This window comes from Bos mutus, chromosome X (assembly GCF_027580195.1).
Source record: "Bos mutus isolate GX-2022 chromosome X, NWIPB_WYAK_1.1, whole genome shotgun sequence".
NCBI lineage: Eukaryota > Metazoa > Chordata > Mammalia > Artiodactyla > Bovidae > Bos > Bos mutus.
Window position 1 is genome coordinate 107,478,028 of NC_091646.1, and position 144,179 is coordinate 107,622,206.

Consider the following 144,179-nt stretch of genomic DNA (forward strand, 5'->3'; position numbering starts at 1 on the left):
CCATCTAGACTTGCCTTTGGGCTTCCCAGATGGCTCAATGATAAAGAATCTACCTGCTAATTCAGGAGACATGGGTTCAGTCCCTTGGTGGGGAAGATCCTTTGGAGTAGGCAATGGCAACCCACGCCAGTATTCTTGCTTGGGAAGTCCCACAGATAGAGGAACCTGGTGGGCTACAGTCCATGGGGTCGCAAAGAGTCTGACACGACTTAGCAACTAAACAAGATAATCGCCCTCAAAGAGAGCTCCAATTACTTTACAGCCTTGTGCTTCATGAGGTCTAAACACCAGCCTTCCATAGACCAGCTTTATGTCCCTTATAAATAGAGCCACGCTAACTAGCTCCTATCAGGCCAACAGCCAGGAATTTCCTCAACTTTCGAGCTGCCCTCCTACCAAATCTTCTCTATTTTTAGTCACCACCTTAACTTTCCTTCTTCCATCAGTCCCCAGCACTTCAGTGATTACCTACTGAATGCGTGACTCATGAAACTGTATACAGCCCAGACTTTTCTTCCCATTTCCAGGCCTGTACCTCCATCTGCCGAAATGAACACTCTGGATGTCTTAAAGGCACCTCCCACTCAATTTGCCTCAAGTTGAACTTATTTCCAGCCTCCTCTCTAAAACAAAACACAACTCTTGAAAGAATTGTCTGCACATATGGCTTCAATTTCGCTTCCCAAGTGGTCTTCCTTTTTAATTCATTCATTCTTCAACCCATTCTCTTCTAGTTGTCAGCCCCAACATTTCAGCAAAACCGTTCTTGTCAAAGTTCCTGATTATCTCCAAGTCACCAGCTCCAGTGATCAATTGTGTGTCCTCAACTGACTAGACCTCTCAGCACCAGTTTTGCCACTGATCACTTAGTCCTTCTTGAAATTCTTTCCTCCCTTCATTTTGGGATCTCTTCCACGTTTTCCTGGTTTTCCTGACTCACTGGTTGCTCCTTCTCAATCTGCTTTGCAGGGCCCTTCTCGAACTCAGAGCCCTTGTCTTCTCTCTCTGCACTCAGGCTGATGGGGGGCTGATGGGGAGTTCATTCAGCCTCATTACCGATGAATTCCAAGTCTACAGCCCCACTCCACACCTCTTCTCTGAACTCAGAGTCATACAGCCAAGTTCTTACTAGGAGATTCCACTTGGAGGTCACATTGCCCCAACCAATGTGGTTAAGACTTAGCTCAAGTCATTGCCCAAATCAGATTCCCCCACTTCAGGAACTGGCCCTAAGCAGAAACCAAGAAGTCATACTTGACATCTTCTTGACCTCCTTGCCCTATCCATTGCTAGGTTCTGCCAATTCTGCTTCCTAAACCTAGCCCCACCCCCACCACATCTCACCATCTCTATAGCTTTCACCCCTTTCTGAGCCACCATATTCTTTCCTGAACTTTTAATTGTTTTTTTTTTCTGCCTCCATTCTTGTCCTGGGGCTTCCCAGGTGGCGCCAGTGGTAAAGAATCCACCTGCCAATGCAGAAGATGCAAGAGCCTCAGGTTCGATCCCTGGATCAGGAAGATCCCCTGGAGCAGAAAATGGCACCCCACTCCAGTATTCTTGCCGGGAAAATTCTATGGGCAGAGGAACCTGGTGGGCTACAGCCCACGGGGCTGCATAGAGTTAGACATGACTGAGCAACTGAACACACATTCTTGTCCTAGAATCCATTCTCCATACATATAGCAGATATATCTTTATCTATATATATATACATTTTGATATTTAAAAACTGCTGCTGTGGACAATGCTGTGCTATGCTTAGTCGCTCAGTCATGTCTGACTCTTTGTGACCCTATGGATTATAGCCCACCAGGCTTCTCTGTCCATGGGGATTCTCCAAGCAAGAATACTGGAGTGGGTTGCCATGCCCTCCTCCAGTGCTATGGACAATGGGAAGATACTAAAGGATTGGAGAGTAAGCAAGTTGATATATTTGACTTATACATGTATTTGATTTATCACAATCTTTGATTTATCATATATATAAAAGCATATAAATCAAGTCCCCTATTCCAAATCATTTGACATTTGCCCACTGTCCACAGCAACAGGTTTGAAACTTCTGTGTGGGTGATGGTTTTAACAGAGGAACTTTTAAAAAAGTTTTTAGGGAAACAAATGAAACTTTTAAACACAGGTCAGAATGGAGCTGTTCTAGTTGGAGAGGGGCAAGTATCCTAAAGCCCCATCTGCTCAGTGTCCCTCCATGTCCCTTCCTCCCCTCTCAGCTCCCGAGGAGAGCAGGGCAGCTCCACGGAGGCCATGGGGAAATGTGCAGAATAAAGTCCAAATTAACAAAACAAACAGCAACAACCCATGCTCTGGGTTCTGCTCCCCTGCCCATCTTGCCACCCTGCTGCACTCCTTATGCATTGGCCAAGGCCACAGCATGGCCCTCAGCACCCCAGCAGTTTCAGTCCCCTGGTGCATAAGTGTCATGTCATGTCCCCTGGGGGAGTGCCCCATGCCCCGTGCCTTGTCTCACTCCGAAAAACTTCTCTTTCAAGAGTCAGTGCAGGGATTTCCTTGGCGGTCCAGTGGTTAAAAAATAAAAAAGAAATAAAATGCATTTACTAGTAGAAAGAGTTAAAATGATGATCTAAAATAAAAATGAAAAATTTAAAAAAAAAACACAAAAGTCCACACTGCCTTTTTGAAGTCTTGCCTTATTTCTCTTAGGAGGACTTGTGTAGGTGAGGTCTGTGGTGACCTTCTTTAATCTCTGTGTTCCCATTTTCTTGGCCTGGGTGCCCTGGAGAACAGGCAACTTCCTCTACTTATCTGTGTGAACCATGGCGCCTGGTTTGTAACAGGTACCCAATCAATGTTTGGAGAATGGCTGGGGAGACAGAAGTGATGGTCTTCACCCCATGAATAGACCCTATTAATATATTGCTTTAACCAACAGGACTAAGTAGATAGAGCTATCTTTACTGATAAGAAGGAACTCCCCAGAGCCCGGTTTCTTCTCTCCTATCCTGGAAGCCATAAACAATGTTTCACTACTGTTTCAAGTTCCTGGGAGGGGAAGAGAAGTTTCCTCAAGCCAGCTGCTCTTGGCAGCTTTCCTCAACCCATGTGGGAGCCCAACAAGGCACCTCCAGGTTAACGAGCACACAATGGCTACAATGTGCTGGGCTGTGGGTGAAGAGAACAATCTCTCTAGTCTTTATTGTTAACAGCAACTTAACAAAAACACTGCACACAAGTGGAGGGGTGGCAGCCTGAGAAGGCAGATCAACACAGGGAAGGAGTGGAGGATGATGGAGGAAGGAGTCTAAAAATTCAACAACAACCCTCCCTGGAAATCAGACTGAGGTGGCACCTGCTATCTCCTGATGGGGTTGTTGTTGTTTTGTTTTTGGTAGTCAAGAAGGCACTGAAGAGGAAAAAGGTGACTTAACAGGTCCCAATTATTAAGAGTTTACTATGCACCAGATGGGCTTATCTGATAGCTCAGTTGATAAACCTCTTACAATATAGGAGACCCCAGTTTGATCCCTGGGTTGGGAAGATAGGCTACCCAATCCCATATTCTTGGACTTCCTCATGGTTCAGCTGGTAAAGAATCCGCCTGCGATGTGGGAGACCTGGGTTCGATCCCTGGGTTGGGAAGATCCCCTGGAGAAGGGAACAGCTACCCACTCCAATATTCTGGCCTGGAGAATTCCATGGACTGTATAGTCCCTGGGGTCATAAAGAGTCACACAACTGAGCAACTTTCACTTTCATGCACGAGATGCGTTTCCCTGGTGGCTCAATCTGTCTGCAATGCAGGAGACCTGGGTTTGATCCCTGGGTTGGGAAGATCCCCAGGAGAAGGGAATGGCAACCCACTCCAGTATTCTTGCCTGGAGAATTCCATGGACAGAGGAGCCTGGCAGGCTATAGTCCATGGGGTCACAAAGACTCAGACACAACTGAGCAACTAACACTTACTTTTCAAGCTCTTGAGATGATTACTATCCTTATTGTCCCCGTTTGACAGATAAAGACACTGAGGTGTGACAAGGCTAAGTAGCTTGCCCCAATTTACACTAGGACCGAGCCAGGATTCAAACTCCCCCACAATCTGCCCACAGAGCCCACACAGTTTACCATGGCACCACACTCTCTCCCACTTGTTGTACAAAGGCCATGGCAGTTGTGGCTATGGTACTCATGGATTTGACAAAGAAGGCAATCAAAACCAACATGGTCTTCAAGGGGAGAGGATATGACCATAAGTACACAAAGCAGAAACAGTAAATGAAGCCCAGAGAGGCTCACCAGTCAGAGTTTGGCAACAGCCTAGAGGCAGGATGGGGCTTCCCAGGTGGCTTGGTAGTAAAGAATCCACCTGCCAATGCAGGAGACACAGGAGACACAGGTTCGATCCCTGAGTCAGGAAGATCCCCTGGAGAAGGGCATGACAACCCACTCCAGTATTCTTGCCTGGAGAATCCCATGGACAGAGAAGCACAGCCGGTTATGGTCCAGGGGGTCGAAGCATGCATGTTGCAGCAGAATGGGGTGAAGTGAGGAGCTTTTCCTAGAGATGCTGATAGGTGCGCTGAGACAAAGCGGAGTCAGGGCAGAAATCTGTGACAGCAAGTTTCTTCTGAGGAGGGCCAGGCCACTAGCCTATTGTGGGGAAGGGGCTAATACCACAACATCCATTCTAGGCATATTTGCCAAAATGAAAGCAGACTCCAACAGATCTTTGAACACCCATGGTCACAGCATTTTTCACAATAGTCCAAAGGTGGAAACCCAAATCAACATGAGTGGTTGAACAAGATGAGTGGATAAATGAAATGTGGTCTCTACATACAGTGGAATATTACTCAGCCTTAAAAAAGAATGAAATGCCAACACATGCCACAACTGGCATGTAAATATTGATGACATTATGCTAGTCAGTTCAGTTGCTCAGTTGTGTCTGACTCTTTACAAACACATGGACCACGGCACACCAAGCTTCCCTGTCCATCACGAACTCCCGGAGCTTGCTCAAACTCATGTCCATCAAGTTGGTGATGCCATCCAACCATCTCATCCTCTGTCATCCCCTTCTCCTCCCACCTTCAATCTTTCCCAGCATCAGGGTCTTTTCCAACGAGTCAGTTCTTCGCATCAGGTGGCCAAAGTATTGGAGTTTCAGCTTCAGCATCAGTCCTTCCAATGAATATTCAGGACTGATTTCCTTTAGGACTGGTTGGATCTCCTTGCAGTCCAAGGGACTGTCAAGAGTCTTTTCCAACAGCAGAGTTCAAAAGCATTGTTTCTCCAGCGCTCAGCTTTCTTTATAGTCCAACTCTCACATCCAGACATGACTACTGGAAAAACCATAGCTTTGACTAGACGGACCTTTGTTGGCAAAGTAATGTCTCTGCTTTTTAATATGCTATCTAGGTTGGTCATAGCTTTTCTTCCAAGGAGCAAGCAATTTTAATTTCATGGCTGCAGTCACCATCTGCAGTGATTTTGGAGCCCCCCCCCCAAATAAGTCTGTCACTGTTTCCATTGTTTCCCCATCTATTTTCCATGAAGTGATGGGACCAGATGCCATGATCTTAGTTTTCTGAATGTTGAGTTTTAAGCCAACTTTTTCACTTTCCTCTTTCACTTTCATCAAAAGGCTCTTTAGTTCTTCTTTGCTTTCTGCCATAAGGGTGGTGTTATCTGCGTATCTGAGGTTATTGATATTTCTACCAGCAATCTTGATGCCAGCTTGTGCTTCATCTAGCCCAACATTTCACATGATGTACTCTGGCATATAAGTTAAATAAGCAGGGTGACAATATATAGCCTTGACGTACTCCTTTCCCAATTTGGAACAAGTCTCTTGTTCCATGCCTGGTTCTAACTGTTGCTTCTTGACCTGCATACAGATTTCTCAGGAGGCAGGTCAGGTGGTCTGGTATTCCCATCTCTTTCAGAATTTTCCACAGTTTGTGGTGATCCACACGGTCAAAGGCTTTGGCATAGTCAATAAAGCAGAAATAGATGTTTTTCTGGAGCTATCTTGCTTGTTTGATGATCCAACGGATGTTGGCAATTTGATCTCTGTTCCTCTGCCTTTTCTAAATCCAGTTTGAACATCTGGAAGTTCATGATTCATGAACTGTTGAAGTCTGGCTTGGAGAATTTTGAGCATTCCTTTGCTAACATGTGAGATGAGTGCAGTTGTGCAGTACTTTGAACATTTTTGGCATTGCCTTTCTTTGGGATTGCAATGAAAACTGACCTTTTCCAGTCCTGTGGCCACTGCTAAGTTTTCCAAATTTGCTGGCATATTGAGTGCAGCACTTTCACAGCATCATCTTTTAGGAAATGAAACAGCTCAACTGGAATTCCACCACCTCCACTAGCTTTGCTCGTAGTGATACTTCCTAAGGCCCACTTGACTTTGCATTCTGGGATGTCTGGCTCTAGGTGAGTGATCACACCATTGTGGTTATCTGGGTCATGAAGAACTTTTTTGTGTAGCTCTTCCATGTATTCTTGCCACCTCTTAATATCCTCTGCTTCTGTTAGGACCATACCATTTCTGTCCTTTATTGAGCCCATATTTGCATGAAATATTCCCTTGGTATCTCTAATTTTATTGAAGAGACCTCTAGTCTTTCCTGTTCTATTGTTTTCCTCTATTTCTTTGCATTGATTGCTGAGGAAGGCTTTCTTATCTCTCCTTGCTATTCTTTGGAACTCTGCATTCAAATGGGTATATCTTTCCTTTTCTCCTTTGCCTTTAGCCTCTCGTCTTTTCTCAGCTATTTGTAAGGCCTCCTTAGACAATCATTTTGCCTTTTTTCATTTCTTTTTCTTGGGGATCGTCTTGATCACTGCCTCTTGTACAATATCATGAACCTCCGTCCATAGTTCTTCAGGTACTTTGCCTATCAGATCTAATCCCTTGAATCTATTTGTCACTTCCATTGTATAATCATAAGGTATTTGATTTAGGTCATACCTGAATGGTCTAGTGGTTTTCCCTACTTTCTTCAAATTAAGTCTGAATTTGGCAATAAGGAGTTCACGATCTGAGCCACAGTCAGCTCCTGGTCTTGTTTTTGCTGACTGTATAGAGCTTCTCCATCTTTGACTGCAAAGAATATAATAAATCTGATTTCAGTATTGACCATCTGGTGGTGTCCATGTGTAGAGTCTTCTCTTGTGTTGTTGGAAGAGGGTGTTTGCTATGACCAGTGCGTTCTCTTGGCAAAACTCTGTTAGCCTTTACCCTGCTTCATTTTGCACTCTAAGGCCAAATTTGCCTGTTACTCCAGGTATCTCTTGACTTCCTACTTTTGCATTCCAGTCCCCTATGATGAACCTCTTTTTGGGTTGTTAGTTCTAGAAGGTCTTGTAGGTCTTCATGGAACCGTTCAGCTTCTTCAGCATTACTGGTTTGGGCATAGACTTGGACTACTGTGATATTGAATGGTTTGCCTTGGGAATGAACAGAGATCATTCTATCACTTTTAAGATTACATCCAAGTACTGCATGTTGGACTCTTGTTGACTATGAGGGCTACTCCATTTCTTCTAAGGGATTCTTGTCCAAAGTAGTAGATATAAGGATCATCTGAATTAAATTCGCCATTGAAGGGAATGGGAAACCACTTTAGCATTCTTGCCTTGAGAACCCCATGAACAGTATGAAAAGGCAAAATGATATGACACTGAAAGAGGAACTCCCCAGGTAGGTAGGTGCCCAATATGCTACTGGAGAAGAGTGGAGAAATAACTCCAGAAAGAATGAAGAGACAGAGCCAAAGGGAAAACAATGCCCAGTTGTAGATGGTGATGGAAGTAAAGTCAGGTGCTGTAAAGGACAATATTGCATAGGAACCTGAAATGTTGGGTCCATGAATCAAGGTAAATTGGAAGTGGTCAAACAGGAGACATTATGCTAAACCAGTCACAAAAGGACAAATACTATATGATTCCACTTATATGAGGTACCTAGAATAGTCAAATTCATAGAGACAGAAAGTAGCATAGTGGTTGCTAGAGGCTGAGGAGAGGGAGGACTCAGGAGTTATTTATTGTTTAATGGGTACAGAGTTTCAGTTAGGGATGATGAAAAAATCTAGAGATGAATAGAGGTGATGGTTGTACAATATGTGAATATACTTAATGCCACTGAATTGTACACTTAAAATGGTTAAAAAATAAATTAAATAAAATAAAAACAAAACAGGCCCAGCAGCGGCCTGGTACGCTGAGCTTGCAGCCCACAAGAAATGGGTTTTGAGGTCCCAGGACAGAGCCTCAGGTGTCAGAAGCAGGTCACATACAGAGAAGAGCGGCAGTGAGTGGCATTGCCTCAAGAGGGCGCCAGAGAGCTCTGGGAGCTCCTTACTCCACCCCACCCCACGCACAGTCTGTGCCTGTACACAGACACACACGCCCAGACACACACACCCAGACACAAACACCCAGATACACACACCCTCTACACACACACACACACACACACACGCCCCTCTGCAGAGAAGACACTGCCGGCCAAGCCAGCAGTTTTGGGTGTGGCCTGACTCTCAGGGAGTCCTGGGGAATCCCTATAACTGGGCAAAGGTCGTGCCTGTTTCTCCCAGCTTCTCCAGGGAGTAAGTCCTCCCCTCCAAGGCCTGAGACGGTTTATTCTCCAATGAAAAGATTGCTAGGAGGTGCTACATGTCCAGGCTTCCCAGGTGGTGCTAGTGGTAAAGAACCTGCCTGTCAATACAGGAGACAGATGCAGGTTCGATCCCTTGGTCAGGAAGGTTCCCTGGAGGAGGGCATGGCAACTCTCTCCAATATTCTTGCCTGGAGAATCCTATGGACAGAGGAGCCTGGTGGGCTACAGTCCATAAGGTCACACAGAGTTGGACACAGCTGAAGCAACTTAGCATACACGTATGCTACCTGTCCAGTCCTCAGGAACGCTGTGGGGAAAGGAGGCAGTCTAATCCAAGTGGCAATATCAGGGGTTCAGACTAGGGTTCAAATCCTGATTATGCCACTTGGTAGTGTATGATCTTGGGCACACTGTTTAACTCCTCTGTGCCTCACTTTCCTTGTCTGTAAGATGTGACTGATAACAGTACAGGGACTGCTCTTCAGGTGTTGTGAAGATTAAATGAGATCTGTCAAGTGCTCACAACAGTGCCTGCACACAGAGGAAAGCTATAGTTCATGGTCTCTGGGGAAGACAGTAACAGCTAGTCCCCAGAGAGCCCTGCCTTGCATCCCCCTAGGTTGTTGTTGGATGGGTCTCAGGAGGGAAGCCAAGAGCCAGCAGCAGAGAGCTGGTGGTAATGCTGACCTTCCAAGCCCCAGACGCCTTCAGAGAAGGAGAACGGGAAGGGGGTGTGTCCATCTCAGAGTCTCCTAGGCCCAGCTGTACAGTAACAGCCACTGTTTCGATTCCCCCCTCCTGATGTCTAAGCTTGTTTTTGTGGCTGTAGAGGAAAGGCATGGGCGGGGCTCTGCTGCACAGCACCAAGAACCACAAACCCGTCCCCTGAGTGAGGGTACAGAATGTACCCAGACTGCAAACCACACCCTGTGGCTTGGGGAGGCCCCTGGGGCGGGCTGGGGAGCTGTCACACTACATTGTTTGAGAGCCCTGTGCCTAGCAACTGGCTTGGGATGCCACAGCATTTGGACAATGGGATGTCCCAAGGGGGCCAGGATTGAGTTAAAGGACCTCCAGCCAAAGCATCTCCCAGGACCCTGGGTCTCTCTGATCTGAAGAGAGGTCTGTGGACCCCTGGCACCCTCCGGGGCCAAACTAGGTCTGGAGCTGACCTAGGAGAGCTTCCAGCCTAAGGCCACCAAGAGGGAGCATTTGCAGTCCCAACCAGACCCTCCTCCACCCCAACCCATTTCGGGGAACAGATTCTGCCCTCCCTCCACCTGTCTGCTCCAAGCCCAGGAGGCCTCACCAGGGTTCCCAGAGCAATGAAAGCACAGAGACAGATGAGACCTTTGGGGAGGGTGGAGACAGTTTATTGAAGCAATTTGAAAATGAAAGCAGGTTGGGAAGAGGCCAAACCCACAGAAAATGACGGAAGGACTTCTGGTCAGATGAGTTGGAGAAAGAAGGTCCTTTGAAACCAGATGAAATTCAGTGGGGACAAGTGCAAGGGGCTTGTTAGTGACAAAACCTGACAACATAATTTGGCTAAACACAAATAAACACAAAAACACCAAGTGAAGGAGGGAGTTGACCACAAGTTGGATATGAATCAGCCTCAGAAGACAGCATGGCTCACTTACATTGGCTGCATTTTCCAAACCAAAGATCAGAATGCCTAGTAAGCAAGGATGAGTATACTTAGGGGAAACAAGTTTCAGTGGTTGGAATTGAGACTCTCCCCAGCAAACCTAAGTCCTAGGCTCACTGAGACCATGCTTTGTATGAGAGCTATGTCCAGAATCTGGGGGAAATGGAGAAGGTTCAAAAGGAGAAAAAAGATGAAAAATGGGACATCTGAGCAAAAACTGGCAAAGGAAAGGTAGCACGACCCAGGCACCAACATTCGGGAGCTGGACACTGAGCTACTTTGCAACATCAGGAAAGGTACTTAACCTCCTGAGCTCCAGTTTCCTTGTCCTTAAAAGTGGAATCACAATATCTGCCATAACAATTTTTGTGAAGATTTAAGTGATTCCAGAGACATAAAGCACAAAACACATAGTAGGTCCTCAATAAATGCATAGCTGTCAGTTTGGAGAGGGAAGAATAAGATACAGAGGATTTTATGAGAACGTGATGAAGTAGTTGTTCTCCCATATCCATGGAACAAGGAGAAATGATGACAACCGGAGTAGGAAGCACTTTGGTAGGAGTGGGTCAGAACCTGGGGATCATCCGAAGTTGCAAACTGACAGCTGACAGGCTGAATCCAGCCCTCAGGCATGTTTTCTTTGGCTCAAACAGTGTTTTCCAAAAATCTGAATTACTTGCCAACCTTTTAAAATGTGAAAGATTTCACATGAAAGTACATATTTCTGGCCTCTCTTGAGAAAGCAGAAAATCTAGCAATCCGGGACCCACATGTTTGCATGACAGCAATTATGGGAAGGGAGCCAGCAAGGGCTGCTTCTGGAAGGTCTCTCACACCAGTGTTTCTCAAACTGTAATTCTCGGAGTAATCACCTGATGTACGTGCTAAACTGCTTCAGTCACGTTGGACTCTTTGCGATCCTGTGGACTGTAGCCCGCCAGGCTGCTCTGTCTGTGGGATTCTCTAGGCAAGATTATTGGAGTGGGTTGTCATGCCCTCGTCCAGGGGATCTTCCCCACCCAGGGATCAAACCCATGTCTCTTACATCTCCTGCATTGGCAGGCCAGTATTCTGTTAAAGTGCACATGCTCATATCCAGAAGAGGCAAATCCACAGAAAGTATAATAGGGGCTGCCCATGGCTGGATGGAGGAGGGAATTGGAGGAGGCGGGGTGATTACTAATGGGTACCAGATTACTTTGGGGGGTGATGAAAAGTAAATCAGGTAAGAGGTGGTAGTTGCACAAATTTGTGAAACTTATAGTAAAAATGATTGAGTTGTCCTCTTTCAGAGCGTGAATTTTGTGGTGTGTGAATTATATCTTAATAAAGCGGTTACTTTAAAAATGCAGAAACTGATTCAGTAGGGCCAGAGGTGGGGCTGGAGACGCCCGAAGTTCAAACAAGCTCCCGAGTGTGGTCAGGGCTGTGAGGCTGAAGACCAGCTCACTGAGGCTCTAGACACCGTGGGCTCTCAATCTCGGGTGCACACTGGAACCATGTAGGGAGTTTTTAAAAGCTACTCACACCTGGGTCCCACCCCCAGGGACTCAGATCACTTTGGTCTGGGGTGAAGCCCGGGCACCGGGATTTTTTTTTAAGCTCCTCAGTTGATTCTACTTGGCAACCAACTTTGAGAACCCCTGTCTTGGCCGGTGGCTGCTTTCCCCTTTACTTCCTTGGCGCTCCCCAAGACATCTGAACCCCTGCTCCGCTCCAAGCCCCCCGAAGGAAGGCTGTGACTGGCCACCCTGGCCCTGCCCACTGCCCTCATCCCACGCTGGTTCTGGGATTCTAAACCCAAACATCTCCTACCCCAACTCCTCTCAAGTGCCTGGGAGTTCGCATAGGTCGTTTGGTTTTCCCGGGGCAGCTTTGGGTGAGGACGTTTGTCAGAGGCTTTTGGGAAATTGAAAGAGCCCCCGATCCTCCCAGGTGCCTCTGGTAAGTAAGCCGGGATTCGACAGGAACACAGGTGGGGCTCCGCGGCAGTCGGGCCTCCCCTCCCCACCCAGCCCTCGTCGGGCGGCTGCCCGGCCCACGCACACGCCCTCTAGCTTCCCCGGCCCACGCTGCATGGGAAGCCATGTGCTCACCGGGGAGGGTGAGCGGGAGGCAAGGGATGCCTTGGATGCCGCTTAAGAACCAACCGCAGCGACTCTTCCTGTGGGACCTGGGCAGCAGTGGGGCAGGAGAGAGGGCGGGGGAGGAGAGCGTCCGCCGAGGTTGACTTGGGTAACTCACGATTGCGATTGCGTGAGAGCGTCTTAGAGCGGCAGCCCTGAGCAAGGTCCAGACACGGGCAAGTCATTCCAAGTGAAAAGAGGTTATAACCACAGAAAGACAGAACATTTCGTTCTGAGTGGGAGGAAGACAGCTGGGCAAGGCCAATGGAAAGCCGCCCCCCACCACCAACCAGCCTTGCTTTTACAGGACTGACACCATTTCCCAGATGTTTTAAGGATAACATCTATATTTTTTCCCCCACTGACTATTTTCTCTGTGTAGTTGCCTTGAATGCAGCTATTTGTGTCCTCTTTTTCTCAAGTGCTTGTCTCTTTTTCCTAGAGATTGGAGAAGATCTAATTGGCTTCTATCTAGAAGGTGCAGTAAAAGCTGTTGTTAAAGGCTGGATTGCCAAAGCGATCCTAATTGATTTAGCACCAGGGACATTTTCACACTTGCTCTTGATAACTCCTGGGAGGTGCAGGAACAAGGAGGTGCCTTTGAGATCTGGTGTACAGTTGGGAGAGCAAACAGATGCCTCCAGTGGTGGGTCACTGCCTGGCCCTCCAAGACTCCCTCTGTTTTCAAGACTAGCTTTTCTCCTTCGTTTTTCAGTGTGTGGTATGAATCTGGGCACATGGGTGCCTGCACTGGAGGAGGGTAGCTGAGTGGCCACGGGGATGGCTAGGTAGGAGGTGATCTTTGAGTTCTTTGAGCTCCTTGTTCCTTCCTTCCACCCAAGAGATCAGAGCTTGGAGGGGGGAAGGGGCCATTTCCCCCGACCCTCCCTCCGCCACATACACCTGCTGCTACCTCCCAGCATGCCTGCTTAAGGCAAGAGTAAGGTTGGACATTGTTACAAAACTTCCTCCCTCGGCGGTAGCTGCCTCCCCACACTGAAAAAGGGCTGATTGGACAGACTGTCAGCATCTCCTTGGCCCCACCTGGCGTAGCCTGCTGGCTCTGCCCTTGCCCTTTGCCCTCTGTCTCTGGCTTCTTCTCCAACAATGGCACATGAGATAAAAGGCAAAAGGCTGAGCCATAGAGGCAAGTTGCTGTGAATTAGGATGAGAGGCCCTGGAAGGACCACTGTCTATGGAGCAAGGACTGAGTCCCTGAGACAAGGGTTCTTAAGCAGGGCTCTGTGGCCACGCGGTGGTGGCCTGAAGGGGATGGTTCTGAGCTGTGACCCTGGGGAAAAATCTGACAAGGGGAGATGGACATAAAGTCAAAGGTGGGCAATTATACCCTTTAGCATTTATTGAATGCTTCCTAAGTGCCAGGTACAGGGCTAAATGCTTTACATATATAATCTCATTTAATCCTCCCAACTATGTGCATGCTAAGTCACTTCAGTCATATGCAACTCTTTGCAACTCTATGGACTGTAGCCTGCCAAGCTCCTCTGTTTATGGGATTCTCCAAGTAATAATACTGGAGTGGGTTGCCATGCCCTCCTCCAGGGGATCTTCCCAACCCAGGGATAGAACCCACGTCTCTTATGTCTCCTGCATTGGCACATGGGTTCTTTACCACTAGTGCCACTTGGAAAGTCCCCCAACTACCCTAATTGGCTCTATTTTACACATGGCTAGTAGCAATTCTGGCTCAGAGAGGTTAAATAACTTGTCCAAGGCCCATAGGTAGTAAAGGGAAAGCGAAGCCTAGACTTCAGCTCCATCTGAGTTTACAGCCACTACCCTTGGACCGATAGCCTCCTCACCGCCAGCATAATGGCCTCAGAATTACCAGGGAAGGTGCTGGCAACTCCAGCCCAGGCGCTGAGGGACCCCTGCCTCCCAGAGATTCTGAAGAAAGACAGTGGGGCTTGTGGAGAAAAAAATATCATCCCATCCTCTGTGCCCAGCTTTGCAGCCTGTGATGAGCCCTTTCCTTCTGTCAGCTGTAGGTGTCTGCCCCAGCCGTGTGTAGATCCACGTGCAGCCCCAAGGATCATGGGACCAGGCAGGACCAGAGGGCGGTGCAGATGTCTTGGCTGGTGGGAAACAAATCAACATGCAGGAGGCTCGGCCTTCTTGGCTCTTGCAGCCCCAGGGACCCCTAGGTTTGAGCTGGGAGAGTGTTCTAGATGTTCCTGGCCAGCAGGGCTAAGATGGGGCATCTCTTTCATCAGCCGTGCTAAAAATTGTCCCCCAGAGAGAGCCAGCACTGTTTAGACACCTGTTGTTTTCCTCGGTGTGTACTTTTCTGTAAGGGTTCGCACCAGGGGGCCCTTTGGGGTGGTCTTGGGGATGGCCTGGTCCTTGTCCCAGCAGGCAGGGCCTTCTGGCCAGGGAGAGTGAATCACCCAGCCCAGAATTCATGCATCTGTTTGGGAGAACACTGTGTGCTCTGGACTGGCACTGGAGCCCGAGGGGAAAGGGAAGAGTGCAGAATGGAAGGCAGTGGAGAGCCTGGGAGGGGCTTCTGCCCTTGCCGCTGCTCAGTCTCTTCCTCCTAAGTGTCACCGCTGATGCCTGGATTCCCCACCTTGGGTGGCAAGAGGTAGCAGGTGAAATCACTCACGGGTGCCCCAACTTGGAGGCAGCTCCCTCGATGGCCCTAGGTGTTGAGTCACAGCCCCCATGCCTTACTCCTGCAGTGTGTATTTAGCATTACTGGAGCATCTGATTTGAGCTGGGTTCTCCACCCCTTCCTGTGCCCACCATTTCTTCCAGGACTCAGACCCTTGAGCGTCTGTCTTCTGAATTACTGTTAAAGCCTCCAGCCACCACCACCATGCCTCAGCCCGTTACCCTTGCCACTACGTGAACCATCACTGTGAAAGGTATCTATTCACCTGTGGTTAAAACCCTCCAGTGGCTCTTCATTACCCACCAGGGCACAGGGTGAACATTTTGGCGTGGCATTCAATGTTCTCCAAGTTTGGCCCCATCTTGCTCTCCACCAGTGTAGGCATGTCAGGCAAAATGCAGGGGTGCTCAGTTAAATGTGAATTTCAAATACACACAACATATTATTTTTTAGTTAGTGTGTCCCTTGTATTGTGTCCTGTATTTTCATTTGCTAAATCTGGAAACCTTACTTCAGCTGTGTTGCCATTCCTACTGATAGAGCCCTATTTCAGGCCCTTGGCATCACACTTTCTTGGATGAAGTTGCCAAGGAATCAGCATCCAAACTGATTCCTTCACTCCTGGGCCCTCCCTCTTCCAAACCATCCTCCCCTCCATCCCAAGATGTTTCTTGGGTCATTCTCTTGCTGCCACGGAAGACTGCTTTTTACATTTCCCACTCCTGTCCAGATCCTTCTCCACACTCGAGTTCTTCCTCCATTATGCTCTGTTCAAGAGTCTTAACATTGGTCACTGCCCTCTCTTCTGGAATGCCATTAGGACATTCCACTGTTGCACCAAAACACTTGGTTATGTCATGGTTTCACTGCAATGCACTGATCTGTGGAGAGTGTATCTTGTCCACATCCTCATCATGGCTGCCATCATGTGCGGATGCTCAGTCGCTTCAGTCCTCTCCGACCCTTTACAACCCCATGGACTGTAGCCCACCAGGCTCCTCTGTCCATGGGATTCTCCAGGCAAGAATACTGGAGTGGGGTACCATGCCCTCCTCCAGGGGCTCTTCCCCACCCAGGGACCAAACCCGAGTCTCCTATGTCTCCTGCACTGGCAGGTGTGTTTTTTACCATTAGCGCTTTTTATTCTTTCTTTCCTCCCACCATCACAGAATGGGGCCTCAATCAATGTTCACTGGTGAGTCAGTGGTTTATTTGCTCTCCCACAAGACTGTGAGCGCCTCAAGGGTGGTCTGTGGACTCAATCTCATGCAGTTCTCTTTGGTTTGACAACCGTTTCTTTTAAATTGGAGGATACTTGCTTTAAAATGTTGTATCGGTTTCTGCCATACAACAATGTGAATCACCCATAATTATCTAATCTAATCTAATCTATCTCCCCTCCTTCTTGAGCCTCTTTCCCACCCCAACCCCCCATCCCACTCCTCTGGGTTGTCACAGAGCACCAGGCCGTACTCCCCGTGCTATGCAGCAGCTTCCCACTAGCTGTCTGTTTTACACATGGTAGTGGATATATGTCAGTGCTACTCTCTCAATTAGTTTCACCATTCCTTTCCCAGCTATGTTGGTAAGTCCATTCTCTATGTCTGCGTCTCTATTCCTGAGGATACAGAGATGGCATACAGGGGGCATCATGCTACTGCTCTCAAGGAACTCATGGTGTGTCTAGGGAGGTATGATCAGTATGGTTACTTACAGAGCAACATGAGTTGTGCAATGAATAAAGCATATACAAAGTGTAAAGTGCTTACAGAGGAAGTGATAAGCAGAATTTGGGATATGGAATGTTGGAGACATTTTACCAGAGATTATGCCTCTTTAGGGGGATGGAAAGGGCCTCTGGATGAGGGTGAAAGAGGAGAGTGAAAATGCTGGTTTAAAACTCAACATTCAGAAAACTAAGATCATGGCATCTGGTCCCAACACTTCACGGCAAATAGGGAAAAAGTGGAAATGGTGGCATATTTTATTTTGGGGGGGGGGCTCCAAAATCACTGCAGATGGTGACTGCCACCATGAAATTAAAAGATGCTTGCTCCTTGAAAGAAAAGCTATGACAAACCTAGCCAGTGGATTAAAAAGCAGAGACATCACTTTGCAGACAAAGGCCCATATAGTCAAAGCTATGGTTTTTCCAGGAGTCAGGTACGGATGTGAGAGTTGAACTGTAAAGATGGCTGAGTGAAGAAGAGTTGATGCTTTTGAATGGTGGTGTTGAAGACTCTTGAGAGTCCCTTGGACAGCAAGAATATCAAACCAGTCCATCCTTAAGGAAATCAATCCTGAATATTCATTGGAAGGACTGATGCTGAAACTGAAGCTTCAATACTTTGGCCACTTGATGCCAAGAGCTGACTCATTAGAAAAGACTGATGCTGGGGAAGATTGAAGGCAGGAGGAGCATGGGATGACAGAAGATGAGATGGTTGGACTCATCCAGTGTACTCATCCAGCACTCAGTGGACATGAGTTTGAGCAAATTCTGGAAGACAGTGAAGGACAGAGAAGCCTGGCATCCTGCAGTCCTTAGGGTCACAAAGAATCAGAGATGAGTTAGTGACTGGACAACAAAGTACATTCCAAGCAGGGAAATTGCAGGCACAGAGGTGTGGAGGCAGGAAAGAGTGTATTGGATTGGCCAAAAAGTGCATTCCTATATGTTAGGGAACCACAGGGTAAGGTATAAATAACGTGGAACAGTAACATGAGGTGTCTGATGGGTGAATGATGAACAGCTGCTCAAGATTTTTTTTCCAACTCTACTGAGATGTAATTGATATAAAACATTGTGTAAACTTAAGGTGTATCTGATGATTTGATATACATTTATATTGTGAAATGATTATCACAGTAAGGTTAGTTAACACAACCCATCCACCAGCTAATTATCATTTCATCCAAGGGTTTTAACTGAGCAGATGTGTATATTAAGAGAAGCAATCAAAAAGCCCAACACAAAAGACCACATATTGCATGATTCCATTTATATTGTAATACCCAGAAAAGGCAAATCCGTGGAGACAGAAAGTAGATGAGTGATTGTCTGAGGCTAGGGGTGAGAACAGGAAGTGACTGCTAATGGGCACGAGGGACCTTTTCAGGGTGACGGAAATGTTCTAAAATTGGCTTGTGGTGATGATTACACAACTCTGAATATACAAAGATCACGGAATTATATGTTTAAAACAGGTGAATTGTATGGTGTGTGTGTTGAGTGGTAAGTCACTTCAGTCATGTCTGACTCTTTTTGACCCCATGAACTGTAGCTAGCCAGGTTCTTTTGTCCATGGGATTCTCCAGACAAGAATATTGGAATGGGTTGACATGTCCTCCTCCAGGGGATCTTCCTGATCCGGGGATCGAACCCACATCTCTCATGTCTCCTGCTTTGGCAGGCGAGTCCTTTGCCACTAGCGCCACCTGGGAAGCCCTGAATTGTATGGTATATAACATATATCTCAATAAAGCTGTTTCAGAATAAGACCATCAGTCTGACCACAGTGTGGGAAATGGATCAGAGTGAGGCAAGCCTGGGCTTGGCAAGAGCAGTGAAGAAACTTCTGCAAAGGTCTGCAAAAGAGTGAGCTGCAGTGCTCAGGCAGTGCCAGAGGGGTTGGGGGAGGAGGGCTGAAATCACTAGACATTTAGGAGGTGGAATCAATGAGACTTGGAAAACAGATTGCCTGGAGGGGATAAGGAAGAGAGATGGAAGGGTCTAGGACGACACTCTGGTTCCTGACTTTGATAGGTGGCCAGGTGGTGGCACCATCAAACCTCACAGCACTTAGTACAGGCCCTCAGCACAAGTCTGTGGAATGAAGAAATGATTGGATGAATGAATGAAGTGCATTCGTGTCATCTCCTACTCTGTCGCTCTATTTCACCCATAGGCTAGGCCTTTGGACCCCGGTGTACTCACTGCCCATTTGGAGACGGAGCAGCCTGGAGATTCCACTGTTCCCAGTTCACCTCTAAGAAACCCGCATCTTATTCTTTCCCTTCTGGCCCCAAAACCACCCCAGCACACAAGGGATCCTTGGTCTGGGGGTGGGGGACACGTGGGAACAGATGGCCGCGTAGGCCCTGAGGACTTTTGTCATGGGCTCAGGACTCTTACATACTTAACCGCCACCCTCACCCAGACTCTGTTACTTAACCCTAACCCCTCCTGCATCCATCAGCAATGCATCCAAGTGCTCAGGAAGTACCGTCATCCTAAGCTTCCACTTAAGTTCCCACTCAGGCATGAGTCGCCTGCCAGAGCAATGTGCCAGTGTCCCTCTAAGCATTCTCTTTAGATCCCCTGCCTCAAGATGATGTGGCGGGGGATGGGGGGAGGGTGTTTATTAAACAGGCAGATAGCCAGACTCCACACTTGACCCCACTCGATCAGAATCTACAGGGCTGAGTAGGAGGAAGGAGTGGGTTCCACATATTTCAGAAATTCCCTGGATGGTTGTGAGAGCCAGCAATGTGTGACTGTATTTGGGGCGCTGGTGGCCCTGCTACCCCAGCAGGCAGTCCCTGAAGGCCACCCGATGGACAGAGTCCACCCCAGAATGCTGCCCCCGACATGGGCATCCTTCTTTCCATCAGGAAAAGCACTCCTGCCCCGCCACTAATTAGATCACCCTCTTGCACAATCTTCTGCCCCCCCCCTTCCCCCACTAAATTTCCACAGGACAATCAATGCTCAATTGCTCTTTCCTCTGTCCTCCCGGCACTCAGCACAGGCTGCAGCGTGTGAGAGCTGGTTGTTTACACGTGAGCTCTTTCGGAGCCCAATACATTTAGACCAGCAGCCTTGAGGAAGGGTCAGGCATACTGTAGGTGCTGGATGGATACTAGGGGGGATTGAATCACTAAAGAAAGGAGCAAGAGGACTGAATGACATAAACCAAAGTCCTTCACATTTGCCTTTCGGAGACCATGTTTGCCTGCCAGTGAGGTCAATAGATCAACACTGCTGCTTTTGAGCCCCAGAGAGGGTGGGAACACAGTGACCAGATTAAGGAACTATGGGGCTGACATTGTGGGCTGCCCAGGCCAGCAAGGAGCTTCATTCATTCACTCATTCGTTCACTGAAGCAAATGTGCCAGGCACTGCACAAGGTGCATTCTTATTTGCTCAGTCATGCCCAACTCTTTGCGATGCCATGGACTGTAGCCCACCAGGCTCCTCTGTCCGTGGGATTTCCCAGGCAAGAATACTGGAGTCAGTTGCCATGCCCTCCTCCACGGGATCTTCCCAAACCAGGGATTGAACCTGGGTCTCCTGCATTGTAGGCAGATTCTTTATTGTCTGAGCTACCAGTCAGGGAAGGTACTAAAGATAAAAAGGGGAACAGGACAGACAAGACTCCTGCCCTCACAGAGCTTACAGTTCTGTGGGGAAGACAGATGTCAAATAATTGTAGAAAGACTTATAGTTGTCAGAGGGCTATGAAGGCAAAAAACAGTGTCCGGTAAAAGCATATATAACAGGAGTACTTGAATTAGCCTTTTGGGAGGGGCGAGCAGGGACAGGGGAGCCTGGTGGGCTGCTGTCTATGGGGTCGAACAGAGTCCGACACGACTGAAGCGACTTAGCAGTAGCATGCTGTCTGTACAAGGAGGATTTTCCCAGGGAGCTGACCTTGAATCAAGACCATAAGCATGACCAGAAGGTAAATAGGCAAAAGGCTGGGGAAGGGCATCTCAGGCAGAGGGTACAGCCACGTGAGGACCTGAGGCAGTTACAAGCTTGACGTGTTTGTGGAACGTGCTGGAATGCTTGGACTGGAACAGAGGGAGTGAGGAGGCAGGGGGTGGGGGGCAGGTGATGAGACTAGACCAGATCACATGGGGCTTTTTGTGGGTCATGGTAAGGACTTCAGATTTTATTTAAAGTGGGATGGGAGGCTTTTAACCTGGAAGAGTTACGATTTAATTTGCATTTTTAAAGAGGGTCCCCTGGCTGCTGTGTTAGCAATGGATGAAAAGGGGGACGGGAGTGGAAGCAGAGAGACAAATCAGGTTATGATGGTGACCTGGTTGAGAATAGTGGCTATGGAGACCTCAGTGAAAGCGTTCAGTCCACACATTTCACAGATGAGGAAACTGAGGCCCCGAGAAGGGGAATGATTTGCCCACACTCACCCTGCCCCGGGTCCTATTCTCCCACAAGAGAGAGGTTAACAGAGGAGCAAGCAGAGAAAGCTGAGTGCATTCTGGTAGGATGAATTCATGGATGCCTCGTGGCACATCTGGGTTCTGGCAGCCAAAGCAGATGCTTGGAGAGGGAAGGAAATGAAGTGACTCTGGTATCCATTATTTGGGGGTGCTCTGTAGTTCCACTGCCCGGGGGTGCAGTGAAGCCAGCACCAACCCTCAGTCGCATATCCCAGCTCTGTTTAGTCTGGCTGTGGCCCAACCAGGAGCTAAGTACTTACTGGCCAGTTCCTTCCTGCCTCCATAGTATAATGAAGTGCTGAGCTGGGCAGAACTCCCAGTGCTCCTGGGTCCAGGAGCAAGCAAGCAGCAACCTCATGCAGGGCCACGTGAGGTCAGGGCGGGGCCTGCACTCCCCAGCTTGCGTGGAATTGGCTGCTTGTTGACACACCACTTCCGCGGATGGCCAATCACAGGAGCCACAACATCCTTGCTTTCCCCACCCCGCCCCTCACTTGTCCTTGTGAAAACCACAGAACTTCCCACCACAAAGTGAGCTGGGGAGAGAAGTCTCTTTCCTCTGCTACCTCACACCAGGCCTTGAGGAGAGGCGTCCTGCTCACAGTCCAAGGAGTATCAATTGCTTTGCTTCCCAAAGCGGAATGTTTGCTTCTGGGGAAGAACTCCGTTGAAGACCTATTAGGGAGTTCAGTTCAGTCGCTCAGTCCTGTCTTGCGACCCCATGGACTGCAGCACGCCAGGCTTTCCTGTCCATCACCAACTTCTGGAGCTTACTTAAACTCACGTTCTTCGAGTCGGTGATGTCATTCAGCCATCTCATCCTCTGTAGTTTCCTTTTCCTCCTGCCTTCAATCTTTCCCAGCATCAGGGTCTTTTCCAATGAGTCAGTTCTTCGCATCAGGTGGCCAAAGTATTGGAGTTTCAGCTTCAACATCAGTCCTTCCAATGAATATTCAAGACTGATTTCCTTTAGGATGGACTGGTTAGGTCTCCTTGCAGTCCAAGGGACTCTCAAGAGTCTTCTCCAACACCACAGTTTAAAAGCATCAATTCTTTGGCGCTCAGCTTTCTTTATAGTCCAATTCTCACATCCATACATGACTGCTGGAAAAACCATAGCTTTGACTAGATGGACCTTTGTTGGCAAAGTAATGTCTGCTTTTTAATATGCTGTCTAGGTTGGTCATAGCTTTTCTTCCAAGGAGTAAGCGTCTTTTAATTTCATGGCTGCAGTCACCATCTGCAGTGATTTTGGAGCCCCCCAAAATAAAGTCAAAAGAGTCGGACACGACTGAGCGACTGATCTGATCTGATCTGATCTGAAAATAAAGTCTGTCACTGTTTCCATTGTTTCCCCATCTATTTGCCATGAAGTGATGAGACCAGATGCCATGATCTTAGTTTTCTGAATGTTGAGTTTTAAGCCAATTTTTTCACTCTCTTCTTTCACTTTCATCAAGAGGCTCTTTAGTTCTATTAGGGAGAAATGACTCCAAATGGATAGTCAACCAAGGTTATAGCCTTTAGCTGTAGATAATCACAAAAATCACCCTAGACAGGAAAATTCTCACAAAGCCTCGCTTGCTAGTCAGCTCTGGTACCTCCATACACTGCACAGGCCAAAGAGGCATTTGCCATCTGCTCTCCCTGGGCCCCAGCAGGTCAGGCCTGGCCTCACTATCTACTCTCTGCTTTGGGAGTGCCCTTCCTTGGGCAAGAGAGGCATTGAAAAAGTGCATTGAAAAGACTCAGGGAATCTCCTTTTCTTTATTTTTTATTGGAGTTGATTTACAATATGTAAGTTTCAGATGTACAACATGTATGTGTGCTTAGTCACTCAGTTGTGTCTGACTCTTTGCGACCCTTTGGACTGTAGACCTGTCCATGGGATTTTCCAGGCAAGAATACTGGAGTGGGTTGCCATTCCCTTCTCCGGGGGATCTTCCTGAGCCATGGATCAAACCTGTGTCTCCTGCATTGCATGCAGGTTCCTTATTCACTAAGCCATTGATTCAGTATTAGTATAAATATTTACAGTTATTATAAAATATTGGTTATATTCCCCGTTGTTATATATATATATATAGTGGTTTGTACCTCTTAACCCCTACCTTTGTCTTGCCCCTGCCCCCTTTCCTCTCTTCACGGGTAACCACTAATTTGTTCTTTATATCTGTTGAGTCTGCTTCTGTTTAACCCTGGTTCTTTTATTAGGAGTCTAATAGCTACTGTGCACCAGATACCAGGCCGAGCATTTTACATTCTTCATCTCATTAAATTCCCACAGCAACTCCTGTGACATAGATACTATTATGTCTCACCTCCTCCCACTTTACAGATAAGGAAAATGAAGCTCAGAGAGGCTAAGTGACTTACCCAAGAACATAAAGCCAGCAAAGGGCAGAGCCAGGATCTGAGTTCAGGTCTATCTGATCCCACATCCCATACTCATAACTGCTTCCTTAAGCTGTGACTTTACAGGCTCCACACCATCCAGACTGCCCTTGGAGCCCTGACAAGCTGGGAAGGCCCAAGAGACAAATGACCTTGCCTCCTCATTTTACATTTTTTGTGCCAGCCTGTTATGTTGGTAGATGGACACTTTTCTGCCATGAGCTGAGGGGTCAAGAGAAGGCCTCTTTCAACTAGTTCCTGGCAAGGGTGCAATGGTGGGGAGTCCTGGGGGCCCAGGAAGAAGCAGGAGGGCACTGCCAGCTGGAAAACTGGCAGGAGAAATGCCCCATGAGGGCATCATCAGATTTATAGCTTAAGATCCCTTCCCTGGGTTCTGGGATATCTGACAAATACTGGACAAGTTCTCAAGTCTATACCTTAATGATATTAATGAGGGCAGGGGAGCTTAGTGAAAATTTAATAGACAACTATAAAAAGTTTCACAGACTCTGTCTGCAGAAGTTCTTTTGAAGGTCTGCACAAAGCCACAAGGGCTGCTTGGAACTCTTCGTCCAAGGAAATTATTAACCTTCCTCATTTTTGGAGAACGATGCAATCTGTTTATTAAACGCCTAAATTAAAGGGAAACGATACAGTGCAGTTGGGGGTTTTCAATCATAATTCATTGGAGGCTCTCAGTCAGGGAAATTCGAGCCTGGGGCTGACTGGGCTTCCTGACCGCTTCCGGCTCCCAGGCTCCCTCCAACCCTGTTCCTCTAATAAGTTCAGGTTGCTGGGAGTTCAACTCTCATTAACCCTTTGAAGTCTGGGCACATAAATTACAATCAAAGTCCACGAACTACTTAATGTACATCAAAGATTGGCCAAGGAAGCAATGGTTCCAGCATGGATGCTTCTGTTGTATGGATCAAATGAGATAGTGTGTGTGTGTGTGTGTGTGTGTGTGTGAAAGCACTTTGTGATCCTTGAAGCACAGTAAGTTACTTTTATTATTTTTCTGAATAGGATGGTTTATTTATTTACAAGATGGATGCCTGTCCTCATTAGATGCCTTTGAACAAACCAAATTGGTACTCATTGAGCCTAGAAAAGTACGAAACTTTCCTTGAACTTCCTCCTCTGTTCCTCAAGCTGATTGAGACTTAAGAACCTTCTGATAGGTCTGGAGCCTTGCACACGTGGAGCCAGTGTAAAATTTGCTGATTGTTTTTCCTTCACAAATAATGTGGAAGGCAAAAGATGCAGGAGCATTGCCAGCAATGCAGGGTGTGGGTTTCTGCCTTGCTCCACCCAGAAGGAGAATTCTCAAAGGGCAGGATTGTGTGCTGAGAGGCTGAGCAGCCTTCTATGTGCTGGGGTGGATCAGTCACAAAGACAGGTGAGCTGGGAAACAGAGCTCATGCCCTGAGAAAACCCTCTTCCAAAAATTCCTGAGGTGACTCTCATACATTACTGGTGGAAAAGAAAATGGATACAACCCTTCAGGGGAGAATTTGACAACATCTCACAAAATCATATATGCATTTACTTTTTAACTTACCAGTCACATTTCCAGGAACCTACCCAGGTGGCTCAGTGGTAAAGAAACTGCCCGCAATGCAGGTGATGTGGGAAATGTCGGTTCAGTCCCTGGGTCAGAAAGATCCCCTGGAGGAGGAAACGGCAACCCAGTCCAGTATTCTCCATGGATGGAGGAGCCTGGTGGGCTACAGTCCATGAGGTCGCAAACGGTTGTACATGACTGAGCACACGCACACACACACACACAGACACCCTGACAATACACCTCAAACAATATGAAAATGTATATGCACAAGGTTGTTCACTACAGCTTTGTTTACATATATGCAAAATATTTGAAATTACCTAAGTATCCTTACAGAGGAGAGTGGTTCTACAGACTTTGGTACAACCACAGAATGGAGTCCCAAGCTGCTATAAAATAGAAGGAGGGCGCTCTTTATGAACTGATAGGGAGTGATTTCTAGGATATGTTGGTACATGAAAAAGGCCAAAAGCAAACAAGAAAAGTATCTGTAGCATGCTTCCTTTGGTGTAAAAAGAAGAGGAAATAAGTAAATATAGATGCATCTTCTCATTTGTACAGGAACACAATAAGTAGAAGCTGGAAACTCATAGAATTGGTTACCTACAGAGAGGGTGGGAGCAGCACATAGTAGGTGCTTTACAAGCATTTCCTGATAATGACCATTGGGTGCTATAGAGGACACTGTGGAAGGAATGGTAGATTCAGCTGGGAATAACAGGAAGGGTTTCTATTGTCGTCTTGAAACATGAGTCTGTGGTCAAATTGTTGGCTGGCCATTTTGAGAGATTGTACCAGGCAGAGGGAAGAATTGTGAGCAAAGATCCAGAAAGGGGAGAGAGTGTGGCACGGAAAGGGGCTGGGACTTTTGATGGGAAGGGGGACTATTGTGAGAATGGCTGGATAGGGCAGGCGGGAATCAGAATGTAGACTTTCTTTTATGCAATGGTAGTGAGTTTGAATTTTATTCTGAGGAACATGAGAAGCTGTTGGAATATTTTGAGCAGAGGAGTGATATGGTCAGTTTATGCTACATTGATCCCTGTGGCTATAATGTGGGATGTGAACTGAAGTGGGAGAGAGTAGAAGCAGGGAGGCCACTTTGAAGTGACAGAGGATGGTGACTTGGAGCAGGAAGGTAGTATTGGGTTGGCCAAAAGGTTCATTCAGACTTTTTCCGTAAGATGTAGTGGAAAAACACAAATGAATTATTTTGGCCAACCCAATAGTAGAAATGGAAAAGAGTGGTCATGTTCTGGATATGTTTGAAGGTGCAGCAGGTGGGACAAACTGATGGACTGGGTGTAGGGGAGGAAGAAAGAGGAAGAGGGGTCTGGGATAACTCCCAGCTATCTGGCTTCAGTGATTGGGTGTCTAATGGAGCCATTCAGCAAGATGGGGACCACAGTAGAAAGAGTAGAATTTGTGGGGAAATGTCAAGTCACCTCAGATGTGTCAAGTGTGAGGTGTCAGCAGATTGGATCTGTTGGATGTATGGGTCTGGGGCTCAGGGGAGAAGTCTGGGCAGGGACCATAGATGTGGGACCATATAGATGGAGGTTGAAAAGATGAGGCCAGAATGGGGGAGCGTAGGTATCACTGTGAGAAGAGATCCAAGGGCAGAGTCCTGGGGAACACTAACAGGAGAGGCAGAAGATGAAGACCTCATGAAGGTGGCTAGAATGAAATCGTAGTAGTAATTGCATGAGGACCAGGAGAGAATAGGGTCTGGAGGCCCAGGGGGAGGGAGTTGTAAGAGGAGCATGCTCAGCAGTGCCCAGGGCTGCATGGGGGGGCCCCAAGACAAGAGCTGCACAGATGGGGATGGGGGGCAGCTAAAGGCAAACTACAAGGGCTGCAGAGTGAGCAGAAGGGCTCAGTGATGGGGTTCTTCTTTAAGGACCTTTGACTGTGAAGGGAAGGAGTGAGGTGGGATGGCAGCTGGAGGAGGGGATGGTGAAGGGTTGGAAGAGAGCCATTATTATAAGGAAGAAAGAAGGAAGCTCATTTTTAACTCCCGAGTCAGTAGACACACAAGACTGAAAACCCAGAAAAGGAAGGAATTCACCTGTGGAGGAAAGTGAAAGTGTTAGTCACTCAGTCATGTCCGACTCTGCAACTCCAGGGACTGTAGCCCACCAGGCTCCCCAGTCCATGGGATTCTCCAGGCAAGAATACCAGAGTGGGTTGCAATATCCTTCTCCAGCAGAGGAAGGTGGGGGCCTAATGACAGAGAGCCCAGAGACTGGGGCTAGGGTTGAGCAGGAAAAAGCATATATCTCTCTAAAGGGTCACTGCCCGTGGAATCATTTTCAACATGAAGGAAACAGTGAAGATCAAATTATCCACGTGTGAATTGGGGTGGTCTGCAAAGTCAGAGAGTGAGGGTGTAGTCATGTGTCAGTTCAAATAGGACCCCAGGCCGTGGTCAGAAGCATCTGGAAAGGACAGCGTTGACAGAGGCACTAGTCGCCCACAGGGAACTGCAGACAACGCACACTTCAGGTACATTGGTAGAGACTCAAACATAGCTTCACACACGCTTGGGAGCTTTGGATGTTAATCAAGGTAAAAAGTCTCCCTTAAAACAAATTATGAGACTTTATGATGAATAAATAGGACCTAATGAATGGGTTTACCAACTGTTCTTCCCTGTTCTGGACTTTGGGCAAGAGCTGGAGGGCTGAGAACGGGACAGAGAGCCAGGCCCCAGGCTCCTTTGTTGGCTTTGGCCTCAGGGGCCGCCCCTAACCCTGATGGTTCAGTAGAACTTGGATAGAAGCGAGGCCTGGGTGTGGCGCTGATCTTCTGGGAAGCGGAGAGTTTGTTCTCCAAGGGTGAAGGACTGCAGGCTAAAACATTCTGTCCTTTTGCAGACAGTGGAGCTGGTAAGCTATTTCAGAGGTGTACATGCAAATCATTGTCTAACTAAAAAAAAAAAAAAAACAAACTACTAATGTGCTGACCCTTGCTACCTGGTGTGATATATATATATATCAGACAGAGAAACACAACATTTGGTTTAGGCCCAGGCTCTGCTACCAGCTTGCTGTGTGACTTTAGGCAAGTACCTTCTGCTGTCTGGGCCTCAGCCGTTGCATTTGCCAAATCAGTAGAGTGGACAGATGATCTCTAAGGGAAATGCTGCATCAACATTCTGGGTTTTTTTCTTTAATTAATAGACTATTTTTTAGAGCAGCTTTAGATTCACAGTACAACTAAGTGCAAGGTATAGAGTTTCTGAATACCCCTTGTCCCCCCAAATGCACAGCCTCCCCCACTAGGCTCGCCCCCCACCAGAGGGGTACATTTGTTACAATCAATAAACCTACCTTGACATGCCATTATCACTCAAAAGTCCTTATTCATGTTGCACATGTTATGGGGTTTTGACAAATGTATCTGCCATCATAGAGTAGTTTCATTGCCCCTAAATATCCTCTATGCTCTGAGAATTTGTCCCTCCCTCCCCTCAACCCCTAGCAACCACTGACTTTTTCCCTGTCTCCATAATTTTGCCTTTCTCAGAATATCATATAATTGATATCATGCAATTTGTAGTTTCTTCAGATTGGCTTCTTTCACTTAGTAATAAGCATCTGAGATCCTTGCATGTCTTTCCATGGCTTGATAGCGCACTTATTTTTAGTGCTGAATAATATCCCATTGTCTGATGTACCCCAGTTTATTTATCCATTCACCTACTGAAGGACCATCTTGGTCGCTTCCAAGTTTTGAGAATTATGAGTAAAGCTGCTCTAAACATCCACATGCAAGTTTTTGTGTGGACATAAGTTTTCAACTCATTTGGGTAAGTAACAAGGAGCATGACTGATGGATTTATGAAAGTGTATGTTTAGTTTGTTAAGAAACTACCAAACTGTCTTTTAAAGTGGCTGTCCCATTTTGCGTTCCTACCAGCAAGGAATAAGATTTCCTGTTTGCTCTACATCCTCATCCAAGCATTTGGTGTTTTCAGTGTTTTGGATTTTGGCCATTCTGATAGGTGTGTAGTGGTATCTCATTGCTGTCTTGATTTGCCTTTCCCTGATAGTATATGATGCTGAACATCTTTTCATATGCTACTTGCATCTGTATAGTGTCTGTTCAGGTGAGATGTCTCTTCAGGTTTTTTGTTCACTTTTATTTTTTATTAAAAAATTTTTTTTGGCCACACCTCAAGGCTTTCGAGATCCCAGTTCTCCGACCAGGGGTCGAACCGGGGCACTCAGCAGCGAAAGCGTAGAGTCCTAAGCACTGGACCACCAAGGAGTTCTCAGTCTTTTGTCCATTTTTGAATCAGGCCATTCATTTTCTTATTATTAAGTTTTAAGAGTTCTTTGTGTATTTTGGATAGTAGTCCTTTAACAGATGTGTCTTTTGCAAATATTTTCTTCCAGTTTGTGGCTTGCCTTTTCATTCTCTTGACAGTGTCTTTCACAAAGAAGTTTTCGTTTTAATAACGTCCCGCATAGCAATTATTTCTTTCATGAATTGTATCTAAAAAGTCATTGCTAAACCCATGGTCATCTAGATTTTCTCCTGTGTTAGCTTCTAGAATTCAACGTTGTCATAGTTTTACATTTTACATGTACACATAAAGTCAGAGGACTGACCACTATCTAACGTGAAGACTTACTACGAAGCCACAGTGATAAAGATCTGTGTCTAGATTCATTTTCTTTTGTATGTGGATGTCCAGGTGTTCAAGTATCATTTGTTGAAGAGACTACCTTTGCTCTGCTGTATTGCCTTTGCTCCCTTGTCAAAGATCAGTTGAGTATATTTATTTGGGTCTATTTATAGGGCTCTTTTTTGTGGTCCACTGATCTCTTTGTGTATTCTTTCATTGATACCATACTGCCTTGATTGCTTTAGCTTTATAGTAAGTCTTAAAATCAGATAGTGTCAGTCCTCTGATTTTGTTCTCCTTCAGTCTTGAGTTGCCCAAGAGTTTGCAATATACATTTACAATATACATTATCCAAGTCGACTTTCAAATAATACTATACCATCCTATGGGCAGTGCACATACCTTATAGTAACAAAATATTCCAATCCTCTCTCTCGTCCCTTGTACTACTGCTGTTGTTCATTTCACTTATACACAAACATACATAATCAAATGGTTATTGTTTAGTCACTCAGTCATGTCTGACTCTTTGCAACCCCATAAACTGTAACCCACCAGGCTCCTCTGTCCGTGGCATTCTCCAGACAAAATACTGAATTCAGTTGCCATTTCCTTCTCCAGGGGATCTTCCCAACCTAGGGATTGAACTGCATCTCCTGCATTACAGGCAGATTCTTTACCACTGAGCAACCTGGGAAGCCCCATACATAATCAAATACATTATTGCTATTACTATTTTGAAAACAACTGTTATTGTAAGATCAATTAAGAATAAGAAAAAAGTTTTTACTTTAGCTTAACATATTCATTCTCTGATGTTCTTCCTTTCTTTATACAGATCTGAGTTTCTGACCTGTATTATTTTCCTTGTCACTAAAGAACTTCTTTTAATGTTTCTTACAACACATGTCTACTGGCAACAAATTCCCTCAATTTTCACTTGTCTGAGAAATTCTTTATTTCTCCTTCAATTTTTTTAAAATATTTTTTTTGATGTGGACCATCTTAAAAAGTCTTTTGTGAATTCGTTACAACTTTGCTTCTGTTCTGTGTTTTGGTTTTCTGGCCAGAAGCCATATGGATTCTTAGCTCCCTGACTAGGGATCTAACCTGCACCACCACCTCTCACACACACACATGCGCACGCACGCGCGCGCACACACACACACACACACAGGTGAATTCTTAACCATTGGACCACCAGGGAAGTCCTTATTTCTCATTCACCTTTTTTAAAAAGTAGTTTTATTTATTTATTTATTTAGGCTGTGCTGGGTCTTCATTGGTGCTCAGGGTTTTTTCTTGTTTCAGCAAGTGGCGGCCACTCTCTAGTTGCAGTGTGTGGGCTTCTGACTTGGGTGGCTTCTCCTGTTGTGGAGCATGGGCTCTAGGGTGCATGGGCTTCAGTAGTTGTGTCACATGGGCTCAATAGTTGCAGCTCCTGGGCTCAGTAGCTGTGGTGCACAGGCTTAGTTGCTCCACAACATGTGGGATCTTCCTGGATCAGGGATCAAACTCATGTCTCCTGCATTGACAAAAGGAATCTTTACCACCGAGCCACCGGGGAAGCCCTCTCCTACACTTTTGAAGGATAATTTTACAAACTACAGAATTCTCTGTTGGTGCCTTTTTTTTCTCTCTCAATACTTTAAATATTTCACTCCATTCCTTTCTTGCATGCATGGTTTCTGAGGAGAAGGCAAATGTAATCTTTATCTTTGCTCCCCTGTGGGTAAGGTATTTTTCTCCCTCTGGCTTTATTTCAAGGTTTTTTTTTTTTTTCTTTATCTTGGATTTTTCTCAAGTTTGAATACGATATTCCCTTATGCAGTTTCTTTAGCATTGTTCACTTGGTGTTCTCTGAGCTTCCTGGATCTGTAGTTTGGTGTCTGACATTAATTTGGAAAAGACCCTGATGCTGGGAAAGATTGAGGGTAGGAGGAGAAGAGGGCAGCAGAGGATGAGATGGTTAGATGGCATGACCAACTCAATGGACATGAATCTGAGCAAACTCTGGGAGATAGTGAAGGACAGAGAAGCCTGGCGTGCTGCAGTCCATGGGGTCACAAAGAGTCAGACACAACTTAGCGACTCAATAACAACAACAATTTGGGAGAAATTCTCAATCACTATTGCTTCAAACATGTCTTTTCTTTTTGTTTGCCTTGCGGTATTACTTCATATATATCATGCTTTCTGTAGTTGTCCCACAGTTCTTGGATTCTGTTGTGTTTTTTTCCTGCACTTTTTTCTTTTTGCTTTTCGGTTTTTGAGGTTTCTATTGTCATGTCCTTAACCTCAGAGATTCTTTCCTCAGTTGTATCCAGTCTACTCATGAGCCCATCAAAGGCATTCTTCATTTGTGTTACAGTGTGTTCAGTCTCTAATATTTCTTTTTGATTCTTTCTTAGACTTTCATCCCTCTGCTTGCATCATCCATCTATTCTTGCATGTTGTCTACTTTATCCATTAAAGCCCTTAGCATATTCTTCATAGTTTTAAAAAATTCTTGGTTTGATAATTTCTACATTCCTACCATATTTGTGTCTGGTTCTGATGCTTGTTCAGTCTCTTCAGCTTGTGTTTTTTGCCTTTGAATAGGCTTTGTATTTTATTTTTTTTTTCCGTTGTTGTTGAAAGGGGGACATGATGCACTGGGTGAAAGGAACCAGGGTAATAGTGAAATAGTGGTAAATTGTCGAGGAGGGGAAGAATTCCACAGGTCTATGGTTAGGTCTCAGTCCATGATGTTGTGCCCCTCGACTTTGACCACCACCAGTGCATCTCAGTTTTTCCTCCAGCTTTGATGGAACAAGATGGTTAGAATTGGCTGGAATTGACTACTTCCTTCTCCTGGGTCAGTTAGGCTCTGATAAAACCCCAGAAGGTTAGGCATTGGTTAATTGGCTTCTCCAGAAGGCAGATCATTTGAAGAAGTGCAGAATGATCTGGTGTATTTCAAAATGATTGCTTTTTGCTTCCCCTCTGCCTAAAGCACAGGAAGTTTTTGTTTTCCAATATTCACTCTAAGGACCTGGTTGAGCTCCTGGATACAAAGTTAACAAAAGTATTATGGCCTCCCTGTGGACTGGGTCCTCTAGAATTTTAAAATCACAGCTTGTCCACACTGAGTAACCAGCAATTCCTTAATTACGTTCAGATTTTCCTACTCCAGTACTGGTTTTGGTGGAGCTTTCTGCTCTAAGTTGTGAGTCTGTATCTCCTTGTCTGTCTCTCCAGTTTGGAGGGCAACAGTTTACTCAGTGACCTCACTTCTCTTATGAATCTAAGCTTTTTATTTGTTGTTCAATGGAGTGCTGACTTCTCAACTCCTTACATGTTTTTTTTTTTTTTTTTGTCATTTAGTCACTAAGCTGTGTCCAACTTTGCAACCCCATGGACTGTAGCCCTCCAGGCTCTTCTGTCCATGGGATTTCCCAGGCAAGAATACTGCAGTGGGTTGCCATTTCCTTTTTCAGGGGATCTTCCCAACCCAGGGATCAAACCCGCTTCTCCCATATTGCTGGCGAATTCTTTACCACTGAGCTACCAGGGCTTCCTTACATACTGGACTAGAAACTGTAAGTTTCTCTGGTTTTCTTTGTGTTTATTTATAGAGACGCAGGAGACGTGGGTTCAATCCCTGAGTTGGGAAGATCCCTTGGAGGAGGAAATGGCAACCCACTCCAGTGTTCTTGCCTGGTCAATCCCATGGACAGAGGAGCCTGGCGGGCTACAGTCCCTGGGGTAGCAAAGAGTTGGACATGACTCAGCACGCACACACTCCCTGATTATACTATAAACTCTGTAAGGACAGGAGCCCTGTCTGTCCTATTTATCTTGTATCTTCATTGTCTAGCACTGTGCCTGGCACATAGAAGATACTTGACACTCAAAATATATTCAATGAAAAACTGACAGAGAGAAGACATGGACAATACAATGTTGGGCAAGTCTCTTCCTGTCTTGTAGCCTCAGTTCCTCACTACCTGATGCTGCTGTTGTTTGTTTGCCTCTTTGTTATGGCTGTGCAGCATGCGGGATCTTCCTTGACCAGAGACTGAACCCATGTCCCCTGTATTGGGAGTGTGGAGTCTTAACCACTGGACCACTGGAGAAGTCCTTGTTTGTTTCTTGATTGTCTGTTTCCCTCTGCTAGAATGTAGGCTCCAGGAGATCAGGAACCTCATCTGTCAGAGAGCTCAGCACACAATAGGTTCTCTATTAATATTTATTGAATGAAGCAATGGATGACTGACTGAATCTACTAAAGGAGGGGGTTAGCCTTGGTAATTTGATGGCAGAAATTTCTGGGAACTTTCCCTTTCCCATGCCCTAATGGGCATGCCTGTCTGAACTAGTTTATGTACTTCTAAGAGAGCTTCATGCCTGCCTAGGACAGGAACGGAAATAGGTCACTTGAGTTAAGATGATCAGAAGTGTATGGAAAAACAGCTTGCTGAAATTTGGAGCTCAGTGGCTTCCCTTCGCGTCACCCAGGAGAACACAGGCTGCACTCCAATGTGTATCTGAAAACAATTTAAAGCTTGATATTGAGCCCTGCTAAACCACACAGACTCAGATAATGTCACCCAATTCCATGGTTTTGCAAGGAAGAGGGTGTGCAACGGGGAGAAGATAAGGCAGTTTTTACCAGTTTCTTCCTCAGGGCAAAAAACAGAATGTTCAGCATTCGTGGGAGGGGCAGGAGTTATGTTTTGCCTGAGGAATCTTGCTTGCTGGATGGGCAGGGTCAGGTGACAGACTTCCATAGCTTGGCCAGAGGCAGGAGCAATATTTTCTTCAAGTCCTAGTTTCCTCAGCATTCCCCAGCCATTCCCCAGTGGCCCATTTTATGGGCTTGATAGGGAGAATCTTAAGTCATTAACCTGTGGGACCTTCCAAGGAAACTCTTGTAGAAGAATTCAATTGGGAGCCCGAAGGATCAAAGTTCTAAAGGGTCCCTTGCTTTTTGCTAAAAGCAAAACAAACCCATTCCTTCTTGCAAGGCAGAAGCTGCTAAGATGACATGGATGCCTTTGGAGTGAGGAGAAGGGAATTGAGGGAGCAAGCTGGTCCTTCAGGGACACGGAATCGTCTGTTATTCTTCATAAGGTCAGCAACCGCTCTTCAGCAAATGTGAAGACTGTTGAAACAGATCCTGTATTCCTAGGTTTGGGGAACTAGGTGTGATTGGGTAATTTTTACCCACAAAAATCTTTTAGCGTTGCAAAAAGCTACAATCCCATAGAAAATAATCCCCTCAAATGCATGTCTTCTCCATGCAGCCTGTCTTCCCTGCCCCTACACAGCATGCAGGATCTTCATTCCCCAATCAGGAATAGAACCCTTGTCCCCTTCAGTGGAAGTTTGGAATCCTAACTACTGGACCACCAGGGAATTTAGTGTCTTGACTGTGAGGTTTTGGAGGGTGGAAGACGGTGACGATTGGTGGGATGTGGATGGACTGGGTGATTTGCAAGACCCCTTGCAGTCCCAAGATCTGAAGATTGTGTGCTGATGTTCCCTTTATATTCACCTAAAAGGAAGAGGATCTTTTCTGGAATTCTGACTTTGACTATTGGTGTCCCAGATTTTGACCTATTGAAAGTGAAAGTTGCTCAGTCATGTCAGACTCTGCGACCTCATGGATATACAATCCATGGAATTCTCCAGGCCAGAATATTGGAGTGAGTAGCCGTTCTCTTCTCCAAGGGATCTTCCCAACCCACGGATCAAACCCAGGTCTCCCACATTGCAGGCAGATTCTTTACCAGCTAGGCCACCAGGGAAGCCCAAGAATACTGGAGTGGGTAGCCTATCCCTTCTCCAGCAGATCTTCCTGACCCAGGAATTGAACCGGGGTCTCCTGCGTTGCAGGTGGATTCTTTACCAGCTGAGCTACAAGGGAAGCCCCGGATTTTGACCTGGAGCCACGTATTTCACATATTACTATCCCGTTTGCTTCCACAGACATTTAAGAGGATATAGTTTCTGGAATCTCTCCAACGAGAGGCCTCTTCAGTCAGCTTCTAAGGCCTGAAAATTCTCGGCTGGAAAATTCTGGGAAAAGAGTTTTGCAGCAGCAGAGACACTACGCCCCCAAGGGTTGCTCTGCTCACTTGGTTCCCAGGGCACAGATCTCACCTGCCAGCCAGCTTTGGCCCACTGGAGTAGGCACATCCTCTTATGCAGAAGTCAGCGGCCATAGGCCCATTTATGATACAGTTTGCTATGCTTTCTTTCTCTTTTCTTCTTCTCCCTCCTTCTCACCTCTCAATATATCCAAACACCTGAAGAAGAAACTTCTGGTTGTTTACTCCAACATCTGTTCTTCTCTTCCTGATTACCATGGGAAGAGGTAACCGGGCGGGTGGGGGTGGCAAAATAGGGGTAGGGGATTAAGACATTCAAGCTACTGTGTATAAAATAGAGAAGCAACATCTTTAGATTGTACAGCATAGAAAAATATAACCATTACTTTCTTTTATTTATTTTATTTTTTTGCTGCATCCTGTACCACGCAGAACTTCTCTGACCAGGGATGGAACCTGTGCCCCCTGTATTGGAAGACCAGAGTTTAACCACTGCACACCAAGGAAGTCCCAATCATTATTTTATTTGTTAAAAACACATCTTTTAAAAATATTTATTTATTTTTGGCTGCCAGGGGTCAGCGTTGCTGTACCAGGGCTTTCTCTCGTTGCAGCGAGTGGGGGCTACTCTCTACTTGCAGCATGCCAGTTTCTTGTCGTGGTGGCTTCTCTTGTTGTGGAGCACAGGCTCTAGGCACTCGGGCTTCAGCACTTGCAGCACTGGGCTCAGTAATTGTGGCACACGAGCTTAGTTGCCCCAAGGCATGTGGGATCTTCCCAGACCAGGGATCAAACCGGTGTCCCCTACATTGATTGCAAGGTGAATTCTCAACCACTGGACCACCAGGGAAGCCCCTCAACCATTATTTTATAACTTTAAATGGAGTATAATTTATAAAAACATTGAATCACCTTGTTTTATACCTGAAACTAATATAATACTGCTACCCAACTATATTTCAATTAAAAAAACTCCACAAAAATGAAAAAGTATGTGCACATCACACAACACCAAATTAAACACTGTTAAAAATTAAATCACAAAAAATCTTTAAATACTTTGACATGAATAAAAAGAAGCCACTAGGTACCAAACTTATACTGCTTAAGTGGTGCTAAGAAGAAAATGTATAGCTGTAAACATCGCATCCGGTCCCATTACTTCATGGCAAATAGATGGGGAAACAGTGGAAACAGTGGCTGACTTTATTTTTTGGGCTCCAAAATCACTGCAGATGGTGACTGCAACCATGAAATTAAAAGACGCTTACTCCTTGGAAGGAAAGTTATGACCCACCTAGACAGCATATTGGAGAAGGCAATGGCAACCCACTCCAGTACTCTTGCCTGGAAAATCCCATGGACGGAGGAGGCTGGTAGGCTGCAGTCCATAGGGTCGCTAAGAGTCAGACACGACTGAGCGACTTCACTTTCACTTTCCACTTTCATGCATTGGAGAAGGAAATGGCAACCCACTTCAGTGTTCTTGTCTGGAGAATCCCAGGGACGGGGGACCCTGGTGGGCTGCCATCTATGGGGTCTCACAGAGTCGGACACGACTGAAGCAACTTAGCAGCAGCAGACAGCATATTAAAAAGCTGACACATTGCTTTGCCAACAAAGGTCCGTCTAGTCAAGGCTATGATATTTCCAGTAGTCCTGTATGGATGTGAGAGTTGGACTATAAAGAAAGCTGAGCGCAGAAGAATTGATGCTTTTGAACTGTGGTGTTGGAGAAGACTCTTGAGAGTCCTTTGGACTGCAAGGAGATCCAACCAGTCCATTCTAAAGGAGATCCGTCCTGGGTGTTCACTGGAAGGACTGATGTTGAAGCTGAAATTCCAATACTTGGGCCACCTGATGCAAAGAGGTGATTCATTGGAAAAGACACTGATGCTGGGAAAGATTGAGGGCAGGAGGAGAAGGGGACGACAGAGGATGAGATGGTTGGATGGCATCACCGACTCGATGGACATGAGTTTGGGTAGACTCCGGCAGTTGGTGATGGACAGGGAGGCCTGGAGAGCTGCAGTCCATGGGGTCGCAAAGAGTCAGACACGACTGAGCGACTAAACTGAAACTGAACTGAAACATCTATATTTCAAATAAATATTTTAAGTCAATAACCTCATCTTTCATCTTAAGAACTACAAAAACAACCAGTTAAAGTAAGCAGAAGAAAATATAAAAGCAAATATGGAAATAAAATAGAGAGTACAGAAAAATAGAAAAAAAGTCAATGAAACCACAGCTGTTTCTAGGAAAAGATCAAGGCACATGAGTGAGTATGATTGAAAGAAAATGAGCTCAGTCCAAATCAGCTGAACCCTACACACTCATGAGCCAAATAAATATGTATTGTTTTCTGTTTCTGATTCTGATGGTTGTTTGCTATGCAGTGTTATCATGGCAGTAGATAACTTAGGCAGTTTAAAATAAAAGGTCTCACAAAAACAGAAACTTAAATTTCTTTGGGGGTGGCCATGCACACAGCTTAAAAGAAGCCTCCCTTAGGAGGAGTAGCCAGACTAAGATCTGGCCAATGAGATGTAAGCAGAAGTACACTGTATTTCTGGGAAGCTTCCTCAGAAGGAAGCAGTGACTTTTTGCAATGGCTGGAGCGTGAACAGCCATTGTCAACAATGAAGCAGCATGCTGTATATCTAGTAGAGCAGCAACTTGGAAGAAACTTGGGTCTCTGGTGACGTTATAGAGTCACTCATCAACCTTGGACTGCCTACCTTCAGACTTTTCTTATGGGAGAGATAAATGAACATCTATTCAAGCAACTATCATCATTTTTTCCATTATTGCAACCAGAGCTAATCCTAACTAATAGTATAGCCTCTCCCTAACATGAGACTGGAGTTTGACAAGTAGTTCTAGGTAATGGGGTGAAGTTTTATAGGTGAAAATGTGGATGTGGAGAAAAGTGAGCATTTAGACTAACTTAAGGGATAACAGAGGGAATTTCCCTAGGAAAGAGGTATGGGAATACAACTAGGCTGTATGCAATTTCCCTTATGAGCAAATCCCGTGAGAACCCACACCATACTCTCAGATTTGTCACAATATCCTCAGTACCTCAGCCAGTGCCTGACACATAGGAAAGGCCCAAGTAAAAATCGTTGAAAGAATAAAGAGCTTGTTGTTTTCATAATTGACATAATCAACAGCTCAATTTACTTGTGTGATTTGAAAAACTTTGGGAAAGTTCCCGCCTTGGCCCCATCCACAGTTTCTTCCCTAACTCACCATTACCCGCTACAACATCTGAAACTCTCATAATTTGTATTTACTTATTTATTTTTGGCCACACCGGGTCTTCATTGCTGCATGTGAGCTTTCTCTAGTTGCAATGCATGGGCATTGTGGTGGATTTTCTTGTTGCAGAGAATGGGCTCGTGGGCTCAGTAGTTGCAGCTCACTGGCTTAGGTGCCCCGAGGCATATGGGATCTAGTTCTCCTACCAGGGATCAAACCCATGTTCCCTGCACTGGGAGCACGGAGTCTTAACCACTGGACCACCAGGGAAGTCCTCCATATATATATATATATATATATATATATTTTATTGATCAACATGTGTCAGGTCACGGGAGGTAGTGGTGAGCAAAACCGGTGTGGGTCCTTCCATCAGGGAGCTTCAGTGCAGTGAGCCAGAAACAACAAACAAAAATATGTGAAGTAAGGATGGCCCTAGTTGTCCAGTGGTTAAGACTCCATGCCCTCAATGCAGGGAGCACAGGTGTGGTCCCTAATTGGGGAAGTAAGATCCCACTTGCCAAGTGGCGCAACCAAAAAAATATATATGTATGTGAACTACTCATTACCATTCGGAATAAGAGCAAGGAAAGAAATAAAAATGGGGAAAACTCCTGTGGACAACGTTAGGAGTGAAACCTGTCAGGAAGAGAGACAGCCAAAGGACAAGAACAAACAGCTATGGGCTTCCCTGGTGGCTCAGAGGTAAAGGATCCACATGCCAATGCAAGGGACACGGGTTTGATCCCCAGTGCTGGAAGATTCCACATGCTATGGAGCAACTAAGTTCGTGTGCCACAACTACTGAGCCTGTGCTCTAGAGCCCAGGAGCCACAACTGCCAAGCTCACATGCCCTAGATCCTGTGCTCCGCAGCAAGAGAAGCCACTGCAATGAGAAGCCCACACACTGTAATGGAGACTAGCCCCAGCTCACTGCAACTAGAGAAGGGGCTGTGTAGCAACAATGAAGACCTCGCACAGCCAACAATTAAATAAGTTAATTTTTTTTTTTAAAAAAAAGGACAAACAGCCATAAAGAGAATTGGATGGCAGAGCTAGTGGGATCATCTGGACTGAGGGAACCACATGCACAAATGCTCTGAGGTGTGTTCCTGGAATGAAAGTGGGTTGGAGCTTGGTAAAAGCAGGGGAGTGACACACATAAAGGCTGGAGAGGTCGGCACAGGTGGGATCACGTGGGCACTTGTAGTCTGCGAGAAGGAGTTTGGACTTTATTCTAAGCACAACGATAAGCCTTTGATAAGCTTAAAGTAAAGGAACACCAGGATCTAGTTTTGCATTAAGAAAGTCACTCTGGCTGCTGTGGGGAATTGCACAAAGGCCAGCATGCAAGCAGGGAGACCAATGTGTGAGACGGTCCCCATGTGAGAGATGAGGATGGTTTAGACCCGGGAACAGTGATGGGGCTGGAAAGAAGTGGAGGGATTCAGGGTGTGTTTTGGAGGCAGAGTGGCCCACGTTGGGTGATGGATTAGATGCGGGTGCTGAGGGGGTGGGGAGGGATCAAGTGTCTGGCTGAGCAACTGTGTAGGTGGTGCTACTTTACACTGAGGTCAGATATGCTGGGGGAGGTGGGAGTCAAGACTTATTTTGATCACATAGATGTTGATGTACTTGTAAAACATACTATATAGGGCTGTCAAGGAGAAAGTAGAATATTTCAGTTTGGAGCTCAGGGGAATGCTTAGGATTGGTAATATAAATTTGAGAGTCACTAGCATGGGGTTGTTCGGAGAAGGCAATGGCACCCCACTCCAATACTCTTGCCTGGCAAATCCCATGGATGGAGGAGCCTGGTAGGCTGCAGTCCATGGGGTCGCTGAGAGTCGGACACGACTGAGCGACTTCACTTTCACTTTTCACTTTCCTGCATTGGAGAAGGAAATGGCAACCAACTCCAGTGTTCTTGCCTGGAGAATCCCAGGGACGGGGAGCCTGGTGGGCTGCTGCATATGGGGTTGCACAGAGTCAGACACGACTGAAGCGACTTAGCAGCAGCAGCAGCAGCAGCAGCATAGGGTTGTTACTTAGGACCTTTGGAATAGATGGAGTCAACCAGAGAGAGAGTAGGGTAGAGCCAAGCCTAGAGGTGCTCCAACATTTAAAGAAAGACAAGTCTGCAAAGGAGGCTGAGAAGGGGGCCTTAAGGTTATTTGTATACTGCTCGTCATCTCCAGCAGAATGGTTTAGTTTTGAAGAGGCTAATAAATAGCATCTCTTTTCTTCTGCCTAAAATCAGAATCAATCGAAAGAGACACACTTATGAGTCAGACAGGAGATAAGAATATCACCTCTATTAATCATAAGGCTGCCTGGAGAAAGTAGAGTTGTCTGTGAATAGGCTGCTAATATGAGCAGCCTGTCTCAGCCACCCTGTCCACACAGAAACAGGAAACCAGCCCCAGGATCACAGTGTCCACTTCTGCTCTTGCCCGGCTATAGCTGAGGGCCTGGCACCCAGCAGGTGCCCATGTGCGTGGCACGAATGGATGTCAGAATTGAAACCAACCTCACAGATCATCCAGGAATTCCCTGGGAAGCTGATCAGTGCCAGTGCCCATGTTACAATCTATGTTATAATCTGGTTTTATCAACATTTCTGAGGACAGAGTTCAAGGCAACAGTATTCCATTCAAGTCTTGCTGGGTGATTCCACTGTGCAGCCAAAGTTAAGAATATTTGCTCTTGGGAATCCCCTGGTGGTCCAGTGGTTAAGACTGTGCTTCCACTGCAGGGGGTGTGAGTTCGATCCCTGGTTGGGGAACTAAGATCCCACATACCATGTAGTGCAGCCAAAAATAAACAAAAAAAACTTTTTTAAGTTTTTTGTGAAAACCAAAACACCATTGCTCTGACCCAGTTCCTCATTTTCCCAATGGAAACACTGAGGCCTAGAGTAATTACGAGGGTCATCTGTAACTTGTGGGCTCGTCCCAGCCCTACTGCCGACTGCCTGAGTGGCTGGGACAAACCTGTTTCTGTCTCTGGATGTCAGTGTCCTCCTCTGGGAAATGAGGAGGTTGGGACAGTTGATCTCTAGCAGGAAGTTCACCACCAAAACAGCAGAGGAGCCCAGCTAAGAAAGGTCTAATGGGCTGGGGATGCCCCTTGGGCCCACATTTGTCCTCTTCTAATTCCTGTCCAGCTCTGCCCACCCACTCCTAAGTCATCTCCTTTTCATTTCTTTCTTGCCCTCTCTATGTATTGGCATCGGTCACAAGTGTTTTGAAGGTGAGCCTATCCCTTCTGCCGACCAGAGACATCGTTGGTGCAACCTGCCCTCCCTCCTGCCATGTGAATTTAGTGACCAAGAACTCGTAAGTGTGTTGTCACAATATAGGCAACCAGAAGTGATTCATGCAATGAGAAAGCCTGGGAAATAAGGATTGTCAATGATTCCTTCTATAAATTCACGTGGAGTGTCGGGGAGCAATGTATTGGCCTTTAAAAGTGATTGTTTCTGCAACATGGATGGACCTAGAGACTGTCATACTGAGTGAAGTAAGTCAGACAGAAAGACAAATATATGATATTTTTTATATGTGAAATCTAAAAAGAAATTATATAAATGAACTCATTTACAAAACAGAAACAGACACAGATTTAGAGAACTTATAGGTACCAGATGGAGAAGGCAATGGCACCCCACTCCAGTACTCTTGCCTGGAGAATCCCATGGACGGGGGAGCCTGGTAGGCTACAGTCCATGAGGTCGCTAAGAGTCGGACACAACTGAGCGACTTCACTTTCACTTTTCACTTTTATGCATTGGAGAAGGAAATGGCAACCCACTCCAGTGTTCTTGCCTGGAGAATCCCAGGGACTGCTGGGCTGCTGTCTATGGGGTCACACAGAGTCGGACATGACTGATGCAACTTAGCAGCAGCAGCAGCATAGTTACCAGAGGGGAAAGGAAAGGTGGGGGGAAGGAATAGTTAGGGAGTTTGGGATGGACATATACATACTGCTATATTTAACATGGATAACCAACAAGGACCTATTGTATAGCACAGGGAACTCTGTTCAATGTCATGTGGGAGCCTGGATGAGAGGGGAGTTTGGGGGAGAATGGGCACATGTATATGTATGGCTGAGTCCCTTTGCCATCTGAAAATATCATAATATTATCAATCAGCTACATTCCAATATAAAATAAAAAGTTTAATAAACATAAATTTTAAGAAGTGTCTGTTTCTTCAGCAACTTGTTAAGAGCTCAATGTGAGGATGAATAGAATCTGGGCGCTGGAAAGGAAACAGGCCTAGAGCAAGGAGGTAGCTGTATAAATCTCACTCTCACACCGAGAGGGTTCTTCGTGGCCAGAGTACTTACTAGGTACCTGGCTGAGAATTGATTCTGGGTAACTGCTTTGTTTAGCAGATTGGGAAGCTCAGGTCTGGCAACACTGCCAATGCCTTGCCCAAGGTCCTATAGCTTATTGGCTGAAGACAGGACAACAGCCCAGACTCCTGACTCCTCTTCTCTTAATATCTCAGCTGCCTCCTTCTACCCCAAAATGACCTTGAGGGACTTGTTTAATTTTATAAGCTGGTGGGGCTTGTGCTAAGGACTTTGAAGAGGAAATGTCAAAAAGAATAGACAAAAAGATAAAGATGGGGAGGAGATCACAAACCTCAGTGTTCCCTGGGGGGGCCTGTCTTGTCTTTCTCTGACACTTCCCAGCTGGCCCTCCATCCTGCCTCACCCAGCCTCACTGTGGGCAGCCTCCAAAGTGCAGCTCTAGGCTTTCTGCTGGGCCTCCTTGGCACCCACTTCCTGGAGTACATGTCCCCTCACATCACTCTAGCTCCTGTGACACGTGGACACACCCGCATCTGGTGCTGTAGCCTTGAAGCTGACAGTTCTTTCCATAGCTGGTTCTGGGATTTTTCCCTATGTAAATATGGTTAACTCCGTTGGAGATCAAAATTGGAATTTATCTTTCCTCTGCAAAACTGTCTCCTTTGGGGCTTCCAGGATCCCCCAGTCTTCCAGACACAAAACTTTCAGATCACCTGAGGCTGAGGGGGTAGGGAGGCAGGAATGGAGACTTGGTGTCTAATGGGTTCAGAGCTTCAGTCTGGAGGAGGAGACAGTTCTAGAGATGGATGGTGACAACGGTTACACAACAGTGTGAACGTACTTAATGCCACTGGACTGCACATTTTAAAATGGTTGCAGTGGTCCCTTTTATGTTATATGTATTTTCTCACAGTTAAGAAGAAGAGAAAACACAAAACTTTCAAGTCATCCTTGGCCTGTGGCTACTTTGCTTTCTCATCCCAACTCACTGTGTTACCAGGTCATGCTGATTTTTCACTTAGCAGAGGTTCCTCAAACCTTCACATCCTGCAGCATGACCAGGGGAGCTTGTTAGAATTATCAGTTCCCAAGGCCCACCTGCTTCCCTCTTTAGTCTGGGGGTAGGGCCTGGGATCTGCCTTTTAAAATATTTATTCATTTATGTAGCTGCATCGGGTCTTGGTTGCAGCACTCAGGATCTTCGTTCCATCAGGCAGGATCTCTAGTTGTGGCGCATGGCTCAATAGCTGCCACGCACAGACTTAGTTGCCCGGTGGCATGTGGGATCTTAGTTCCCCAACCAGGGATTGAACCCATGTCCCCTGTTTTGCAAGGTGGATTCTTAACCACTGGACCACCAGGGAAGTCCCCTGGAATCTGCATTTTAAATCTACTTCCCAACAAACCTGACACGAGTGGACCGTAGACCACACTTGGAGAAACACTGCCCTTCACCTCCTTTTGGCTTTGTCCCTTTGTCTCCTTTCCACAACCCCTTCCTGCCCCGGCTGGCCTTCATCACCTCACACCTGGATTACTGCAACAGCTGGCCTGCCTTCAGCTAGCCTTTCTCTGCTCCAGCCTCCCCAGCTGCCAGGACCCATCTTCTGCAAATATCTTTGGCATCACATCACTTCCCTGCTCAGAAGTTTACCATGGCTCCCCCAGACCTATGAGATCCTAGCTTAAGTCAACCAGCTGGGAGCCAGCCAACTCGGCCTCCCATTCTTTCCCTCCCCTCCTTTCCTAGTCACTCCGGCCAGCCAGCTTCATTGGTCACTTTTAATGTTATGTTAGCCCCTCTGCTAGTTGGGAGTGATCTTCTTTCTACCCCCACCCCAGGGTACCTGCATCGTGCCCAGAACACCTCTTGTGACTTAGGGGGAATTACAAAAACTGTTGAGACTCTCTAGTCCATTTCTCAGCACATCCATCTCCCCTCCCGCTATCGTGGCTTGGCCATTCACTTCGCACAAATTGTTTCACCTCTCTGTGCCTTAGTGTTCTCATTTTCTCATCTGTAAAATGGAGATCTTAATGGTACATCCTCATAGGTTTGCAGAGACGATGAAAAGAAGCTCTAGGTGTCAAGGGAACCTAGAATATTGCCTGACATGAAGTAAGTGCCATGTTAAATGTTAGCTATTATTACTTAATCATTGTTATTATGGCCCCTGCCAGCGAGCTCTTCCCTGGAAACCACTTCTGTTTGGAATAGCTAACTGGTTGAGTTCTCTGTCAGACCTTGCCAGATCTGGCAGAGGTGGTTAATTGCTAAGTATTTGGGTTCCAATAAGCAGCTCTGCATGAGACAACCTGAGGAACCGGGCTGCCTACAAAGCGTTACTTACGTCCATTAATTTCTAGCCACCTAGGAGGAGAGGAGGTGAGATTTGAAATCAAGATTTTTCCAGGGTAAGTAGGATGATGTTAGCATACTTTAAAATACCCTAAAGAGAATGTGCAGGTTATTTCCTATGGTCTTTCTAGACTCCTTCTCCCTATACCTCAGGTCCCAGTGGCCCTGCTTCCTCATCTCACTCCATGGGTTCTTTCTTTGGAGCCTCACCAGAAGTACCTTCTTCTGTAGTGGTTCCCAGTCTGAGAGCCCTGTGCCTTGCGCCCCTGCAGTCTTAGTCTGTAAATAATCTACCACCCACATTTCTGTTCTACTTTTCAAATCCACCTCTATACTTGTGTGGCAAATACAGTAAGTTCCTTTAAAAGCCCCACTGAATTCATAGTCACTGCTTGTCATTATGTATTCTCTTTCTCTATCTCAGTGAATAATACCCTGGAGACACCATGTGTTCGGTTCCAGACTGTGGCCATAAAGTGAATATCATAATAAAGCAAGTCATGTGAATTTTTTTGTTTCCCAGTGCATATCAAATGTATGTTTACAGTATATTGTAGTCTATTAAGTGTGCAGTAGCATTGCTAAGTCGCTTCAGTCGTGTCCGACTCTGTGCGACCCCATAGACAGCAGCCCACCAGGCTCCCCTGTCCCTGGGATATTCCAGGCAAGAACACTGGAGTGGGTTGCCATTTCCTTCTCCAATGCATGAAATTGAAAAGTGAAAGTGAAGTCGCTCAGTCATGTCCGACCTTCGCAAACCCCCAGACTGCAGCCTACCAGGCTCCTCTGTCTATGGGATTTTCCAGGGAAGGGCACTGGAGTGGGTTGCCATTAAAAAACAACGTTCAGTTCAGTTCAGTTCAGTCGCTCAGTCGTGTCCGACTCTTTGTGACCCCGTGAATTGCAACATGCCAGGCCTCCCTGTCCATCACCAACTCCCGGAGTTCACTCAAACTCATGTCCATCGAGTCAGTGATGCCATCCAGCCATCTCATCCTCTGTCGTCCCCTTCTCCTCCTGCCCCCAATCCCTCCCAGCATCAGAGTCTTTTCCAATGAGTCAACTCTTCCCACGAGGTGGCCAAAGTACTGGAGTTTCAGTTTCAGTATAATTCCTTCCAAAGAATACCCAGGACTGGTCTCCTTTAGAATGGACTCGTTGGATCTCTTTGCAGTCCCAGGGACTCTCAAGAGTCTTTTCCAACACCACAGTTCAAAAGCATCAATTCTTTGGCACTCAGCTTTCTTCACAGTCCAACTCTCACATTCATACATGGAAAAACCACTGGAAAAACCATAGCCTTGACTACATGGACCTTTGTTGGCAAAGTAATGTCTCTGCTTTTGAATATGCCATCTAGGTTGGTCATAACTTTCCTTCCAAGGAGTAAGCGTCTTTTAATTTCATGGCTGCAATCACCATCTGCAGTGATTTTGGAGCCCCCCAAAATAAAGTCTGACACTGTTTCCACTGTTTCCCCATCTATTTCAAGTTGGCTTAAAGCTCAACATTCAGAAAAAACAGTGTACATACCATAATTAAAAAATACTTTATCACTGAAAAATGCTAAGCATCATCTGAGCCTTCAGCAAATCATAGTAATATCAAAGATCACAGATCACCATAAAAATATAGGAATAGCGAAAAAGTTGAAAACATGGCAAGAATTACTGAAATGTCATACAAGGACACAAAGTGAGCAAATACTGTTGCAAAAATGGCACTGATAGATCTTTGTGATGCAGGGTGGCCAGAAACCTTTAATTTGTTTAAAAAAAAAAAAAAAGGAGTATCTGCCAAGTACAATAAAGTGAGGTATGACTATATTAAGAGTTCAACTACTTTTGGGTTGGGATAGATTGGGGAAGAGTTTTCACATTTAAAAGGGGCTCTTGATGTCACAAAAGCCCCATGGGATCAGTGGGAGCCATGGGAGTAGCACCAAGCTCTCTGGTCCTCAGTTTTCTTATCTGTGAAATGGAGGTGAATCACAAGTGTCTGTTTTTGTAAGGGCAGGAAACATGGATGTGGTGGTGGAGAGCGGGGCGGCAGGCTGCATGAGGATCAGATGAGATGGTGGTAGGAGGGTCCTGGGAGAAGGGGCATGTCCAGGCAGGGGAACATACAGCTTCGGTACTTCTGGTTCTTTTCCTTGTACTGGGTCCAGCCCGACCAGCTGGGCCCGGAAGCCCCAAGCTGTGAAGGTCTTTTCAGGAGTCATGTTTTCTTTTGCCTTTCCCCACCCCTGCTGGTTTTCTGTGGAACAAAAACAACAAGAGCTGCTCCTCTATGTGACTGACAAATAGCCACAAAGTTCCTCTTATCTAGTCTAGCAACTGCTGTGGCCTCAGAAGGTGCAGTGTTTGTCTCTGTTTAGTCATGGTTGCCTGGGCAACGTACTTGTTCTCTCTTTCCCACTGTGTGACTGTGGGTATGTTTTTCCCCTTTCTCGTAGGGAAGGGCTGGATGACCAGAGAGGGCTGTATGTTTGCTGGGCCATCTCCTGAGTTTCCTTTTTTCGTCTGTTTGTTCTTATTTGGCTGGAAATCAGGGTATGGGAAGTCTGCAGATGAGCCTAAGAGTGGAAAAGTCCCTCAGTATGTGAGATGGGGAGGGGATGGGAGTAAGTGGGAACTGGGGAGAACTGGGTTGGTGGAGGGATGAGGGGAGGGGGAGTAGCTGCCTGATACAACGTTTGTGTCCATTCCACAAGCTGTGAAGTCTGAACAGCCAGGAAATTGATCAAATGGGCAAGTGTAGACAATAAAATTGGCATCATGAGTTGAGAGGTGAGGAGTAGGAAGGGAAGTTGGGATTTGAGAGACCAGCAAGCAGGGTACGGTTGTGAAGAAGAGGTTTAGTGATTTGAAATGAACAGGCCTACATGTGTGACCTTTACAGTGAAAGAAGCCTGCCACTTGAAATACATTTGGTCAGTGATGGGTGCAAGAAAAGGAGCCAAGACCTCTTGGCCCTTGAGGTTTATGGATCAGGAAGGTCAAGGAGTTCCTTTAAATTTCAAGTGACAAAGAGGTAGGTGCATATGCTACAGGAAGCTGAGATGGAATGGAGTTACTCACACAGGAGTGATTCCCTCCCTTGGGAAACTGGGGGTCTTAGACCACAGCTTAGGGCCCATGGTGGCTCCAGGTAAAGACACAGTGGAGGAGACAGTGAATGCCCAGAATCAGAGAAATGGCAGGACCCCAGATGCCAGAGACATGGGGCCCAGGAAAGGGTGATGGGTAAGTAAGGATGCCTCCAAGGACAGACGGAGGAGGGAAATGGAGTTGGGAAACTTAGACTTGGCCATGCCCAAGGGGCTGGTGGGTTTTGTGAGCAAAATCTCAGCAGTAACAAGTGGAGCAGCAGACTTTGAGAGCATCTCCCCTTGGGGGAGTGGAATTGGGTTTGGGCCATGGTATATACTGTATGTCCTTTTCTCACTGAGGCCCTCTTAGCTCCTTTTCCAGTGTCAGTGATCTCCTGTGGGTGGTATTAAGGTAAATGTACTAAGTGATCTGGATGAGGTTTCAGAAGGGGAGAGGCCCACTTGCGTTTATTTGGTTCCCCCCTTCTTGCTCCTTCACATGGACCCCCTGCCATTTTCTTTTGGGGCCTTTCTTGGGGTACCCTTCCTTGCAAATCACCCCTCAAGCTGAAGTTGTACATTAGTAGTCACCTCCCCACTCACTCCCAAGCTGCCACATGAAAGCAGGAATGGGAGAGAGGGATGGATGGAAGATTGGGTCCCAATTTGCCATAACAGCTGTGTAACTTTCGGCAAGTCACTTCAGCGGGCTGAGTCTCAGCTTCCTCATCCGTACAATGGGGGTGTTGTGACAGTTACGCAAGATCATGGCCGTAGCACAGGCCTGCCACTCAGGTGATGCCCATGAGCAGATGAGTCAGAAAAACAGTGCCCCCAACCACCGTTAGAGCCTCTGCCACCCACTCTGTTTTAAGCTCAGGCGGACACCAGGTTTATTTTTAGAAAAAAAAAAAGAGCAAAGTTTATTGAAATTTCAAGCTACATTTGAAAAATCAAAATCCAAATCCTGGAGACATAACATCAGGATAAGGTGTTAGAAAGTGGGAAGTGTTCACTGCCACAGAACTCCCTAGAGACAAGCTCCCTGAGCACATCACCCAGGCATCATTGGGTCAGTTATTTCCTTGTCCATGAGAGGACACTGGCAAGCTGATCGTTCTCTGCACTTGAAAGTTTTCCACAACCGTTAAAAACAAAACAAAGTTTTCAGATGACAAAGTCCCAGCTGATCTTCTCTCAACCCCATTCTATGTAGTCAGCACCAGTGAATGGTGGGTTTGGCATTCAGAAGGGGACCTCACATGTATTCAGGGGACATATGGGGCCAAGGTTGCAGCAGCAAGGCCCTGCCTTTACTCTTTTTTTAATATAAATTGATTTATTTTAATTGGAGGCTAATTACAATATTGTATTGGTTTTGCCATACATCAACATGAATCCGCCACGGGTGTACTCTTGCCTTTACTCTTTAGTTTTACTTAACCTAAAGGACAAACTGGATCGACTTGGTAAATGAACAAATCTAAGAATTAGCCTTAAGAGATAAGGGACCACTCAATACTTCCAAAGCTGATTAGGCCCTTCAACACATAGGTGTATGTGTATATGTATACATCACTACACTAAGATACAGATCTAGCCCTATGGGTATATATACGCATGTATGGCTATATAGAAAAAACTATGCCAATACTAACCAAACAGAACTTTGTAAGCGGTCATCCCAAAGCCATAATCGCACACTGGGCTGTGCACAAAGCCATGCATTACACCATATTCACCAACAGAAGGCTGACTTGGCTCAATCTCTCCCAACTGTGGCCCTGTCCTGGTGAGGCAATGGAGGAGAGAGAGGTTGCCTCTGCTTAAACCACAATTGGTTTCTTCATAGGACAGTTGTTGTCAGGTTGAAGCTGTTGAAGATGTCCATGGAAATGAAAAAAACAGACCCCTTAGACTTTCTGGAGCGGCCCGTCTCAAACTACCTTCCTCCTTTGCCAGCTGCAGCTAAATTGCTCAGGCCCTGGGAGCCCACAGGGCGCAGTGGCATTAGAGGCTCACTGGCTTGGGGTGATGAGGCCCCATGCAACTCAGCCTCTAGAGACCTACTCTTTGTCAGGGGTCTGTCACTGGAGTGGACCCAGGTGGCCATGTCCTTGGGACATCTCTTGGCACCAGCTAGGCTAGGTGTAAAGTTCTCCACGTGAGATGACGCTTGGGGAGCCAAAAAACAAACTGGAAAGAACTAGGTAGAACAAGTTTAGTGGCTCTGCCCACCCTGAGGACAGAGCCACTTACACCGCAGAACCACCGGGGGCCTCGGGGGTTTCTGGGGTTTCGGGAGCTGGCTCCTCGGGGCTCAGACGGGACTGGAACTTCTCCAGCTGCTCTGGGCTCGCCAGGGTCTTCAAGAGAGTATTCTCCCGCTCCAGCTGGGAGTTCTTCTCCACCAGCTCCCGGATCTGCTCCTTCAGGATCTCCACCTCCTCTCTCACAGCATACATCAGATGATTCTTCACTAGATCCTGACCCGGAGGAGATGACGACAGAGGCATCCGTTAGCCATGGCGGCCCCTCTGCAGCACTGTGCCCTGGCCATTGGGGTGCCTGCTGTCTCTCACATCACTGACCACCATACTTCCCTCAGCATGCTGGCCCTGTGTGGCCCTGCTCCTCCCACCCCTTTCTCCAAGCACCTAAAGCCACGCTCAGAAGAGCCATGGGATCGGGGCCACGCCTGAGTTGGGAGCCCAGCTTTGAACTACATAGGATTCTCCCCCCATAAGTTTCTAATAACTTTCAAAGCTGGCCTCTTGGGAGCCTTTTGGGTGTGACTTACGCTGGCTGGTGGTGGTTTGCTCTATCTCCATTTCCACATAAGGTCCCGCTGCTGGCCCTGATCCCAGGGAACACTGCAATGCACCCCCTACAGTCAGTCTGCTTGACACATCTTCACCAAGAGAGGAAAATGGGCTATTCTGGAGCCTCTCCCACTCCTCATAAGCCAGCATACTGAGCTGCAGCTGCTCTGCAGCCTGGCCAGACAGGACACTGGCCCTGGGGGAAGCTACCAGCATGGCCACATCCTCTCTGAAATTGGATGACTGCACTGGAGGCAGAGAACAGTGTCCTTAGGCTCTGGGGCACACAATGAAGTGGTTGCTAACTGCTCGTTGCCCCAAAGCCCTGCAGCCACTGTGGCTGCTTGATGGAATATGACCTCTACCTGGTAAGGAGAGGGAGAAGGGATTGCAGCAGTGGTGGGGGGTGCTTTGCCTCCTGTCTCCTCCCAACTCCTGACCCCAGCCCAGGCTCTGCAGAGGCACTGCAGTGTGCTTATATCCAATGAGCTCTGGCCCCTGCCAAGTGTGGGATGTAGACAAATGCAGGTGTCTGAGCTCCCTGCCCTGCCATGGGCCCAGGAGGGAGCCAGACATGGCTGTAAAGCCCTGAGATTGGAGAAGAAGGAGGAGAAGGAGGAAAGGAGAGGGCCCAGCAAGTGTGGACTGGAAATGCCCTAAAAGGTGCCATTCCTATGGGACTCTACTTAAGGCCTCTAAGGGGAGAGGAGACAGGCTGTCAGCTTCCCCATGCTCTTGGCTTTTGCACCCACCCCCTCACCACTACCCTGAGTTACATAAGCAGAAGCCAGGTCTGGGAATGACAATGACGCAGTGATGCCACTCACCATGGCCTGCTCGATCTTGTTGTCTATGGCCACCACACTGGCTCCGGAGGCACTGTCAAGACAAAAAGGAAAGCGACCACGTTACCCACTTGGTTACAGTCTTAAGTACCTGGTAGTGGTGGCCACAAGGTCCTCTCTCTGCCCCAGCTCTTCCTCTCTACCGCAGCCCTGGCCGGGAGTTTCAGGCACTTTGTCCCCAGGTCCCTCTCTGGCCCCTGCAGGAAGCTGCACCTCCCCACCCAGGCCAGCTGCCGGCCACTGCTGTCTGGAGCTCTGCGGGGAGCGGCGCGCAGGTCCGGGGGTGCACGGGCCAGCGTGGCCTGCTCGGCGACATGCAAACAATGGGGGCGCGCGGCCCAGCGAGTCGCGGGCTGCCGGCCCATTACGGCGCCGGCCCACAAGGTCCAAGGCAAACCTACCGAGCTCTGCAGCTAGCTAGGAATTCCTCCTCGGCTCAGAAGCTTCCGGCTTGCTCCCCAACGGCGCAAGGCGCGCGGCCAGCCTCCCGCCCAGCCCTGCTGCCTCTGCCTCCGGCTGTGGCAGCTCGTTCTTACGGCGCAGCGGCCGCAGGGACGCTCCGACGGCGGATCCCAGCGCGGCGGTGACCCCCCGCCCGCCCGCCCGCGTCCCCTACCTCCGCCCCTTCCCAGGATGCTGCACCGCGGGGAACGGAGGCCGCCGGCACAAGGCTCGCTCGGAGATCCCGCTCGCAGCCCAGCCCCCGCCGCCGGCGCCCGGGCTCGGGAGCTGTGGCCAGCCGTTACCTGTTATCCAGCTTAACGGAAACCACATCCCCTCCAAGCAGGGAAGAGAAGAAGGAGATGTTGAAATTGTGCAGCTGATAGACCGCCACCTCCATGGGGGTCTGATACATTTCGGTGTTCATGGCTCGGGCTGCCGGGGAGCTCTGGCCAGGCTGCGGGCTGGACTGGGCTGGGCAGGCTGGGCGGCCGCCGGTGGCTTGGCGCGCTGCGCGTGGCTGGGCTCTGCGCGTTGGGCCGGGAGCTAGGAGGGGGGCGAAGGCTGCCAAGAGGACCCAAAGCCGGGCGTGCGTTCCAGAGTTGAAGGGAAGTGACTCGAGGGGTGTCACCTAGTGTGTCACAAACTCCACGGCCGCCGGTCCAACCCAGACTCGGAGATATTTCGGCTCCTTCTTCTTTATATAGGAGGAGCCGGCTGCGTCACATGGCGTCAGGGGCCATGCAAATGAGTTGTGTACCAGGCTTTGTGGCCCAGTTAAACCACATCCCCTCCCTGAACCTTAGGCTGGGCCTGTAAACAGTTCAGCACTTTCTTGTGCCAATTGGCATCTCCAAAGAGGGCTCTGGAGATTGGTAAAAACCAAACTGGAGCTGATTTCTTAGAGAAATGAGAAGTACAAATGCCATTATAGGAGCTAGGAAGCGTTTGGTAGAGGGTGGCGCAGGTTTTAAAAGCTCTTCCTCAGATGTCAGCCAGCACACTCGCCTGTCTTTGCCATGCGATCATAGGATGCTGCCCTGGATACCCACCCTCACCACCAGTATCCTCACTCCTTCCTGCCACCTGCCTTCTTGGCCTCTCTCCTGCACACAGACTTTGTCACCTGCAGGTCCCCTCTCCCAGCCAGCTTGCCCACTGGCTTGCCCCTATCCCCAGTACCTATCCACTCACCTCATCCTCAGATGTACCTGTCCATGTACTGACACATGCACAGATCTGTGGCATGCACAGACTAGCCATTCTGCATGTGCCAGTGTGCTTGTATGGAGGACACTCTAAGTGTTTAGGAACTCAGATGAATTGGGGAACATGCACAAGGGAGCAGCTGGGGCAGGCAGGTGGCAGAGGGGATGGGGAGGAGCCAGTAGGGGAGTGGGCACTGCAGTGACCACAAGATGCCAGAAAATACTTTTTAAATTTTTTGGCCATGCCACACAACAGGTGGGATCTTAGAGTTCCCTGATCAGGGATCGAACGTACTCCCCCTGCGTTGAAAGCACATAGTCTTAACCACTGGACCACCAGGGAAGTCCCTCATGTCCTTAAAGACAAGATTTTGTTACCTTCCTAGAAACAGCTAATGACAACAAAATTATGAATCAAGGCTATATATAAACCATCCTAGGAGAGTATCTGCCCTGTGATGGGGTCCAGTCATATACAGGGTTACAGGGCACTTCATAAACAGATTCCAAGTCACAAGGAGGATGAGGTGATTGTTGCCTACTAAAAATTACACGTTTCCATCAAAATATATTTTTATTCTTTCTAGCCTCAATCTTAAAAAACAAAAAGAAACCAAACCATCAGAGGCTCGAAGTCCTTTTATCCTGCTCTTTCCTAAGTGAGGCCACCTAGTGGACAGAAGGAGAACTGCAGACAGATGGAGCAATCTAGAGAAACAAGGGACAGGTGACGCAACTGGGAGTATTATTTACACCAACTCAGGACCATAAGGAGAACATCGGGTTCCACCACATATACAATAGTTTGGATGAAGTTAGGGCCAGTACCCATGAATCAGTTTGTGATTCAGGCTATGGTCCAAAGAAATAACTTAGTGCAATCACACTATTGGAAAAGTACTAGGGGCTTCTTATCAGCAAAGGTTATTATTATTTGCTTCAGGATATTTCACCTAACCAGGTGCCTGGCACGGACACCCTGGCCAAGGCCCCAGTTAAGCCTCATCTGAAGGCCTTAATTTTCTCTAGGCTGCCAGTGCAGTTATGCCACCGAACAGCCAACATTTTTTAGTATGATGTGAAGCTCCCAATGGATAGAGTGTGTGTACTAAGTTGCTTCAGTCATGTCCCACTCTTTGCAACCCCGTGGACGGTATGTAGCCTGCCATGCTCCTCTGTCCATGGGATTTTCCGGGAAAGAATACTGGAGTGAGTTTCCATTTCCTTCTCCAGGGGATCTTCCCAACCCACAGATCAAACCTGTGTCTCTTATGTCTCCTACATTGGCAAGTGGGTTCTTTACCACTAGTACCACCTGGGAAGCCCTCCATTGGACCCCACCAGCAGTAATACATGGACAAAGATCATTCTATTCGCAAAGGACTGACAAACAGATCTACCCAAGCAAACCTACTGCACTAGCCCCGGATGGTGATTTTCTTCACCCCAGTTTGGCTGGGAGACAATCCCAATCTCAGGATATCAGGTTATCCTCAGGTCACAAACTCTCTGAACAAGGTGTTCACACTAAGCTGCGTGTAGTAGATGGAACAAAGTGCAGACTGTATTTATAGATCATCAGGAACATTATCTGAGCAAAAAAACAACAACAAAAAACCAAACCTTCTTAAATCTGGAGCTTAATTGATATTGGAATTCCCTGATATCTTAATCTGCCTTCTGTGTCACATAGCTTTCCTGGTCCAGAAAGGGTCTGAGCTGACCTTTCATTTGCTTGTAAATCTTTCTTAAACTCACTATTGCTACCCACCTCAAGATTCCAAGGGAGATGATGAAAAGAAAAAAGAGAGATAAATAAGCTAGGTCAGGAGGGAAAAAAACACCACCAGGAAAACAGGGCATAGGAGAGGAGAAAAACCGGCTCCTTCAATGGGAAGTCCCTTATATGGGGAGAGAGGCATAAAATTCCAGGTAGTTTGGGGAGGAGAAAGCAAAGAGATGAAGTTTGCTAGCGAGGCTGTGTTTGAACTGTACATTGTTGTTGTTGCTCAGTCACTAAGTCGTGTACTGTAACTGTACATTAATTATACTTCAATTAGAAATAAGCTCAGTTTGAGACCCGCTGACAATAACAGCTACCAATACACTGAACTTCGGCTATGGGCCAGATGCTGTGTTGGCTGAGTTACAAACCTGGCAGTGTAGGCGCTGTTACTGTCATTTTTACAGATGAAGAAACAGAGGGTCTGAGAGGCTACCTTGCCCAAGGTGGTGGTGCAGTGAATAAATTATAGAGCTGGGACTCCAGCCCAGGTCTTACTGACCTAGAGACCAAGTTTGTTCTTACTACACTTACTAGTGGGGCCGGGAGTTAAGTTTATTGAATGAGTGAATCAAGGCAGTTGGTGGATGTGTTGGAGGTGCCAGGAAAGTAGTGAGGGAGGAAGAAAAGGTGGGGGCAGGCCCACCTAGAAGTGTCTAGGACACTAGCAGGATGTGGGACCAGAAGAATATCCAAAGTGTCTGCTGCTAAGTTGCTTCAGTCGTGTCCAACTCTGTGCGACCCCATAGACGGCAGCCCACCAGGCTCCCCTGTCCCTGGGATTCTCCAGGCAAGAACACTGGAGTGGGTTGCCATTTCCTTCTCCAGTGCATGAAAGTGAAAAGTGAAGTCGCTCAGTCATGTCCGACTCTTCGCTACCCCATGGACTGCAGCCCACCAGGCTCCTCCATCCATGGGATTTTCCAGGCAAGAGTACTGGAGTGGGGTGCCATTGCCTTCTCCGTCCAAAGTGTCTAAATGAGGTTTATAAGAGGGCTTTGCTCACCTGCATTATTTCAAAAGGCAGCTATGCAGTCCTCAATGAAAGCCCTCTCTGTCTAGAAAACTGAAACTATGACTCCCACCAGGTGGCTCCCAGGATGGACTACACAGCGCCCCACATGATATAGGGAGTCTCAGAATAATAATCCAGTCAAACCTAAAGTCCCCAGGGCCCCACTAACTGACGCCTTTAATTAACTCTTTCCCCTCATTCCTGCTGTGCTCAGCTTTTAGAAGAATGAAACTAAGAGCAAGAAAACAAGCTCGTATCAGGGATGTAGTTTTAAAAAACAACTTGGAAAGAATGTCCCAAGTTCAGCCCACACTCAGCGGATCTCTCTCCCCTGCTCACCTCTAGTTCACCAACCGGTAGTGAGAAGCACTTTCCGTGAGGCCTCATGGCTCTCAGTTTACAAATTGTGGCTGGATCCCTGGACCCCAGGGTTTGCTAAACTAAGGCCACCAACCTAAATAAAAACTGTCCCTGTAGGAAGATTTTCAAACAGCAAGCATAAGGGAGATGTGGCGGGTAGTAGGGAGAGAGGGAGAAATTGGAGGAATCCAGAAGGCTTTCTGCTGAACCCTGAGCACACTGGAAAATTCCTCTGTCCAGAATAGCTGCACCAGACCTTGCAGTGAGTGGAAGTGTGCACTGTAGAGGGTATCTGTGATCTGATTTGATCTTTCTGAGTAAAGTGCTGATCCATGAAGCTGTCAGGATCCTTGTGCCCCGTGGACGTGGGCCCCAGGCAGGAAACAGTGGCCTAAGGATTCAACAGCACAGCCACCCCAACGTGTGTGTTTCCCGACTCCCTTTCTCCCATGCTGTGAGTTACATGACAGGCTGGACTGAAAGCCCCCCCAGTCCCAGCACACAGCTGATGAGCCGGCTCCTTTGCCGGCTCTGATCCTAGCCCTACAGCTGTGGGTTTCTGTGGTTAAACAGACACAGATGACCCTCCCCCTTCCAGGGTGACCTTCTAGATGGAGGGCAGCAGGAAAGCGAGTCAGCTCCTCAACTCCCACCATCTCAGGTGGCCCTGGAAGCCACCTGAGGCTGGATGCTGAGACACTTGTTCCCTCGGAACTGGAAGAAGTGTCTCAACATTATCACCAGTCTCTTCTACTTCAAAAGCCAGACTCTCTAGGGCTGGAGCCCCTTCCTATTTCGGGTTCCCACAGCCCAGGAAGACGGAGAGTGGCCAGTCTGGGCCACAGAACTTGTGGGCAGGATCTGAGCATGCTGCCGAGGTGTGGGGACCAGATTGGGGTGGGTGCGGTAGGTTGGGGGTGGCAAGGAGGGGGAACATCTCACTTCCCTTTTTGTCACTTGAAGCATTGTGTACCACGCAGCCCAGAGGAAACTATTTATAGGCAAGTCTTCCTTATTTTCTACAGGATATGTTCCACCCCCAAGATTCAGCCCTGTTGCCAGCAAAACACAGGGTCTTGTGTCAGGAGACACGGGAAGGTATGGGACTGGCCACCAAGGAAACGCTGAGTTAGGAGCCGGACAAGGAAATCATAAAGGCTATTGAGCACCGGAGCGCCAGCACAGTTGACGAGGTGGCTGCAAACAATCCTCCCCACTTACTCCCCTACGCACCCCCTCCGCCTGAAGCTCTGTCTACCTCTAAGTACTTACTTGTCCCTTTTTCTGAAGAGGCTGGGGGAGAAAGGAGGCTGAAATGCCATCATTTAGTTTGTCCTGGCTTCACTCTTCTCTTCTCTCTTGCCCTCAGGTTCCACGCCAGGGGTGGGAGAATACAGACAGGAAGGACGCTGCCACTTACATGGTTACTTTGGCCTCATGGAAAATCCCCAAAGTCCAGAAGGAGGGAAGCAAGAAGGAAAGACAGTGACAGACAAAGTGCCTTGTCCTCAGTGGGTCACGTGAACTGCCCCGCATGGCTGGGACCCAGAATGTCGACTCTGGGGGGCAGGAAAATGGGGAGGAATCTGTGGGCGAAGATGCAGAAGGCAGCGGTGGGCTGCAGGGAGCCCAAGGGGAACTGGGGCAGAGAGGGACACTGTCTTGGAAAAGTGGCTCTAGCAACCAATTTGGGCCAAACCTTGGCACCGAATGGTGGCAGAAGCAATGAATTGTGCCTTTCAGCTCCCTCCGGACAGGGTCCCATGTGAGCTTCACAAACAATCTCCCAGTGACACTATGGATGACAGGCAGAAGCTAAGCCCCATCTGGACAAGGCATTCCACCCTTCTGACCCTCATTCAAAGAAGCCGGAAAGGGCTCTTGTCAAATCACCTTGGTTGCCCCACCTCTGGCGTCTTACTTTGGGGGGGGGGCGCGGTTTGTGTTGGCATCTCAGCAAGACTGGAAGTATTGGCAACGATATCCAGGAATGCAGTTTAGTTCAGTGGATCTTAAATTTCATGAACCTTGTGTCAATATTTATGCTTGTCTCCCTTCTCCTTATGCCTTGCAGCTGGGACAATTTACCTCCATAATTTTTCTAAGTTCTCTTCCCATTTTCCACTGTCCCCATTACCCATCTACAAGTATGAAACAGACATTCCTGAAAAAAAAAAGAGAATGTCAAATTCACCTCAGTAAATGGAATACCCTTCTCCTCCCTCCTCCCCACACTAGTTGCCATTATCATTCAATTCAGTTCAGTTCAACTCAAATCAAAATAGATTAACACCTATTCAAAGTACAAGGCACATTTTATGGAAATTAAAAAAAAAATAAACAAACTGGTAGTACAGGTCAACAGCTGTGCTTCCTTCTACAATATCCTAGGCCTGTGGTGAACTCTGAAGTCTCCCTACTGGTTAGATCTCAGTGAAATGTTCACTTCAGGAAAAAGCCTAGGGCTTCAGGGTGCTCAGGATGGCAGTCTGGGGTTTGGGAGGGCCATACCACCATCATCACTCCATTCCCGAGAATTGGGCACACTTGTTTTCCCCCCACCCTGTCATTTGGTCCTTGTCCATCTAGACAGGGATAACAGGGGCTTCCCTGGTGGCTCAGATGGTAAAGAACCTACCTGACAATGCAGGAGACATAAGAGACTCCAGTTTGATCCCTGGGTCAGGAAGATCCCCTGGAAAAGGAAATGGCCACCCACTCTACTATTCTTGCCTGGAAAATCCCATGGACAGAAGAACCTGGTGGGCTACAGTCTATGCGGTTGCTACGAGTCAAACACGACTGAAGCCACTTAGCATGCAACAGAGCAGTCGTAAAACCTGGAATTTCCGTGGGACCTAAGGCTCCTGTGACATGGTGGTTGACAGTGCCAGGGTCCCTCACTCTGATTCCCTTCCTTTGTAAACCAAGGGAACAAAGCACAGGTCCTTAAGGGTCTCACAATTGCCAGTGTCTTCCTTCTGATAAGGGGGGATCTATGTTTAGCATGGGCAGGGTGGTCACCTCTGTCTGCCAACCTCCTGGTCTCCCTTCTTTGCCCAGCTCCTAGTGGTCTCATCCTTGTTCATATGGCCCTCCCAACTAGTGAGCATCTTCAGGTGGGCAAATAACCCCCTTCATCGTAGCCCACCTTCTGGGAATCCCTGTGCTCAACAGCCTTCCCAGAGGCTGGGAGAGGAAGCAGCAAGAACACGGCCACTCTCCGTGTTTGTTCGTCTGCACCAGCCCTCCACCAGCTTCTCTGGGCCAGGGCGACCGACACTGGCAGGGCCTCTTCCCAGCCCTTCTGCTCTATGGAGTGGCCACAAGAGCCGAAATTCCAAGGCAAGCCATTTTTTTCTGGCAGTTGCTGGGGTTACTCTGAGTGGTATGTGAAGGACTTGTGATGATTGGCAATGCTTGGAAGATGAGAACCAGGAGGATCTTGTTGGGGACGCTGAGCCAGCAGCCGAGGGGCCTGTGAAGAGGCCAGGGGCTCTGAGGTGGAGCACCTGGCTCTATTGCGGGCCCCCGCGATAGAATGGGTGACCTCTGAAGTGGTCCAGGTTCCCTGGGGAACAAAACGCTGGTAATAATGCCGGCCTCTTCAGGCGCAGGGAGGCTCCCAGGCCAGGATGGGTAAGTATTATGAGCCTCCCCGGGCTCCCACATTGTACTCCTGAGGCCCTTGCTTAACTCACAGTGGAGCTATTCACAGTAGGCTCACTTGAGGTGGCTCCTTGATCCTCTGTTGTGGGACTCTGTGGGCCTCTGGCTCTCCAGCCACCTGCCCCCCTCCCTCGGGCTTCCTGGATGGCAAGAAGGCAGCCCAGTTGAGGTGGGGCAATGGCAGGAAGGGGCAGGCTACACACTACTCTCAGAACAGAAAGAAAGGAGAGAAACAAGGCAAGCTCCTCCCTGGACAGCCCCCCTGCCCCCACCCTCCCCAGCCATGGGAACTGAGCCAGGGAGCTCAAAGGAGTGCTGGGAGACGTTAAGGAAGGCCCCCTGCCCAGGGTTTGAGAACTGCTGGCAAGGAATATACACCTTATCAGGAAGAAAGAGCAGCACAGAAGCACACGCACACACACACTTATGCAAACACCCTTTTGGCCTTTGACGAAGTCTAATTCACAGAGAGGGGCTTCCCTGGTAGCTCAGCTGGTAAAGAATCTGCCTGCAAGGGAGGAGTCCTGGGTTGGGAAGATCTGCTGGAGAGGGGATAGGCTACCCACTCCAGTATTCTTGGGCTTCCCTGGTGGCTCAGACGGTGAAGAATCCAACTGCAATGTGGGAGACCTGGGTTCGATCCCTGGGTTGGGAAGATCCCCTGCAGGAGGGCGTGGCAACACACTCCAGTATTCTTGCCTGGAGAATCCCCATGGACAGAGGAGCCTGGCAGGCTACAGTCCACAGGGTCACAAACCATCAGACACGACTGAGCAACTAAGCACAATTCACAGAGATAGGCAAGCCCAGGGTATCATTCAATCTCTGTCTCTCTCTCTCAGCTGATGCCAGCTTCCCCGTGACCCCAGAGGGGTAGTAAAGCAATAGGACATGGCAAGGTGGCAGGGCAGGATACTCTAGACCCAGCCAGAGTGTCTCAAGCCACAGCCTCTACTCTGACATCCAAGGATGACTGAGTACTGTGCAAGGGTCATGGTTGACAGGGTCTTGGGAGTGGAAGTCAGGTGGGTATAGGGGGAACCAGCTTGATACTACACACTGTCCACTGGCTGCAAGGAAGTGCTGGTGCTGCCAGGCCCACAGTTTTCAAAGAGGTCAATTACACATTCAAAGAGATAAAAACGAGCACCATTTGTGCACCATCAATCATATGAATGCCTAAGAGATGATTCCTGCAGGCTCCTCATGAGATCAGTTCTAAGGAGACCCAGTCCTGGCATAGGCATCATATGTGACTGATGGTCTGAGAAGCATGATTTGAATGGCACTGAGGAAAATTTCCCCCTCAGTCCAAGCTGTTTGCCTGACCAGACTACTGCAGTGCCTACCAACACCACCCTCCAAGTCACACCTTAGAGTTCTAATGGAATTCTTGACACTTTGAGGAATTAGGAATTTTTTTTCCCCATGCAAAAGCCCTGGGAGAGTGCCACATTCTGCCACTATCAATTACAAATATTTAAATTGGGATAAACTCAATTTTTGTATTACTTTCAACAGAGTATTCAGTGGCCGATCAGCATAAGATGAGTAAACACAGCAGGTACACCTTGCCGGTGGGCTGTGGGGAGCAAGAAACGGGTCCAGATGAGGAGAATACGAATGTCTGTGGATTGGGGAAGGTCCTTTCAGGAGATGTGGATGCAGCGCTTGTGGCTCCAGTCCACGGAACTGCTTTTGGGAATCATTGGCCTACAGGTGAAAGCCGCAACAGGGTCTACCTGAAGAGTCACCATAACGCCAGGCACCACGACCCACTTTGTATCACACACCATGATGAGGTTGAGCACTGTCGTTCAGTCGCTCAGTCATGTCCAACTCTGTGACCCCATGAACTGCAGCAGGCCAGGCTTCCTTGTCCTTCACTATCTCCCGGAGTTTGCTCAAACTTATGTCCATTGACTTGGGGATGCCATCCAACCATTCCGAGCCTAACTTCTGTTCAGTCATCTCCTTCTCTCTCCTGTTTGGCTACCTCTTTCCCTCTCACTCCTAAAAGCTTAATCAGAAAATGAATGAGAGCCACTATTAGAAAGATAACCCCAATCTGCTCTGATTTATAAGTCAACATTTGGCAAATTTGGCCTCTCCATTATGAGGAACAGATTGCTTCTGAGACACTTCCCAGCTGTTGGTGGGTACTCTTGGCCTAGGAGATCAGAGGTATGGGGGTGGGCATCAGGGCGACAAGGGAGAAGAAGAACCTGGAGAGAGGGTGAGAATGGGGAGAGGCTGCTTTTTTTCCAACAGCACAGTCTGGTCAATTAACCAGCCCTACCTCCCTTCAACAAAAGCCAGCTCTACTCCAGCCCTGTGGCTGTCACTGCCTGGTCAAACATGGATCCATTCTGAGGTTGGCTGGAGGGCTGTGACTCACTGCCCCCTCAGGAGCTTGCTGGGCTGACTATAAAGACTGGCCAGGATCTCTGCCAATGTACCCATCCCCACCCTGAGCCAAGCCTTGCTCTCCCCTGCCCCTACCACCTCATCCCATCCCATGGCTTGCTAGCGCCTGCCTGGCCAGGAAGGCGCCCTTGAGGCTCACTGACTCCCCCTCTCCCCAGGGAGAGCAGAAGGGGAATTCACTGCTCTCTGTGGTATGCATCCGGCCTGTGTTTTGGTATCTTATTTTATTTTTATGTTTAATTTACACTGCCTGCTAGGTTTGGGGCTTAAGTAAACAAAGGCTGTGTTTCCCCCAAGGCTTGGACTTCCTGGTTCTCTGTCAGCAACCAAATGACCCTTTTAACCTCTCACTCCTTGAGACAGGCAGTGTTGGGGGCGGGATTGGAAGAACAACATACTTTGCGTCAAAAGCCTGGAAATTCTTAGTGCCAGCCTGAAATACCATCCCCTCGCCCTTCTCCACGTGAATGTTAAGTCCCGAAGCTGCCTTACCAAGTACGGACTGCTTTTAAAGGGCACTGTAAGAGTGTAAGGGTAAAGCACAAGAAAAGGAAAATTCAAAGTATTCACATTGATTTTTTTCTTTTGACAGATATCTTTGTGCATGCTAACTCGCTTCAGTGATAAGCAGCTTCAGTCATGTCTGACTCTGCGTGACTCCATGGACTGTAGCCCACCAGGCTCCCCGTCCATGGCATTCTCTAGGCAAGATGGGTTGCCATGCCCTCCTCCAGGGGACCTTCCTGACCCAGGGATGGAATCCCCAAGGGTTGAATCCGCATCTTTACCACTACCGCTACCTGGAAAGCCCGATGTCTTTGTGCCATCAAGCAAAGTCAGAAAAGCTCAAGTCTTGGTGGGCGGAGCCTTGGCAGTGAGCAGCCTTAAAGGCCTATAGACGGAGCAGAGCACGCTGGGCCTGCCCAGGAAAGGCTTCCTGACAAATCTCATACATCTTAAAAAATAAGAGGAACACTGGCCCCTATGTCCTGGGATAGAGCTCTAACAGCAAAGTAACGAATCCTGGTTAACAGTTCTGACATCCTGTTATTTGCTAAAACTAATAATACCATGGCGTTTGTTGACAGAGTCGCAGAAGAACTCAAGCAAACATGGAAACTGAGTAATGGCCAAGTGTAGACAATTACTAACTCAGCAGTTGAGAAGACGGAGTTTCTCAGACACTCCTTGGACCTCTTGGGGCAGCGGGGCCTGAGCACAGTTGGGAGACAATCCAGACGCATCTGTCATCTTGCTGGGTGATTTCTCGGAGTTGAGTCTTCAGACAGAGTAATAACAAGAAGAAGTGAGAGGGACTCTACCAGTGCGCATGGCAGGGGAGGGGCTCCCTGAGAAACACGGCTCTAGCACCTATTTATTTTTTTTATGAGGCATTTATAAGAATGGCCTTTTTTTAAAATATAAATGTATTTATTTTAATTGGAGGCTAATTACTTTACAATATTGTATTGGTTTTGCCATACATCAACATGAATCTGCCACGGGTGCACACATGTTCCCCATCCTGAACCCCCCTCCCACCTCCCTCCCCACACCATCCCTCTGGGTCATCCCAGTGCACCAGCCCTGAGCATCCTGTATCCTGCATTGAACCTGGACTGGCGATTCGTTTCTTATATGATATTATACATGTTTCAATGCCATTCTCCTAAATTATCCCCCCCTCCCTCTCCCACAGAGTCCAAAAGACTGTTCTATACATCTGTGTCTCTTTTGCTGTCTTGCATACAGGGTTATTGTGACCATCTTTCTAAATTCCATATATATGCATTAGTATACTGTATTGGTGTTTTTCTTTCTGGCTTACTTCACTCTGTATAATAGGCTCCAGTTTCATCCACCTCATTAGAACTGATTCAAATGTATTCTTTTTAATGGCTGAGTAATACTCCATTGTGTATATGTACCACTGCTTTCTTATCCATTCATCTGCTGATGGACATCTAGGTTGCTTCCATGTCCTGGCTATTATAAACAGTGCTGCGATGAACATTGGGGTACACATGTCTCTTTCCATTCTGGTTTCCTCGGTGTGTATGCCCAACAGTGGGATTGCTAGGTCGTATGGGAGTTCTAGTTCCAGTTTTTTAAGGAATCTCCACACTGTTCTCCATAGTGGCTGTACTAGTTTGCATTCCCACCAACAGTATAAGAATGTTCCCTTTTCTCCACACCCTCTCCAGCATTTATTGCTTGTAGACTTTTGGATTGCAGCCATTCTGACTAGCGTGAGATGGTACCTCATTGTGGTTTTGATTTGCATTTCTCTGATAATGAGTGATGTTGAGCATCTTTTCATGTGTTTGTTAGCCATCTGTATGTCTTCTTTGGAGAAATGTCTGTTTAGTTCTTTGGCCCATTTTTTGATTGGGTCGTTTATTTTTCTGGAATTGAGCTGCAGGAGTTGCTTGTATATTTTTGAGATTGATTCTTTGTCAGTTGCTTCGTTTGCTATTATTTTATCCCATTTTGAAGGCTGTCTTTTCACCTTGCTTATAGTTTCCTTTGTTGTGCAGAAGCTTTTAATTTTAATTAGGTCCCATTTATTTTTGCTTTTATTTCCAATATTCTGGGAGGTGGGTCATAGAGGATCCTGCTGTGATTTATGTCAGAGAGTGTTTTGCCTATGTTCTCCTCTAGGAGTTCTGTGGTTTCTGGTCTTACATTTAGATCTTTAATCCATTTTGAGTTTATTTTTGTGTATGGTGTTAGAAAGTGTTCTAGTTTCATTCTTTTACAAGTGGTTGACCAGTTTTCCCAGTACCATTTGTCAAAGAGATTGTCTTTTCTCCATTGTATATTCTTGCCTCCTTTGTCAAACATAAGGTGTCCCATAGGTACGTGGATTTATCTCTGGGGTTTCGATTTTGTTCCATTGATCTATATTTCTGTCTTTGTCTAGCACCCATTTTAAATGAACTTGGTCAAGTAGGAAGAAAACATATCAGAAGGCCAGAGGTTTTTTTCCACCTTAACCCTAGACCCCCTGGACACTTAGAAGGCTTCTAAATATGAAGGGCCATGTGAATGGGGGGTAAGGGCCCTGTCCCCAAACACTGCTGGTAAAATGGCTCACCATATGAGCAGCCTTATCACTGCTCTTTCAAAGTCTAGCATTTCTAATTTCCTGTCCAGTTCCAGTTTGTTGCTTCCATGGTTTCACAAGTTGTGGCTACTGCCTATGGGGAGGGGGATAGTGTGAGTGACTGATGTTCAAAAGGGTATCAGCAAGTAAAATGTAGTCTCTTGAAGGTCTTAGCAATTCTTTCCTACATGGACGACTTATAACCTGCATACAGTTTTGGCATTGAGAGTCTCTCTCCAGGCAAGAACACTAGAGTGGGTTGCCATTTCCTTCTCCAAGTGATCTTCCCGATCCAGGGATCAGATCTGCGTCTCCTGCACTGCAGGCATATTCTTTACTACTGAGCCACCAAGAAAGCCCCAAATGGCACCAGCAATCAGTAATCACTTTTAGTCTTTCAAGCAGGACTAAAGGCACAGCCAGATAAGAACATGTCCACCAGAAGTGGGCAGTGCATACGTTCTCAAGTGAGCAGTGACTGGCTTTCTAGACTAGAATAAAAGCTCTTTGAGGGCAGGGGCTTATCTTATTCATCACTGTATCCCTCAGAGTTTGGCCCAGTGCCTGGCACACAGCCTCAATGCCATACACCTGTGCTTAATAAGTAAACAGAAGGTTTAGATAAGTATTTGAACTTGGTTCATGGCCCCCACAGGGAAGAACTATAGGCAAATTCATGAATTTGCTTCCTGTTAATATTTTAATTTGGTGACAATCATTGTCAGAGAGCAACTCTACAGTTAAAAACACGAAAGACCTGTGAAAATCAAACATACTTGGGAAACCCAACCCAAACACAATCTAAGTGGCCACTAATGACCTGGAATCAAGGCCTGACCTCTTCAATAAAAAGGATAATTCATCCATGTGTGCGTGCCTGGCTCTGTGCAAATGCTGGGACTTTGGTCACTTTCCATCTTTAGCTGGAGGAGCTTGGTCAGTTGGGAACAGGGCACCCACAGGGAGCACTAGAGGGTGATGAAGCCTGGGAGGAGGACAGCCAAGTCTCAGCTGGCAGTAACATCAAAGAGGGATTTCAGGCTAGCAGGCCTGATTCTGAGTGAGTGACAGCCATATAACTGGAATGATGGTGCAGTGGGCTGGGGGTGCAGGTAAAAAACCAATCCTGATTAAAAATACTCTGATGTCTGCCAACATAGAGGAAATTCTCACCACTAATGTCACCCTTGGCTTTGAAGTCTTGAGGATCCCTGTTGAAATGAAAAGTCTTTCTCAGAAGGGAAACGTTTGTTTTTCTCAGGGAAGAACATGATGACCTGCTCAGTGTGGTCTGAATATACTTCCTTTATTTGGAGTACTAAGTTGACTATTGAAAATGAGTTGGGGGGCTTCTGGGATTAGTGACCCAGGCTGACTAAGTATAGACTGGGCCTGAGGTGAGGCCTTACAATGGGTCCTGGCTAACTGGTGGCCTTGAGCTTTCAGGGAACAGGCAAATATGCCCAAACATTCCTGAATTCACTGTAAATAAACCAAACTACCTGAGTGGGCACATCTGAATAGCAGACTTTATGACAAAGGAGTTTGTTTTCTCCTGCTCTTCTTGGTAAACACAAGCAAAGTGTTCTGCAGAGGCCATGAGGAGCAATCATATATATGTCTAAGCCCTACTGGGAATATTTCTTTTCAGCGCTCCTTGTGCAGGTAACCTGGTTTGCATGCTCATCAAAGAATCCTCCCTGGAAATCTCCTCCTCAGGTCCTACCAACTCACTGATAAATTGACACAGGTGAGAAACTGACCCCCAGGAAAGCTCTGTGACTGATAAGGGGTACATGGGTTCTCCTTCCCTGGGGTAATTTCTTTTTTACCAAGAGCCTCCTGTTAACCCCAGGGAATGAGTCCAGTGCAGGGAATGCCAGGCAGGAGGTCAGGTTGCTGGGGGAGCTTTCTTTGGCCATTTTCTGCCACTCTCTGTTGGCAGCTGTCTTCTCTGCCTGTGTAGCAGGCGGCCCTGGCGGCAGACACAATACTCACACCAGAGCTGGCCAGGGCAGCCCTTGCCCCTCAGCACCCCTCCTTCTTGCCCTTGTAAAACTGGCAAAACCTCAGCCCCAGAATCCCACTCTAGTTTGACCAGGCGATGGCCAACTGCCTGATACCAGGCAGAGTTGGGCTGATGGAGGGAGGCAGGGGAGTTGGGCTGGGCAGCAACCCCCCCCCAACCCCTGTGGCTCTGTTGTGAGGTGCTGACAGCTGGGAGAGGACCTGAAACCAGTTAGCTTGGGGCTCCCAGCCAGCAGTGTATTTTCATCTTGTTTTGACTGGGACTGTCCTCCTCTATGTAAACACGTCCATATCAAGAGGAAGAAAATGTAGAACAGCTTAAAATAGGTGGGTGGAACGCATCCCACCCATGAATCACCAGCTCAGGGAATGCCCTGCAGGTGGGCCTTGCTTTAAGCAAACCTGACATATGAAAACCTCAATTCAGCAAGAGGGCAGGGATGCGCAGCTGTTAGGTCTTGACCTATCTCTGGGAGATCTCACAGCCACATCTGGTCCAAATAATAACATCAGTAGTTCCCATGTACTGATTGCTTAGCAGGCGCTGTGCTAAGATTATATCCATTAGCCTTTTGAACCTTGTCAATAGCTATGGATAGTTGACAGTAGTAGGAATTAGGCATCAGATTATCTCAGGCCCATTTTGTGGATGAGGAAACTGAGGCTCAGACAGGTTTCAGTGACTGTGCTATGTGCTAAGTCGCTTCAGTTGTGTGCGACTCTTTGAGACCCTATGGACTGTAGCCTGCTAGACTCCTCTGTCCATGGGATTCTGCAGGTAAGAATCCTGGAGTGGGTTGCCATGCCCTCCTCCAGGGGATCTTCCCAAGGATCGAACCTGCATCTTCTGCATTGGCAGGTGGGTTCTTTACACTAGTGCCATCTGGGAAGCCCCAGGATAGTTGGTAGTAGGAATAGGGTACTGTATTATCTTAGGCCCATTTTGTGGATGAGGAAATCGAGGCTCAGACAGGTTTAAGTGACTAGCCTAGGGTTACCCAGCCAGCAGCTGCAGAGGCAAGACATGACCCTTTGGTGTGTGATTCTAAACTCCAGGCTGTCTTTGGCTGGGGATTTCACCTTGTTTTGAGATTTCTAAGCAGGGCTGCATTCTAGGCATGAATGCCCATTTACACTGAACCCCCTTCATCACAGTTTGCAAGGGAACTATTAATAGGCCTTTATCAGGGTTAGGGTGGGGAAGCCCCCAGATTGGGGCTGGTTCTTTCCACTGACTAAAAGACTCTCATGGGGAGGGGGGCCCTACCAGCATGCCAGGATGGGATGGATCTGCATTTCAACTCAGGCCTGGCAGACTGGTTAAGGCAGCAGTCCCCAACCTTTTTGGCACCAAGGATCGATTTCATGGGAGACCATTTTTCCATGGACTGGGGGTTGGGGGATGGTTTCGGGATGATTCAAGCACATTACATTTATCGTGCCCTTCATTTCTAATCTGATGCTGCCAGTGATCTGAAAGGAGGACCAGTCCACAGCACAGAGGTTGGAGAACCCCAGGGTTAAGGGCAACTGCTTGACCGGACACAGGGAAGGCCCCTTCTAATTGCAAATCAGTACAAACTACTCCCACAGCAGGCTGGGGCAGGGACAAAAGACTCAATATAATCCAAGTAGAAGGAAAGACCAATTGTAAACACATATTTTTGAAACAAAATGTCACTGGTCAGTGTTGATGTTGGTGCAGGGCTGGCCTCCAGGCTAAACTGTGAAGGAGGAGCCTGTGTTTAGAACCTTCCAGCTTCCTTTTCAGGTACCTTCCTCCTGCCTGTCCCTGCAAGTGACCTGTGCCCTCCTGCTGCCTAGGGTTCCATGGGGCCCCTCACTGACGTTTGGAGGCGCCCTGCCCCACCTAGCAATGCCCCCTTTAAGGGCACAGTTGTTCTCCCTTCCTGTAACGATATGCACCCAGCCTCTCCTGAATGACAAATTGGGGAAATGTGTTTGTGTAAATGGCAGGTAATGGCTTAACAGGTTTTCCCCAGATCATGGGGCTCTAACCCTTAGATTTCAGTTAGTCGTACAATTTTACACGTGGATGGGGACCTGGGGGTGGGGAGGGAACAAGCTAGAGGGGTCACAACAGTGGGAGAGGGGAAATTGCTCATCGGTGATCTTCAAGTCCTGACAAGTAGGCCATGTGCAACTCTGACTATAGGTTAAGTCTGGGTCTGCATAGAGGGATAAGCACTCTGCCCTTACACTCACTGTATTCTTTCCAGAGTATTGTGGACAGGGCACTGGGGTAACAGTCAGGAGACCAGAGTCTGGTGTGGTTTTGCCCCTGGCTGCCAGAACAACACTGGAAATGTTTCATAACCACTCTGGGCCCCAGTTTCCCCTAAATGCAAAATGAGAGGCTTGAGACTACAAATGTACAGTACTTTAGGTGCTTATTTGATGAATGATACCCCCATTTAGGAGGCTTCCCCAGTGGCACTAGTGGTAAGGAACCTGCCTACCAATACAGGGGACATAAGAGATGAGGGTTCAACCCCTGGCTCGAGAAGACCCCCTAGAGGAGGGCATGGCAACCCATTCCAGTATTCTTGCCTGGAGAATCCCATGGACAGAGGACCCTGGCAGAGTACAGTCTGTGGGGTCGCACAGAGTCAGACACGACTGAAGTGACTTAGTACACACACATGCACCTTCATTTAGACCTGAGAGCTCCATGAAGCTACATACCAAGGGCCTATAACAGTGTCTGGCACGTAGTAAGTGCTCAACAAATGGAATAATTGAAGGAAGGGAGGAAGGAAAGAATGGCAAAAGTACTTCTAAGGTTGCTGCCAGTTCCAGCTTTGATGTCCTCAAATGCAGCTCTTTACAGTTGTGCCTTTGAGTGGAGAGGCCCAGGCCAAGGGCTGAGTGAGGCCTCCAGGCGCTTGCCCTCAGGACCAGAGGGTACAGGGGCAGTCTGCACTGTGGAAGGGCAGCCTCTGGGACCAAAGGCAGCTGGGAAGAGCTTCCAGGAGGCCCAGGAGGCTTTTAGGATGTTGGATGGGGGCGGTAGTGAGGAATGTAGGAAGGGCAGGGTCGGTCAGGAAGAATCAGGAGAGTAACTTTTACACAGTTTTCTGTAAAACGGGAAGCCGAGATAACAGAGACTTGATGGGTGTCTGGGCTGAGGTAGGAAAAGTGCCGAGTTGCAATGGTGACTCAAGGTCAGGAGCTGGAATGGGGCCCGGAGCTCTCAAGCCTCTGCTCACCCCCTTGGGACGGGCCCCTGGCTCCAGGCCAGCTCCCTGAATAGCTCTCCCACCCCCACTCACCCCTCCACCATTCTAGCTTCTCAGGCCAACCTGCTTCCCTAACCAACCGACCAGTGGCTGCCCTCTCCCTCTCCCCCAAGGTGACGTGAAGTCCACCCCCAACCTCCCTCTGGAGGCAGATTTGCTGCTCCTTCTCACATCGCCTGCATTCACACTCTGACGCAACTCCTCCCCTTCTTTCGCAAAACAGGTGCATTCGCCAGGCTGCCTCTCCTCCTCTCCCTTCCCCTCCTAACATCCCCCTGCTCTCCCCCTCAACCCCACTCCATGGCCAGGGCCCTCTCCTAGGAATATTCATGTGTCCCCACTCTCCACCAGCACCCTTTCACGTTTTAACAGGACCCACAGTTTCAATCCACAAGAATGAGTCTTTAAGAGTGAAATTTCAGGTATTAGTGAGTGGAGAGAGAGAGAGAGAGAAAGAGAGAGAGAGAGAGATTGATTGATGGGGCAGGGGTCTCTTCCGGAATTCCTGGTATGACATGCCATCCTCTGGATGCTTCTTAGACTAATTCTGTCTTTTGCTGCCCTTGGAGTTGGGAGACCAGAGTTCTGGTCCCATCTCTGCCACTAAAACTGTTTGTGTGACCTTGGGCAAGTCACTTAATCTCACTGAGTCTCAGTTTCTTCATCTGTCAAATGGAAGTAATTACCCCTGCCCTACCCTTGCCACCCTCAACAGAGGTGTTATGAAAATTAAAGGAGATGTGTGTGTGTGTGTGTGTGTGTGTGTGTGTTGGGGTGGTGGGGGAGCTAACTCCAAAGCCTGGGACAAGTATCGGGGTTATGTCTCCCCGCTGCTATGTTTGAAGGACTCATGCAGGTTACATGGTAAAGCCCTTTTTTACAGAAATGCCAGTGTGCCTTTGGCCTGCCCCTTTCCCCTGCTTCTCCTCCAGGGCTTGGGTCTTTGCCAAATCTGGTCTCCTGTGCACCTCCGCCCAGCTTCGAGAACATCTCCTGCCCCGCCCCCATACCCCTCACCACCCATCCAGTTGCCCTCAGGCCTTCCTTCACCATCCAAGGGCCTCTTGCTCCATTCTCCCCTTCTCTCGCAGCCCAGTGCTCAGGGCCATCCCTTTGCCGAATGACCCTGCTCTCCTGGCGTGACCTCAGCCCATCCCCATCAAAGCTTTGAAGGGTAAGGACTCTGGGGTGGGGGTAATGACTGAACTTGACGATTCGATATAGAGGCTGAGCACAACACGGAACACCCAGCATGCGTTCCAGAAACGCATCATTGTTTGGTTGCCTGTGCTGGGGGAGACCTGGGGGTGGAGGCAGCTTCAGGGCCCCTGACAGCTCACCAGACAGAAGGTTGCTCCACTTCTAGATCTACGGGGCCCTGCCTGCATGCTCTTCCCACCCATCTTCCCCTTCACCTCTCAACCCAGAGAATGGGCTGGGCTCTTTCATCTCCAGGACCTGCATGCTAGAATGTGATTTCAGGCCTCCCTGGCCTACTGCCACTGTGTTTCTCTGGTGACCCCACCTTTCCCTCAGGGACAAGAGGCTGAGAGCAGTTTGGAGCACCCTCTGAATTTCCCAGCATAAGCAATCACCTCCCTCTCAAGGCCACACCTAGGAGTCTTCTCACCTGAGGAAAATCTGGGTTTTCCTCTGCAGATGTGGGGGCTCTTGGGCTTTTCCCCTTGACTGGAATGTTTCTTGGACTGGCAAATACTGGAGAGGGTTCCTCCCAAACTGCGGGGGCAAACCCTTCCCTTCTATCCCTCAGGGCTATTGTAACCCTCCTCTCCCCAAAGGAGGAAATTAGAAGCAAAAGGTGACCTTGCTAGGCCTTGGCAGGGAATCGGTGACAGGGTGGCAACACACAGCCTCATTTTGTTGGCCTCTGCCACCTGTCTCCCTCCCTCCGCCCACTGCCGGGGCCCCACGTTGGCAGGCAAGTCAGGAGGAGGTGGGACTCTCTGGACAGGCCACCCAGGAAAGCTGGTCTCATATTGGAGGTGACAAAGTTGGTTTCAGAGCCCAGTGGCTGAAGTGGTGGCAGGATTCTGAGGCAAGTCAGAGGAGAAGGAAGTTGATAGTGCAGAGTGTGGGTCCTTGGTGGGAGTGGGAGACTGGTAAGAAAGACCACTACCCTCACATTTGTTAAACCAGTCACTGTAAGAGTAATGATAATAACCACAGCTACTAGTTATTGCAAGTGTATTATGTGCGAGGCACAGCGCCAAGCACTTCTTGTGCATTTTTTCACTTACTCCTCACAATAACTTTATGTAAAAAAAATTATTTTTTTTTCAGATGACAAATAAGGAAATAGAAACTCAGGGAGGTTGTGACCAGCCCAAAGTCACTCAGCTGGAGCTGCTTATCTGAGGACCTAATTGACTCTGAAACACCCCTTCTTCACCCCTACCCAGCCCTCACCGCCCTTGCCCCCAGCGTGAGCTCTGCAGCCAAAGGGCATACCAGGCACTCTTCAGCAGGTTTTTGCCTCCAAAGGTGCTGAGAGCCTCAGTCACCTGGAACTGATTTTTCTTCGCTCCATTCCCTTCTCCCCCACACCACTAAGAAGCTAACAATTCCAATCTGGCATTTGTTTAAGAGCATCCAGGAGGCTCAGTGGTAAAGAACCCACCTGCCAATGCAGGAGACATAAGAGATATAAGAGATGCAGGTTCGGTCCCTGGGTCAGGAAGATCTCCTGGAGGAGGGCATGGCAACCCACTCCAGTATTCTGGCCTGGAAAACCCCATAGACAGAGGAACCTGGCGGGCTACAGTCCATGGGTTGCAAAGAGTCAGGCACTACCGAAACAACTTAGCACACAATCCAGTGAATGGGACAGGGGTCATGCATGAGTACTGGGCTTTGAAGGGATCGGTGATGTATAAAATCAAACTCCCTAACTAATCCTTCCCCTCTGTGCACACCACCCCACTCCTGCCTGGAAACCATAAAGTTGTTTTGAATATAACTTCATTTGAATCATTCTTTTTTAGAAGATATAGTTAGGGAGTTGGGGATGGACGTGTGCACACTGCTATATTTAAGATGGATAACCAATAAGGTCCTACTCTATAGCAAGGAACTCTGCTTGATGTTATGTGGCCGCCTAGATGGGAGGGGAGTTTAGGGGAGAATGGATACATGTGTACGTATGGCTGAGTTCCTCTGCTGTCCACCTGAAACTATCACAGCATTGTTTAATCAGCTATACTCCAATATAAAATAAAAAGTTAAAAAGATTTTAATAGCTTCATGAAAAAAAATCCGAGTGTCCCTTACTGATGGGCCCCTGAATCCTCTGCTCTCCATGGAAGAAGCCCTGCTCATTTGAAAGTGTTTCCACTCCCCCCACTCCACTCAGAGCTTACCCTTTGGAGTGTCTGCTGTCACCCTCACCACCCTTAATCTTTGGTCCACTACTCATTCAAGACCTCGGTGCCAGGCAGTGGCTCCTTAACTGGCATGCCCTCCAACCAAGACCTCTCTCACCAAACATGCATCAATGTCCCTTCCTATCACTCCTCTGAGATGACCTTTCCTTGCCTCGTCCTCCCCCTTCTCCTTGTCCTCTTTTCCCCTTAACTCACTATTGCTCTTTTCTCTTGGCAAACAAGTCTGATCCACAATGGCTGGCTTCCTCCTTAAACATGCAATTCTCCCCTTTGGCCTACTTGGCATAATCTGGCCTCTCTTCGTTGTGTTTTGTTTTCCCACATATTCAGAGAGATGGAAGGAACCTGGAGGATCAGCTAGTTAGTTCCAACCCCTCCTTTCGTGGGCGAGGAAACTGAAATTTGAATAGAGTAAATGACTTGCCCAGGGTCACATGGCCGGGCAGGGGTAAAGCCAATACCCCGTCAGGTCTGCCTGATTCTGGGGCTTCTGCTCCTTTACTCTGCTCCTTTTACCCTTTAGATAAGGCCTTGACCCACCAGCTGCCAATCCCCTCTCCTTCTTCAGATATACCTATGGCTCATGTCACACCACTATGCACTGATTCTATTCCCTACGTGTTTCCTACATGTATATCTAGGTTTCACAATGAGAAAGTAGTCTGGGCAGTAGGAGCTAACCCCTTCCTCCCACTTGAATGATGCACAAAAAGGGGAATTGAGCTGCCTAAGGTCATGCAGCTCTCTAGTGGCACAACTTGGGGCCTTATCCGTGACACCCCAATGCGGTGCACCTCTCTTTTTATCCCATGTCCCCCTTCAGTACTGCTCTGGGATGGTTCGTTCTTGCTTCTTTTCTTGATATTCTTATCCTCCTTCCCAACTTCTGCATTTTTCACAAACCTGCTGGATTTTAGAGCTGGAAGGGACCTCAGGGATCATTAGTTTCACCTATCACTGCACAGATGAGAAAAATGAGACTAGGAGAGGGGAAGTCATTTGCTTGAAATCAGACAGTTAATTAGTGGCCCAGCTGGGACCCAAGTCCAAGTCACCAACTCCTAGTTCAGTGTTCTTTCAACCACCCTCTTCCTGTCTGTGCTTTTTGTCAAGAATTCTTCATGTCTGGAAACCTGTCCCCCTCCCATGATGCTCAGGTCCTGCAAGATCTGGCAGGGCTTTGGCCCAGGGTGACACAGTGTCACCGGGGAAAGGTAGAAGGAGCAGAGGCCTGGAACTGCCTGTATCCTCCCATGTCTCACCATGGGAGGCCCCGGCCTGGCCTTGCCGAGAGTGGTGACTATCAAGTATGTGTTGAGATAAAGCCATAGCCTCTCGGATTCTCAGTTCATGGCCTAGACACTGGCGTCAAAGCCCGAGCCGGCTGCAAAACGAGGTCAGTTCACTGGCCTCCCAATGGAAAAATCTTATAAAATCAATAGCACTTATAACGTCAACAGACTCAGAGACCTTTCCTCTGTTTGTTTTTTCCTTCTGGGCTGCTCTTTCTCATCCACCCTGCTATGAAGGCATAGACAATACAGGAATCTGGCAAGCAAAGCTGCAAAGGCCAGACCACCGCCTCCAGAGCCCCTGAACTGAATGGGGAGTGGTAGGAGCATGTCGAGGTGTGAATGATTTGTGTAGACCCTGACCAAGGCCCTCCTGGCTTCCTTGGGCAATGCTAATTGGATCTGAGGCCCTCCCTGGTAGCTGGCCCCCGAGAATAATCAGAAGCTGTCCTGAGCTCCAACAGCAATTCTGGAAGCTCAACTGGCCCCAGCTTTGCCGTACTGGGCCTTCACTAAGGAAGAGAGTAACTAGAAAGCCAATTAGACAATGCCATGGGGCCTTCCTGCAATGGGAAGTGTCTGAGGCCCTCAGACTGGAGTGGATGTTGGCCCTTTTCCCAGACATCCTTCCCTCGGCCCCAGTGGGTGTATCCTACCTTCCCTCCATGCACACAGAGGGTGGCTGCCCTCATGCTGTTATCTGCATGGTCACAAACAAGCTTCTTCCTCCTGTCTTGAAACTGGTCCTGAAACCAGACCACAGAGCTTGAGCCTAATATTTCTACCATTAAATGGTGTCCTTTCTATGAAAGTATTATGAACTTATTCCAGTCTGAATTCATTGAACAAATACTTACTGAGTACCTACTCTGTGTCAGACACTAGTAGCTACTATCAACTGTGTTTTGTACAATTGAAGACTGCTGTACCTCATGAGCTCCTAATGAGCATGTAGGGTCAGATGAAATAGCAGGTTTGTTGCTACCAGGCAGAGGAAGCTTGGGGATAAACTACAAAGGTAGGTCCTGAGAGTAAGTATGTACCACAGTGTGGGTCTTTGGACATCGGGGATATTCAGGTATGGACGCTTAGGGTGGTAAGCTGGGAGATGCCACTTCCACACAGACTCCTAGGACCAGGGACAAATCTCACACTCGTCCTGGGGAGCCACAAATGGCAGAGGTGTAGACAATCGCAGGAACTTCCACAGCTAAGAGAGAAGCCGTGCTCTCTGTCCTCAGTCCTTACCTACTGACCTCCCAAACAAGGCAAAGGACAGGACATTTTGTAAGAAGCTGAGATGGTTAGATAGCATCACCAATTCAATGGACATGAATCTGAGCAAACTCTGGGAAACAGTGGAGGACAGAAAAGTCTGGTGTGTTATAGACGGTGGGGTTTCAAAGAGTCAGAGATGACTTCGTGACTGAACAACAGTACTCTCTTTTCTGATATATTCCCTGGGCACTTGAGTTTGTTTCCTTTGCTGCTCAAGAAGTGTTCAAGGCATTGAAAGGTAACTTCAGGGGAAAGCATTCCTAGTTAAAACACCCACCTTCCAAATGCATGAACTCAATTGTGCAGCTCATCTTCTCCGAGGCATGGTTTTGGCCCTGTGCCTGGTGCCCTGACCTTGCCCTCTGGGTGATCTTGCTCAAGGATGCCAAGGGAATTGGTGGCAGGGGTTGGGAGCAGAGCCCAGGTTTCCTGGATCCTGGCCTGGCACTCTGGCCACCAGACCCCACTGGCTCTCCTCTCTTGCCCTTTGTGCTCTGTCTGAACCGTCTGGAGGCATGTGCCTGCACCCAACTAGCTTCCACTGGGCGAGATATTTCTGTCTCACACCAGTCAGCGGTTCAGCCATATGGGGCATAGGTAGTCTGGCTGACTGCTGACCAAGGGGCCAGGCCCAGGTGGGGGCGGGGAGGGGGGTCACTCTGCTGGTCTGGGATCTGCAAAGCTGGGTCCCTAATGCAGTTCTTCTTTGTATTAGGGGTCTGAAGTGTGGCCCCTAAGCTCAGTATCCCAGGGCTCGGGCCGGGTCACTGTGGCCCCCCACTCCCAGGCTTGTTGCTACGATACAGGGTTCTACAAGTGCTGAGCGGCATTGTTGGGGCCGGATGCAAATGGCACGCAGCAGGGTCTAGCTGTGAGCCAGTTGGCCAGCTGACATTTCAGGGTCCAAAGAGCTTGTGTGTACTGGACAAGCTGTTTATTGTGGTCTTGGCACTGTCCGGCCCTTCAGACAGCAACAAATGCTCCCAAACTGGGAAAGGAGAGGAAATAAGGAATCAGCCGTAGCCAAAGACGACCTGGAATCTCTCTCCTCACACCATTTGCTCCCTGCAGCTGACATGCTGCTGGTGCCAACCATCGGAAGTGCCCCAGTGAGGGAACCGGAGGGGGCAAGCCCCACAAACCTCCATTCGTGAAGACCTAGATTGCAAATCGTGTACATGCCCACGTCAACATCCTTCTGACTGCCCAGCTCTCAGATGCTGCTGCTGAGGGAAGGTTGAGCAGTCAGAAAATACCAAGAAGGAGAAATCTTGATGTCATAACGTTTAAACACACAGAAGAACTGGGACCCCAAGGTTGCGGGTTGTTGATACACACACACATACATACACATCATCATCATTATCGTCATCTTCAGGGAGATGGTTATCAACAGGACATGACAGATATGGTCATTTCGAGTCCTGGCCTAGTTTTTTCAGTTACACTCAGAGTTGACAATGGGCTTCCTTGGTGGCTCAGACGGTAGAGAATCCTCCTGCAATTCAGGAGACATGGGTTTGATCCCTGGGTCAGGAAGATCCCCTGAAGAAGGAAATGGCAACCCACCCCGGTATTCTTGCCTGCAGAATTCCATTGAAAGAGGAGCCTAGTGGGCTACAGTCCATGGGGTTGCAAGAGTCGGACAGGAGTGACCATCTTTCACTTTCAGAGTTGACAACACACTGGAGAAAATGCGGCAAGAGCATGTGTATTAGAGCATAGGCTGAGGTACAGGTGAAATATAAGAGACCCCAAATGAGGGAAGCTGAGAAGCTAGAGTCCAGAGAAATTGCGGGAAATGTGGCATTTCCCAGAAGACATCTGGCCCTATCCACACTGCCTGGAAATCTAGTCTGGCCTATAGCCTGAGGGTAAGCTGTGCTTGGGAAGGATGGAACCATGGATAAGTGGTTGAACTCTCTCAGGCTCTTGACCTCCAAACCTTGCTCCACCCAAGATTGTGGCTGCCTAGGCTGGGCAAATGGAATTTCCAGAATGCCTTCTGCGTGTCCTGGTCAGGGTCTCCAGTTTATCTGTGGTTAAGCACATAGTCAGTCCTATCAGCCCAGCTGTGCATGATAGACACCTTCAATACACATACACACACATATAGACACAGACACACACAGCAGCAGCAGCAGCAATAAACACCAGCAGTTAACTTTCACTGAGCACCTGTGAGTGCATGTTCAGTAGGTCAGTCGTGTCTGACTCTTTGTGACCCCATGGACTGGAGCCCACCAGGCTCCTCTGCCCATGGGATTTCCCAGCCAAGAATACTAAAGTGGGTTGCCATTCCCTTCTCCAGGGGATCTTCCCGAGCACCTACTTTGCACCAAACATAGTTCAAAGCACTTCATATACGGTATGTATTTTTATCTCAATTAACCCTCCCCAGTTTACAGAGGGGGAATCTGAGGTCCAGAAAGGTGAAATAACTTTCTCAAAGTCCCATCAGGTGCAGTGTCTGAATAGGGATTCAGCAGAGGTCTGGGCCCAAAGCTTGTGCTTATTAAATTACAGGGCCCTTGTGACTAAGCATATCAATGTGCCCATTTATACAAAAAGCCTCCGGGAAGGAAGGAACACAAGGTTGTAAAAGGGAAGATCCAAGAGCTGGGCCTTTGGAGAAGAACCACCTGGGTGGAGGAGATGGTGGGCCATGGGGTAAAAGAGTTAAGATGTGCGGCAGACTGCCCACTAGATGCCAGAAGCTCAGGTGATCTAAGTTTGCAGCCTCACATGTCTCAGGAATTGCCACGGTCTCCATCATGGTGCCTACCATCACACCAGTACTCAACTCAGTAAAACAGATCAGGAGCAAACAACATGGCAACCTTGGGGGTTACACACAGACCAAATGCTGCCTCCCCCTTGGTAAGACCCAAGCTTTAAAGTGGCTTCCTCACAGGCCAGGTCACCAGACATTATTTAAGCTCCCAGCACATGGCAGGCAGTGGGGGGCTAGAGACAAAGCCAACAGGGACCCTGCCCTTAAGATGTGGCCAGGCTGGCAGCAGGGAGATGTTAGTTGGGCCTTGAGCTGTCCCTGGGGTTAATTGGGGCAAATGATGCAGGCTGTGCCCAGTCAAGGAACAGAAGGAAGCCCCTGGGCCTCCCCAGACACAGGGCCGCTGCCTTCAGCTCCACTCACAGAGCTGGACAGCCCAGCTGGCACCATTCCCCACCAGGGTTGCTGAGACAAACACAGCTCGGAGCAGCCTTTCAGGGCTGTGCCGGCCACTTCAGCTGACACACCAGGAGCCTGCAGTGGGTGAGGGCTGGGAGAGGTGGGGAAGCCACAGGAGGTTACCCTCACCCTCTCTCACTTGCCAGTGGGCCTCCCGCCTCCAGTAAGGGGAGAATGCTCTTCTTCAGAGCTCTCCCCCACCAGCCCATCATCTCCTCCCTCCCTGGGAAGCCCAAGGCTTAGAGAAATGAGTCCAAGTAATTAACTAATTAATGAATATGGATGGCAAAGTTGCTGAGGTTGCTGGAAAACACCCTGTTGCCGCCAACACACACAACCTGGCTCGGCACCCGCCTCCCACTGTGGATGAAAAGGAAGCTCTGAGGGACTACTTGACTGCGTCTCCCCAAGGTGCCAGCTGCAGCAGAAGCGCCTGCCACCCAGCAACCCCTTGCCTGATGCCAGGAGACCGGCTTCCAGACAGCACATCCCCCTGAAAGGACAGCCACCCTATCCCACCCTCAACCCCAGCTGGGCCTGCAATCTACTCAGTTACTCGGCATCAAGGGGACTCTCTGTGGTCCAAGGAAGTCCGTCTGTGGGCTCTCCCAAAGCCAAGTGCAAGGCTGCAGGAGATGGATGGATGGAGATAGAAGAAGAAGAGAGAAAAGCAGAAGGAGCGACCAAGAGGCACACACAGCTGGCAGGAGCCCATCTCCAGCTGTTGGGCGGGCTGTTTCCTTTGATAAAGCACTTGGCAGTACTCCCAGTTCTGTAGTTTCTGGCCTGTGAAAGCACACCCGGAGCACGAGCCTGCCTGTGGGAGGACTTCAGCCTTGCTTTGTTTTCTTTCTTTCTTTTTTTCTGGAGCTTAAAAAAAAAATGCTCCCCTCCTTTCAGGAAACCTTGTCCCTCCCTGGCACCTGGGTTAGAGTGAGGGTGTACCAACCAGTGACTTGGGCTGGGCCACGAGCCTGTCATCACAGAAAGTCAGTGCCACAGAGGCATGGGTTGTGCAGTGAAGCCTCAGCATGTGTGTGTGTATGTGTATGTGTGTGTGTATGTGACAGAGAGGGAGGGAGAGAGAGACAGTCTGTGTCTGAGAGGCTGTGCTTGTTTGTTGTGGCTGACATGGCCTTCTGTGTGGCACATCGTCACTGTTCTCCCCACCTAGGCTCCTTCCAGCCCACTAATGCTTTCCCAGAAAGCACTGGGAAATAGGGCAGTCCCAGGGTCATGTGATCACATAGAACAACTCACCCTCCCTCAAACCCCTGGTCATGTGGCTTCATAGAAGCCTGTTTCCTCCATCTTGTCCTTCGTGAAACAAGGAGCCAGGCTTGAAGGCCTCCCAGGTCCCTTGGAAGAAGTAGGGCATGTACTGTGGCCCCCTCCCTCGCCCCCAGGATCATTTATAGCCTAACGACAAACAGCCCCCAGATCCACACTTTGACCAGCCCCCACAGGGCCTCCCTCAGGCCCGACTATCCTGGAGGAACTTGATATCTTGGGGGTCAGCACCAGCTCTTCACACAGTCCCCATAAGTTCCTGTTCCTCGGGGCCCTCCTAGCCTAGCACCCACTCCCACACCCAGCCAGCGCCAGGTGTCCATTGGCTGGGTCTCCAAGGGGGCCTCTGGGGTCAGTTCACAAGGCTGCCTCTGAGGGGAGGAGGCTGGCCTGGCCCGGAGGAGTTGGGTGTCTCTGGCAGAAGACAGAGAATTCAGCCTCTGCAGCCAGAGAGGGAGGACCAGGGCAGCCTTGAACCACTGACCCACCACCCCACTGTGTTCAAAGCCCAAGCCCAGTGGCTGCTGGCCCTTACCAATGTGAGAAGCCAGTTGGGAAGAAGCAAACAGGAAAACAAACACAACCTGGGAACTTTGGACCAGCTTCCAAACTGAAAGTCCTCAAATATTCCTTGTCTGTCCCCTTGCAAAAAAAGGCCCTCTCATGAAAAAATGGGGGACCTTTAGACTCCAGGATGCAGAGCCAGAAGCACCTCAGGAATCCTGTGTTCCAACCATTTCACCTTATGTATGGGGGTCCAGAGTAAGGCGGTTAGTAGAAGAGCTGGCACTTGAAGTCAGGGCACCAGGCCAAAGAGTTCTGGGTCCTGGCCATGGTTGACAGTAGATATACCAACCTGAGGCCCAATCAAGAATTCTGGGATCAAGAAGCTCTGGGTTGACATGCGTGGTGTAGCCTGGTGAGCTGAATGTGGCCATGAGGCTGGTGTGGGGCTATGAGTTCTTAAAATCCCTTTCATCTGCCAAGGGATATGTCTATTGACTTTACGGGGCCAGGTGTGCAACACAACTGGGACTCAATGTCAAGTCAGACTTGGGTTGGGGACTCTTGCTCTTCCCTGCCTTCATGTTTTCTAGAGTATTCTCCCTACCAAGGCCTTAGGTCTGGAAGGGAGAAGAAACTAAGACCTAGTTTTTCCACTGATGGGAGAGGGCAGTGTGAGGGCAACCCTAGGTATCTAGCCTTTGCCACCCCTTTGAGGTTCAGAGCCCACCTTGCTCCTTCGCAGCCCAGATGTAATAGTCCAATTGTGAACAGGAAAGAAAAAGTGGGTAGGTGGGAGGGCCTATGAACTTCAAGAAGGTAATAAGGCATGGATTAGCTTTCTTTACTTTGAGCAAGCTCTGAGGCCAGATTGTGGGCAGATGGCAAGGCCCACAAGGCTGAGCCTGGCAGGATGCTCAGGACAAAATTATATCGACTGAGTCTGTCTTCAAGCCATGGGCTGGGGTGAAGCTGAGTTGACCCCACCCTCTCAGAAACAGCCAACCCTCCAGTGTGGAAACAGCACATGCTGTTTTCTGAGACAGGGTGACCTGGATATCTGGAAGAAGCTTCATTAAAATAAACAGCTCAGCATGGAAGACAGTCATGCCCCAGACTTTCAGTACTTAAACACATGCTTTAGAACCTACTGTTACCACTTCCATTCCCCTTGTTCTTGCTGAGGGCTATGGTGTTCAGGCAACAGTTAGAACAAGGTCCTTCTTGACCCCACTCACAAAGTCCTGCATCAAGATTCCAGACAGCTGCACTGGCCACTTACTTCCACCTACCATTTTATAGAGATGATTATTTTACAGGACATTTTGGCATGTGTTATTTTGTATGTGTGGACTATCTTTATAATTGTTCTGGAGTTATTTCTCTGCATGTAATCCATCTCCCTGACTTGATCCCAAAGCTCCTGAAGGGTGGGAAGCAGGCCTTTGGTGGCTTTTTCTCCCCTCCTCCCTCCCCCTGTGGCACTCAGGACAGTGGTGTGGCCAAGAGGATGGTCTCAATTGTGCTTGTTCAACTCAGTAACAACAACTGGGGAGGCCAGCATAATTTCTGAATTCATCAGCGAGCGCATCCAGTGATGACGGAAATCTGCAGCTGGATGGATCCGTTGTAGCAAAGAAAGAGCTATTCTTGAAGGGAGGGTCACCCAAAGCCAGCATGTCAGTTGACTTAACCACCCCCTCCTCGTCCCATCTTGATGAAACAACAAATAAGCAGTTGGGACAAGGGTGGGGTGCCTCACACCAAGCGGCCATTAAGCCCACAAGCTGGATATTGCATTTCCCAGCATCCTCCACTCCGATACATCCACCTCTTTGGCAACGGAGTGTTAGGCTGCTTTCTAGCTTCGTTTCCAGATGTGGCAGTTCCCTGACTCTAGCTGTGGGACTCCATTGGACCCAGAGTGAGTTATTGATAGGAAATTATTTGAAGTTAGAGATCATGTTTGCTCATTAATGGTTCTTAATGTATATCTTCTTTAGGGGTTTATCTAGTAGAAGGTATTAGAGGATTGGCTTTGATGGTGGATACACATTTATGGATGGGGACTTTGAGTACTTAGGAACACTCTTTTAAAACACTCATCCCAATCAGAACTGTCACTAGGTTTTCCTTCTCTACTGTTTCACAAGCAACCTCACAGACTGAGTAACTAAAAATCTTTCTGTTTCTAACAGAAATAACACAGAGGTAGTCTGGAGACCTATGTTATAGCTGAGACTGGGAATTTAGCTAATATCTCTAAAGAGTGAGCTACTTACTATTAACCAAGTCATTAATTAAGGTCATGTTTGCACTTCAATTGTCAGTCTCAAACATCTGTTTGTTTAAACTGAGGTCACTTTAGTTTATTACAGTTATAGCCACTGGTGAGATAATCTGCTTAGATTTCACAAGTATGTGTGAATTGCCTACCTCAGCCCTTATTTTCACAGAATAAGAGTTCTCCTGAAGGCACAGGGTCAGACTTAAGATAATAAATGATTTTCCTTCTCAACAGAACTAAAAACAAGGCTTTAATTAAGTCACCAAAATTCTCAGATTGAATATCTATATTATATTTCTTAATGATGGTAATCCTTCCAAGGGTGATCCACAGGATTCCCATTGATCCAAGAACAATCTTTAGGCAGACATTTCATTGGCTCAGAGATTGTTTCCCAATCACTGACACTGCCCTTCTCAATGGTGGAGTCACCCCCACTTTGTTGGTAGAGACTGCAGGTGGCCTGGGAGAGGGGGCAGTGGGAAGGGATGATAGAGATCATGAAACAGAATGGGGGAGAAGACATGGTAGAAAATATGTCCCTAAAGAGGATAAAGTAGAGGCAGAGAACTTAAAGATATCTGTGAGTGGAGAAAAAGAAATTGGGGCCAAGATGGTTTTCCCAGGCAAGCCTAAGACTTGAGGATAGTCCAGATATATACATCCTCACAAACCCTCACCAAACCCTCACCACACACACACACACACACACACACACTCGCATACACACACAGAGGCACACATGCCTCTTTCACATATACCTTCCTCATCCTGACTCTCAAGTCAAAAATATAGGAATAGACTCAGACAGTTACACACTCATATGTCACACACACAAGAACACCAACCCTCCCTGATGCCATCCTTACAGCTGTCCCTTCACAAACACAAGTATCCCTCCCCATCCACATATAAATACATTTCCCATACATTTCCATAGCTTTTGTGCCTATGATTTGAACATATTTTTATGTATATCTACATTACTACTGAAACTCCCTCCACACAACCAAGTCCTCCTACCCACATACATGAGCTTCCCTGGTGGCGCAGGGGTGAAGAATCTGCTTGCTTATGCAGGAGACATGGCTTTAATCCCTGCATGGAGAAGATCCCCTAGAGAAGGAAATGGCAACCCACTCCAGTGTTCTTGCCTGGGAAATCCCGTGGACAGAAGAGACTGGCGGGCTACAGTCCATGGGGTCGCAAAAGAGTTGGATGTGACATAGTGACTAAATACCACCGCCACCATACATACATACACTCAAACACATCTTCTTCCCGACAAAGGCAAAAAGAGGTCTGTGCTCAATAAATTCTAGTGCTTTCTTCCCTTGGTGGATGGGATTTGAAGGAGTGACTGGATAGCTAGGTGAACTGGAGAAGTACTTTTGCTAATGGTTCTTAGCATGGTGGAAAAGTCCATCAAGGACATTTGAAAGCCTCACAGAGTTCACTCCCTTGGCCTATAGACAAGACACCAGCGGTAACCTTTAGCAGCTGCCAAAAGCGTCTAAGACTCTCTTAGTCCTGCTATGCTAGCTGACCTTTGCAAGGAATCCTGGGTATTTTGAACTAAGAACATTTAGTATAAGAAACAAAACAAAAACAAATATCTTTCCCTGACATTTAAGAACAATACTAAAAGTGTCTATCCAAATTCACCTGGCAGGCTTGGCCTGTGGCAAGATGGTGAAGGAGGAGAAGTTGATTTTAAAGCCCACCAGCCCTGGGTGTCCTCTTGGAGCTCCCACTCCCTTCCATATATGCTCTGGAACCTTACTGTCATCCTCACAAGGCTGCCTCTGTGCTAGCCAAAGAAGACTAGAATTGGGAAAACGCTTTTGGATTCAACCAAAAGGAAGTCATGGGCAAGCTGACAGGGTACAGTTAGTTTATTAGATCTAAGATTCAAGTGGTGGGCACTGTGATCTGTGCAGTGCCATCTGCATAGGAAGTCTATGGTCCAGTTACTTTTTATCCTGGCCCCAACAGCCTGCCCATTAAAAAAGTTCAAATGTGGCTCAGCTGAAAAGCAATCAGATCTGTTATTGACACTGTTTCATTCTGAATAGTACAGAGGACTAAAGGCTTTCTTTACTTAGTTCATTAGTTAGCTAACAAGCATTTTCCAAGGACCTACTGTGCATGGAGCACAGTCCCAGACACTCGCTCTTGCCATTGCTGCTTCTGCTATTTAATTTCTGAATACAGGCTGTTGCCAGACATCCAATTTTCTGAGTGCCTGCTCTGACAGGGAACAATGACTAATGAACCAAACATCAGGGAGGGCCCTCTGATCTCCAGCACAGAACATGCCCATAAAGGCAGAGTCTAATTTGTTCAGCAGGCAGCTGCCAATTCTTCTGGGATCTTAATTACCTGGAGCAGTTTATATGGGCGAATCCCCTTGGGAGAGAAACCCTGAACTCTGTCTTTCTCACACCCTATCATACGCCAGGCCCTACAAATGGCTTGAAACCCCAGCCACTGCACATAGGTACAAAGTCCAGGCCACAGTGGTTCACCAGACAGGCATTTGGGCACAGCACACAGCCCTCCTTCACACCTCTGCATACACTCCCCTACACACACATACATACACACAGCAGCAGCAGCAGAGGAATATAGCGGAAAGCACTATGGATTGCAAGTATCTTGGTATCAACTCAGCTCTGTCTCTGCTTCTCTGGGTGACCTTGGACGAGACTTTTTCTGTCTCTGGGCTTCTGTTTCCTGTCCTATAACGTGAGAGGTGGGACTAGATGATCTCTGTGGGCCTTTCCGGTTCTAGGACTTGACATTCTGCTTCCTGACCCCCAAGAGAGTTGCGTGACCAGGTCAACTTTGTAAAATGGGGCTGAGACAAGACGGGGGCAGTAGTCAGAGTCACAGAGGAGGGAAATCTCTCTGTTTCCTTGGGTTGGCCCCTGCCAAAGCTCCAGTCTATTTCTGAAAAGTTTCACAAACCAAGCCGGGGGATCCGGTGGCACTGTGGGTTCTGCTGTTCCCTTCAGCCTCATCTCCCTCCCCCATCATTCTTTTTATAACACTTGTTCCAACTCTCATTCCTTTTAACTGGCCCTTAAGCTCATACTGACTAGTTCCCTTTAGCAAGCTCTTCAGAGAGACCAATGATTAAATGGTCTTGAGAGTCTCCTGAGTCTGTAAAATGTAAATAACAGCCCCTGCCCTGGCGGCCTTCACAGGCTTTTCAGAGGATCAAATAAGATAAAGTCTGTGAAAGTTCTTTGGAAATTGTCAAGTGCTATGCAAATGCAAGGGATTATTATTAATGATGGGTAAGGAGGTAGCCACGTGAGGCGAGGGGGAGCAGAGTGCCAACTTGCCTGCTCTCATCACCATCTTCACTGGGTGAAGACACTGGCACTGCCAGCTGGCCTGTAGTCACCTAACACATCCGTGGGGGTGGTTCTTTGATTAGCATTACCCCCACTGTCCCCTAGCAAAGTTCAAGCCAGAGGAAAGAGGACAAGGAAGGAGTAGGTTAATTTGGTATGGAGAGAGAAAGGCCTAGGGTTGTGATTTTTTTTCTTAAAAAAGGCAACCCTTTCCTTCAAACAGAGTCTCATATGGAAAACTCAGTTTATAAAACATGAGAGCAGAGCTACTCGAGTTGAAGTTGGGATGATGCCCATGGAATCCCACTGGCTGGAGTCTCTGCTTGCCCTCAAGATCACTCTGGTGTGTCCCTAGGGCTCCAAAGGAGCACATGGAAAAATCCTCAGTGTAGAGTGGGTGCTCTTGCCTGGCATCTGGGGCTCCAGACACACAGGGGACAGCCATAGTCTGGGCACTGGAGCGAGGGAGTACAGGGCACAGAAAAGGGGGATGGAAGAATGCCATAGAAAGGCAGAACTGGGGGCAAAACCTTTAGTTTACTCAGCAGCTTTTGTCTGGGCCCCAGGCCTGCATTCTGAGGTTACCCTAGAATGGTTTGGTTTGGTTTGGTTTGGTTTAATAAGTTGTGTCCAACCCTTGCGACCTCATGGACTGTAGCCTGCTAGGCTCCTCTGTCCATGGGATTCTCCAGGCAAGAATATTGGAGTGGGTAGCCATTCCTTTTTCCATGGGATCTTCCCGATCCAGGCAGATTCCTTACTGACTAAGCCACCAGGGAAGCCCAGGGCTGAAGTTTTGTGAATCAGTGCTCCAAAATCAGTGCTACAGAAAAACATGGGTCTAGAAATGGGTGAAGGGGCTTCCCAGGTAGCGCTGTTGGTAAAGAATCTGCCTGCCAATGCAGGAGACATAAAGAGATGTGGGTTTGATCCCCAAGTCAGGAAGATCCCCTGGAGGAGGGCATTTCAACCTGCTCCAATATCCTTGCCTGAAGAATCTACATGGACGGAGGAGCCTGGTGGGCTACAGTCCAGAGGGCTGCAAAGAGTCAGAAACCACTGAAGCAACTAACATGCACACATGCAGAAATGGATGAAACAAAGGATGGGACCAAATGAATGTGAGCAGGTCTCCTGCTTTCTCACTTTGCTTTGAGGGGGAAGGAGTCTGCTGGAGCAGCTCTTTCCAGCCCATGAGCATCCTTGGCATGCGATGAGGAAAAGGCCAGAAGGAACTGGCCAGACATCTTTAGGTGGGCTCAGTGGCCAGACAGACAGCAAGCTACCACCAACTCTGGGGACTGGGCAGAGGAGGAGCGGCGGACACACAGGTGAGCACAACTATGGACCTGGCATTCTGAGCAGGGGGTGTTGGGCCTGGTCAGGACTAGAGTCCAGACACCTGAGACACAGAACAAGGAGGGAGAGCTAAAGAGTTGGGGAGGGGGCGGGGAGACAGCAGGCTTCCTCCTGGAGTGCTTGCTCCATTTTCCCACCCTCCCCACCCAAACAGGCTCAGCGACAGGGCACAGTTGACTGAGTAGGCAGAAAGCAATCAGATACCACAGGTACAAGCTGAATGTTCCAGATGCAATAGGGGTATGTGTGCCGAAGACTTTCACACGGCCAGGACATGAGTGGTTGCTGACTCCCTAAGGCAGATGGAACAGTGTCAGGGATTTCTTTTGAGTCTCTGGAACTGGGAGGATATAATAATAATAATAATAATAACAATAAAATCACCTTAGACTAAATGATGCTGGCACCAGAGAAACATCCGGTGCTGGTATTTCTGTATTATTCAGGCCCTTTGCAAAAGTCCAACATCTTTCTTGAGGAGATTCTTATTCCACATGTGTCTTCTCTGATTCCTTTTCCACATGTGGTGGCCTAGAGCTCCTTCTCAAATTACCCTGAGGTAGCTGCTACAGAGACACGTTCTCTGTGCCAGGGTTGAGCAGGAAATGGGTAACCCAGAGCAGAAGGATCAGCAGCAAAAGCCATTTGCGCTCGAAGGAAACGAGAGTATTTGGAATTCCGGTGTGCTTGGGCGGAGGGGAAGAGGTCGTTACACCAGCCCAGACAGTCTTTGTCCCCACTCTTCTGTAAAGGAGCAGTGGGACCATCTCGGAAAATGTGTTGGATGAGAGAATCACTTGGCTAGAGGTTACTTCCCCTGCATAAGCCTGTGTGAGCACAGACACTGGGAAGGAGGCAGAGAGGGGGGTTCCTGAGGGGCCTGGGGAGGAACAGGACTCCAGGAGGAAAGAAGAGCAAATGAGCCAAAAATAGCTTTGCAACAGACCCCTCAGAAGGACTGTAACCCTTGCTCTGTAAGTGGTTAGAGCTCCTCCCTTCAAATGAGGATGGTTTTGCTATTACAAGGATATTTAAATCAAGTACACACACAGACACACACACAGCCAGGAAGGATTTCTAGTCTCTTCCTAGCATCTTCCAAAAGAGCCTGCCTGGCTGGTGGTGGGAAGGTGTGCATGCTAGGTTGCGTCTGATTCTTTGCGACCCTATAGACTAGCCCACCAGGCTCCTCTGTCCATGGGATGCTCCAGGCAAGAATACTGGCATGGGTTGCCATTTCTTCCTCTGGGGGATCTTCCCGACCAAGGGGCGTCTCCTGAGTCTCCTGTATTGGCAGGCAGATTCTTTACCACTTTGCCACTTTGGGGGAGGGCACAGGGGCCTAGGCCGAATTTAGGCTCAGCTGGAGCCCTCCTCCTCTGTCTGGGCTTCTATGAGGGTAGGGTCAGGGCACAGCCAGGACTCTCCCAGTCCCCTCTGCTAACGTCAACAGCATCCCCAGGGATGGTTTTATACGTGGATGGAGAGGGTAGCTGCCTGCTTGGTATGATTTGAGAGGTAAAGGTCAGAGGAACGTTGCCACAAAAGGTCAGCTCTGCTAGCCCCTAGTTAAGCCTGCAGTTCTCACAGTGCTTACTCTTGGCAAAGGTCCAGGTCTAAAGAGAACTGTGACTTGGGCAGGGGAAGCACGTTCAGTTACTACCAGCTGTTTACACCTTGGCTGGATTCACAGTATCACATTAGCAGAAGCAGTACTAAGCTTCCTAGAGGGGAATGGTTAAGAGACAGGGAGATCAGGAAAGTTCTGGAACATGTGCTATCTATCACCCTGAGCAGCTGGGGGGAGTTTGAGGGAGCTTGTGCTAGAAAGCAGAATGGGGGAGAAGAAAGAGGGTCAAAACCAAATTCTACCCAGTTGGCCATTTTCTGAGGAATGTGCCTGCTTCCTCTATCCAGGCTGAGAATGTTTCAGATTTGACATTTAGGTTTACAACAAAGGAGATAAAATCTCCTCTCCAGAGAGAGGCATTTCCCCAGAATTCAGACTCATCGCCTCCCACTTAACCAAGGGAGCATGTGCTGGTGAGGAGGGCCGAGATCATGAGCCAGGGTGTCACTCACCCTTCAAGGCCTGGTGTGGCCCACTCCTTGCTTCCTGAGAAGAGTGTGACCACCATCACCTGGTCTTTGTCATGGCGGGGAATCTGCTCCCTTGGCCAAGCCCCTGCCCTGGACACAAAGAATAGGAAAGGAACACACAAAGAGCTCCACTTAGATGCCAGGAGTCTGTTTCCATCGGTGCCAGGAACAGACCTGAGCAGTGGGTTGGATGTTGCAGCTGGGGTGCCTTGGCACTGGAGAGGCTAGAAGTTATCCAGGCAATAGAGCCCAACAGATGGAGTCCTGCAGCCCATCTTCTATTCCCCAGAGATACCACGAGAGCCTAATGATGTTGCCGAGGCCCATAGCCAAAACGCACCCAGTAGGTAAAAATGCAAAAATCGATTCACAAAATCCGCAAAGAATTAAGGGTAGATAGAGCCAGATTGAATGAACCCCCTGACCTCTGTGGGCTGCAGGGACCAGAGGAACCCCATTCACCTAGATTGCTACAGTGCCTGGCATGGTGACATGACATCAGCTGCAAGGGGTTATGGCTGGCTCAAGGATCTGAGCTCTGTCCCCTTGGCTTCTCACTGCTAGGCAAAAAGCAGTAGCAAGCCTCTTTCCTTCACCTACAGCTTGGCCCCTGGTGGGACGCACCTGGCCAGCTCTGCTCTGTTTCCTTAAGTGTATGCAGAGCAAGGAGCAAGGCAGGGAGGAGGCGAGCAAGGAGGGAGGATGGACTCCAGGAAGGGAGGAAGGGCCAGGACGCTGGCCTCCTGAGGTAGCCCAGATTCCGCATGAATACACTACTGACTGTGAAAGGTAGCAGTGCTGCCTCTTCCAGTTCTAGCACTTCTGGGAGTCATTTCTCAGCTCACACTTCCCTCCTGTGACAGATACATAAATCCTTGGCTGAAGAGGCTGCCGTGCCCCTTCCTGTCTCAGACGTGATTTTCTTCAGATGAATTGCACCACCTCCTTCAGACTTGCTCAGGTCAGGTGACCAGACCAGGCACAGTGCAACAGCCATCAGGCTATGGTGAGGAAGGAGAATAGAACTGTGATTTCTGGTCAACTCCCTGGCTCTGTGTCTCCCCAAAGCAAACTAGATACCCGCAGACAGGCCCCTTAGACCTTCCTGGACAAGTCCGTTGCATAAACAACCATATGACACGTGCCTAAGACACACAGAGAAGATTTCTGAAAGCCAACTCCCAAGTATTTCTGGGAGGCTTTTCCACTTTGAGAAATGTCTGTGGCAACACTTGGTCTCAGCTTAGCTTCTCCCTACACCCAGGTTCTTCTCCTAGTTTCTGTATACTCCAGGAATGCAGGCTCACTTTCATATTGGCCCAAATAATTAGGAAAGCAGAACTACTGGAAAAAAAAAAAAAAAAAAACTAGGCCCATACTGCAATTTAAAAGCTAGCTATACATGATTTCTGGGGGGTATAACTTTTATTTTGGATTATCCATGCCACAGGTCCCATGTTACCCCAGCTACATGAAATTCAACTGTAATTGTATCTGGAATCTGTGTGTGAGTGGATGATTTCTTTTTGCAAGACTCTTTTTTATTTATGTTTGACTTGGACTGGTGTCAAAGTGACTCTGCATGCCTGAGTACCCAGAGAGCAGCTCACTCAGGTGGGGGTGTGCTAGCAACCTAGGAGTCAGTGACTCCTATGGATAATCCCCAATGTGGATAATGAATATAAGAACAACCAAAATGAGACGGATACAAGAATGGATCTATGTGGCTAAAGACAGAGGCTGCAATGAATTAGAAGTACACAATTTAGTATTATTAAGGAACATCCAGCATGATCGTGGATGCTCTAAATAGAGAAGGAGCCTGTAGGAACTCTGAGGTCATCTTCCTTCTCTATTCCATGGCCATTGGCCACTAATGAAACCCTATACTGCTCCAGTCTCCTGTGGGACAGCTAGCTCAGGGAGTTAGGACAGGTGATTAGGTCCTCTGAGGTTCAGTTAATTTTGCTCTTTTCCAAACCTGCCATCTTGCAAAATGTGTGTCACTGGTAAGAATAGAGATGGGGGTGACCGGCTAAAGCTGTTACAGAGGACATAATGAAGTTTCTGATAGAGAATTTGGAGATTGTCTAAGGGATAGAGAAATACAAGCTGGTTCAAATTTTTTATAATAGATTTTGTTAATTTGGAAAAGAAAGCTGACAAAGGGCATCAGAACTACCATTAAGCATACAGAGGTGGATCAGAAAGCAGGAGGACAAAATTTGGGAGGAATAGTCTCAGAGAGCAAAGGTTGTTAAACACTGGACTGGACCACCAAAGGATGTTGTGTAGTATTTCCTTTCTTAAAGGTGTTGGAAGCTCAGCTGTCTCGGCTTGAGTCTTTGGCTAAAGACAGTTCCAAGGACAACATAGCAAAGACATGCAAGGCTCCTGTGGTACAGTCCAGGCGGAAGGTAGGAGAACAGACCCAAAACCTTGATCACCTTTCCATTTCCTTCTAGGGCTCACCTCACAATCCGCAAGGTGAGCCCCAGGAGGAAGCAGAACTAATAATCGTGTTCCCTATCTCAGAGCAATGGAAGGAGGAAGGGGCCCATCACAAATTCTTCATAGAAATGGGAACCCTCTTGTACAGTTTGATTTTATACAAATTTCCCACCAAATCTTGCCTGAATCTGTCCAGAAATCGGCGCCAGTCCGTGTGAAATTGCCACAGTGACATATTTCCTGTCCTTCTACTGGGGCTTTGTGCATTCAGAGAAAGATTGGAACCTCTTTGACTTACTTCCCGGAAATACTCCTTAAGTTGGAGCTGAATATGCCTGTGAACAATGCTGAGAAGAAATCAGTGGAAGGTGGTGAGGACAGCCCCACCAACTTCTCAGTGACTGTGTCCCAGAGTGTGGTAGAGGCGGTGCCCTGGAGCCAGGGGAAAGGCCTGCTGCTGATTTGGAGTGTTGAGTGTCACAGGGCAGAGCAGGACACCAGAGATATAAAAATAGCAGAGTGTTCTTACACTTGGAAGTGGGCTGTCAGAGGGGGCCTTCAAGCTAGGTGTACATGGATAAGTTAAAAAGTGAAAGTCACTCAGTCGTGTCCAACTCTTTGCAACCCCATGGATAGTCCATGAGATTTTCTAGGCCAGAATACTGGAGTGGGTAGTTGTTCCCTTTTCCTGGGGGCCTTCCCAACCCAGGGATCAAATCCAGGTCTCCAGCATTGCAGGTGGATTCTTTACCAGCTGAGCCACCAGGAAAGCCCGTATATGGATACTGCTAACTGCTAAGTCACTTTAGTCGTGTCCGACTCTGTGCGACCCCATAGATGGCAGCCCACCAGGCTCCTCGGTCCATGGGATTTTCCAGACAAGAGTACTGGAGTGGGTTGTCACTGCCTTCTCCGGTATATGGATAAGAGGATCACATACACTGTATGATTTCTAAAATATTCCTGAGCTGGAAGCAGTTTTAAAAAATGAATCTCCTGTAAGCTGTTTTAGAGAAAATGTTAAATAAATAAGGTTTCCCATGTGGCTTAGTGGCAAAGAATCCACCTGCCCATGCAGGACACTTGGGTTCCATCCCTGGGTCGAGAAGATCCCCTGGAGAAGTAAGTGGCAACCCACACCAGTATTCTTGCCTGGGAAGTCCCATGGACAGAGGAGCCTGGTGGGTTGCAGTCCATGGGGTTGCAAAAGAGTCGGTACACGGCTGAGCGACTGACTAAACAACAACAAATAAAGAACAATACTGGTGGTCCTCAAACATGGCCTAAATCTTGAAAGTGGTAGGCAAATCACTGGATTTGGGGAGATTAGGCCATGTTTGAGGACCACCAGTATTGTTCTTTATTTGTTGTTGTTTAGTCAGTCGCTCAGCCGTGTACCGACTCTTTTGCAACCCCATGGACTGCAACCCACCAGGCTCCTCTGTCCATGGGACTTCCCAGGCAAGAATACTGGTGTGGGTTGCCACTTACTTCTCCAGGGGATCTTCTCGACCCAGGGATGGAACCCAAGTGTCCTGCATGGGCAGGTGGATTCTTTGCCACTAAGCCACATGGGAAACCTTATTTATTTAACATTTTCTCTAAAACAGCTTACAGGAGATTCATTTTTTAAAACTGCTTCCAGCTCAGGAATATTTTAGAAATCATATAGTGTATGTGTTAGACGCACTCCTCCCCCTCCATACGTGTTGAATAAATAAATAGCTATAAAAATAGAAAAAGTCCACGTACCACCTAAAATGGTCTTGCATACCACCAGCGCCTGTTTACCGTGCTTGGGGGGAACAGTGCTTTCTGTATAATGCACACAGAAGGTCCCCACCGCCAACAAGCATGGCTTTATTTCCTCGGGCAATGTAAAGCCGGCAGGGCTTTAGAGGGCTGAATGGCCGGGATGCCATCCTGAGCCTGCTTCCGTCACGCCTTCCTCTAGGGCTAGGGCCCCGGCCCTTACTGTTTTCCTCCTTTCAGGTGCCAACCCTGGCCAAGGCTGCAGTTTGCAGCAGAACACAGGGCCCTTATTCTTGGTCAAGTGCTCCTTCCCTCAAGCTATTTTCCCTGCTGAGAATTCCTCACTAGACCTCACTTAACTTGGACAGTGCCCTCTGTGGAGCGGACTTCCTCAGCCTTGGCCCCAGGGGCTGCTTTGGCTGGAGTGCCCCCAAGCCCACATCAGTAGCCTGCCTGTCCAGCCCAGTGCTTACACGGGGCCCAGCCACCTCTGGCTGAGAAGCGTGGAGTGCGTGGTGCCCCGAGCTGGGAACACCGTCTTCCCTGGGAGGCTGGCAACGCCCCTTTCTCTGAGCTGGCTCCCCGGGTGGTCAGGAGACAAAGGAAGCCTGCAGCAAGAACATGAGCAGTGGGGCCAAAGTGTTCTGCAGGCCAGAAAGATTGTGCCAATGTGGGCTAAACACAAGGACTATCTAACAATCAGGGCTGACCAACAAGGGAACCCGCTTGTGGGTAGATGCCTACAGGCTGAAGCAGTGTGTCCACCCCCTGGGGATGCTTTACAAGATTCCTGTTTCTGCTGGAGAGTTAAGGCCCTTTAGGGGCTTAGAGTCCTTTTTGCTGTTATTAAACAGATAATCATTCCCCATTCCACAATCCCCCGCCCCCACCCCATCTAACTTGGACTCTGTCAGGGTCTCTGAATGCAAAGTCCCCAGAAACAAAACTGCTCTGAGGGAGGCAAGGCTGAGGCAGGGAGATCTGCCCGTTCCACTCTCCAGGCTCCCAGAGCTCCCTAACTTCCACTACCCACTGGGAGATGCTTTCCAGTTCAGGTCAGTCGAGCTTGAAAATACTGTGGTGAAGAAAATTAAACCAGGTGAAGACCCAAACCCCTTCAAGTTTAAAAGACACACACAGATTTTTATTTGTGACCTTGCTTGTTTGGAGGTGTAACCTCTATTTGGAGATGAGGGTGGTGGCACAATGCCTCCTGTCTTTCTTTGTGTCCTCTCAACTCATTCTTCTTCTCCTTCCCTTCAAATTCAGTTTCACCCCGGCCTCTCTTCCTCTGCCCTCAACTCTCTCCTCCCTTTCTCTGTTCTTTCCCTTCAGACCCCAAGGCACCAAGGAGGACCTTAGGGCTCTATATAGTGCAGCACTATTCCCTGTGGGAATTCTAAGATCCCCTGCAACCACCGGACTCTATGACTGATTAACTGAGGGACAAGAAATGATTGTCGAACAAACTGAGCTAAGAAGAAGGAGGGCTAGCTAGCAGCAAAGGAAGCAGAGTGTGTGACTCTGAGGGTGAGGGCACTAGGGCGGTAGGCAGGTGCCTGACAGGCGGGGCCGGCTTCTCTTCTACTCACCCTCCCCACTTCAGTAGAGAGGCTGGTGGGTACACAGTTGGCAGAGGACATTGGAGAAGATCTGCCATGGAGGGAGCCCTGAGCTCTCAAGCCTCTCCTGGCAAGGAGCACTCTCTGGTTAGTGAAGTGTCACCTACTATGGCTATGGACCCTCATCATATAATCCAGGGAGAGATGGTCCACTGTAAAGGAATCAGAATGCAGTGAAATGTACCAAACACTGACTTTCACCAAGCAGATTGGTTTCTGGTGGCTCATCTGTGCATAAGTGAGGGGGAGAGCAGCTATTTATAGCAGCAGTCAAATTCTCAAAGGGCCCTGCATTGAGTCATGCAGCGGTGGTTCTGGTGAAAGTGGGGCTTTACCAAGAAACCAGATTTCTAAGACAAAGGACCAGTCTAGTCCTTCTTCTTAGGTAGTCTTTTAGATGGGGTGCAAACATCCAAGACCAGAAAATCCCGCTAGTTCAAATGGTAATTTATCCAAAGACACACATGAAGAACTCAAGAAACTCATTCTGGGTTGAGGAGCTGAGCTTTGGGGCTAAAGGGGTCACTGGGAGACATTTGGCGGAGAACTCATTAGCAACTATACCTTGACCACACCGCCAAACACCTTGATTCTCGTTACTAAATCATTCCAAGTCCATCATCCTTGAGTTTTCAAAGTGGACCCTAATGTTCTATTCAGCCTAGATCCTCTCTTGGAGTTATGACTTTTTACACATTTACCATCTTCTCCTTTCCCTTTCTTGCTTATGTGAATCAATGACATATTCATGTGTCCACACATCCCATCTATACACCAAGATGCTAGAGGTGTGATCTTCCAGAATATCTGAATTGGAAGAGAGTCAATAAACCCATTTTCTCTCTCCCCTCTCTCATTTTGTAAGTAGGGAAAGCAGGCCACAGAAGGGCAGGGAGTTACTTACTCAAGCTCAAGCATCAGATTGGTGGCAAAGTCGGGACTTGAACCCAGATCTTCTGGATCCAAATCTGACCCACTTTCTACAACCTCAAGCTGTAGCTCCTCCAGGAACTGTGCCTCCTCCATGAATTCAGGATCCTCTACAAGCTGGGGCTCTTCCATGAGCTGAGGCTCCTCCAGCCTTTCCCCCTTCATTGTCACTGTTGCCCAGGGAAATCTTGATTGCCTGACTGGAGTTGGTTTCTCTCTCTCTCTTGCCTGGCTGGGGTTGGTTCCTTTCTCTCTCTCTCTGTACCTCCCTCTCATGCTCTAGCTCTCCCTCTAGCTCTCCCTCTATAGCTGCCGGGCTAGGGCGGGATCAACTGGAAACTCTTTCCCAGGCTCAGAAGAAAAAGTGCTCAGGGAGCCTCGGGGCCAGCCTGGGCTGGCTCAATTGTGGAGGCGGGAGGAAGTTCCTGGCCCCGAGTGCCTTCGGGGGCTCCCAGGCTCTGAGGGAAGGCTGGAGCTCCTGGGGCAAGTGCTGCCCTCCAGATCTTCTGCTGAGGCCGGGCCAGCTTCCTAAACTAACTCTCAGACTGAAGGGGAGGGCTGGATCCTCCAGGGGAGCCCAGACAGTGGCTCTGCCAGCCAGCCCCTGTGGCTGGAACTTTCAAAAAGACCAATGTTTCAGCAACTTATTTCTTTTCCAACCCGAACAGCAAGCCTTTCTGTCCCCCTTGCATGACTGTGGCTGTGGTGTGAAGCCCCAGTCTGAACAGAAGCAGAATTCCAGGGCTGGGACTCCATAACACCCAAACCAATGGTCAATTCCATTAAATAAAATCAAATAGAAAACCACCATTTGGGCATCAGGGAAACCCAAAGCTGGTCTCTTGGCAGGGAGATGCTGTGTACCTACTGGGATGGGATATGCACAGCCATCTAGAGATGAGAAGTCATAAGACCATTGGGTTAGAGAATCAGGAGACATGGTTTCTCTTTTCAGCTGGTCACTAATTGGCCATTTGGCTTGTGACAGGCACCCACCCATCTCTGGGCCTCAGTTTCCTCATTTGTAAAGGGTGAGGGTCAGACTGAATGACTGCAGAAACCCTACCAGTTCTGAGCCTCTGTCTCTGGCTAAGATGCAAGTGAAGGCAGAAGGTGCCAGCCCCCAACACTGGGTAGATGGAAGTTCAAGGTCTTGAAGAGGCAGTCCCCAGTCTCACTGCCCTCTGAAATCCTTCTCTATTTGCCAGCAGTGCCAGTAGGGTACCCTCATGCTTCTTCAGGTTTCAATCTCTGGTAAAAATGTCAAAGCTCCCAGCAGTTTGTCCCTAGCAAACAGAAGTAAAACTAGAAGCCTTGTCAGTCACTTACACCTGAGTGTGAATGAAGACGGTTCAGAGAGCAAACCTTGACAGAGATAAAGCTTGCCAGACTGGGCTGCAGGTGTTAGCTGGCTTTGGGCAGGACAGGTTGTGTAATTGACAGAGCAACGGGAGGGGTCTGTGAGGGGACTGGTGAAAGAGGGAGATAAAGCATGTCCCAAAAGGTTTTGTTCTGGCTCTTCATATGATTTGCCTAATGATAAGGTAGGCTTCTCTTCACTGAGTGCTTTCTGGAATGTGCTCTCACTTAACCCCCACCCCTCAACCACACTTCCACCATTTTCTTTTTCTTTTTTTACTTCCGCCATTTTCTAAATGAGGAGACTGAGGTCGGGAAGTCACTTGCTAACGTCACATAGTCTGTCAGGCCCTTCTCTACTCCTCAGTGGCTGCTCTAGGGTCTTTTGAGGGTGAATAAGCCCACCCCAGCTCCCCACAAAGGCCAGCACCTCCCACCCTATGGGGAGAAAAACTGGGAAAAACAGAATGGGGCCCTGACTCTCTAGGATCTTGGCTCCCCAGCATTCAAAAGCTATGGACATTCAGGATGGGGAACACATGTATACCTGTGGTGGATTCATTTTGATATTTGGCAAAACTAATACAATTATGTAAGGTTTAAAAATAAAATAAAATTAAAAAAAAAAAAAACAAAAGCTATGGACATATCTTGCAGTTAATACTAGAACATACCAGCAAAGTCACCCACATCTGAATAGGTGGCTGAAGACATAGCATTTTGGAGACATGGTCATTTCGGGGGGCTAGTTTTGAGTATAATTTTCAGTGCATTAGTTCTTTATTCTCTTCACTGACATTCGCTCTGTTCATCTGGCAGGTGAAGAGCTCTTCAAAGTCTTTCTGATCTTGATTTTCAGCTGATAGGCCATTAGGGCCCTTAGACAATCACTCTGCCTAAATAATGGCTGCTTGATCTTGGCAATGAGAAAATTTCCTTGGGGGTTTGCTCCTATCTGAGACCCCAGTGAGCCAGAGTAACTTCAAAATCCACACCTTAGGGTATTAGCAGTGACTGGGTTCATTTGAACTTTCCTTCCTACTGATTTGGGGCAAGAATCCCTCAAGGACGCAAATGATAAAATGCCCAAGGTTTTAACAAGGTAACTTTTGTTTTTGTGAATTTTCTAATCCTATGGGAAGGATTAGAACACCACTCAGCCAGTGTTCTCACAGCTTCCTGCACCTTTTCTTCATTATGATCAATTGTAATGATATGGCTATTTGTGTAATTATTATTTGATGTCTGTCTCCACTACTAGATTGTAAATTTCCTGCCACGGGGATCCTGCCTGGCTTGTTGGCTGCCACTTTCTCCCCGTGTCTGATTTTCACGTGTGTGTGGAAGAAGAAATCCTCCTCTTCCCCAAGCACCTGGGGTGTGCAAGTCTTATTTCAATGACCTCCCACACTGAGATGCTCCCCAAAATTGTTAAACCATTAGGATGGATGTCCCACGGAAGCTAATCTGCCTAGGAGATAAGAAAGCTGAAAGATTCAGAGGGGAATTAACAGCTCCTTAGTCTGTTCCCCCACATGATTCCAGTCCTAGAAGAGCTGGTAAAGAATACGCCTGCAATGCAGGAGACCCCAGTTCAATTCCTGGGTCAGGAAGATCCCCTGGAGAAGGGATAGGCTACCCACTCCAGTATTCTTGGGCTTCTCTTGTGGCTCAGCTGGTAAGAAAGCCGCCTGCAATTGTGGGAGACCTAGGTTTGATTCCTAGGTTGGGAAGATCCCCTGGAGAAGGGAAAGGCTACTCACTCCAGTATTCTGGCCTGGAGAATTCTATGGACTGTATAGTCCATGGGGTCACAAAGAGTCAGACATGACTGAGTGCCTTTCACTTCACTTCACTTCCATTTCCAATGGAAATATCATATGTGTTTCTATTATGAAAGTATTTTCAAAAAAACATTCATCTCTCACACATGCACTTTTCTTTTCCTTATAAGCGCCTGCATCTGATGCCTTTGCTTTCCCCACCTGTCTGACCCCTTCTGTCCATGATCCTTATTACCAGCCCTCTCATACTTTTATTCAGTTTTTTATCACTAGTCACCACCTTCCCCATGTTTGTATTTTATGTAACATCCCTTGGTAATTCTGTCTAGCTTCTCTGCATGCTGGTAGTCAGGAAGTTCTTTCTGTTATCTAATCACAGTTCTTCATGCTAGAGTAGAGGCCTATTTCCTCTCGTTCTGTTTCTAGTGTGGTTTGGAAACAGCTAGTCACCATCTCTGAGTTGTGACTTTCTTATATTTGAAGATCAACCTCTCTTTGACCACCGTCTGGCCCATTCTTATGCTCCTCTTCAGTCAATCATCTTGGCTCCTTTAGTTTGGCCCCACAGCTCCCTGAAGTCCCAGGCGTTAGCCAGCTGGCTAAGCAAGCTTCTCTTCCCTTCTGCATTCAGACTGTTTTTCAGCCTGGACAAATTATCTGACATTTGCACCCCAGAAAATTTAACCCTGGGGCCCCAGAAACGAATGCAGCCTGAAGCTTTGTGCCCCACAGCCACTGTACAATGAGAAGAATTCACAACATAAAAGGAGGTCTGCAAAGGGAAAATAAAAGCCCGATGACCCTCTGTGGTTCTTTTTTTCTTTACAGTAAATAATTTACAAAAACAAATTTTCCTCCACCATAGGTTTTATCACTGGTCCCCAGGGCCAGCCTTTACGCATTTCCATACCGTCATGGACTATTTTTAGTGAAAGATGACATTAAGTACTGGCTGCCCTGTGGGCTTCAACCCCCATCTCTTCCTCCTGTCAGAATGTTGTCAGGCCTCCCCTTTTGGACCTGCTGGCCACTCATAGCCTAGAAATATTTCCAAGAGTGTGAGTAGCTATGGCATGACTTCAGGGGTTTCTGAGAAAGCCTCTGTCTAAACATATCTCCTTAGGCTTGGGTCTGATGATTAGAATTTCAGCCATAGAGATTCATTTCTTTAGCTCAATATCACTTCCTCAGGAAGCCTTGTCTGATACTTTGTTACACTCTCAGGGAGGAGCTTATTCCTTTTCCCTCTTGGCACTTCTTTGTAAGTATAGATTCATTGGTGTGGTTGTTTTGGTTAATGTTCATCTCTTTACTCTATTATTCCATGATGGCTGTGGCCATGCTTTTTGTGAGTTCCCCACTCTATTCCCAGTGCCTAACAGTGGTCATGTATAGATCTGAGAGTTGGACTGTGAAGAAAGCTGAGTGCCAAAGAATTGATGCTTTTGAACTGTGGTGTTGGAGAAGACTCTTGGGAGTCCCTTGGACTGCAAGGAGATCCAACCAGTCCATTCTAAAGGACATCAGTCCTGGGTGTTCATTGGAAGGACTCATGCTAAAGCTGAAACTCCAATACTTTGGCCACCTCATGCGAAGAGCTGACTCATTGGAAAAGACCCTGATGCTGGGAGGGATTGGGGGCAGGAGGAGAAGGGGACGACAGAGGATGAGATGGCTAGATGGCATCACCGACTCGATGGACATGAGTCTGAGTAAACTCCGGGAGTTGGTAATGGACAGGGAGGCCTGGCGTGCTGCGATTCATGGGGTCACAAAGAGTTGGAGTCGACTGAGCAACTGAACTGAACTGAACAGTTAGCCTGACACGTGGAAGGCATGAGAGAAATATTTGTTGTTGACTGAATCTGCTCATGAACCTAAATGTGAATTTCCCAGAGCACTGATAGGAAAGGGTGTGGGCATGCATGCCCAGGACATTAGCTCGGTGCGAGGGCCCCAGAAAGCAAGGTGCTGACCATAAGCAGCAATCTGCTTCCCCAGATGACCCAAGGCTGCTTCCTTTTTGCTACTCCAGCTCCCTTTCCTTTCCTGTCAGCTTGAGACTTCCCTCCTTCCTCAGCCCAACCCCAGGACCTTCATTTATATGGCATCTGGGAAGGAAGGGTTTGACCAAGGTATTGATACAAATAAGCTAAAATGACACCCTGTGGGGCCATCAGGAACTTTTTTTTCCAGAGAGATTTGGGTGAGCAATGTGTGTGTGTGTGTGTGTGTGTGTGTGTATTCTTGGGCTTCCCTGATGGCTTAGCTAGTTAAGAATCTGCCAGAAATGCAGGAGACCTGGGTTCAATCCCTGAGTTGGGAAGATCCCCTGGAGAGGGGAATGACAACCCACTCCAGTATTCTTGCCTGGAGAATCCCATGGACAGGGGAGCTTAGTGGGCTAAATCCATGCAGTCACAAAGAGTCAGGCACAACTGAGCAACTAACACTACTACACTACATATGTATTCTCAGGGCAGCGCCTTGAAATGATCCTGGTTCTGTTATCCCCCTCAGAAGAGGCCTGGTGGAGACCGAGGCCAGAGATCCACAGATGTGAAGCCATACCCCCAGACTCCTCCGGCACCCACTGTCAACTGCACTCCCACGCTTAGCCTTCTTGGTTCTGACTGGCTTTCTGCAAGCATCCTTGAGGGGTGCCTTTCTGCTCTTGGGCCCTGAAGGCCTCCACCTACCCAAGACTAGCTAGGCCCCTGAAGGGATGCTTGCTCCGACTCAGAGAGGGGCCACAAGAGGAGAGCCAGAGCAGGCCTCTCATACGTGGAAAGTGTTCCTTGCTGTCCCCATCCCAGCCAGCTCCTTCTGACCCATGACCCTTGCTGGACAGGCAAGGTGCCCCTCTCCCCTCCCAACCAGACAGCCTCACAGCTCTTCCCATGGGCCATTCTTTAAGGCCCTGCTGGAAGCTGCTGCCATAAAGAGACTCTCCCTTCCTAGTTTGCTTTGGCGCTGCCTAAGTTTTGGGCTTGCAGATGCAGAAACAGTAAGCTTGAGGCCTTTCCCTCAAGAAGCAGAAGCCCCAGCTTAGCCTGCAGTGGCTGGTGGCTCCGCTGCAACCACTTTGGTCCTGCCGCCTCCCTCCTCTACCCCTCTACCGTGCCTAACGGGGCAGGCATTCAATAAATCTGCAGTAGGTGCTGGGTAAATAGCAGACCCGTGGTCGATAAATGATGGATTGATTAACTGAAGTACTTGGCCGCTCAGTACAAGGTCTAATGAGGCACTGCCGTGGTTCATTTTCCTGTGCACCTGGGGAAGCAGAGTTTAGTGCATTAGGACTGGGCCAGGTTTATCTTATTCCTTTTTCTTTCTTTTTTTTTTTTTACTGCAACTTACTATGAACTGAAAGGGTGAGGGATAGAGAGAAGTGAGGGGCTGGAGGCCTGGGAGGAGCCTCAAGAAAGGGGACTCCTGCACCTCTGCCTCAGTTCTCGCCCCTAACTGTCATTGGATTCAGGGAACTTGGGGAGCCCAGCTCTCCTGAGCCCTGAGATGGTGGTCCTGGGCTTGTCTGAGATTTGCATACAAATCACACCTGTCAGTAATTCCCGTGCTACCTTTTGACTTTACCTCGCTGTTTCTTCCTCCTTTCCTTGGACAGGAGGGCAGAGTCCCCCACTACACTCAGCCTGTGAGCCATTTACCCACTGACAACACAGTGTGACAGGCTGGGTGGAGACAAGGAAAGAGAAGAGGACCTATTGGTTTAGACAGAAACTTTGAGCCAGTGGACTATTAGATTGATGGGGCTATTCTGTGTTGTAGATATTTGTGTGAGTTTATTAGAGAAATATGTCATAGAATTTAGCAAGTCCCATTTCACTGGGGGCTCAGTTGCACCAAACCAGTAATGCCATTTTCTGAAAAGGCTAGGAAGTGAACTCAGAGAAGGCAATGGCACCCCACTCCAGTACTCTTGCCTGGCAAATCCCATGGATGGAGCAGCCTGGTAGGCTGCAGTCCATGGGGTCGTGAAGAGTCGGACACGACTGAGCGACTTCACTTTCACTTTTCGCTTTCATGCATTAGAGAAGGAAATGGCAACCCACTCCAGTGTTCTTGCCTGGAGAATCCCAGGGACGGGGGAGCCTGGTGGGCTGCCGTCTATGGGGTCGCACAGAGTCGGACACGGCTGAAGCGACTTAGCAGCAGGAAGTGAACTAGGTATCACTGTGAATTCAGGCCAGCCTGGGGACTTTGAGACTTTGTAAAGAATGGATTGGGCCTCTCAGCTTCCACTAAACCCATCTCCCTAAAGTCCCCAGAACAGTACCTGACCCAACAAGCAGATACAAAAGGAAGAAGAACTTGTGACACCTGTTCTGCATCCCCCACCTCCAATGCACCAGGCTGACTTCAGCACTGTACCATCAGGTGACAGCAGGAGATGCCAACCCTCAAGAACACCCCAAACCACGCTTAAGTCCATAGCAGCTCACCTGCCTGCTTACATGTGCTGCAGAGCGTGGGGGCCTCAGGGGGGAATCACCTTCACCACCTGGCACTTGCCTCTGAGCAGACTCTTGGCCTGACACTAGGCAGGGGAGGCTTTTCCTTTGGAAGTGTAGTAAGCTCTACTTAGACCCCCAGCAGGCTTCTGAATGCCTGGCCCCAGGGAAGCCTGCCACTGAGCAAGCAGAAGCTTGATGCCTCAGTAACCTGGCTCTGTTACATAAGGGACTACGAGAGATATGAGTCAGGGACCTCAGGCTGGCCCAGGCCCAGCCTAGCCTGGGAGTGAGGCTAAAAGGGAGGTGTGTGTTTGTGTGTGGGGGGAGGGGGGGTAAGCCAGGAAGGAGCTGCTGGAACCACTTCCCTTCCTCTCACTTCTCACCCCCTTCTTCCTCAGGGATAGCTATAGCCAATCGCTGGCCTACAAAGCTGAGTGGGAATCCCGGCCAGACCCTGCGTTGTGAGCAGCTGCTCTCCATCTCCCCTGAAGAGAAGACAAGAGGAAGTAGGCTGAATAACCAAGGCTGTTTCGTGAGTAAATTCTTCCTTCTAGGAAGGATGGGGAAGGTCCCTGTGGGGCTTTGTCCACAGGCAGGGGCCTGATTTCAGGCTGGGCCTATTTGAGGAAAGTGGTTCCCAGGGGAGGAAGGCTGATCGCATGCCTGGGGCATCACTGACCAAGCAGCTTAGGGCTCTGGTTTCCCCTCGGGCTAGTGCTGCACAATGGGAAGCCTCCCAGTCAGTCTCCAAGCTGGCTGGGATCTCACACCTCACAAACTGTTTCCCATAGGGCAACAGCCACTTTGGGGCAGAGATTTCCAGGTAGAAGGTACAAGTGAATTAGCTTTGCCCCATGAAAAGACTCCCTCCTGCCCAGATTAGCATTTGAAAAAGCTTATTTTCTAGACTCCTCCCATCTTATCCCCACTCTGACTCCTTAGCTAAAATGGATTTTGGCATGGGTACATGGTGGCTTCCATAAGCCATTTCCCCATGCTGACTCCTCATCAAACCTGCTTTGAGGCTGAGATCTAGCCTTCAGCCTTCACAGAGATCCCATTAGTCCACAGGGTCCTGCTCTGCTAAACCCATGGCCCCAAGCGAAGCCCTAACCCTTGTCCCATTATTGCAGGCAATGGGACAGCACAACATGTCCTGGGCCATTATTGCCTTCTTCATCTAAAAGAGAAATTTCGTCTTTTTTGACCCTTGTGGTCAAGGAATGCTCTCCCTTGAGTGCACTGAGCACACTGAGTGCCCCACCAAATGGGCCCAAGCTTCAGGCCCACTCAGCACATTGGCTTCCCCAGGGCTAGTGAGACTACTGCATGACACCAACCAATTTGTTATGTAAACCCAGCCAGTCATGGCAGATTATGGCTCTGTGGTCATATTGAGGGATCCCTTACATAAGAGGAGAAAGTTCAGGTAAGAGCATAATCGTGATGCGCAAACACGACGCAATGGCTACCACCAAGCTAAAGACGTGGCTGACCTTATTCCTCTCAACCAGCCCACAAGGCACAGGCAAGTGCTCTGCTGGGCTCCACCACTCAGGGGACCCAGAGACCCTGGCAGCCTTGGCCAGACACATCCATCTCCATTTACCCAGACTTCCTGGCCTTCATGACCTGTTATGGAAAGGAGCCAAAGCTCTACCTGGAATTGAGAGCTTGTTAGTTTATCTGGAAGTGCAAATATAAGCAGGATTGTTAACCTTCTCTTCAGGCGAGGAGGGAAAATAAGGTCACCCTGGAAAGAGTTATTTTCTGAGGTGTGGGCTCACATGGGCCCATTCCTGGCAAGACTGAGGAGGAGGAGGAGGTGGAATTTGTGTTCTGTTCTTGTCACTTTTCTTGAAGAGCACGAATCTTCCATCCAGACCTCTCGAGCTCCGTGCTGCCCAGAGCCCCACATTGCAGCAGGCCTTTCAAGGACTCTGGCCCCATCTCTCTACTTCTCTTCTCCAAACTTGGCTTTCATAGGTTCCATTCCCATAGAACACTATTCCCAATGAGCTGTCACCCCGAAAGGAAGTTCTGATAAACAAATCCACATAAGGTGGTCAATGGTGAGTAAAACATTTACATGTTACTCTTTTAAAAAGGAAATCTTGGGTAGCAAACCTGGGTAGACCCTGCCCATTCATGAGAGAGACACACTCAAACTTTTTCCAGTCCCTAATTTATGAGCATCCTGAAAGCACATCATTTCCCTCATAAAACTTCTATCATTTGGTTAAACTTCTTGGCTTTCTTTCATTGTAATCACTAGCACTAGCAGCTGACTCAGGGAGGGAGGCCTTCTCCCCAAAGAAATAGACATTTGCTCTTTTCATGGGCATTACTACACTTGAATGAATTGACTATCAGAAAAGGACTACAAAACTGGGTTGAAAAGTAGGTTCTGGGCAACTCCACTCCTAGGTAGAGACCTGAAAGAATTGAAAGGAGCTCAAAAAGATACCTGGACACCAATGTCCAAAGCAGCATACTTCACCAGATCAAGCAGGTGGAAAGAACCGAAGTTTGTGAACAGATGAAATGGATGACACAAAATGTGGTGTATCCATCAAAGGAATGTCATTCACTCATAAACAGGAAGTAAGTGCTGATAAATGGATAGACCTTGAAAACATTGCCTCAAGTGAATGAAACTATACAAAAGGCCACATTTTGTATAATTCTACTCATACAAAATACCTCAAATAGGCAAATTCCTGAGATAGAAGAACGGAAGTTACCAAGGACTGGAGGGAGAGGAGAACAGGGAGTTACTGCTTAATGAAAATGAAGAGTTAGTCATTCAGTCATGTCTGACTCTTTGCTAACTCATGGGCTATAGCCCACCAGGCTCCTCTGTCCGTGGAATTCTCCAGGCAAGAATACTGGAGTGGGTAGCCATTTCCTTCTCCAGGGGATCTTCTGGACCCAGGGATCAAACCTGGGTCTCCTGCATTACAGGCAGATTCTTTATCACCTAAGCCATCAGGGAAGGTACTAAATAGGTACAGAGTTTCTATTTGGGATGGTGCCAAAGTTCTGGAATGGGTAATATTGCTGACTGCACCGTTGTGAATATACTTAATACCACTGACTTGCACACTTTAAAATGGTTAAAATGACAAATTTTACGTTATAAATATGTTATTGGTATATACGGATATACCTAATATATACATATTCTTTATATACATATATAACATACACTCATATGTAGTATATATAGTAGTTGCTAGTAGAGCAGCAGGGTCACTCACCACCCAAAGCCTCTGAGCACATGGAATTCACATCTGTGTCTCAGCAAAAAGACAATTTCTAACACATCAGGGCTCTCATGAGGTATACAAACCATGAATGTTACGTCTGCAAATGCATTTGTGTTTTCAACAGACAATGTGTCCTAATTCAAGGTGCCTATTCTTTGTCAGACCACTAGGCACTAAGGAAAAAGTTATTTTAAATTACCCTGGGCTAGGAAAGGACTTTCAGAGTTTGATATCAAAAGCAAAACTCACAAAGGCAAAGAATAACAGACTTAAGCACAGAAACTCAAAACCTTTTCCCAGCAAAGTCCACCATCCTCAAAATCAAACGGCAAAATTAGTTGAGAAACGGTTGCAACCTCTAAATCAGAATTTCTTGTGGTGTGGCCCAAGTACTGCTGCACTATGGAATAGGAACTTTGGATGGCAAGGACAGAAAACTGATCTTAGAGTATAAAATTAAGCTCTACAGCAGGCAGGTGGGAGAGTTTTGCCCCCCAGATCCTCTCAGTTCAGTTCAGTCGCTCAGTCGTGTCCGACTCTGCGACCCCATGAATCACAGCATGCCAGGCCTCCCTGTCCATCACCAACTCCCGGAGTTCACTCAGACTCACGTCCATCGAGTCAGTGATGCCATCCAGCCATCTCATCCTCTGTCATCCCCTTTTCCTCCTGCCCCCAATCCCTCCCAGCATCAGAGTCTTTTCCAGTGAGTCAACTCTTGGCATGAGGTGGCCAAAGTACTGGAGCTTCAGCTTTAGCATCATTCCTTCCAAAGAAATCCCAGGGCTGATATCCTTCAGAATGGACTGATTGGATCTCCTCGCAGTCCAAGGGACTCTCAAGAGTCTTCTCCAACACCACAGTTCAAAAGCATCAATTCTTTGGCACTCAGCCTTCTTCACAGTCCAACTCTCACATCCATACATGACCACAGGAAAAACCATAGCCTTGACTAGACGAACCTTTGTTGGCAAAGTAATGTCTCTGCTTTTAAATATGCTATCTAGGTTGGTCATAACTTTCCTTCCAAGGAGTAAGCATCTTTTAATTTCATGGCTGCAGTCACCATCTGCAGTGATTTTGGAGCCCAAAAAAATAAAGTCTGACGCTGTTTCCACTGTTTCCCCGTCTATTTCCCATGAAGTGATGGGACCAGATGCCATGATCTTCATTTTCTGAATGTTTTCCTCAGAAATCAGGTTCAGGAATATACATTTATGAAATCATTACTTTGAAGACTCAGAGAAGCACAAAAAATTTTTATGCAAATTTTTCTTGGAAGCTTGATTTCTGAATCCACATCTTTCCCTTTACTACTATATATCACATCAGTAGGGAAGGTTAAAGGAATTAACACACGTAAAACAACTAGAAATCTTGCTATTATTTTCTGAGCATCTAAGTGGGGACCAGTTGTTGCTGGCGCAGAAGCTTAAAGGTAGAGTCCAAGGGCTCTCAGAGCTGCAGGAGAACTCAGATTCAAAGTAGCTCAAATCACACTGGCTGGGGTGCTGGGGAGCTGAAGAATAGAGCTGATTAAGTAGTTCTGGATAAAATCTTAGAAATAAATTTGAGATTACAACAATGACAACAACAGAATATGGCAAAAGCTCCCCTTTCAGCTTGCTATACTTTACTGATCAGAGAATTTGTTGTTGTTTAGTCACTAAGTTGTGTCCAACTCTTTTGTGACCTCATGGACTGTAGCCTGCCAGGCTCCTCTGTCCACGGGATTCTCCAGGCAAGAATACTGGACTGGGTTGCCACTTCCTTCTCCAGGGGATCTTCCTGACCCAGGAAATGAACCCATGTCTCCTGCATTGGCAGGTGAATTCTTTACCAATGAGCCACCACAGAAGCCCAGATCAGAGAATTAAGGCCCCTCAAATTTCAACTTGGCAAATTTTTTAATAGGCTGCATTTTAATTGAAAAAAAAAATTAGCTCTTTGCCCAGCATATTCTATCTGCCACTTAGGTTTTCCAGTTTTAGAAGCATTTTCAACAAATAATACAGTATAATAGATTGACCAATCATCCCAGTTTCCCTGGGACTGTCCCTGTTTGAGCACTGAAAGTCCTGTGTTGGTGGAAAGTCCTGGGATGGTTGGTCACCTGACCTAATTAGGACATTTTAACCATTTGATTAGTTTATGGGCTAATATTTGCCTCTGCTTAACAATTCTTCCTTCATCGGCAATTCTTTAGTGTCCTACTGATCTTAGGTGGAGTCTTGGCTCTGCTCTTCATTGTAAGGCATCGAGAAAGTTATTTAATTTTCTCCAGCCTTAATTTCCTTCATTAAAAAATGAAGAATGTACCACAGGGAGGAGGGAGGAGGGTTCAGGATGGGGAACACATGTATACCTGTGGCGGATTCATGTTGATATATGGCAAAACCAATACCATATTGTAAAGTTAAAAAATAAAGTAAAATTTTAAAAAAAATGAAGAATGGTGATAACAGTACCCATTTCATTGGGTTGGTGTAAAATTAAATGAGGCTATGCAGATATAATGCTTAGCACACACTGTAAACACTCAGTAAATATTTAGCTATTAATCTATTATAGTTATTAGTTACCTAACACAAGATTGAAAGGCTGGTGTATGAAGCACTTCTCCCCCCACAAGTAGTTTAGAGGGACTATTTACACACCAATGAGCTACATGCCCATTACCACTGATTCATACATATATACACAACACTGTTCATCAGGGCTTCTACCAGGCTATCAGAATTACTGCATGTGGTTCATACCAGAAAAAAAATCATATTTAAACCCTTATAATAATTTTCCAAGAGTCAATTAAAGTTGTAAAATCTTTACATAGGACCACACCAACAATTAAGAAGTCATCTAGCCAAAAAAGAACCTTTATTGAGTACTGGCAGTATAATTAGAAGCCAAGGGAAACCCAAGTAAGTGGAAAACACACCTTACCCTCAAATTACTTACACTCTTGTGTTCCAAGGAAACCAAGAGCTAAGCTGAGAGTCAGGGACAGGTCAAAGCAGAAACCAGACAGAAATCAAGAATCTGCCCCACGCTTCCTCCCAAGAATATAGGAGCCCTTGCAGTGGGGGAGTGGGCTGTAGGAGGAAAGGCAGAAAGAGTCGCTTCTCCAGAAGAGATGGCCATGAAGGAGACAAGTTAGAGGAAAAAGACACTCAGGCAGGAATCTGAAGTATCAAATAATTAAATGGAATAGAAATAACAATGATGGCTGTGGTATGAAGCTAGAAAACCAGGGAATAAATGAAGTAGGAAGAGGAAATTTTCACTCAGAAGACTGTCCAGCCTAGATTTTGGAGAAACCCCATGACCAGCAATAATGGCCTCCTATTTTGCCAATGAGCATGTCATTATAGGCAAACTTTCAACCAAATTCAGAATCTCCAGTCTCTAAGGTCCCAGTTGTGAAGGCAAATGACAGAATGGTTTGTCTTTCTGGAACTGTTAAAGTGGTTACCACAGGACCCTGTCACTCCCCAGCCTGGGGGCTTGAGTTGCTCTGTTCCCAGGAGGGGAGCCAGGGTGCTCAGAGACAACTTCCCAATGATATGCCCTGTTCCCTCCACCAAAGCCCTCAGCCCCCAACCCAACCTGGTAGCATTTCCAGGCTTTGCCAAGAACCAAGAGGTGTCAACAGAGTAGGTGGCAAAGGAGGTCTTGCTGTTTTCAAGAAATCCAGACCACCAGAAAGCCTCCCAAGGTGTGGCACAAGTGAATACTTTGATTTCAGACTTTCAGCCTCACATCTCACTCACTTAGGTCTGACCCTCCCAGGCCTCCAACCTAGGACCCAGAGCTGAGGAAGTGTCCCCTCTTTTGTTTCATCAGGCCATTTTGGAGCAGATTCTCTCCCAGTTGAAAGAGTGCAAGTGCTATGAGCCGTCTTTCCAGGTGTCGCTGCCACCCATCCCCCACTACCTACAGCCCTAAGCTCAGTAGACTATTAGGAACCTGTTAGGGCTTTCGCTCTGCAGGGTTGCAGTGGCTGTGGTCTGAATACACTTGTAGTAATCTTTCACCAGAAATGAAGATTCCCTGGAAACTCAGCCTGGTTTCTTAGAGACAATGAGATAAATTGATGCCTAAAGCGAAATAATAGATGAGAAAGGGCTGTGATGGCGTGGAAAATAATGTTATAATAATGCTAATGAAGTCGGCAGCCTTGCTTGTCCCCTCCTGGAACTTCTGGGACTGTGGAAGTTAACATGGGCTGAGCACTAAGTGAGGTAGTTCTTGCCTAGCTCGATGGCTTTTAAAATTTCCTATTTGTGTCTCACCGACAAACCATCAAATTACTCAATTACTCTGTGGAAGCCCAAAATTACTTATTACCTTGTCTGAGTACATTACCTGCCCATGACTTGGAATCTCAGAACTAGAAGGAAGCTTAGAGACCAGAGAGGTCAAGCAACTTGCTCAGGGTCACACAGGAACTAGACACATAACTTGTACTACAACCCAGGTCGCCCACAGAGCGTTTCTCTTTCTCTTACGGTAACCTGTGACCTTGAAGAAGAAGAAAACCCACCCACCCCCCCCCCGCCACGCGCGTGCACACACACACACTCACCAGTGCCTCAGTCCTGTGGCTCTAAGAACACCAAACCCACAGCTGAGTTTCCTAAAGTTGCCTCTCCTGCCTCAAAATTGCTGCAGTTGTCTCCCCAAGACCGGCTCTTACCAGAGTGCCTCAGACTGGAAGACTGCAGCCACCTTTGGTCTTCCCATTGTGTTCTTCTCCTCCACTCTCCCTTTCTTGCCCTTCAGCAGGATTTCTAGAAAGTCTGACCTGCACTCCAACAACAGGCTTGCCATGACATAGACTCATCCACCCTCCTGTCCTGGGATGCTCTTTGGGGCTGCTTTTAGCTGTCACTGGAAATGGAAGGCTATGATCCATGGTGGATCATGGATGGGGAGGGGTCCCTCTATCCAGAGTTTCAAGAAATTCTCACAGGTCTCTAATTTTTCTTATTCCCCATCCTCCCCCACACCAGTAGCAGCTGAATCTGTCGGGACAATTTGCTTGCCCCTATTCTCAGTCAGGGCCACTCAGTAATTTAAAAGCCCTTGCAATTTCTGCCCAAGTTTGCCTGTTTGGAAATGGACTTTTGATAAGCGTGGAACTCAGGTCCCAAGAGCATCCCATGGCAGACTCTCCAAAGTGGCCATAGAAATGTAGGCATTTGGGTAGAAAGTGCCGCCGGCTATCCCCAAAACATCTACCGCTCTGTCGCTCTGTCCATCTTATGTGCTCCAGCATTTCCCCAGCAAAGCCTCCGCAGGCACCTTTCCAAACAGGGCTCCCACCTGCCAGGCCTCCCCTCAGCCACACAGGAATCCAGGTAGCCTCCTGGGTCGGGTTGTGGCGGTCCCGGGCGCCCAAACCTCCAGTGCCCCTCTCAGCCTTCCAGAGGGGGCGCATTCAGCCCAGGCAGGTGCGAGGCAGCCGAGACCAGGTGCCCACCCGCGCGTGCCCCGCCACCCACCTGTGGAAGAAGAGCAGAATGGAAAGCATGGTCTGGTCGATGTTGCGGTTGCAGATGCCCTCGTTGATCAGGTAGCAGGGGTCCCGCAGTACGGGCTCTAGCGAATCCTGCCGCATTATGCTATTGAGCTTGTCGGTGTTGAGGTTCTCGAAGACCAGCTTCTCCTGCAGCTGCCGAAAGTTGCTCACGGTGGGGCTGCCCGAGTTGTTGTTGTCCCCGCCATTGTCGCGCTGGAGCCCGCTCCGGTGGGCCAGGTCCAGGCAGCAGTTGCAGCAGTCGAGGCCGACAGGTGAGCGGCAGTCGGACTTGGGCTGGGCCATGTTCTCCGGCTCGGGGGCCGCCTGGCCCGCGAGGTCAGGGGCAGCTGGCAGGTGCGCGCCCGCCGGGCCGGCCGGAGGAGACTCCAGGGTGTCTGGGACAGACAAGCTGAGAGGAGAAGAAGAGTTGGAATTGAGCGTCAAAAGCCGGCCACCGTCGGCTCGGCCCCCTCTTGGCTGCGCCGCTCGGGGTGCGAATAGAAACAGCTGGACAAACAGCTCTGAGCGGATCCTTCGGGCTCACTTCCTCCTCTTCCTCCTCCTCTCCGCCCCCCTCCTCCTCCTCCGCCTCTCCAGGCCAGGGCCGCCCCCACCCCCCACCCCGAGGTGCCGCACGCGGCCCCCGCGCCGTCCCAAGTTTCCCAAGTGTGACAGCGGGGGCCTGGGGCGGACCTGGGGTAGCAGGAAGGGCGGGCGGCGGGGCCGACAGAGAGCCGGGGCGCGCCCTCGCTCCCTCCCTCTCGGGTTCCCTCCCTCCTTCGCCAGCTCGGGGACTCGCCGGCTCTCAGGCTCTCCGGGGCTGCGCCGGCGGAGCGGTGGCAGAAGCCGAGCGCGAGTGAGTGAGCGAGCGAGCCGCGCGCCCGGGAGTCAGCGCGGGGCCGTGACAGCATGCAAATGACCCGCCGGGGGGCCGCCCGACCACGCGGGGCCGCCGCCGCTTCGCCCGCGCGCGCCCGGGAGCCGGCGGCACGGTACTGTGCCCCCTCCCCCGCTCCGCTCCCACCGGGCTTCCGCCCCCATCTTGCCCCAGCACCCGCAGGGCCGCCCGCACCTTCTGCCGTCCTCCTGGGAGCCCGGCCCCGCTCGGCCTCCTTCCGTGAGCCCCGCCGCGCTTTGGCTCGGGCTGTCTTGCTGCTTCTGGCGCATCTTGGGCCAGGAATCCCTGAGAGCCGCCGCGCCACCCCCGGTCTCGAGCTCAACGGGCGGACTAATGTGCCTGGTCCCACCGCGGACGGGTCCCCCTACAGGAGAGACGCCGCCTTCGAGAAGCGGGGTGGGGGTGGGGTGAGGTGCAGAGAGCGCGTGGCCCCTGCTGGGTGTCCGAGGGCGCTGTGCGCGCCTCGGGCTAACCGACACGCGCATGTAACAAAACTCAGACGTACGCTCAACCGCTCTTCGGTTTCTGTCCGTTTCTTCTCCCTTCATTCCTTTCCCCCTTTCCCCTCAAGTGCTCTCTCCTATGTCTTCCCTGAACCCCATCTGAGATGGTCTTTGCTCCAGCTTCCTGGAATGCCAGTCCGTTAGTAGTTCTCCCTCTGTCTGCACTCCCCACCCCCACACCTTGCTTCTCTTTGCCCTTCTTCTTCTATTCTTTCTCTCATATTTATTTTTCTGTTCCTTTGCCCCTCTTTCTCTCATTTATTTTTCCGTTTTTTTCCTCTCTTTCTTTACTCCTTTCGGCCCTTTCCTTTCTTTCTTGCCCCCTTTCTTATTACTTTTTTTTTCCGCCTTTCCTGGATTTCCTTATTTAGGATTTTTCTCTGCCATTCCTCTTTTACTCCTCTCGGTTTCTTTCCTTCTCCTTTCCTTTCCCTCATTTTATTCCCCCCATGCTCCCCTCACTTACACACCCCCTCATTCTCCTTAGTTTTGTCTCATCCTCCCCATTTCACTTAGCTTCCCCAATTTTTCCAAACTTGCAGTTTTTTGCTCCCCACCTACCACCTTGTGAAATGAAGTCGCTCAGTCATGTCTGACTCTTTGCGACCCCATGGATTGTAGCCTACCAGGCTCCTCTGTCCATGGGATTTTCCAGGCAATAGTACTGGAGTGGATTGCCATTTCCCTCTCCAGGGGATCTTCCCGACCCAGGGATTGAACCCGGGTCTCCCACATTGTAGACAGACGCTTAACCATCTGAGCCACCAGGGAAGTCCTACCTACCACCTTAGGTGATCTCTATCCTTATCTTTTGGAGGAGTGTAGTGATTGGTTGTTCATGGATGCTGCAGAGTGTCCTGAAACCTTGGCCTGAGGGGTTCTTGGCTCTGAGGGAAAAGTGCCCCTGGAGCCGAGCTGAGGTGAAAGGGCACGTTTGTGGAAAGCAGGCAGATTTGTGGAAAGCGGGCAGATTTGTGGAAAGCAGGCAGGTCTAACCCCAGCCGTGTGTATGTAAGTGGTAGGGTTCTGAAGTGTCTCGGGACTTGGAGACTTGGAATAGTTTGTATACATAGAATTCAGTAATTATTGGTTTCTGAGAAAAATTCAAAATATTCCTGATGTGTTCAGTTTTCACTTAAAACTCAAATGGATTGCAGTCAGCACTTCCCCACCCTTCTTTCAGCTCGCTTTCACAAGGCCGTGGCCCTTGCGATAGACCGGTACATACTGCCATCTTGTGTTCACAAAGCGGAACATTTCTTGCCTGAGTCAGATCTTGGCGGAGACACTAGAGGTGCCCCCTAGTGGGATTCACACTGCACTCGTCCTGAGAGCACGAGGTAAAAAGAGGCAGATCGTCTCACTAAGAGGGCTCGTTGGCCAGGCTGTACATCTGGATACCAGTCAGGGCACAGCCACTCTCTTTCTAGTGCCACTCCACTTATCTGAGTCTGGAGATCGGGCTTTCATAGATTTAACATTCCCTCTGTGTGCCACAAGTATCACCCCCATGATGAGGAGCAAAGGACAGCTAACAAACTCCTGTTTCCAAGGCTCTATAGATCTTACAAGGGGCCCGGCAATTTTCAGAAATGGAAGGAGGACAGTACTCTCTCTGCTGTAAGACGCAGAAAGCCAAAACCGATCTATGTCCCTGCCTCCTGACAGGATCCCAAGATAAGACAGGAAAGAGGGGTTGCAAGGTCACTGACTGGGCCAGCAAAGTTGAGGGTATGGTCCCTGTGTTCTCACAGACTGTTGAAGACTGTTTATCTCAAAAAAGCCAGTCGTTTAGATGCATTAATTTCCCTTTTTCTTCTTCATTGTCTTTTTTTTTAAATGTTCTTGGTTAAAAGCCAGAGGAGGTAGTAGAATATGAAATTTCATATGCATTATGTAGACTTATAGCCGACTGAATTGTTTTTTAATTACAGTGTTTATGATTTTCCCTCTTGTTTATAATTATTTTATGTTAAACATTATAACAAAATATATTAGCTTCATAAATGTTTATTTAATTTGTGTTTTGAGAACTGCAGGGGCCTTTTGCTTCTACACTTGCCTGAATTCTTTTATCTTTGTGCATAACCTTGGGACAAGGCCCTGGCGGAAGTATTTCCTTCTTGGCATTTGGCACCATTAAACTCCAGAGTTTGTCCCCTTGACATTTCCCTTGTTGTAGTCCTTGCTAGCAAGCAGTATTGTTAATAATTCAGTACAGCTTTGCATACTATATCCAGGCTGATCAAGAGCAAATATAACTTAGAAGAAAATCTAGATAGTTCTGAGATAGAGTTCAGAAAGCTGTTGTGTATTTGCACACAAGTCCAGCGTGTATTGACATATAGCATACCTTCCTGAAAAGGCTGACTGGTCGGGGCCTTCTTGGCTCCTCTCTGTGAAGCCTCCCTCTGCTCACATATGCTGTGTTGGATGGAGAGATTCCCAAGTAGCAAAACGTTCTTATATAAACCCAGTGAGCAGAAGGGGACCCATTTACAGACAGGGTGGAATAGAAAGGGGGGAAAAAAGGGATACCTTCTCTGATGGAGTCATCAACAGTCACTCTCTGCTCGCCCTGTGCCAAGTATGGGGTGAGTGGGGATTCAGAGGTAAGTAAGACACAGCCCAACTACCCAAAGAACTCATGGTCTAGTTGGCAAAACAGAGACATAAACAGACAAAAACAGCACAATCTGGGAATGACAATGGAGGCCTGGTGTGTGGGGGGGAGCACTGCTGTGGGAGTGTGGAGAAGGGGTCAGCTCTGGAAGGAGGGAAAGGCACTCTGCATGGAGAGAGGAGAAAACAGAGGCCTGGAGATGACAACAACATGTGTGCAGGGGCTGGGTATGAATTACAAAGAAGTCAGTGTTACTGGAGAATAGATGTGAAAGATGGAACAGTGAGAGTGAAGGCTAGGAAGAGATTTGGGGACCAGGTATCAGGGGACCTCATGTGAAATGGGAAGGAAATCCTCCTGCTTCACAAGTTTGCCACATATTCAGTAATTATTAAGAAAAGGAATAGGTATCATTTACTGAGGTCATGCTATGTGCTGGGTACTTTACATATATTATCTTATTTAATCTTCACAACAATCCTATGAAGTAGGTTATGATTCCAGTAATGAGATGGCCTTGGGAATGTTCAAGAAGCTCTCATGTCACATAAGTAGTAAGTAGTGGCATTTGGATTTGAACCCACCCCTTTCCAACTTCAAAGCTTATGCCTTTAACTATTAGGTGACTTTTTAGTTATGGTTTATCAAACATTTACAAAGCATAACGTCTATTTTAAGAAGATCACATACTCTTAAAAAAAGTGCAATCAATGATTTACTAACACACACTTCCTTTTTTAATATTTAAAATTTTTTATACAATTTTAAAAGGTTACTTTCCATTTACAGTTATTACAAAATATTGGCTATACTCCCCATGTTATACAATACATCCTTGAGCCTCTCTTACACCCAACAGTTTGTATCTCCCACTCTCCCACCCCATATTGCCCCTTCCCTCCACTGAGCCACTACACTGTTCTCTATATGTGAGTCTACTTCTTTTTTAGTTATATTCACTAGTTTGTTGTATTTTTTAGATTCCACAAATAAGTGATATCACATAGTATTTGTCTTTATCTGACTTATTTCACTTAGCATAACGCCCTCCAAGTCCAACCATGTTGCCCCAAATGGTCAAATTTTGTTCCTTTTAATGGCCAAGTAGTATTCTGTTATGTATGTATATATATCCCACATCTTCTTTTCCATTCATCTGTTGATGAACACTTAGGTTGCTTCCATATCTTGGTGAGTGTAAATAATGCTGCTATGAACATGGGGGCACATGTATCTTTTTAAATTAGTGGGATTTTTTTCAGATATATAAGCAGGAGTATAATTGCTGAATCATATGATAGTTCTATTTTTGGTTTTTTGAAAAACCTTCATACTGTTTTCCACAGTGGCTGCACAAATTTACATTCCCACCAACAGTGTACAAGGGTTTCCTTTTTTCCATATCCTCATCAACATTTGTTATTTGTGTTCTTATTGATGACAGCCGTTCTGACAGGTGTAAGGTGATATCTCATTGTAATTTTGATTTGCATTTCTCTAATAGTTAGTGATGTTGAACATCTTTTCATGTGCCTGTTGGCCTTCTGCATTTCCTCTTTGGAAAAATGTTTATACAGGTCTTCTGCCCTGACCATTATGTTTAAAAACTTTTATTTGTGCTGCAGAGAGCCAGAAAGGAAATTGGTTAATCTGGTATAATAATGAATATTATAATAGCTGAATTTTTTTATTATTACCAAGTGCTAGATATTTCCAAGTGCTTCCAGAGACCTCACCTGTGCTTTACATAGTATTATCCAGTTTAATTGTCACAACATGCCTGTGAGATACTACCATCATATCCACTTAAAAGATGAGGAAACCAACACACTGAGAGGTTATATAGGGTATCTAGAGAATAGGAACTGTCTCTAAGCACTTGCAATCTGTTAATAATTAGGTGCAAGTTAAGACATACAATAGTTTTTAGGCAAGCCCATTTCCCTACCATCAATACTCAGATTTGTTAAAGTTTCTTAATGGGAGAAAGCAGATTATTCTTCCTGAAACTTTTCAAAATTGTTCACAGATTTGTAGACCGCTGTAGTTAGTAAGGGATTCTCAAATGGCACAGTGGTAAAGAATCTGCCTGCCAGGTCTGGAGATGTGGGTTCAATCCCTGCATCAGGAAGATCCCCTGGAGGAGGAAATGGCAATCTTGTGTGGAAAATCCCATGGACAGAGGAACCCAGGGGGCTGCAGTCCATAGGGCTGCAAAAGAGCCAGACTAAACAACATCAGCAAGAGTTAGTAAGGGTTTAAAACCTTCTAGATCAGGGGTTCTTAACCTTTTTTATGCCAAGGACTCCTTTGACAATAAAATAAAGCCCATGGATCCCTTGGGAGAAAGCAATGGCACCCCACTCCAGTACTCTTGCCTGGAAAATCCCATAGACAGAGGAGCCTGGTAGGCTGCAGTCCATGGGGTCACTAAGAGCTGGACACGACTGAGCGACTTCACTTTCACTTTTCACTTTCATGCATTGGAGAAGGAAATGGCAACCCACTCCAGTGTTCTTGCCTGGAGAATCCCAGGGGCAGGGGATCCTGGTGGGCTGCCATCTATGGGGTTGCACAGAGTAGGACATGACTGAAGCGACTTAGCAGCAGCTTCAGCATGGATCCCTCTCAGAAGAATGTTTTTAGATATGCAAAATACAATATGTAGAATTACAAAGGAAATAAATCATATTGAAATTCACTTATCAAAATATTAAAAATGGAAATTGTCATATAATTATATATAAGTGCTTGTTATTAATGTATATAACAATATACAGATGCAGCTCTGATAAACTCGATAACTTCAAAATAATAATGAGTGTAAAAATATTTAAAGACATCTGTAATAACAGTAATGTGACATAAAACTGTGATTCCTACTGGTGACAAACTCACAGTTACTGCTAATATATTGTGATCTCTTCTCTGCATGTATAAAAGAAGGAAATCTAAATTTCAGTTAGAGATTGGTGAAAATACAGCTGTAATATTTTCCCTTGAAGTTCATTTATCCTCTGATTTTTCAAGAGTTCCTGTTCTAGACCAGCCATGGTATAATATTAATAACAACAGCAAACACGAATGAGCCTTTACTATATGCAAGGCACAGTGCTAAGGGCTTTACTACCATTTTCCATTTATTCCTCATAGCAAGCCCATGAGGTAGCCTTGCTTTACAGCTCTCAGAGAGATGGAATTAATTTTCCAAGGTTACACAGCTGGCAAGTGGAAGAGAATAACAGAAATTTATTTTCTCACAATTCTGGAAACTAGGAGTCTGAAATCAAGGTGTTGGCAGGGTTGTGTTCTTCTGAGAACTCTCTCCTTGCCTTGTAGATGGTCGTCTTCTCCCTGTGTCTTCACATGTTCATCCCTCTGTACATGTCTGTGTCTGAATATCCTCCTTTTAAAGGGACAGTCATATTGAATTGAGGCTCACCATAATGACTGATGCTGAAGCTCCAGTCCTTTGGCCACCTGATGCAAAGAACTAACTCATTGGAAAAGACCCCGATGCTGGGAAAGATTGACTACAAAAGGAGAAGGGGGCAACAGAGGATGAGATGGTTAGATAGCATCACCAACTCAATGAACGTGAGGCTGAGCAAACTCTGGGAAATAGTGAAGGACAGGGGAGCCTGTGCTGCAGTATTTGGGGTTGCAAAGAGTCAGACATGATTTAGCAGTGAAACAACAGCAACGGCAATAAATAATGACCTTGCTTTAATTTAATTACCTCTTTAAAGATCTCATCTCCAAATATAGTCACATTTTGAGGTATAGATAGGATTTCAACATGTGGATTTTGAGGGGGAACACAATATCACCACAACAGATCCCAATTAAAAGGATTCAGATTCAGTAGGTCTGGAGTGGGGACCAGGTATCTATAATTTTAAAAGGTCCCCAGGTGATACTTATAGATAGCCAGGTTTGGGTTCCCAGCCACAAAATTTCTTAGCACAGTGCTTGGACATGGTAGATACTCAATAAAAACTTGTTGATTGATTATGCAAGAGGAAATAAAATACGAAGATGAGCAACTGGGGGAAATTTTAAACTGCCTTCAGGGATCTTCAGGTTGAAGTTAGACAATTAGAGAAATAATATGTTTTGGTGCTCAGTCACCCAGTCATGTCCAACCCTTTGTGACCCCATGGACTGTAGCCCTCCAGGCTCCTCTGTCCATGGAATTCTCCAGGCAGGAGCACTGGAGTGGGTTGCCATTTCCTGCTCCAGGGGTTCTTCCTAACCCAAGGATCAAACCCGTGTCTGTTATGTCTCCTACATTGGCAGGCGGGTTCTTTACTACTAGCACCACCTGGAAAGCCTAATCTTCCCCATAGGGCTCAAAAAATGGTAAAAATTATAATAATTTAAAAAATAGTAGCAGTTGTAATTAATAGTAGTAGTAGTAGCAATAGTATAAGGCCCAGAACGTAAGAATTTATTTTCTAGATCTTCTTAGTGCTCAGGGCTCAGTCATGTCTGATTCTTTGTGGCCCCATAGATTGTAACCTACCAGGCTCTTCTGTCCATGAAATTCTCCAGGCAAGAATACTGGTGTGGGTAGCCATGCCCTCCTCCAGGGGATCTTCCTGACCCATGGATTGAACCTACGAGACGTGTAGGTTCAAAGCGGATTCTTTGCCATGGAGCCACCTGGAAGCCACAGATCTTCTTTAAATACTGATTTATTTTACTACAGTTTGGTTTTCCATCCTTCTATCACAAATTTACTCTATTTAGAATTGACACATTTTTCTCTTGATTAAATTTGAAATATATATCCCCTCTGGAAGGATGCCAACTAAGCTGGTGACAGGGGTTACTTCTAAGGAGGATGTGGAATTAGGTGTGAGGGGAAAGGAGTGAAGGAGAGGGACTTTTTAGCTTTATCATTTGCCAAAAATCAGTATGTTTTACTAATATAAATTCAATATTTTTTAAGTATAAAAGCAATACAAGGACTTCCCTGGTGGCTCAGTGGATAAGAATCCATCTGCCAATGCAGGGGACACAGGTTTGATTCCTGGTCTGGGAAGATTCCACATGTCATAGACCAACTAAGCCCATGAGCCACAACTACTGAACCTGCTTGCCCTAGAGCCCATGCTTTGCAGTAAGAGAAGGCACCACAATGAGAAGCCTGTGCACTACAGTGAAGAGTAGCCCCGACTCGACACAACTAGAAAAAGCCCATGCAAAGCAGCAAAGACCTAGTACAGCCAAAAAAAAAAAAAGTAATACGAGATTATTTTAGAAAATTGCTATTGCAGGATGGTAAGGAGAAGCCTCAAAATTCACCCACAATTTAGCCGGCCAAGAGCAATTTTTATCTCAACCTCTATCTTTATAGAACTGTTTCATGGTGGTCATGTATTATTGCAGTGCAGGGGACCTGGGTTTGATTCCCGGATCGGGAAGATCCCCTGGAGAAGGAAATGTCAACCCACTCCAGTATTCTTGCCTGGAGAATTCCATGGACAGAGGAGCCTGGTGGGCTACAGTCCGTGTGTGTGTGCTAAGTCACTTCAGTCATGTCTGACTCTGCGATGCTATGGACCATAGCCCACCTGGGAAACCCAGTAAAGGGATAATCTCTGGTTTTCTGATCAGTAAAGCCCCTGAAGACAGCTGATAGAAGTCAATCAAAAGCTTTTCTCCTCTTTCTTGGGCACTTATACTGTCTGGATCACAGGGTATATAGGCCACAAGTATGGTCCTCAGTCCAATCCCATCTTCCCACAAGAGCCAGGTCTTCCTTCCTCACTAGCAGTTGATGATCAGTTTCCACACCACCCCCCTCCGCAGTTTCACTAGCTAGTGCAACTCTTAGTGTTCTTGCAGAGCTTCATGGATATTGTACCTCAGGGTTTCCCTGGTGGCTCAGATGGTAAACAATCTGCCTGCAATGCAGGAGACTCTGGTTCGGTCCCTGGGTCAGGAAGATCCCCTGGAGGAGAGCATGGCTACCCATGCCAGTATTCTTGTCTGGAGAATTCCATGGACAGCGGAGCCTGGTAGGCTACAGTCTGCTGCTGCTGCTGCTGCTGCTAAGTCGCTTCAGTCGTGTCTGACTCTGTGCAACCCCATAGATGGCAGCCCACTAGGCTCCTCTGTCCCTGGGATACTCCAGGCAAGAATACTGGAGTGGGTTGCCATTTCCTTCTCCAATGCATGAAAATTAAAAGTGAAAGTGAAGTCACCCAGTCGTGCCCGACTCTTAGCGACCCCATGGACTGCAGCCCACCAGGCTTCTCCGTCCATGGGATTTTCCAGGCAAGAGTACTGAAGTGGGGTGCCATTGCCTTCTCCGAGGCTACAGTCTATGGGGTCACAAAGAGTTGGACACGACTGAGCAACTAACGCTTTCACTTTCATGGATATTGTAATAGGCATTTGTAAATGGTGGGCATCAGACATTGCTAGCTAGCCCTATTAACTCAAGAGTTCCCCTGTTTATTATATAATCAATCTTCTTGCTAAACACTTCAGTGAGAAGGCACACGAGTCGTTTGCTTTTTCCATGGTTCTTTGTTATTAGCTTTCCACCTCTCTCCATCCTGGGGATCCTGTTTTCACTAGTCCTTTCATTTAACCCAATACAGTAGTATTCTCCCTCTTCATAAGGAAAAACTGTGTGGTACTTTCCTGACGCTTTGATCTCCTCTTGAAAGAAGGAGGTAAGGGCAGAAAGAAGCCAACTGAACCTGGAAGCTGGCTGTCAGGGTGTGGGAGTGAGGAAGATGGGGGCCAGGATGATATTTTCTGTCTTCTCTGAACTGAGAATCCAGGCGAATTACAGACATCAAGGCAAAGGAGGGTAACCACCTTGCGGAGATAACTTGTAAGGCTTCTATATTGTTTGTAGATCCCAAGCTACTGATTAGGGGCCCCTAACTTAATATAGTAGAAAAATGGTTTGTGTTGTTGTTGTTGCTGTCTGTTAATATCTTTCCCAAGGTGAATCTCCCTTCCTGCACTAGCTTTTTAAATCTTGATGCTGTGCACTCAGATTGATCTATTTACCCTACCTTCCACTCCTTGGAGCATTCTCATTTACCTTTCAGCCACCTCTGGAATTGTGGACTCGGTTTATCTAGCCCTTTGTCACTGCTCTATATGTTGATATTCAGGAAGCCTCTAACTTGTACACAGGCTAGGATCTCAAAGTTCACTCTGGAGTCAATTGTTTGGAAGGTGACATGCATTTTTCCATAGGAGAAAAAAATTGTTATAAATGGTAGTTATATTTCCAGATCAGACCATAAAAGACTTTTTTAAACATTAATGTACTAGAACTGTGGGCCATTTGTGATGAAAAAGTAGAAAATCTTCCTAACTCAGCAAAAACAGGAAGATAGTCTAAGGGAATAATTCTTAGTGTGACTGCTGGCTGGCACTGGAATCAAGGAGGTTGAACTAGATGAGGAAAATGGAGAATTCACTCCATTTTGGAGGCTCTCAAGGGGACTTATCGGACTTGGGAAGGCTACACTAGTTCTTTATTATTTCTAACTTCACTTCAAAACTGATGGCTTTCAGTAATAATGACTGCTATGTACTGAGCATCTACTGTGTGACAGACCTTGTGGTAGACAATTTTCATATTTCTCTTCATTTCACCCTCACAACAGCATGCGTGGGTGCTAAGTCACTTCAGTTGTGTCCAACTCTTTGCCACCCTATGGACTGTAGCCCGCTAGGCCCCTCTGTCCATGGGATTCTCCAGGCAAGAATACTGGAGTGGGTTGCCATGCCCTCCTCCAGGGGATCTTCCAGACCTAGGGACCGAATGCAAATCTCTTATATCTCCTGCTTTGACAGGCAGTTTCTTTACCACTAGCACCACCTGGGAAGCGCCCTCACAACAGCACTATGAGGCAAATGGTATAATGACCTTTATTTTACAGATGAGGGAACTGATGTTCAGAAAGGTCCATAAGCTTGATGAAGGTTATTCACACAGTATAATGGGAAACCGAGTCAGTGGTTTCCCACCCCACAAATTCATGCTTTATAATGTGTTACCTGGCCACTCTTTTCTTTTCCTTATCTGGGCATATCATGAGCACTAAGGCTACCAGCCATAGAGTTGCTTGTTAGCTTACAATGTAAACAAGGATCAGAGAAACCAAGAGAGGTGGAGGGAGGGAGAAAAGGAAGGAGGAAAGGAGAGAGTTTTGCTAGGCAAAAGTTCACCTAAGAAACCAGTGCTTCTCACTGTACTGTGCATACAAATCACCTGATACTTGTTAAAATGATTATTCAGCAGGTCTGGGTTGGGGCCTGAGCTCCTGCATTCCCAACAAGCTCCCAGGTGATGATGCTACCCTTGGTCCATGGGCAGCACTTTGAATTGCAAGACCACACAGAGCCAATGATAAGCAAGCAAACATATTAAGCATCATTAATTCCTTGTTACGAATTTAATCGAGATCAGCTTCTATCAGATCAGATCAGTCATTCAGTCGTGTCCGACTCTTTGCGACCCCATGAATCACAGCACGCCAGGCCTCCCTGTCCATCACCAACTCCCGGAGTTCACTCAGACTCACATCCATCGAGTCAGTGATGCCATCCAGCCATCTCACCCTCTGTCGTCCCCTTCTCCTCCTGCCCCCAATCCCTCCCAGCATCAGAGTCTTTTCCAATGAGTCAACTCTTCGCATGACATGGCCAAAGTACTGGAGTTTCAGCCTCAGCATCATTCCTTCCAAAGAAATCCCAGGGCTGATCTCCTTCAGAATGGACTGGTTGGATCTCCTTGCAGTCCAAGGGACTCTCAGGAGTCTTCTCCAACACCACAGTTCAAAGGCATCAATTCTTCAGCGCTCAGCTTCTATGCTAAACACTTATTATTCTCTTTTCGCCTGTAGGCTGTCATAGGTCATTGTCTCTGCTTTGGGTCTGCCTGTCTGTTTCAACTTATGCTCAACTGCTTTTTAAAATAGAAGTGTTAAAGACATATGAGCATCTTTTACAAATACTTGGAGCCCTAAGCAGCCTCAATCAAGCATTACTTTCTCTTGGCCCAAGCCATATCTCTGGCCATGAGGTCCAGACCTCAACAGCTACTCTCAGCTTTCTCTCTCCTGCTAGGAACAGTCTTATAAGGGTGAGGCATGTAACACTGCTGTCCCAGCTCTTTCTAATTTCCTTCCTCAAAGCTACTGCCTTCATCTGCAGCAGGAAACAGCATGGCTTTTTGAAGAGTCCAAATCTTTATTTCTTCCGCATAGTTGAAATAATACCAAGCATTGATTTAAGGCAGCCATTGAAAAAGTTCTTTGCAGAGTACTCCTGCTAATTCCAGAAGACTAGTAAAATTTGTTTCCCTGGAAGATTGTTTGATTTATCTTGCCACCTTCTCTCCTCCCTCCCCTTAGGATTTGATTGTGATCATTTTGAGCCATTCTTCAAGTTTTTCTTCTATTTTTAGATGCTCTGACTCATTCTTCCCCAATACCAAGAGGCAGGGAGGGCCTTCTATTCTAGCCAAGCTCTACTTTATAAAGTAGGAAATAGTCTCTCACAATGTCTACAAATCAACTTGATGATCTGTGGCCCGAAATAACTCCATTGCTTTTCCATCTTCTCTCTCCAACTGTGGCCTCTCTGACTCCCTTTTCAGGTAGGTATTCATCCAATCTTCACTTGAATATACTAGGTAGGTTCACATTTTGCCATTGGATAAATGAAAAGCCATGCATAAAAAAGATTTGCAGTCTTCTCCTTGTAACTTCTATCCATTAATCTTACTTTGACCACAGGGAGCAGAAATAACCCTTCAAATGTATCATGACACTAGCCACATCTTCCTGTAAAGGTTAACTATCTCTTTGCTAGACTAAATATGCCCAGTTGCTAATCAATTCACTATAGTTTGTAAATGCTAATGTTAAAATAAGGCACCTAGGAGTGGGTGTAGTGTGGTTTGAACTGAGCTTAGTATATTAGGACTGTTCCTTCTTATGATCTTCTAATGTGATTTTACTATTGTGTTGGCTTTAAAAAGTCACTTCTTCACATTTGTTGAGAACCTCCTTTGGGTCCAGGAGATGGCATAGCTACCTTCTTCCCAGGCTTCTTCCTCATATCCACTGCCCTCCAGGTCTCTCACTTATTGAGGATCTTGGCATCTCACTTATAGTCTCCCCAACTCTGGCCCTTATCCTGAGTGACTTTAATGTCCTTGTAAATGACCCATGTCCACGTTTCATCCTTTCCATTTCCTACCCTCACCCCACCCTGCCACAGAGTTGCATCCCTACATGTCCTACCTCCTTTCTTCTTACATTGCAGAAACTGCTTATGATTTGGAGCCTATTCTCTCTCACCTCCTTGACCCTCTCTTCTTCAGTCATCACCTCACTCGTCTGTATCTTCAACCACTCTTTGTCTTTTTACTGGCTGTTTCCCCATCAGCATTTAGATATGCACGACTTTCTCCTGTTACAAAATAAACAGACATGGACCTAGACATTATCATACTAAGTGAAGAAAGTCAGAAAGACAAAAATCCTATGATATCACAAATATATGGAATCTAAAAAATTGATACAAATGAATTATTTACAAAACAGAAACAGACTCACAGACATTGAAAACAAACTTATAGTTGCCAAAAGGGAAAGGTAGGGGGAGGGATAAACTAAGAGTTTGGGATTCATAGATACAAACTACTATATAGAAAATAGATAAGCAACAAGATCCTACTGTATAGCACAGAGAACTATAGTCAGTATCTTATAATAAACTATAATGGAAAAGAATCTTAAAAAGAATATACATATATTTGTATGTATACATTCATATGGGCTTCTCTGGTGACTCAGACAGTAAAGAATCCACCTGCAATGCAGGAGACCTAGGTTCAATCCCTGGGTTGGGAAGATCCTCTGGAGGAGGTCATGGCAACCCACTCCAGTTTCTTGCCTGGAGCATTCCACGGACAGAGGAGCCTGGTAGGCTACAGTCCATGGGGTCTCAAAGAGTTGGACATGACTGAGCAACCAACACAACAACAATACATACATGTATATACATACATACATAATATATATATGTTAGTATGCATGTGTATATATGTGTATATATTTGTGTGTGTGTGTATATATATATATATATACACTTGAATCATGTTGTTGTATACCAGAAACTAATACAGCATTGTAAATGAATTATACTTCAATTAAAAAAAAAAAGAAGCTAACTCTCCTTTGGCTCTATGTTTAACTGGTGCTCACCCTATTTCTTTCCACCCACTATCACAGATGCCTTTCAAAAGAATAGTCTACACTCATTATCCCATTTCCTCACCTCCCATTCAAAAGCCAGCCCTGCCTCCCTCCACATCCACCTCCCCCCCGCCACCCAGTCTGCCTTTTCTGATCCCAGAACACCACTGTTACTGCTCTTGTTAAGGAAACTAATGACATCCTGATTGCCAAATCCAATGAACAATTTTAAGTCTTTGTTTTAACAGACCTCTGTTTTACTGGACATCGTGCTGCTGCATTTAACATCTCACTCTCACTCCATTTCTGTCCTCATGCCTCTCTTGAAAGTGTCTACTCCTTGGCTTTGGTGCTGCTGCTCCTCTCCTGATTCTCCTCATTCTTCCCTAGTTACTCCTTTATATGCTTCTTTGTGGACTCTACCTCTGCCACCCTTTAAATGCTGGTCTTTCCCAGGATTTTTCTGATTCTATACCTTTCCCCAAACTGTAGAAAATTCTTCAAGAGATGGGAATACCACACCACCTGACCTGCCTCTTGAGAAACCTGCATGCAGGTCAGGAAGCAACAGTTAGAACTGGACATGGAACAACAGACTGGTTCCAAATAGGAAAAGGAGTACGTCAAGGCTGTATATTGTCAGCCTGCTTTTTTAACTTATATGCAGAGCACATCATGAGAAACGCTGGACTGGATGAAGCACAAGCTGGAATCAAGATTGCCAGGAGGAATATCAATAACCTCAGATATGCAGATGACTCTACCGTTATGGCAGAAAGCGAAGAACTAAAGAGCCTCTTGATGAAAGTGAAAGAGGAGAGTGAAAAAGTTGGCTTAAAACTCAACATTCAGAAAACTAAGATCATGGCATCCTGTCCCATCACTTCATGGCAAATAGTTGGGGAAACAATGGAAACAGTGACAGACTTTATTTTCTTGGACTCCAAAATCACTGCAGATGGTGACTGCAGCCATGAAATTAAAAGACACTTGCTCCTTGGAAGAAAAACTATGACCAACCTAGGCAGCATATTAAAATGCAGAGACTTTACTTTGCCAATAAAGGTCCATCTAGTCAAGGCTATGGTTTTTCCAGTAGTCATGTATGGATGTGAGAGTTGGACTATAAAGAAAGCTGAGTGCTGAAGAATTGATGCTTTTGAACTGTGGTGTTGGAGAAGACTCTTGAGAGTCCCTTGGACTGCAAGGAGATCCAACCAATCAATCCTAAAGGAAATCAGTCCCGAATGTTCATTGGAAGGACTGATGTTGAAGCTGAAACTCCAATACTTCAGCCACCTGATGTGAAGAACTGACTCATAGGAAAAGACCCTGATGCTAGGAAAGATTGAGGGCAGGAGGAGAAGGGGATGACAGAGGATGAGATGGTTGGATGACATCACTGACTCGATTGACATGAGTTTGAGCAAGTGCTGGAAGTTGGTGATGGACAGGGAAGCCTGGTGTACTGTAGTCCATGGGGTCGCAAAGAGTCAGACATGACTGAGCAACCGAACTGAACTGAACAGTGTTTTAAGGACTGTGAAAAGTGAAAATGAAAGTCGCTCAGTTGTATCCAACTCTTTACAACCGCTTGGACTGTAGCCTGCCAGGCTCCCCTGTCCATGTGATTCTCCAGGCAAGCATACTGGAGTGGGTATCCATTCCCTCTTCCAGGGGATCTTCCTGACCCAGGGATCAAACCTGGATCTCCTATGCCTCTGGCATTGGCAGGCAGATTCTTTACTGTCTGTGCCACCAGGGAAGCCCCTTTAAGCACTATGATAGGTGTTTTCCCCTATGACATTGTTACAGCACTTGCTTCAAGGTACATGTTTTGATCCCCAGTTTACAGATGAGGAAACTGAAATCACTATGGTTAACTACTTTACTGAGGGTCACACTGATAATAAGTCGTGAAGCTTAGGTTTGAACTGAGGTCTTTTGACTTCAAAATTTATGCTTGATTCATGACACTACAAGAGTCAGCCTGAAATCAGGAGATGCAGGTTTGATCCCTGGGTCAGGAAGATCCCCTGGAGAAGGAAATGGCAGCCCATTCCAGTATTCTTGCCCTGAAAATTCCATGGACAGAGGAGCCTGGTGGGCAATAGTCCATGGGGTTGCAAAGAGTAGGACATGACTGAGCAACTAACACTTTCACTGTTTTTTCTACTTTTCACAACACTACATTGGTTAAAAGGGGTGTCTCCACTGCTGACTTCCAGGCAAGGTATTCTCCAAGGTTGACTTGAATTCCTAGTGCTAGTACCTAGTGCTCACTGTTCCCCAAGGCAGCCACTCCATCTTTGGACATCCATATTCTGACCATTTTAAAAGCTCTTGTTTGTAGGAAGCCAAAATTATAAATGAGCTGAACAAGACACAGCCAAGAATAGAGCTTTTTGGCTCACTCCTACAACTTCCCTTCATGTATGATACCAAATCATTCATTTGTTCAACTAGTTACAGGCTCATCGCAACAAACAGCTGGGGCACCCAGCCTATATTTTACTATCTTATCAACAAGGAAAATATGGGAAACTTTGCCTAATGCCTGGATGAATTGCAATCCACTATAGATATCACAGTCTCTGATCGGCCAATCTAGTAACCAGATCCAAAAAAAAAAAAAAAAGGAAATGAAGTCTGGGAGGGATATTTGTTTTTAAAAGCGGCAATTTGTCAATGACTCAAAGTAATGAGTTTCCAGCAGAAAGTTTCCAGAGTTTCAAACGTCACTGAAAGGCTGTCAGGAAGATTTGGGGGCAGTGGGCTTCCTGCTGCTGCTGCTGCTACTGCTCTTCAAATGACATCTAAATAAGCAGAGGCCTCCATTTTTATTGCTTTGAATGGTACAGCACTGTTGTTTGCACCTGGTTTTATTTAGGCTCCCATTTCAGTTTTCTATGCTTTTATTTTTCTTTGAGTTTTACTCTTGCACATGTTTCTGGCTTGTTCCCTAAATTTCTATATTCTCCCCTCCCCCAAAACACACACACACACATGCACACACCCTCCTTGTCATTTGAGAATCAGTGTACCCAACCTTCCCTCTGGACACCCTCTCTGGTGCCTCCAAACTGAATAACTGTTCCTCATCCTGTGTGATGTAGTGGAAAGTGCACACAAAGTCTATCACAAAGTCGATGCCCAATACACATTTGTTTCATTCTCTCTTTCCCCATGTATATCATTAAAACAGTATGGATCACACCATATTGTATTCTCTTGTTTACTTGTCCCCTGCAATCAGTCAATTCTGAACTCATGCGTTCTTTCATTCAAGAGGTATTTATTGCATGTTTACTGTGTGTGCGAGTCATTGTTCATGCTAGTTGCTGGGGATACAATAATTTCTGAAAATCATACTTACACTGTCTTTTTCATTTTTTCACTCATAGCACTTTGCATAGTGCCTGGCAAATAAAGATTGCTCATTGTAGGTTTGGTAAGAGAATGCATTTCCTCAGAAGAGTTTCTCCAAGTGTGGTCCCTAGACCGTTTGCATCTAGATCACTGAAGGGCTCAGGTTACATGTTAAATGTCAGTTCTTGTTCTAGATCTACTGAGTCAGAATCTCTTAAGTGTGGACTTCAGGAAGCTGCATTTCAGTCTAGTTTGCAGATATTTCTTTCCCACTAAAATTTGGGAACCACTGCAAAATAGGAGTCAGGGGAGGGGGGAGAACTAATGCATATTTTTGAAAAGTGTAGCTAAACCCAGTTGAATCATGTTTAATGCCTCCAACTACAGTAAGAACATTTAGTAAAGGGGGAAAAAGGCATTCATTAAAATTATCTGGGAAGGGTTTTTAAATAGACTTGGAATATTCAATTAATTAAAGTTCTAAAGTCTAAGATAATAAGTGAAATTATTGCTAATAAAATCTAATCTTAATTTAGATCAAAGTTTGTGATGCCAGAGAGTTTTCATTTTTATATAATTACTTGTATACTGAGGGCTTCCCTGATAGCTCGGTTGGTAAAGAATCCACCTGCAATGCGGGAGACCTGGGTTCGATCCTTGGGTTGGAAAGATCCCCTGGGGAAGGGAAAGGCTACCCACTCCAATATTGTGGCCTGGAGAATTCCATGAACTGTATGGTCCATGGGGTCTCAAAGAGTCAGACATGACTGGGTGACTTTCACTTTCCCTTTTCACTTCACTTGTGTACTTGATAATGTATAGAGATTTTGCCTAATTCAACAGTATAATATAGTGATTGCAATATTATAGGCCTCAATCACAAATTTGTTATTTTAAATTATGAGAGTATGTCACAACTATATTGGTGCTTTGGCCTTTGGTTAGGTATGTTTTATCTGATGCATAGTCCTTGATCAGGAATGGTGGTAGTGTTCATTCTCCATGAAAATTTGATTCATTTTACCATTTTATGCTGTATTTTCCTGGAGGGTACTGTTATTAAATGTGTTCTTTGGTAATAGATGAGGTATGTACAACATCTGAGTCAACCTAAGGCAGCATAACTTCCCTTTCAGGAAGACTTGCAAAACTGGATTTTATGACTGTGTTCCTGGGACTTGGAACTTACCAATTTTGGTTTGCCTTGATGTGATTTTCACAGTCAAGAGCTGAAGCTGTCTATGCCTCTGGATGCAAACCTCAAATACACACAAGTTTGTATTTTAGTTTCCCTCCTTGTAACTTTACTTTCTTTAAAATTTAATTTAGGGCTTCTTTGGCGGTGTCACTACTGCTAAGCTGGATCAGGAACCGCCCTCATGGTGCCCACATGGCGCCACGTCCAATGACCTAAGCATTCTGTGCAATGACTCCTCCCTGGAGCTGAGCGAGTACTGGGACCACAAGTTTAGTGGTGACAACGATGAGCAAGAAAGATTACTGATGGAAAGCTCCACACTTTATGTGGGGAATCTTTCCTTTTATACAACCAAAGAGCAAATATATGAGCTCTTTAGTAGGTGCGGTGACATCGAGAATGTTTATATGGGCCTGGATAAAATAAAGAAAATGGGCTGTGGTTTCTGTTTCGTAGAATACTTTAACAGAGCTGAGGCCGAAAATGCCATGCAATTTCTAAATGGCACCAGCCTAGATGACCATATTATCTGCACAGATTGGGATCTAGGCTTTAGAGAGGGCAGACAATATGGCCGTGGTCAATCTGGGGGCCAGTTAGGAGATGTGTTTCATGAAGACTTCAATGTTGATAGAGGAGGTTTTGGAAAACAGGCTCAGGTCCCTGGTAGGAGAGGAATCCATTCAAAAAGTCTTTGTTAAAGAACAATGCCAGGTCAGCAAATAGCCCATTTCATAACAAATTTAAATTACTTTATTTGCTGGGCAGAAGCCCTATTGATGTTTTTTTCTCTCTGAAATGATATTAAATGGTGCAAACAAAAATAGTCTCTTGTTCTTGTCTTAATTTTGAGACTGGTTGTCAGGTTACCAGTTTGATCATCAGGTGGTCAAAAGTGAAATGTCCTTCAGGAATAAATTAGCTATGTGAGATATGAGTCATGAAAAGTACAACTTCCCATTCAGGAAGATTTCAGATGACCATGTTCCCAGAACCTGAAATGATCATTTTGTAGACTTTGCATAAAATAAAGTCAAATAATTGGAAACAATTTAAAAAGCCATTAAAGGAATGTAAGCACATTATTATAAAGTATTAAAAAAAATCCAGAGGAGACTATAAGGAAAGCAAAAATCCTCCTGCCCCTCCTCTTCCTACCTTAGGCCTATTCCCTGGGTAATAACTTTCAGTTATTTTAGCAGCTTGTTTTCGTATCTTATGGCAGAAAGTGAAAAAGAACTAAAGAGCCTCTTGATGAAAGTGAAAGAGGAGAGTAAAAAAGTTGGCTTAAAGCTCAACATTCAGAAAACTAAGATCATGGCATCCCGTCCCATCACTTCATGGCAAATAGATGGGGAAATAATGAAAACAGTGAAAGACTTTATTTTTTTGGACTCCAAAATCACTGCAGCCATGAAATTAAAAGATGCTTGCTCCTCGGAAGAAAAGCTATGACCAACCTAGACAGCATATTAAAAAGCAGAGACATTACTTTACCAACAGAGGTCTGTCTAGTCAAAGCTATGGTTTTTCCAGTAGTCATGTATGGATGTGAGAGTTGGACTATAAAGAAAGCTGAGCACCAAAGATTGATGCTTTTGAATTGTGGTGTTGAAGAAGACTCTTGAGCGTCCCTTGGACTGCAAGGAGATCCAACCAGTCCATCCTAAAGGAAATCTGCACTGACTATTCATTGGAAGGACTGATGCTGAAGCTGAAACTCCAATATTTTGGCCACTTGATGCAAAGAACTGACTCATTGGAAAAGACCCTTATGCTGGGAAAGATTGAAGGCAGGAGAAGGGGATGACAGAGGATGAGATGGTTGGATGACATCACTGACTTGATGGACATGAGTTTGAGCAAGCCCCAGGAGTTGGTGATGGACAGGGAAGCCTGGTATGCTGCAGTCCATGGGGTCACGAAGAGTCAGACATGACTGAGCAACTGAACTAAATGACTATGGTATCTTTCCTGGTAGTTTTCTCCATATTTCTAAATAACATGACTACTTACACTGTTTATTTTAATTTTAAATGTCATCTGTTGACTTTCTGCTTTCAGAGATGAGGATGTAGCTCAGTTACACCCCCACTGGCGCTTCTCTTCTCTCAATTCTCTCAATATAGTTTACAACATTTTACTTACATTTTATATTGTTAAAACATAGGTTAGGTTATGCTGCAGTGACAAACAACCCCAAAAGCCTTAGTGGCTTAAAATCACTGAAGTCTGTTCCTCAAACTACATTCTCATTGCTGATTGCCTGGGGGTTCTGCTCCATGCCATGATCATCCTCCTCTGGGGGCCCAAAAGGCTTATCAACTATCAGTCATGTGAATCAGTTATGGTAATTCCCTCTTTATTGTTAGTGATTGGTTTAGGAATCCAGGCTTAAACCAATCAGAGGTTTACAATCCCATGAGATTAGTTATTAATAAGGCCATAGGTGGACAATGACCAATGGGGACCCCAGTAAGACAGAAATGAAGGATTTTTAATTTATATTTGAATGAACCATTGGCTTTCTCCTTCCCACTGCATATGAATAAGTATGTGTACAGTGATTGCTACAAATGGCCTTCTTACAACCACAAGAGAAACAAGCCCAAGATGAATTGGGCTCTTTAGATGATGGGAAGAAGAACCAAAGCAACTGTGTCTTTCATGAAATTACCCAGATGCTGAATCAACTAGCCTTGTAGCACACACTATGTCTGGATATCCTATTATGTGAGATAATACAGTATTTTATTCTGTAAACCAGCTTGTTGACATGCAGCTGAAAGTACTCTGATACCGATTACTTTTTCTTAATTTTATTCTTGTATAAAGGATTTAAACTGTTTTCTTATGAACCCAAACATACCTCTCCAGGGTTCATGACCTTTCATCTGGGAATTTCTATAAAATCCCCATCTTACTCTTGATTTCTTCACCCTGTGTCCTGATGTTATTCTCATCAGTAACATACTTTCCTGAGTAGGAGAAGAAAGGGAATGTCAATTTTTATGACAATTAAGTTCTGGGCATTTTGAGGGAGGATTTAAAACACAATTTCATTTATTCTTAACAACTCTATGCCCCTTACATAGATGAGAAAACAGAGGCTCAGAGAGGTAAGGGCACCAACTAGTAAGTGGCAGAGCTGGGGTTCAAACCAAGGAGTCTCCATCGAAGGTGGTGTTAAGCAGGGTACTCTATTATCTCTTTCCCTTATATGCAGTCAGGACGGGAGGTCCAAACCTCTATTAGAGTTTTCTTTCTCCAGAAATTGTCTCACTGACTACATCATATCTGAGCTCTCTTTCCCTCAAGCAAGCTTCTCGAGCCTTTCTGTCTTGATGTCGAGGACTCCACCCGGCCATATTTATTTTTACTCTCTGGGAGAAAGAGGAGCACCTGACATGCATTTCTGGCCAATTTAGCTTACTCTGCCTACAGCAATCGGAGAAGGCAATGGCACCCCACTCCAGTACTCTTGCCTGGAAAATCCCATGGGCAGAGGAGCCTGGTAGGCTGCAGTCCATGTGGTCACTAAGAGTCAGACACGACTGAGCGACTTCACTTTCACTTTTCCCTTTCATGCATTGGAGAAGGAAATGGCAACCCACTCCAGCGTTCTTGCCTGGAGAATCCCAGGGACGGGGGAGCCTGGTGGGCTGCCGTCTATGGGGTCACACAGAGTCGGACACGACTGAAGTGACTTAGCAGCAGCAGCATACAGCAATGGAGTTTACTGAGTTTTTAGTATCTCCTCTTTGCAACTTCCCTAAAACAGAAAAAGAGACTTTTCAAGTCATGGGATTAAAATTTTGTTTTTATCACAGGATGTTTCTGGAGGAGTACCTTGGCATATCTCCCAGCCACTCCTCCTAGTGGCTACCCACTTAGCCTGCTCCCAAATATGTCTTTAAGCATTTGACAATGTCTTATGAAGCATACTGTCAGTTAAGTTAAAGGAACTTTCATACTGTGTGGCTAGAGGACTCTTCCAGTAGTTCTTACAATATAACATATTCTTGAAAATCATGTTGAATAAATCAGTAGACTAAAGGATAAAAATCACATGATTATCTTAATAGATGCAGAAAAAATATTTGAAAAAAATTCAATTCCCTTTGCACGACAAAAATGACCAACAAAATAGGAATAGAACAGAACTTCCTCACTCTGATAAAGGGTATCTATGAAAACCCCATAGTCAATGGTGAAAAACTGAAAGTTTTCCCTCTAAGATCAGAAACAGTAGACTTTTGTTCAATATTCTGCTGGAGATTTTAAGCTAAGACTAATTGGCAAGAAAATGAAAGAAAAGTCATTCATATTGAAAAGGAAAAAGTAAAATTCTTTATTTGCAGGTTGCATGATCTTGTAGAGAGAAAATCCCAAGGAGTCCACTAAAAAGAGAACTACTAGAGCTAATAGCTCAGCAAAGTTGCAGGAGATAAAATCAATATACAAAAATCAATTGCACTTCTATGAACTGGGAATAAAAAAATCCAAAATGAAATTAAGAAAGCAATTCCATTTAAAATAGCATAAAAAGGAACAAAATACTTAGGGAAAAAACACAAGAAGTGTCTAATTTGCACCCTGAAAACTACAAAATATTGTTTGAAAGAAATTGAAGAAGGCTTAAATAAATGGAAAAAGTATCCCATATTGGAAGACTTATTAATATTGTTAAGAGGACAATATCTCTCAAATTGATCAGTAGCTTAAATCCAATTCCTATTGAAACCCCAGCTGGCATTTTTTTTTTTAATGAAATTGACAGACTGATCCAAAAGCTCATATGGAAATGTAATAGAATAGCTAAAAACATCTTGAAAAAGAAGAACCAAGGGGAGCGGTCCTAAGATGGCAGAGGAATAGGATGGGGAGACCGCTTTCTCCCTCTCAGATTCATCGAAAGATCATTTGAACGCTGAGCAAATTTGAACGCTGAGCAAAACAACTTCTGAATGCTGGTGGAGGACACCAGGCACCCAGAAAGGCAGCCCATTGTCTTTGAAAGGAGGTAGGACAAAATATAAAAGATAAAAAGAGAAACAAAAGAGTTAGGGATGGAGACCTGTCCCAGGGAGGGAGTTGTGAAGGAGGAGAAGTTTCCAAACACCAGGAAACCCTCTCACTGGCGGGTCTGTGGGGAGTTTTGGAATCTCAGAGGGCAACATAACCGGGAGGGGAAAAAAACACCCACAGATTACGTGCCTAACCACAACTCCCAGCAGAGAAGTAGCCCAGACACTCACGTCCACCACCAGCAAGCAGGGGCTGAACAGGGAGTCATGGGTTGCATGCTTAGGGTAAGGACTGGGCCTGAATGCCCTGAGGACAATCTGAGGGAGCTAACATGAGATAGCAACCCAAACTGAGATAGCCAGAGAGAGAGAATAAAAAAAAAAAAAAAAGAGAGAGAGAGAGAACTTTCCCACGAAAAGCTCTAACCTAAGGAACTGCTGGGTCCATTCACAGAACAAAGGACTGAGTGAATACCAGAGGAGAGCTAGCTGGCTGTGGACTGGCCCATCCCCCACCAGAGGCAGAGAAGCGGGCAAGCGACAGTCAGAGCCAAAAGGTGAGGGGCAATCTCGGCCCCAGAGATGGCATCCTCTACCAAACTGTGAGCAGGCTCCCAGTTGCTAACCAAGTCTTCTTGGGATCTTGGATGGTTGACATCCACCAGGAGGGTCGCAGCCAGAGATCAGCTCCCCAGAGGAGACACATGGCACACCTGAGACGGTGCTCCCACTGCACACCCAGGAAACTGAGCGACTGGGACTGGGGAGGTGATAAGATGCACCATCCACCTGGGGAGAGTGTGCTTGCCAAGCACCTGGTCGCCTGAGATGCTCAGACCTGGGAAGGGCACACAACACAGTCCCAACCTAGTCTGCCTTTGTGGAGTACCTGAGAACCTGAACCTGAGCGGCTTAGACCTGGGAGTGCACACAACCCAGGGCCAGCTTTAGACAGTTCCCCTGCAGAGCAACCTGGAGCCTGAGCAGTGTAGACTGGGAAAGCACATACGCCTTGAGTGGGGACAAACCCAATGTAGCCCAGACACTACAAGCATTCCCCACACACACCAGTGGGATTTGTTTGCAGTGTTCCTCCCTCCCCACAGCACAACTGAACAAGTGAGCCTAAATAAGTGTCCACCTTCACCCCCTTGTGTCAGGGCAGAAATTAGACACTGAAGAGACTTGCAAACAGAGGAAGACAAAATAAACAAAGAAGAGGGAACCGCTTTGGAAGTGACAGGTGCAACAGATTAAAACCCTGTAGTTAGCACTGACTACATTGGAAGGGGCTTATAGACCTTGAGAAGAAGTATAAGCTGGAACAAGGAACTGTCTGGAACTGAACTGACCCCACACTGCCCTCAACAACTCCAGAGAAATTCCTAGATATTTTTATTATTATCATTTTTTAAACATTCTCCATTCACCTAGATGTTTTATCATCAGTGTAGTGTGGATGGACAAGTCTTGAGGCTACTGTAAGAATAAGACTGAAAACCAGAGGCAGGAGGCTTAAATCCAAAACTTGAGAACACCAGAAAACTCCCAGCTCCAGGGAACATTAATCAACAAGAGCTCATCCAAAAGCCTCCATACCTACACTGAAACCAAGCTCCATCCAAGAGCCAACAAGTTTCAGAGCAAGACATACCAAGGTAATTCTCCAACAACGCAGGAACATAACCATAAGCATTAAAATACAGGCGGCCAAAGTCACACCAAACACATAGATACCTCAAAACTCACTACTGGACACTTCATTGCACTCCAGAGAGAAGAGATCTAGCTCTACCCACAAGAACACTGATGCAAGCTTCCCTAGCCAGGAAACCTTGACAAGCCACTCGTCCAACCCTACCTACAGGGAGGAACCTCCACAATAAAGAGGAACCATAGACTTCCAGCATACAGAAAGGCCACCCCAAACACAGCAATTTAAACAAGATGAAAAGGCAGAGAAATATTCAGCAGGTAAAGGAACATGATAAATGCCCACTAAACCAAACAAACGAGGAGGAGATAGGGAGTCTACCTGAAAAAGAATTCAGAATAATGATAGTAAAAATAATCCAAAATCGTGAAAACAAAATGGAGTTATAGATAAATAGTCTGGAGACTAGGATTGAGAAGATGCAAGAAATGTTTAACAAGGACCTAGAAGAAATAAAAAAGTCCTGGATGTTCATTGGAAGGACTGATGTTGAGGCTGAAGCTCCAATACTTTGGCCACCTGATGCGGAGAGCTGACTCATTTGAAAAGACCCTGATGCTGGGAAAGATTGAGGGCAGGAGGAGAAGGGGACGACAGAGGATGAGATGGTTGGATGGCATCATTGACTTGATGGACATGGGTTTGGGTAGACTCCAGCAGTTGGTGATGGACAGGGAGGCCTGGCATGCTGTGGTTCATGGGGTCGCAAAGAGTCGCAAAGAGTCGGACATGACTGAGTGACTGAACTGAACTGAATAGCCAACGAAACAACTGACAAAGAATTAATCTGAAAAATATACAAGCAGCTCATGCAGCTCAATTCCAAAAAAATAAATGGCCCAATAAAAAATGGGCCAAAGAACTAACAGACATTTCTCCAAAGAAGACATACAGATGGCTAACAAACACATGAGAAGATGCTCAACATCACTCATTATCAGAGGAACGCAAATAAAACCACAATGAGGTACCGTCTCATGATGGTCAGAATGGCCACTATCAAAAAGTCTACAAACAGTAAATGCTGGAGAGAGGTGTGGAGAAAAGGGCACCCTCTTACACTGTTGGTGGGAATGGAAACTAGTACAGCCACTATGGAGAACAGTGTGGAGATTTCTTAAAAAACTGGAAATAGAACTGCCATATGACCCAGAAATCCCACTGCTGGGCATACACACCGAGGAAACCAGAGCTGAAAGAGACACTTGTACCCCAATGTTCATCGCAGCACCATTTACAATAGCCATGACATGGAAACAACCTAGATGCCCATCGGCAGTCAAATGGATAAGAAAGCTGTGGTATGTATACACAATGGAATATTACTCAGCTATTAAAAAGAATGCATTTAAATCAGTTCTAATGAGGTGGATGAAACTGGAGCCTGTTATACAAAGTGAAGTAAGTCAGAAAGAAAAACACTAATACAGTATACTAACGCATATATATGGAATTAAGAAAGATGGTAACAATGACCCTATATGTGAGACAGCAAAAGAGACACATATGTAAAGAACAGTCTTTTGGACTCTGTGACAGAAGGCGAGGGTGGGATGATTTGTGAGAATAGCATTGAAACATGTATATTATCATATGTGAAACAGATCGCCAGTCCAGGTTCAATGCATGAGACAGGGTGCTCAGGGCTGGTGTGCTGGGATGACCCTGAGGGATGGTATGGGGAGGGAGGTGGGAGGGGTGTTCAGGATGGGGAACACATGTGCACCCATGGCTGATTCATGTCAATGTATGGCAAAAACCACTACAATATTGTAAAGTAATTGGCCTCCAATTAAAATAAATAAATTAATTGAAAAAATAAAGTCTGGGAGAGGTGGAGGAAAAAAAAGAAGAACCAAGTTGGAAGGCTTACATTTACTGATTTCAAAACATACTACAAATAAACAGTAAACAGGACAATGTTGTACTGACATAAGAATAGACGCATAGATCAATGGGGTTCCCTGGTGGCTCAGATAGTAAGGAATCTGCCCTCAATGCAGGAGACCCTGGTTTGATCCCTGGGTCAGGAAGACCCCCTGGAGAAGGAAATGGCAACCCACTCCAGTATTCTTGCCTGGGAAATCACATGGACAGAGGAGCCTGGTGGGCTACAGTCCATGGGGTCACAAAGAGTCAGACACAACAGAGTGACTAAGCACCTAGTGCTCAATTCTGCCCACCTGATAGATCAACTAGAATAGAATTGAGAGTCCAGAAGTAAACTTTCACATTTACATCCAAATTATTTTTGTCAATGAGGGAAAAGATAGCCTTGAAAGCAAATGGGACAGGAACAACTTTAAATGGATATCCACATGCAAAAGAGTAAAGTTGATTATCATACACCATACACAGAAATTAATTTTAAATGGGTTAGATAGCTAAAACTATAAAACTCTTAGGAGAAAACATAAATCTTCAAGACTTTGGCATAGGCAATGATTTCTTAGATATGGCACCAAA

General features: G+C 47.0%; 2 protein-coding genes across 5 annotated transcripts; one reads left to right on the top strand and one right to left on the bottom strand.

Annotated features, from left to right (window-relative positions):
* Window positions 1-49,838: 49,838 nt before the first annotated feature.
* On the bottom strand, window positions 49,839-116,383 carry TSC22D3 (TSC22 domain family member 3). Of its 4 annotated transcripts, none has more exons than XM_005902504.3 (4): window positions 116,208-116,383; window positions 115,119-115,544; window positions 52,592-52,643; window positions 49,839-51,428 (listed from the first exon to the last, which is right to left on the bottom strand). In XM_005902504.3, the coding sequence occupies exons 1-4, from the start codon at window positions 116,300-116,302 to the stop codon at window positions 51,198-51,200; spliced, it is 804 nt and encodes a 267-aa protein (XP_005902566.2). In that variant the 5' UTR covers window positions 116,303-116,383; the 3' UTR covers window positions 49,839-51,197. The 4 variants fall into 4 exon arrangements, with proteins under 4 accessions (XP_005902566.2, XP_070222626.1, XP_014335860.1 ...); XM_070366525.1 differs by lacking the exon at window positions 116,208-116,383 and adding an exon at window positions 115,829-115,987; XM_014480374.2 differs by lacking the exons at window positions 115,119-115,544; window positions 116,208-116,383 and adding an exon at window positions 53,356-53,735.
* An 18,632-nt stretch (window positions 116,384-135,015) lies between these two features.
* NCBP2L (nuclear cap binding protein subunit 2 like) lies at window positions 135,016-135,673 on the top strand. The gene is made up of 2 exons (XM_014480373.2): window positions 135,016-135,048; window positions 135,104-135,673. Exons 1-2 carry the CDS (start codon window positions 135,016-135,018, stop codon window positions 135,671-135,673), a joined length of 603 nt encoding a protein of 200 aa, XP_014335859.2.
* The last annotated feature ends 8,506 nt before the right edge of the window (window positions 135,674-144,179 follow it).

Excerpts from the sequence above, each read along its gene's own strand:
- TSC22D3 (XM_005902504.3), bottom strand. The coding sequence starts at position 116,302 with ATGCGCCAGAAGCAGCAAGACAGCCCGAGCCAAAGCGCGGCGGGGCTC. Across the intron at positions 115,545-116,207 it reads TCCCAGGAGGACGGCAGAAG|CTTGTCTGTCCCAGACACCC; the intron begins GTGCGGGCGGCC and ends TTCTCCTCTCAG. Across the intron at positions 51,429-52,591 it reads ACAAGATCGAGCAGGCCATG|GATCTAGTGAAGAATCATCT; the intron begins GTGAGTGGCATC and ends CCTCCGGGTCAG.
- NCBP2L (XM_014480373.2), top strand. The coding sequence starts at position 135,016 with ATGCCTCTGGATGCAAACCTCAAATACACACAA. Across the intron at positions 135,049-135,103 it reads CAAACCTCAAATACACACAA|GGCTTCTTTGGCGGTGTCAC; the intron begins GTTTGTATTTTA and ends AATTTAATTTAG.